This window comes from Nomascus leucogenys, chromosome 21 (genome assembly GCF_006542625.1).
Source record: "Nomascus leucogenys isolate Asia chromosome 21, Asia_NLE_v1, whole genome shotgun sequence".
Taxonomy (NCBI): Eukaryota; Metazoa; Chordata; class Mammalia; order Primates; family Hylobatidae; genus Nomascus; species Nomascus leucogenys.
Window position 1 is genome coordinate 77,327,967 of NC_044401.1, and position 144,179 is coordinate 77,472,145.

The window sequence follows — 144,179 nt, forward strand, 5'->3', positions numbered from 1 at the left end:
CTCAAAATAAATAAATAAATAAATAAATCACTCGAGGAGTATTTGCAAAGGTTTTAGGTGAGGCTGTGGTAGCGGAGAATCTAGGTAATTCAAGAAGTTGATGAAGACTCCTACTAAAGGAGAGAGCAAATATGTTGTTACTAGTTGAACTGTATCCCTCTAAAAAGATAGTTGAAGTCCTAACCCCCAGTATCTCAAAATGTGACCTTATATGGAAGTAGTGTCATTAGATAGAACTGATTAAGATGAGATCATGCTGGAGTAGGGTGGGCCCTTAATCCAATAGGACCAGTGCCTTTATAAGAAAAGGAGGTAGAGACACACAGAGGAAATACAGCCACGTGAAGATGTAGTGAGAGGTCTGAGTTGTGCTTCCACAAGCAAGGAACGCCTGGGGATGCTGGAAGAGGCAAAGGAGGACCCCACCCCTAGGGTCTTCGGAGAGTACACGGCCCTCCCAACATCTTGACTTTGGACTTGTAGTCTTTACAACTGTGAGGAAATACATTTGTGTTGTTTTTTATCCACCTGGTTTGTGGCCATTTGTTATAGTAGCCCCAGGAAACTAACATGGGGGTGAAGTAGGCTGATGTTAAACCAGGTTGGAGAATAGAGCAGGCCAGGCCCTACAAGGCCTTGATGATCTTATTAAAGGTGTTTCTCTTAAGAGCAATAGCCAGCCAGCAAACTTTTTTTTGTTTTTGTTTTTGATATGGTGCTTTGCTCTTGTTGCCCCAGGATGGAATGCCATAGCGCCATCTTGGCTTACTGCAACCTCTGCCTTCCGAGTTCAAGCAATTATCCTGCCTCAGCCTCCGGAGTAGCTGGGATTACAGGCATCCACCACCACGTCCAGCTAATTTTTTGCATTATTCAGTAGAGACAGGGTTTCACCAGGTTGGCCTGGCTGGTCTCAAACTCCTGACCTCAGGTGATCCACCTGCCTTGGCCTCCTAAAGTGCTGGGATTACAGGCATGAGCCACAGCACCCGGCCCAAAGAACATTTTTAAGCAATGAGGCAGTGGTGTCTAGGTAGCATGTGAGAGGATCGGGTTCACCTTTAGAAAAGGTCACCTGGACTTCTTTAGTGAATGAATTGGAAGGAGGCAAGAATGATAGGCCACCAACATTCCAAATCATTGATGTCTCAAAATAGTCACCCAGCTTCCGGTTCCCAGCGTTGACAGCGACCGAGGTTCAGCGCTTGGGTGAGGAACTGGTGGCATCAGCAGATTCAAGGTGATTTGAGCTTTCGCTAGGATGATGGAGGTTGTTTGCGACAACTGTCTCGGCTTCAGGCCCATATTAAATACAACACGGATGACACCACTGGAGACCTTAAGAGACCGTAAGAAGCTGATTGCAGCCCGAACTGTCACCCATTGTAAAAAGATTATCCTGAAGAAATGGTACATGATTTTTAAGGACCACACGATTCTGGGGGACCATGAAATCCATGATGGGATGAACCTGGAGCTTTATTTTCAATAGATTAGAATCCTAATATTTCTGCTGCCCCACTGTCCTCTCTCATCCTCACATCCTCACCCCCAACACTAGTATAGATGCTTGTTTTTAAAAACTCACCCAAGACTTAGATGTGGCCAATATATATATATATATATATATATGTGTGTTTATATTTATATTTAAAAATCAAAAAAACAGAGAACCAAAATAGCTACCCAATTAGATCACCTTTTTCTTTCCAACTACCATAGATTAAAGAAATCAAATTTTCTGTGTTCATTAATTACCAGACAGCTGAAACAAACTTTCCCAAACTGTGTTCCAAGAAACCCATGTCCTGAGAAGTCTGTTTTGGAAAACATTCCATGGTCAAGTAAATTATGGAAGTTCTAAGTCCCTTGGGAGCTTTCTTCTTTCTTGGGGAGACAAAACGTGCATTAACATGTTAAAATCTCTAGGAAGTCCTGCGATAAAGAGTATAGCTCCAATTCTCAAATGTGTTTGGTTATGAAATATCCTTCGGCCAAACCCAAACCAAAGATAGTTGGGATTACCTGTTAACATTCTAAAGAATTCACTTTTGAAAATGCAGGGCAGAGAGGTTTTTAAAAATAATCATTTCATATCCTCACCCCACTTTTGGAGCCAGGAAATTCTACCCAATATTTAGTTTAAATTTTGCTCTGCAGTTTTTCTCTTGCCTGTGTTCATGGCCCACTGAGGGATAACTGCTGACAATCTGTGAAGTGATGGTTATTTTGAAGCTCAAATCTCCCTTCCCCTTCTCTTCTCCCATCTGGGCGTCATTTGAGAGATCTGCCCTGAAGCAGTTCTGCAAGCAGGGTGTGGAGAAAATATTTATGAACCATTTTTAAAACACCACTTTAAAAAACATGGCATATTCAAATGTGATGTGAAACATATATCCCCAAACTTCAAAATGTTGGTCATTATCACCAATACAGAGAATGTTATACCTGGAAAGGAATCTAGGAGTCATTTGGTTTAAAATGCTCATTTTGCTCATAAATAAACTAAGGTCCAGATAGCCAAAGAGAACGGGCCAAAACCGCACAGCTGATCCTATCACACAGCTGGAAGGAGATCAGAGGTGTTCAGTCCCAGGCCCAATTTCTTTTGAATATATATTCTGGGGCTTTTTAAAAACTTACTGAACTCCTGGCAGCATTTGAATCTAGATATTAATAGTTAATATAAAGATTACCAAAAAGGCATTCTAACTAATGCAAGAATCTCAACCAGTACATACCTCTTTTTTCTGAGTGAAAGTAACCAATTCAGTAGAAAAAAAGGGGGGAAGGGTAAATTGTAAATAGTAAAAATAATAGCCTATAATTCAAGTTTTATGTTCTGGCTATCTCTGTTCCACATAAGTAATTTTCTTGAAATTACCAAAAAATAATTCCTCTTGACACTTTCATGTATTTATTGTAAATTCTTTATTCTTGATGTAATTTTTTTTCTTTTAAACAACAGTATATTTTAAAATGTTTTAAACAACAAGATTTTTTTAAATGACTCTGAAAAATATCTCCCTTGGCTTTTGTTTTTTATTCTGTCTCCTTCCCTTCCATCAAGTATCTGTAAATATAAAGCAGGTGGAAAGATATCTCCCAATTGGTACCATACATTTAAGGCAGGAAAATCATGTTTTGCTATCTCCACTCTTTATAGTGTTATCCTACTAGTGATCCTTATTAATGCATTTATGGAAGTAGATTTCAGCTTGCCTTGTCATTGCTGTCTGTCCCACAGAGACACATATTTTGCAGACATGATTCTGTACCTAAGCAGCAGCCTTTCAGACAATGTGATAGGTAAAGGCAGAAAGAAAGATGGCACCAGTACAGAAGACTTTGCCCAGAGTGACTTTGAGCTAGGAGACCTAAATAGGATGCCTTTGCTGGTGAACACATCTTGCAGACACTTCAAGAAAGGTAATGTTCGTGCAACATGGCCCCTTCCCTCAAGACAGATTCTTTATCTTATAATCAACTGAAGAAAAAGTGATCTGTTACAATATTGAAGCATAAACAGGCTAAGGAGAATCTTGAGACAGTTGTTCAGTCCTTATTTCTCCTTTTTAGGGAAGTTTAAAGGATAATTTTGGCTCTATGTTATATTCTACTTAGTAGCTAATTTTAGAACCTAATCCATACAAAATACATTTCCAGGTGTAATTTCCAGATTAAACAGGAATGGCACTGCCTGGGTACATCTAGATTTACCGCTCCCCACCCAGCTCTTCTCTGCCCATTTTGCTTCTTTTGTTGAGACAGCCCATTGATATCGTTACACTTAGGCTAAACTAAAAACACATCCAGCTCCCAGTATTCTCTCATCTCAGAAAACAGATAAATCTTTTAGAATGCTTAGGGAGCTGGCTTCAAAATGCTGCCACTCCTTTGATGATAGTATCACAAAGAAGTTAGAGTCAATATCCTTTCTCTAATTCAGGAAACAGCTTGATGTAGGGAAAGATTGAGAAATTAAAAAGAGAAACACCAGTCTATATCATGATCTCACCATGTATTTGCAGAGAAACTTTGGATGAGTTTCTTTATTTTCATGAGTTTCCATTTCCTCACCTGTAAAGTAGGATTGATAAAATGTACTGAAAATGTTGAGAAGAGCAACTGAAGTTTTACAAAATATCCTTCATGGTTTCTGGCATATCAAAGCCCTCAGCCTATACACTTTACCTTCGCTTTTCTGGCTCCTTTTGAATTCAGCATTCAATCCATGGTAACTTCAGAAATCAAATGCCAGCTGTGTGTCTAAAAGAAAGTTCTTTGTGATGATTTAACCTAAAAGAATATCCAGAATCTATTTAATATCTAGGGTTCAATGAAATGCCTTTAAAGCAAAGCATTTGGGGGAAAATACAGAATAGAAAAGAAATGCACTCCATAGAATGTCATAGTAGGGGCTATGTCCATGCCTAAGGACGTAAGATAAAATCAAAATATTCAGTCCGGCAAGTAGGTCACATAAATTCCGATGTTACCTACAGACTAGAAAGTCATGGGGCACTGGACAGACTTGACAGGCAATAAAATGTGATGGTTAACAGCAAGTCAAATACGATTATTTCCAGTTCTGGCTCTGAAATATACTAGCTGCACCATCTTAAGTAAGCCATTGTATTTCTGTGAGCTTCAATTTTCTCATCTGTGTAAGAAAGATAATAGTATCTAATTTATGGGGTTGGTGTTGTGAGTAATAAATATTGTAATTAATACATAGTGCTCTGCACAATATCAGGCAAGGAGCAGATGTTGAATAGATGGAATCAATTATCATTGTTCTTTTTTTTTTTTTCTAAACACTTAAGGTCAAGTCTGAGTCACTTCTAATCAGAGTTTCTGCCCTCCGACGCTCAAAAATGCATAACAGGAACCCAATGATTAGGTACAGAAACAAACAAAAGAAGAAGAAAATCCTTATTTCTGATGAATCCTCCCCCTCCATTCAGCAGTCAGGAAATAATGCACTGAGTACTGGTAGGGTGGGACAAATCCAAGGAAATATTTCCTGCTGTCAAGACATCCATAGTCTATGTCCTGTGGTCTTCACACATGAGATGTGAATTTTGTAAAGTATGCTTATTTCAGCTCAATTGCCAATTTTTCTTCTAGAGCAAAACTAAAGATACTTAGGCTTGTGACCAGTGGGGAAGCTTTTATCTTCATCCTAACCAACTGGCTGGCCTGACAATAATAGCACTTTTCAATGTCATTCTTTTTGGATATCTAGAAAAGATAGGAATCCTGGATTTGTGTTCAGTGAAAAGTACTTAAAGTGAAATCTACCAAATGTACCAATAGTTTCCTGGGTAAAAAATAAAGTACTTTTTTCAGAGGGTCCTCTAGTTTTTCTTTACTCCACCGGAATGTCAACAGGAAGCTGTAAATCATCAAGATTGAACATTTCAGCCCTCAGTCTAGAGCAGCACAGGGGTTAGCAAATAAGATGAATGTGATACGGAATGAAACCAAAGGGAAGCATTTATAATATTACTGGTTTGTGTGAATATCAGTTGGGAAAGGAATATTTGAGGAAAAAAAAAATCTAGTGAATGCGCTAAAAACCCCAAATGGTCAGCTGTTGCTGATCCTGGACTAGATGTTATAGAATCAATGATGAAAAATATTTTAATCTTTTTACATTTTTTTAGCAGGTGTATATATGGGTATGCATGTTATTTACATATGTGTGTATGTGTATTTATATATATATATACACATACACACATATGTAAATATAAATATATATATAAAAAATTTGACACATTGGGGAGGCCAGTATAACATGTAATTGAAGTATTGTGGAAATATGGAATTGATTAAATTAAAATTAGAATGCTTCTGGGATTTGTACACAAATGTTTACTGCAGCTTTATTTGTGATTGTCAAAAACTGGAAGCAATCCAAACATCTTTCAGCTAGTGATAAAGAAAAGTGGGAAATCCATACAGTGAAATACTAGCCAGCAATAAAAAGAACAAATTAGTAATACCCACAACAACATGAATAAATCTTAAAAGCATTAGGCTGTGTGAAAAATGCCTTGGGTCAAAAGGCTCCACACTCTGCGAATCCATTCATAGAACTTTCTGGAATAGGCAAAGCTGCAGGGATAGAAAATTGATTGGTGATTTCCAAGGATCAGGAGTGGGAGTAGGAGATTGTCCATAAATGGGCCTGAGAATTTGGGATGAGATGTTATATATAGAGCACCACAGAACTGTATACTAAAATGAACTTCACTGTATATAAATTACATCTCAATAAAAATAAAATAATGCCTCTGGGCTCAACGCAATTCCTTGAAGGCATGCAGCTTTAAATAGCTGAGGTCCCTATCTGAGGCAACCTCATTGGCTAAGTGAAGCCTTATTGAGTTGCTGGCCTACCAGGCCTTAATCGCCGCCATGTGGCCTCAACGTACAGCCATGAACATCAGTGAAAGCTGCAGCAATACCCTCCTGAAAGAGCAACTTTCTCTCAGCTTCCACACTGAGTTCCCTCTTCCCCACCCAGGCCCAACTGAGCACTTCTTGTCTCCATGTCACAGCTTCTTCCCAGCCTCAACAGGTGAGTGATGCAGTTCAGATGCTGCCCTGGTTTCTGGGCACTTTCCTCCTTGAGACTTCTCTTAGTCTTTGTATTTCAAAAGCACCGGCAGGAGAAACCAATGCTCCACAACTGCAAACATTTCTAGGACCCTGCCAGGCCTTAGACGCAGCAATTGTTGCAAAAGATCAGCTTCTTTGCCAGAATAAATCACAGGAAGAAAATAAGAGCATGGTTAAGGATCAGGTGTACAAGAAAGATGAATTCCCAAGGCCACTCAATGAAAAATGCACTAATTAAGATTTAATGTTAAGTTACAGACATCAATTTGAGGTGGAGAAGTAATATTATATCTCAGCACCTTAGTCCTTGCTTTTTATATATTCCATTCTCCTTCTAGAATTCCCAGGCAATCATCTTCTTTCTCCTACTCCATACAGAAGCAAAATCAAAGACTGAAAATTGCCCCTGGCCTAGCCATGAGGCAGAACTATTTGAAGGCATGTTTTCATCCTCAACAGTGGCTAGTCCAAATTGAGAGGTGCTGTAAATGGAAAAAATACAAACTGTATTTTGAAGACTTGGCACAAACAATGTAAAACATCTCAATTTTATATTGATTTTCATATTGAAATGCTAATCTTTTGGTTATATTGAACTAAAATATTTTAAAAATTAATTTCACCTTTAAAAATTACTTTTTAATGTGGCTCTAAAAAATTTAAAATTGGCCGGGCGCGGTGGCTCACGCCTGTAATCCCAATACTTTGGGAGGCTGAGGCAGGCGGATCATCTGACGTTGAGAGTTCAAGACCAGCCTGACCAACATGGAGAAACCCCGTCTCTACTAAAAATACAAAATTAGCCAGGCGTGGTGGTGCATGCCTGTAATCCCAGCTACTCAGGAAGGCTGAGGCAGGAGAATTGCTTGAACCCAGGAGGCGGAGGTTGAGGTGAGTTGAGATTGTGCCACTGTGCTCCAGCCTGGGCAACAAGAGAAAAACTTGGTCTCAAAAAAAAAAAAGAAAAAAAAAAAAGTTAAAGCGTCCAGGCACAGTGGTTCATGCCTGTAATCCCAGCACTTTGGGAGGCAGAAATTGGGAAGATTCGTGAGCTCAGGAGTTTGAGACCAGCCTGGGACAACATGGAGAAACTCATCTCTACAAAAAATTAAAAAAATGAGCCGGGCTTGGTGGCACACAGCTGTGATCCCAGCTACTTTGGGGGCTGAAGTGGGAGGATCACTTGAGCCCGGGAAATGGAAGTTGCGGAGAGATGGGATTGTACCAATGCACTCCAGCCTGTGTGACAGAGTGAAACCCTGTCTCAAAAAGATTAAAATAAATTTAAAATTACCTGTGTGACTCACATCGTGTTTATGTTGGGCAGCACAGCTCCATAACCTTGGCAAATTACCAAAGTTCAGTTTTCTTCATTAGTAAATGAAAGTTAAGAGCTTAACATAGTGTCTGGATCATAGGGGAGTTTCAGAAATGGTTGAGATTAATTAACACAAAACTATACATTGAAGTAATCGTTTATATGCTGCTCAGGGCATTCAAAAAATGACAAATTATTAAATGCCCATAATATAGAGAAGTGAGTTTAGTTAGAGCAGAGCTAGATTATGTAGTCCAATTACCTGGTTTTATAATTCATTAAAAAGCTTATTCCTTCAAGAGGTCTTATGGGCAAGCGTGAGTTATAATCCAAAGAGCACAGTGGTCACAGTGGTTTACATGGATATATGGAATGACTTTATTTGAGGAAGAAAGTCAATTCTCCAGAGTTCGGGCAAATTGGGCGTTGAATGGGTATAGGAATGGTAGGGACCTGCAACCCACTCCTCTGAACCATCCACATGTTACGAAATCCTGAAAGAGGAAAGCTACAGAAATCTATGTCCTCAGGAGACTGGTTCTAGATCGTGGAGCTGGAAGTCCTCAAGAACCTCATCCCAAAGCTTGGCATAAAAGGTGGAGCTAAAGATGACACAACAAGGAGAGGTACACTGATGGAACCAGACATGCTTCCCCTTTCTCCTGGACAAAATAAATCCAAACATTTTTGTATGATTTCAGGGTAGAAAAAGAAAGTCTCAGCTGGGTGTAGTGGTTCACACCTGTAATCCCAGCATTTTCGGAGGCCAAGGCAGGAGGGACAGTTGAGGCCAGGAGTTCAAGACCTGCTTGGGCAACAAAGTGAGTCCTCTTCTCTACAAAACGCTAAAAAAAAAAAAAAAAAAAACAAACAAAACGCTACACTTGGTGGCATGCGCCCATAGTCCCAGGTACTCAGGAGGCTGAGGCAGGAGAATCACTTGAGCCCAGGAGAATGGAGGCTGCAGTGAGCTCTAATCACACCGCTGCATTCCAACCTGTGTAACAGAAAGATACCCCGTTTAAAAAGGAGAAAAATAAAACTTCCCCAACTTATCATCTTCCCTCCTACCCCCCACCTCCTCCAAGGAATGACATCAAAATGCCCAAGACCAGATATTGTATCAACCCTGACAAGTGGGCGAATTGGGTTAGAAAAATAAAGGAATGTGATATTTCTTGCACCTTAGGTTTTGTACTATAATTCATGGTAAATTCCAACTTATAATTTGGTATACTCATGGGAAATTATTTTGGAATGATATACTTGTGTGTTGGTTGTTGTCTCTTGCAATGGGATAGAAACTAGGAAGGGCTTCAATTACTATTCTGTTACTTTTCCATAGGATATGAGAAAAGTGCAAATATGAATTGCTTTTGTAATAAAATAATAATATATTATCATTGGGGAAAAATGATAAACCCACAGAAATAGCTCTTTCTATTTAGGTTGTCAGTAATCCTTCAACAACCTCCCAGACTTGAATAAGAGCCTGTTTGTTATTCTCCTGATGGTTCTAGGACTATGTCTCCAGGTATACTGGAGCTACTGATGAGTCGGTAGCTGCTGCCTGTGAAAATTGCCCCTGTCTCTGGCCCCCTCCTAAGTGGCCCCACCCATCAAAGCATTACCTTCTCAAGAGCTAGCCTGAAATGGAGCAGCGGGGCTGTCAGCTTCACAAGCTCTTCCTCAAAGCACAGAAGAAATACGCTTTCCCAGGCAGTTGTTCAGGTAGCTCAGGTGTTAATTTTTGGGTCATCTGTCCAGAAAGTCTTTCCAGGAATTGTCTGAGGAGTAAGCTCCATGTTTCTGCTATATCACCCTGTACCTCTGGCCACATCTGCTCAGGACCTGACACCTAACTCAAAGGAAGGCAAACTGATGTTGTCTACCAGGAATTTGTAATTGAAATGAAAAGAGTGGGCCCCAGTGGTCTCAGACATGCAGACTTAGAATTGGAGGCACCAGAGAAAACTTGAAAGCAGAAAAAGAAGACAGCATACAGGCAGAGGGAAGCTGAGTGAGAAATAGCAGGGATTGGAATATTAGTCTTTATGGCAAATGGTGCCAAATTCCATTGTTTACCCAAGGCCCACGGTCTTTGGGTTCTGTGAGGAACCCCTGTGCTTTGTAATAATTTCCTTTATTTTGCTCAAGTGAAGTCTAGTTGTTTTCAGTTGCTTATAATCAAAAGATCCTTAAAAATGTGGGTAAAATGTTCACCTACCCATGGTTTAAGTAATCAAGGAATTCTCACTTGGAACGGTCTATAAATGGAAAAAAATTAGTCTCAGCTTTCTCACATGTAATAATGGTATCCTAATACTCTTCTTCCCTGCCGATATTATGAATTTATAGAAAAAAACCTGAGGCTATTAAGGTATTTGCCAGAGATAATGAGCAGTATGATTGTTGCGATGGTCTGACAACCCTGTGTAGACCATTTAGGTCACCCCCTGCCCTTAGGGGCCCTGGCCAGCCAGAGTTGATGCTACACTATCCCACCTTAATACATCTCCTACAAAGAAGAACGGCATTAGACTTCCCAGACTAAAATAAAAATAAACTACACTGTTACTGTCAGGAAACAGAAGGGGGCACCCTAAGAATATTTAGTAGTTGCAAACAGCAGCTCTAACGTCTTTAAGTACAATGAATGCTTTCTCTCAAGCATAGAAAGCAAAGCATGGTCAATTTTACAAGTAAAATTTTTCTATGGAGCCACATGACTAGGGGATAAAGATTAAGAGTGCCTACGTCAATCTCTGAGAAAAAGGTAAAAATTAAAATGAAGTTTCCTATCTCACGTGACAGTACGATAATAGAAAAAAGATATTCCTCCAAACATAACCTAATTTGATTGTCACAGTGGTTTAGAGAAAAAGAGTGATGAGAAACTATTGCTTCTATTGACTGAATATGAAGAGAGAGTCAGACAAGGAAATAATAAAACTAACTTTTATGGAGCAATTTCTGTATGCCAAACACATGCTTTATGAACATGATTTTATGTTCTATAACAACCTAAAAAGTAGGTACTCAAAATTTTCCCCAAACCTCCAGTAACTAAGCGATTCTCTCTCCCAGTCATTTTTAACTAGCAGTTAATCCAGATGGTTTTCTTAGTATTAATAGACCTGAAATAAACAGGAAAGTCATTTAAGAAATCATCATTAAATTAAGCAGATAGAATAAAAAAGGAGGCAGGAAAGATGAAGGTAAAATAAGGAATAATATGGGGAAGGATAGAGGAAATGGAGGAAGGAGGGGTGATATGGTTTGGCTGTCTACCCACCCAAATATCACCTTGAATTGTAATAACCACCACGTGTCAAGGGCAGGGCTAGGTGAAGATAACTGAATCATGGGGACGGTTTCCCCATACTGTTCTCATGGTAGTGAATAAGTCTCACAAGATCTGATGGTTTTATAAATAGGAGTTCCCCTGCACAAACCGTTTTGCCTGCCTCCATGTAAGATGTCCCTTTGCTATTCCTTAGTCTTCCGCCATGACTGTGAGGCCTCCCCAACCATGTGGAACTGTGAGTCCGTTAAAGCTCTTCCCTTCATAAACTACCCAGTGTCAGGTATGTGTTTCTTAGTGTGAGAACAGACTAATGCAAGGGGGAAAGGGAGGAATGGAGAAGAACGAGGGAACAGAGCAGAGCAACAAAGAAAAAGAGATCGGAAACAAAGGAGTAGGATTCGAAAAAACAAACAAAACTTCTCCTGAGCTGTCTTTAAAAAACCCTTCATGAATCTGAGTGACCAACCTTTTCTCTATTTTTCCACACTCCAACAGTCCAAATATACATATTTCAGAAGCCGCAAAATGGCATCAGACAATGTCAACATAGGCTACAATATCCACGTCTAGGAGTGAATGTTTAGGAGGGAAGCAAATGCTGCTGTGAGACAGGAGAACAATCAAAGGAGGGATATTGACTTAGCAAGCTCTGAAACCAGCCTTCACTGAAAGGTTTTACCGTCTCCAGCTGTTCATTAGTTAATGAATATGAAATATTGACTCACGGGTGACCCCACAGGTAGTTAGGAAAGCAATCTCATTTGAAACCTGTCAATTGCACAGAGACAGATGGGAAGGTGGGTGGGTGGGGGAGGGAGATGGCCCTTTATCCCTTCCTTTACTTCCAACCACAGCCTTAGACTAAAGTAGATTTTTGGATCTAGATTCTTCCCACTACTAGGTGGGGCAGGTCCTGAAATAAAGACAAAGTGGGTTGGGGGGTGAGGGCATCTGTTTCCCTGCTTTCTAAACACTTCAGAACAGGAATAAATTTAATCCCAAGGTTTGCTAACCATGGTAGATAAAATATTTTTTAAATGAATTTATTTTAAAATTTAAAAAATATTTAAAATGAAATATTTTAAAAATATTGTAAAAAATATTTTTAAATGAATTTATTTTAAAGTATATTTGGAGAATTAACTTGCATATAAACCCTCAATTTTGCAAATATTAGAATGAAGCCAAAAGAGACATTTATATTTTTAAAAGTAAAATAGATATGTGAAAATTAAAAGACAAAAGCATGCAGAAATAACTATAAATAATGAGGCTAAAGTATGAATGGCTGAAGTTTGAGAAACTATGATTTAGGATACAGCACAGTTAAGCCAAGTAATCATGCTTGATAAAAAATAATGGGTGAATGGATGAGTAGATTAATGGTTGGTTGAGTGTGTAGATAAATTAGGAGTGTTGAAGTAATGAGGGAATGGGTAGACGAATATATTGGCAGGTGTGTAGATGAATTGGAAGTGTTGAATAGATGGATGAGTATATGAATGGATGGTTGAATAAATGGATGGTTGGACAATTAAATGGTGAAATGTGTCATAAATCAGGAGTGTCCATGTGAGATATACCCTTAGGTTAATTATTTGCTAGTGCAAACTGGGTGCCATTGGGTTGAAGGAAAATGGCAGTAGAAATGAGCCTGTCTGGTTCTCAACTAGTGCACCTCAATAGCAGGTATAGGGAAATCTCTTCACAGGTGAGCTGGCAACCTATGATTAACTGAAAAGTTTATTTTGCCAATGATCTTAGGATTTCAGCAAAATTGTTAAGAGTGCTGCTTCTGGAGTTGTATTTTCATGTTAAAGTTCCAGTTCTTCTATTTACTTGCTGTTGACCTTGGGCAAGTTGCCTTACCTACTCATCCTCAGTGCCTTCAGTTGTAGAATGAGACCAATCAGAACCTGCTCTGAAAGGTAATAGAAAGATATTTGCATGTTTTAAATTTCACTTGTCAGTTTGAATCTTTCAATTTCGATTAGCATTATTATTCTGTTATTTTTACATTTTAATAATGAAGTTATTTTTAACTCTAATCACTTTTTAATGAACCATTCAATTGAACCATGAACTCCAAAGTATAATATTAAATTTTTTAAATAGTTGTCTGATAAAAAAAACTTATTTTGCCTTACATACTGGTTTAAAAACATTTTTTTTAGGCCGGCTCTAAAAACAAAAAAAACAATTTTTTTAGGCAGGCTCTAAAATTGTTACCAGTCACCCCTCCTTGTACTCATGCCTTTGTATAATCCCTTTTCCTTGGATATAGATTGGACTCAATGACTCAGTTCTAATGAGATGTCACTTCCATGATTAGATTATCAAAAGATTCTTGTTTGCTTCTTGTGCATGTGTTCGTTCTCTCTCTCTCTCTTTCTCTCTCTCTCCCTCTCTCCCTCCCTCCCTCTTTCTTCTTCTCTCTTTTTAGTTCTTAGAGTCCTTGCTCTTAGGAAAGTAAGTTGCCATGTCCTTGAGCAGCCCTGTGGAGAGGTTCACATGGCAAGAAACTGGTATCTCTGGCCAAGATTCCATAGGACTGAAGACTATCAAAGTGAGTGAGATTGTGGAAATGGACCCTTCCCCAGTCAATAAACTGGGAAAAGACAAACAACCAGAAAATAATTAAAACGACAGAAGTAAATCCTTACCTATCAATAATGTCTAATGTAAACCATTTAAATTCTCCAAATAAAAGATATAGACTGGCTGAATGGATTTTTTTTAAGACCCAACTGTATGTTGCCTGCAAAAAACCCACTTCACCTATAAAGACACACCTAGACTAAAAGTGAAAGGATGCAAAATTATATTCCGTGTAAACAGAAACCAAAAGCAAGCAGGAGTAGCTATATTATATCAGACAAAATAGATTTTAAGTAAAAATAAAAAGGTAAGAGGAGACAATAAGATTATTATATAATGATAAAGATATCAATTCAGCAAAAGGGTAGAACAATTGCTAATTCTGTGTACCCAATGGAACACCTCTATATACAAAACAAATATTATTAGAGCTAAAGAGATTGCAATACAGTAATTGTTGGGACTTCAACACCCTACTCACAGCATTGGACATATCATCTAGACAGAAAATAAACAAGAAGCATAAGACAAACCACACTATAGACCAAATGGACCTAACATTTACAGAACATTTCATCCAACAGCTACAGAATACACATTCTTCTCAGTGGAAGATGGAATATTCTCCATGAGAGACCATGTGGTAGGCTACCAAATGAGTCTCCACAAATTTTAAAATATTGAAATCATATCAAGTACCTTCTCAGACCAAAATAGAATAAAAGTAGAAGTCATTAACAAGAGGAGCTTTGAAAACTGAACAAATACACGGAAATTAAACAACATGCTCCTGAACAATCAATGGTCAATGAAGAAATTAAGAAGAAAATGTTTAAAAATTTATAGGAACAAATTAAAAAAACACAATATACCAAAATCTAAAAGCAGTACTAATGGGAAATTTTATAGCAATAAACATATAAGTCAAAAAAGTAGATTTCAAACAAACAACCTAATGGTGCACCTCAAGGAACTAGAAAAGGAAGAACTAGAAAAGGAAGAATAAAACAAACCTGAAATTAGTAGAAGAAAAGCAATAATAAAGATCAGAGCAGAAGTAAATGAAATGGAGACACACACACACACACACACAAAGATCAACAAAATGCAAGTTTTTTTTAAAGAGGAACAAAACCAAGAAACTATTAGGTAGACTAAGAAAAAAAGTGAGAAGAACCAAATAAAATCAGAAACAAAAAAAAAGGAGACATTACGACTGGTGCTACAAAAATACAAAGGATTTTTAGAGATTTCTATGAACAACAATGTGCCAACAAATTGGGAAATATAAAGGAAATGAATAAATTCCTGGACACATATAACCGACACTGAGCCAAGTAAAAATAGAAAACCTGAACAAACTAATAATGAGTAACAAGATTGAATCAATAATAAAAGTTTCCCAAAAAAGAAAATCCCAGGACAGGATGGCTGCTGAATTCATTTAAACTTTTAAAGAAGAACTTAAACCAATTATTCTCAAACTATTCTAAAAATATAAAATATAAGTCTTAGAAGAAAATAGAAGAGGAGGGAATTCTTCCTAACTCATTCTATGAGGCCAGCATTAGCATTAGCCTGATTCCAAAACAAGGTAAAGACACAGAAAAAAAAAATCTACAGGTCAATATCCCTTATGAATATAGATGCAAAAATTATTAATAAAATACTAGCAAACCAAATCTAACACATCAAAAAGATAATACCCCATACTCAAGTGGCATTTATCCCAGGGATGCAAGGATGGTTCATCATATGCTAGTCAAAAAACTTGATACATCATATCAACTGAATAAAAGGACAAAAACCAAATGATCATTTCAACAGATGCAGAGAAAGCATTTGACAAAATTCAACAGCCCTTTGTGACAAAAACTCTTAACAAATTAGGTATACAAAGAACATTTTCAGCACGTTGAAGGTCTAAAATGACAAGTCCACAGCTAACATCATAGTGAACAAGGGAAAGATAAAAGCTTTCCCTCTAAGATCCAGAACAAGACACCCCATTCTTATTACATAGTACTTAGACATAGTATTGGAAGTCCTAGCGAGAGCAATAAGGCAAGAGAACAAAATAAAAGGCATCCAAACTGAGAAAGAGGAAGTCAAATTATCCTTCTTTGCAGACAATATGATCTTATATACAGAAAAACCTAGACTCAACCAAAAAAACTATCAGAACTGATAAATGCATTCAGTAAAGTTGCAAGACACAAAATCAACATATAAAATCAGTAGCATTTCTATATTCCAATAAAGAACTAGATGAAATAGATATTAAGAAAGCAATCCAATTTAGAATAGCTACAGAAAATTAAATACATAGGAATAAATTTAACCAATGAATGGAAAAACTTCCACCATGAAAGCTACAAAAAACTGAGTAAAGAAATTGACTAGGACACAAAAAATGGAAGGACATCTCATTTTTATAGACTGGAAGAATTAATATTTTTAAAATGACTGTACTACCCATAGCAGTCTACAGACTCAGTGCAATCACTATCAAAATACCAATTACATTCTTTACAGAAATAAAAATACAATTCTAAAATCTGTATGGAACCACAAAAGACCCTGAATAGCCAAAGCAATACTGAACATAAAGAACAAAGCTGAAGGCATCACATTACCTGACTTCAAAATATGCTACCAAGAAATAATAATCATAACAATGTGGTATTGGTATAAAAGTAGACACATGTACCACTGAAACAGAATGGAGAACCTATCAATAAATCCACTCATTTTTAGTCAATGATTTTTGGAAAGGTGCCAAGATTATACACTGGGGAAAGGATCACCCCTTCAGTAAATGGTTCTGGTAGAACTGGATATCTATATGAAGAAAAATGGAACTAGACCCTTATTTCTTGCTATAGACAAAAGTCTACTCATAATGGATTAAAGACTTAAACATTTGTAACACACAAAACTATAAAACTACTGGTAGAAAACCTAGAGGAAATGTTTCAGGATATTGGTCTAGGCAGGATTTTATGGAAAAGACTTCAAAAGCACAGGCAACAAAAACAAAACTGGACAAATGGGACTACAACAAAGGAAAAAAGTTCTACTTAGCAAAGGAAACAGTAAACAGCATGAGGAGATAACCTGTGGAAGAATGGGAGAAAATATTTGCAAACTATTCATTTGATGAAAGCACTAATATCTAGGATATATACAAGGAACTCAACAGCAAAACAAATAAAACAAATAATTTGATTTTAAAATGGACAAATAAACTGAATAGATATTTCTCAAAAGAATACATACAAATGACCAACAAGCATATGAAAAAAATGTTCAACATCACTGATCATCATGGAAATGTACATAAAAACTATAATTTGATATCATCTCACCCCCATTAGAATGGTTATTATCAAAAAGAAGGAAAAAACAATGCTGGTGTGAAAATTGAATAAAGGAAACCCTTATACAACATTGGTGGGAATGTGAATTAGTATAACCACTATGGAAAATAGCATGGAGCTTCCTCAAAAAACTAAAAATAGAATTACCGTATGATCCTGCAATCCCATGACTGAGTATTTATACAAAGGAAATAAATCAGCACATTGAAGCAGTGTTTGTCTCATGTTTATTGTAGCACCATTCACAATAGCCAAGATATGAAATCGACTGAAGTGTCTACCAATAGATGAATTAATCAAGAATATATGGTATACATACAGAATGGAATACTATACAGCCATTAAAAAAGAATGAAATCCTGTCATTCACAACAACATAAATGAGCCTGGAGGACATTATGTTAAGTGACATAAGTCAGGCACAGATAAATACCACATTGTCATTTATATGTGGTTGCCAAAAAGTTGAGTGGATAGGAATAGAGAGTAGAATTATGTCTATTAGTGGCTAAGAAACATAGTGGGGAGGGAGGATAGAGACACGTTGGTTAATTGGTTCAAAATTATAGCTAGATACAAGGAATATGTTCTAGATTCTATAGCACTGTAGGGTGACTATAGTTAATTATTTTATATTTTCTGCTAGAAGAAGATTTTGAATGTTTCTAACAGAAAGAAATGTTAAATATTTATGGTGATAATATGCTATTACCCTGATCTTTACACATTATATATATATCAAAATATCACTCTATATCTCATAAGTATGTATTAATTATTATGTGTCAACTAAAAGTAAATAAAAATAAAATGAAGATATCATCTTCATATTCAAGTTAAGATTTTTCTGGTTTTCATAGAGTTCAGATTATTTATGGTTGAAGGGCACTGGATAGGAGGCAATAAAGAATTGTAGAAATCATTGCAAAATCTCTAGCCGCAGAAGCTTTAGAACATGAGAGATGAGGCCAGGTGTGATGGCTCACACCTATAATTCCAGCAATTTGGGAGGCCGAGGCGGGCAGATCACCTGAGATCGGGAGTTTGAGACCAGCCTGACCAACATGGAGAAACCCCGTCTCTACTAAAAGTATAAAACATTAGCCAGGCATGGTGGCGCATATCTGTAATCCCAGCTACTCGGGAGGCTGAGGCAGGAGAACTGCCTGAACCCGGGAGGCGGAGGTTGTGGTGAGCCGAGATCTCGTCACTGCACTCCAGCCTGGGTGACAAGAGCAAAACTCCATCTCAAAAAAAAAAAAAAAAAAAAAAAAAAAAAAGAAAGTGAGAGATGAAGTAAAAGATTTGAGGTTCTTCTACCTGCTAGCAACACCCTTTGAAACATTCACATTTCAAAGGGGCAATTACCTTGTTCTCCCTGTCATTGTTATTATTCGCTTAGGAAATAGACCCATTACTGGCTCATGGGTGACTAAATACAAACTTTCAAAACCTTCTACTAAGAGAACAAGAGCCTAAGTTCTGAAATTATTTGGATAACATTAATTGCCTTCTACTAAATTTCCATTTATTCTCCTCCTACTAGAATACACTGTGTGTGTGTGTGTGTGTGTGTGAGTGAAGGTTCAGAAACTGTAGAAGAATGAAAGGAAATGTGCATGTATTCACACTTTTTAAATTTAAGTACCACACGCCACAGTTAAAACGTATTTTCATGTAACATTCTGGGAAAAGTGCACCACTTATTTCATTTCATTTGCAGCTCTGAAAGGATAACATATAGTCACATTAAATTGCTTTAGAAAGATGGTTTAAAAAATAAACTCAAATCTTTTTTATATATACATATTTCCTTCTTTAATTAAAAAAGTAAAGTATACTACATACATTTTTATTGTACTTTAAGTTATGGGATACATGTGCAGAACATGCAAGTTACACAGGTATACATGTGCCATGGCGGTTTGCTGCACCCATCAACCCATCATCTACATTAGGTATTTCTCCTAACCCTATCCTTCCCCTTGCCCCCCGGCTCCCAGACAGGCCCTGGTGTGTGATGTTCCCCTCCCTGTGCCCATATGTTCTCATTGTTCAACTTCCACTTATGAGTGAGAATATGCAGTGTTTGGTTTTCTGTTCCTGTGTTAGTTTGCTGAGAATGATGGTTTCCAGCTTCATCCATGTCCCTGCACAGGACGTGAACTCATTCTTTCTTATGGCTGCATAGTATTCTGTGGTGTATATTTGCCACATTTTCTTTATCCAGTTGAACATTGATGGGCATTTGGGTTAGTTCCAAATCTTTGCTAATGTGAATAGTGCTGCAGTAAACATACGTGTGCATGGGTCTTTATAGTAGAATGATTTATAATCCTTTGGGTATATACCCAGTATGGGATTGCTGGGTTAAATGATATTTCTGGTTCTAGTTCCTTGAGGAATCACCACACTGTCTTCCACAATAGTTGAACTAATTTACGCTCCCACCAACAGTGTAAAAGCATTCCTATTTCTGCACATTCTCTCCAGCCTCTGTTGTTTCCTGACTTTTTAATGATCGCCATTCTAGCTGGCGTGAGTTGGTATCTCATTGTGGTTTTGATTTGCATTTCTCTAATGACCAGTGATGATGAGCTTTTTTTCATATGTTTGTTGGCCACATAAATGTCTTCTTTTGAGAAGTGTCTCTTCATATCCTTTGCCCACTTTTTGATGGAGTTGTTTTTTTTTTTTCTTGCAAATCTGTTTAATTTCCTTGTAGATTCTGGATATTAGCCCTTTGTTAGAGGAATAGATTGCAAAAATTCTCTCCCATTCTGTAGGTTGCCTGTTCACTCTGATAGTTTCTTTTGCTGTGCAGAAGCTGTTTAGTTTAATTAGATCACATTTGTCAATTTTGGCTTTTGTTGCTATTGCTTTTGGTGTTTTAGTCATGAAGTCTTTGCCCATGCCTATGTCCTGAATGGTATTGCCTAGGTTTTCTTCTAGCGTTTTTATGGTTTTAGGTCTTATGTTTAAATCTTTAATCCATCTTGAGTTAATTTTTGTATAAGGTGTAAGGAAGGGGTCTAGTTTCAGTTTTCTGCATATGGCTAGCTAGTTTTCCTAACACCATTTATTAAATAGGAATCCTTTTCCCATTGCTTGTTTTTGTCAAAGATCAGATTGTTGTAGATGTGTGGTGTTATTTCTGAGGCCTCTGTTCTGTTCCATTGGTCCAATATCTGTTTTGGTACAGGTACCATGCTGTTTTGATTACTGTAGCCTTCTAGTATAGTTTGAAGTCAGGTAGTGTGATGCCTCCAGCTTTGTTCTTTTTGCTTAGAATTGTCTTGGCTATGTGGGCTCTGTGATGGTTCCATATGAAATTTAAAGTAGTTTTTTTCTAATATGAAGAGAGGAAGTCAAATTATCTCTGCAGATGACATGATTGTATATTTAGAAAACCCCGTTGTCTCAGCCTAAAAACTCCTTAAGCTGATAGACAACTTCAGCAAAGTCTCAGGATACAAAATCAATGTGCAAAAATCACAAGCATTCCTATACACCAATAATAGACAGACAAACAGCCAAATCATAAGCAAACTCCCATTCACAATTGCTACAAAGAAAATAAAATGCCTAGGAATACAGTTTACAAGGGATGTGAAGGACCTCTTCAAGGAGAACTACAAACCACTGCTCAAGGAAATAAGAGAGAACACAAATGGAAAAACATTCCATGCCCTTGAACAAGAAGAATCAATATTGTGAAAATGGCCATACTGCCCAAAGTAATTTACAGTTCAATGCTATTCACATCAAGCTACCATTGACTTTCTTCACAGATCTTCTTAATCTCAGAAATTTAACCAAGCCTTTAGTCTTAAAAGTCTAGCCTTTTCATTTGTTTTAACCTCTAAAGTAAACATCACAAGAAAAAATTAATTTCAAGTTTTTATAGAGGTAGGAAAAAGTGGGGAGAATCTGTTTTCCTTCTTAATCCTTCTTGCCTCAGGCATGATGCTGGAGCTAAATAGAGACAATACGTTTCAAATTGCCAATCACATTAGTCTCTGTATGGGCTCCTTAAAACATGCAAATAGTTCTGAAAAAAAAAATGTCTCTCATTCTACAAAGATAAATGAAGGTGCACATCACCATCAATTGCAATGGAAGTCAAAGGAAGACAGAAAGCATTGATAAACGAGGAAACTTTGCCTTTCCTCACAGACAAACATCCTGTAAGGAAACACAAGTATTGATGGATTACATTGGCCTCCGGACTGTATGCACACTGTAGCCTTCACTGCAACCTATCCTCCCTAGCACTGCCAGACAAATATTCTTTCTAAGCCTCGTTCACTTCACTTCTAAGCTCAAACACCTTCAATGACTTTCTACTAAGTAAATGATAAAGCCCTCTCTCTTCACCTCAGAGTTCAAGGCACCAATCAATGTTGCCAACCTTATTTCCCAGAACTTCTCAACCTGTTTCTTATATCCAGGCAAGGTCAACTACAAGAGATTCTTATTACTGAGTATTTATTATCAGAAACTGTCTGATAATAATGAGTCCTTTCTGATAACAATAAAAGTGATGATACTGCAAAAAGAAGTCGAAGCTATAACTGTCGATAAAGATTTACCAATGAAGAAAACATTTATAACTTAGGACCTCCTCTAACATCTCTGCACACTGAGTCAATCTCTTGGTTTCTCCATGATTATCGGTTCCTCCACCTTTTCACAATACAGGGTCCATACAATATGACCTGATTGCAAATGGAATTGTCAACATTGCAAAAGATGTGACATTTTGTGAGGTTGATAAAAGTGGTGTAGAAGAAATTATTGTAGCTTTCAAAATATTTTTGTAAGTGTCATCACTTCATGGTGATCCACTAAAGTCAAGTAAGAAGTGAAAGAGGTCATCTCATGTTACTGCACAATTGTATCAAAAGTATTTTACTCACATGGGCGCATGCACACACACAAACACACACACACACCCCACCCTTGATTCATTGTTTAAGATTAGGTTGATGCAAAAGTAATTGCATTTTTACCATTACTTTTAATGGCAAAACAAAATTACTTTTGCCCCAGCCTAATAACATATAGCGATGATTATAACTGACAAGTAGTAAAATATAATTTAAACTTATTTTTGTTTTTATTTTGAGATAAATTTTCAATTAAATTTCATTGAATTACTTAGTATGAAATTTTAGTCCCCATTTAAGTGAATTCTCTTTAATGAGATAGAACTTTTCTTTGGTCCTTGTTTATGTCTCAAAATATTCTGTACTTTTCTGCTGATTTGCACATCATCCTGTTGTGATTCTCCTTATCCTTCCAGGTGCCGTTCAAATTCTACTTCTTCTAAATATTTTTCATCACCTTCTTTAATAAAAAGGGAATAATGTTTCTTTCCCCTCAAAATTTATATATTAAAACCAAATCCGAAGATAATGGTATTTGGAAGTGGGGCCTTTGGGAGGTGATTGGATCATGAAAGTGGAGCCCTCATGAATGGGATTAGTGCCTTTATAAAAGGGACCTCAGTGAGCTTCCTCACCACTTCTGCCATATGAAGTTGCAGCAAAAAGTTGTTGCTTATGAACCAGGAAGCAAGCTCTCACCAGACACCAAATCTGCCAGTGCCTTAATCTTGGACTTCCCAGCCTCCAGAAGCGTAAGGAATAAATTTCTGTTGTTTATAAGCCACCCGGTCTGTGGTATTCTGGTATAGCAGCCTGAATAGTCCAAGATAAACCTCTTCATGACCAACCTGTGAAAGTCAAGTATAAAGTGAAAGACGTCATCTCATGTTACCATAAAATTGTATCAAAAGCGTTTCTCTCTCTGTCTCTCTCACACACACACACACACACACCCCACCCTTGATTCATGTGTTTTAATATTTAGAATATACCTGTGATTATAATTGAAAAGTTGTAAAACACAAACTTGAAAAAAAGTTTTTGTTTTATTTATGAGATAAATTTCCAACCAGATTTTTCTGCATTACCTACTATGAAATTTTGGTCCTTGCTTTAAGTGGATTCCCTTTAATGAGAGAGCAGTTTCCTTTGGTCCTTGTTTACATCTCAAAATATTCTGTACTACTCTCTTCCTGCTGATTTGCACATCTTCCTTTGTGACTTTCCTTATCCTTCCAGGTGCAGCTCAAATACCACTTCCTGCGAAAATTATTCTCAACCTTCTCTAGTGAAAAGGAATATTTTTCCTCCAAAGATGTGGCAGATTTTGTTTGTAGCAACTATGAAACGTTTCAGATAAGCAGCCTTGAGGAATAGCTGCTTGAGTACATAGGCTAGACAGGGAAGATTCTATATAGTTCCCATTCATTCATTCAGCTAATATTTGTTGAGATTTTTTAGGTATGAATTAATGTTCTGGGATCAGTGGGGAGACAATGTTGCCGCTGTAAACCATGTTTATATTGAATTCTATTTATTGAACAAAGAGCAAACAAGAAAATGAAGATTTACATTTCCTTTCTATGGACTCTCCAAAAGGGAAAGTAAAAATTACAAAGTTTTATGTTACTTAAATAAGGGGAGATGTATTACTTTCCATGTGGACCTCTGTGCAAAAGGAGTAGGTTTCACATGGGAGATGATGACTCCCCCTTGCAGGGGACTAGCACTCTGGATGGCTCTCTCTGCCTGCCTCTTGTCTTACTTCTGCTGTGCAATTGTTGATGATCCGCTGCTCAACCTCTGTGGCTAAAAAAAGAACCAGGCAGCTGGTACTCTGATGAGGTGATGTCAAATGGAGCTACAAGCCCTGTCCCTGGTGAATCTCAAAATTTGTTTGGGTTAGTTTCTATAAAATCGGAAATCTGTTTCTCAGAGTCACATTGGCCAATAATTCACAAGCTGGTCTAAGCCTGTGTCCACACTTCTTCAAGGGTAGAGAAGTTGGCTCTTAGCTGGAATCTCTGCAACACTGATTAGTGTTACATGTCAACCCTTGTAGAGAAGCCAGACTTAAAAATACCATGGCCTGGCGCAGTGGCTCATGCCTATCATCCCGGCACTTAGAGAGGCAGAGGAGGGAGGATAGTTTGAGCCTAGGAGTTCAAGACATGTCTGGGCAACATAGTGAGACCCTGTTCTCCACAAAAAGGGGAAAAGAAGCCAAAAATCACCCCCACAAGTTTGAAAAATACCAAGAAACAGAGAGTTTGGTGGTCATCAACCAGACACTCAATGACTGTTGAGGCTAAGCATGTCACACAAATGCTTCAAGTGGCCTGGGGGTAGTGGTGAGGACTGTGATGGGATGGGCTGGAGACTGCACACCTCCTTTAAAGGGATTTAAATTCAATTTTTTTGTAAATATTGTGTGTGCTTACCATAATACATTTTGGGCTTAATGTGGCATAGTGATGCCAGTTTGTAAGTCCTCATTTAGGGAAGCAATGAATCTCCACTTCACAACAATTTTCAGTTTATTTCATTCATTCATATTGCTGTTGAGCCATCTTTCCAATATTTCTTTGTACTAACATGAGTGCGGTTGTTCCTTATGGCAAAGATCCAATTATTCTACTGAAGCAAAGGGCAATGTGGGTATGTTAACCTGGAGTTTGAAATGTTGCATTCCTAGCTTGTTTGTGCACTTGGGACCAGTTTGGGGACTATGAAATGACTCTTGTAAATCTAACATAATAGGGAATTTGTAAATCAATGTGGCTGTAACCCTAGTGGTAGGCTAAGGCCTGAAACTTAGCTGGACTCCCCAGGACGTGTCTTTAGCTACCTTTGGGGAGGGGACTATTAAGAGGATAAGCCTGGCTCATTTTCTAGCTCTTATCCATGATAAGGGGGGCTTCTAAAGTGGGAGGGCTTTGGTTAAAACTCCACTCCTCTTTCCCAGGATATAAGTCTGATGAAAATTTAAGCAGTTATTCACTGAAGGGCTCCAGATACTGTTTCAAAGCTCTACTGTTAGGGCAGGATGATGGAATGAGAAAAGAAATACTCAATGCTATGACCTAATTACACCCCTTCCTTGTACTGCACAAGGGGTGATTTCTCACTGTTAAATGTCTTTAATCAGGTTCCCAAACTTGGCTGCATATTGGAGTCATCTAGGGAACTTTAAAAAAATGTACCTGACGACTGGGTTTTAACTCCCAGAGATTATGATTTAATGGGCTTGATAGAGACACAGCATCAGAATGTTTAAGATTATTTCTTTTTTAAAAAAAATATATATTTTTTATAATACTTTAAGTTTTAGGGTACATGTGTACAACATGCAGGTTTGTTACATATGTATACATGTGCCGTGTTGGTGTGCTGCACCCGTTAACTCGTCATTTACATTAGGTATATCTTCTAATGCTATCTCTCCCCGCTCCCCCCACCCCACAACAGGCCCTGGTGTGTGATGTTCCCCTTCCTGTGTCCAAGTGTTCTCATTTTCAACCAAACACCGCATGTTCTCACTCATAGGCGGGAACTGAACAGAATGTTTAAGATTATTTCAAGGTGCAGATAAGATTGAGAACAACTAGCCTAGATCTTTAGATGTGTGTGTATGATAGAATGGGGGTGGGGTGGGGGAGGTCTCTGTAAATGCTCCCTCTGTCCCATAATTCATTTTTTCCCCTTATTTCCCAATGTGTTTTCTTTGACTCTTTTGCATTTTCTTTCTGGTTCATGTCCCCTCATCCTACGTAGATAAATAAAATCCGGCTTCCTTCTTAGAGCTTTCTATTATATGTAGCAAATTCAACAGCTTTAGGCATCCCTTGAGTGTTAAAGCTTTCGCCTCAGCATTAGACTGTGCAACATTTTCTCCCTTGCCACTAAATATTCGTCATAAATGTAATTGTAATGACTGTAATATGTGACCATGTGTATACATTATCATTTATTAAAACAGTTCCTTACAGTTACACATTTTGGTTATTTTCCATTTTGTGATATTGTAAACGAAATAACTACATTTAAATGTGAATATATGTCCACTTCTCTGATTATTTCTGTAGAGGATCTACCTAGCAGTGAAAATTATTGGTGCAAAGATAAATATTTTTCAGGCCCTTGGCACATATGGCCAAGCCACTTTTCACAGCAGCTACACTGATTTACGAAACCAACTGGGATAATATAGTTAATTATCTCTAAGTTGCTGTGATGGGTGCATTTCAATTTTCTGGTATAATTTAAACAGACTTTGATTAAGGCCTGTGTTGTAGGCTGTAACTTTCAATAACAAGTATCAAACATGCTGTAATAATAATATTTATTGTATATTCCAACAAGAGCTGTATTTTTATTACATCACTCTACCCTTCAAGTCTGTAAATGCCTTAATTTATTTTCATCTTGTGTAATTTTGTTTACAACTATGACAAGCTAGAATATACTTGTACATTATAAACCAGGTCTGTGGACATACTGCAGAAAAACCAGCTGAGCAAGACAGGTTTCTGGATTCCTTCCATAGGAGACTCACATTTATTAGGTTTGATCTAGAGTCTGAGAATCTGCATTTTAGCAGAGGTTGCCCAGATGAGTCCAGTCTGTGGTCAGGCCTGGGTACCACTGTAATGGGTAATTATGAGACTGTCTTTATGACTCTCATGTACACACCTATCAGCATCTTTCTTAAACTTTACATCTCTTATTTGTAGCCAACAATTCAAGATTTGACCATAGAACTCCTAAAATGAAAATGAATTGCTGTAGCATCAAATGCTTATAAAACATAATTCGTAATAATATTAAAATGTTGTTGCAGATAAAGTAATTGTGGCAAGAAACTATTATCATTTGCTCATTCTGTTAATATATAATAAATGTTAAGTACATCACAAATATGTTAAAATGTAAAGCAACATAACAGAGATCAGTAGGATGGGATACCAGTCTAGAGTGAGCTAGGAAGTATGTCTCAAGCATCAATTTACAGACTAATGTCATGCATTGGTGAATTGGGTGCAGCTGCTCATGTTTTTTTTTGTTTTTTTTTTTTTTTTTTGCTGTTCTTGGAAATAGCCTAACATTTTGCATGTCAGTTTTCTCTATTTATTATGAAATATATATGCTTATATGTGTGCATGCATGCATATTAGAAAAACTTTGAAGAAAATAATTCTATAGGTTTATTTTTTAAATTTTATTTTTAATTGTAAGTTGACAAATTATGGTTGTACATATCTGTAAAATGCAAAGTAATGTTACAATTTATGAATACAACATGAAAAAGTTGAACCAAGATAATTAATATATTCATCATCTCAAATATTTTATGGTGAGAACATCTAAAATTTATTCTCCTACCAATTTTGAAATGAACAATACATTATTCTTGACTATATTCACTACACTGTACAATATTGAAGAAAAAATTATTCTTGCTGTCTGAGATTTTGTACCCTTTGACCATCATCTTTCCACTTCTATTCTGTTCCCTTGGTTGATGAGTCTATTTTTATGCTAGTGCCATGGTCTTTTAATTACTACTGCTTTGTAGTATAGTTTGAAATCAGGCAGTGTGATGCCTCCAGCTTTGTTATTTTTACTCATAATTGCATTGGTTATTTGGGGTCTTTTTGGTTCCATATGAAATTTGGAATTGTTTTTTCTATTTCTGTCAAAAAATTAACTTTGATATTTTGATAGAAATTACATTGAATCTGTAGTTAGTTTTATGTAGTATGGACATTTTAAAATACTACTTTTTCTAACCCAAGAACACAAGATAATCTTTCTACTTAATTGTATTTTCTCCAGTTCTTTCATTAACATTTATAGTTTTCAGGGCATAGGTCTTTCACTTCCTTATTTAAATTTATTCCTAAATAATTTATTTTTCTAGCTATTGTAAATGGGATTGTTCTTTTGGTTTCTTTTTCAGATAGTTCATTGATGGTGTATAGAAACAACTGATTTTTGTGTGTTTTTTTTTTAATCTTACAGCTTTACTGTGTTTGTTTCTTAATTCTAGCAGTTTCTTGGTAGAATATTTAGGGTTTTTAATGTATAAGATTATATTGTCAGCAAACAGTGACCGTTTCACTTCTTTTTCTTTTCCTGTTTGCATGCATTTTACTTTTTTTTTCTTTTGCACAGTTAGTCTGGCAAAGCCTTCCAATACAATGTCGAATAGAAGTGGTGCAAGTGAGTGTCCTTGTCTTGTTATGGATTATAGAAGAAAGGATTTCAATTTTTCACCATTAAGTAAAATGTTAGCGTTGAGCTTATTATATATGACCATTATTGTGTTGATATACACTTCTTCTATACCTGATTTGTTGAGTGCTTTTCTTGTGAAAAGATGTTGAATTTTACCAAATGCTTTCTCTGCATCTAATGAGATGACCATATGTTTTAGTTTTTCATTTTGTTAGTGTGATGTACCACATTTCTTGATTTGTGTATGTTGAACCATCCTTGCCTTTCAGGGATAAATCCCACATAATCATGGTGAATGATCCTTTTAATGTGTTGTTGAATTCTGTTTCCTAGTATTTTGCTTAGGATTTTAGCATCTGTGTTCATAAGGGATACTGAGCGGTAGTTTCCTTTCTTGTTATGTCCTTGTTTGGATTTGATATCAGGATAATGCTGGTCTTAGAGTTTAGAAGTGTTCTCTCCTCCTTGATATTTTGGAAAAGTCTGTGAAGGATTGGTATTAGTTCTTTCAATGTTTGGTAGAATTCAGCCGTGAAGTCATTAAGTCCTGGGCTTTTCTTTGATGAAAGTCTTTTTATTACTGATTCAATCTCCTTACCTGTTGTTGCTCTGTTCAGATTTTCTATTTCTTCATGATTCAGTCTTGGTAGGTTGTGTGTATCTAGGAATTTATATTTTCTAGGTTATCCAATGTGTTGGTATGTAATTGTTTATAATAGTCTCTAATGATTCTTTGTACTTCTGTGGTATCAGTTGTAATGTATTCACTTTCATTTCTGATTTTTTTTTTTTGATATGGGGGCTTATTCTGTCACTCAGCCTGGAGTGCAGTGGTGTGATCTTGGCTTATTGCAACCTCTGCCTTCCAGGCTCAAGTAATCCTCCTACCTCACAAACCTCCTGAATAGCTGGGACCACAGATGTGCACCACCAAGCTCTGGCTAATTTTTTGTATTTTTTGGTAGAGCATTTCTGATTTTATATATTTGAATCATTTCTCTTTTTTTCTCAGTCTAGCTAAAAGTTTGTCAATTTTGTTTATCTTTTCAGAAAAAATTTAAATTTAAATTTATTGATGTTTTGTATTGTTTCTCTCATCTCCATTTCATTTATTTCTGCTCTGAACTGGGTTATCTTTTTTCTGCTTCTGACATTGAGCTTACTGTGTTCCTCTTTTTCTATTTCAGTGAGATACAATATTATTTGAGATTTTCTTTTTGCATATACTTTGTTTCTGTCTTCCTCTCTTGCTGTCTTCCAAAGTGGTTTGAGGGCTTTCTAGTATATGCTTTGAATTGTTTCTATTTTCATTTTGTGCATCTATTATGCATTTTTGCTTTGTGGTTACTGTGAGGCTTACATAAAACATCCTATACTGATACTACTTAATATCAACCAGATAACAACTTAGCTTTGATTGCATATAACTCTATACTTTTATTCCCTTCCTCCATGTTATGTTTTGAATATCAGAATTTACACCATTTTATAATATGTATCCTTTGACAATTTATTTTAGCTATAGCTGTTGTTATTAGTTCTGTCTTTTAACCTTTGTACTAGGGATAATATTGCTTCATACACTGCTATTATGAATTTTCTGCCTTCACCACTTTAATTTTATTAAATAACAGCCTTTTATTTCAGCTTATAGGACTCCTTTTAGCAATTTCTGCAAGGCAGTCCTAGTAGTGACAAACTCCTTTGGCTTTTGTTTATCTGGGAAAGTTTTTATTTTTCCCTCATTTCAGAAAGACTAATTGGCTGGGTAGAGTATTCTTAGTTGGTAGCTGTATTTTTTCTTTCAGCACTCTGAATATTGCATTCCATTCCCTCCTGGCTTTAAGACTTCTACTGAGAAATCCACTGATAATTATATTTGAATCCTTTTGTATGTGATGTGTTTCTTACGTTTTGCTGCTCTAATAATTTTTTGTCTTTGTTGTTAACAGTTTGATCATTATGTGTCTTTGTGAACATTTTGGGTTGAGTGTGATTGGAGACTTTCAAACTTCCTGTGGCTGGATGTTGGCATCTTTCTCCAGATTAGGGAAGTTTTGAGCTATTATTTTTTAAAATATTCTTTCTAGCCCTTTATCTCTTCTCCTTCTTTAATTCTCAGTATGTGTAGATTAAATCTCTTGACAGTGTTCCATAATTCCCATAGGCTTTATTATTTTTCTTTTTTCTGTATTAAGAAAATTGATATAGCTGTACATATTTTGGGGATACATAGATATTTTGAGATATGTGTACAGTGTGTAATGATCAAATAATTTATCTTTTCATTGTGTTGGAAAATTACAGTTGTTCTCTTCAACCTATGTTGAAATACACAATAAATTATTTTTAACTATCATTGCTTTTTCATTCTTTTTTCTTTTTGTTCCTCTGTTAATGTAATTTCAAATGTTCTGTCTTCAAGCTCACACTGATTTTTTTCTCCAGCTTGATCATGCCTGCTTTTGAAGTTTTCTACCGCATTTTTAGTTTAGTCATTGTATTCTTTTTTTTTTTTTTTTTTTTTTTTTGACAGAGTTTTGCTCTTGTTGCCCAGGCTGGAGTGCAATGGTGCAATCTCGGCTCGTTGCAACCTCTGTCTTCCAGGTTCAAGTGATTCTCCTGCCTCAGCCTCCCAAGTAGCCAGGATTACAGGCGTGCATAACCATGCCTGGCTAATTTTTGTATTATTAGTAGAGATGGGGTTTCACCATGTTGGCCAGGCTGGTCTCAAACTCCTGACCTCAGGTGATCCGCCCACCTCAGCCTTCCAAAGTGCTGAGATTACAGGCATGAGCCACCGCGCCCAGCCTAGTCATTGTATTCTTAATCTCTAGGATTTCTTTTCATTTTTTTCTTTTTTAAGACGGAGTCTCACTCTGTTGCCAGGCTTGAGTGCAGTGGCATGATCTTGGCTCACTGCAACCTCTGTCTCCCAGGTTCAAGTGATTCTCTTGCCTCAGCCTCCCAAGGATTTCTTTTTTAAAATTGTATCTACTTCTTTGTCAAGCTCTTGGTTGTGTTCATGTTTTGTTCAAAATTTCATTTTATTTTTTGTCCATATATTCTGTAGTTCAGTGAACTTTTTTCAGAAGATTATTCTGAATTCTTCACCTGTCATTTCCTAGGTCCTATTGTTGGAGCTTTGTTAGTTTCTTTTGAAGGCGTAATGGTTTCCTGAGTCTTTGCGATTCTTGCATCTTTGCATTGGTATCTGTGCATTTAAGGAAACAGCCACCTTTCCCATCTTTTATAGATGTGCTCTGGCAGGGATAGACTTGCATTATTTAGTCTAGTCTGTGATTCGAAGTGGGCCAGTTGGTGACAGTCCTGAGGAGCTAGAACTGGCTTTCAGATTCTCTAGATGGCTGGACTGCTGCCTTTGCTCTAAGTTCATAAGGAGAAGCTACCTAGGCTCTGCCATCTAGTGAGACAACTGACTGAATTCTGCAATCAGCCTGAGCTTCTGGGTAGGCACTGCAATTACCTCAGAATGGGCCAAACCACAGGAAGATCATTCCTTGGCCAGGTAGTATTATTTTGTGAGTTCAGCAGTTGATCTGGGTTGTAGGAGGGTGTCTGAAATTAGGTGGAGCTATTGATTGGGATGAACAGATTGCACCGTGGAAATGAACAGTTGAGGTGTGTCTCCTTGCTTATGACAGGATTTGGGGTGGACTTTGAGTCTAGGCTGAGTGCTGCTTTAACTCCTGGGCGTGGCACAATTAGCCACTGCCCTTTGCTGAATCTTTCTAATACTGTGATCTTTCAACAGAACCTCCAGCAACAGTACAGAGAGCACTAGTTCTGAGAAACACAACTGGGAAATGCTGTCTTAATTAGGATATATACTATTACAAATGGAAATGTATTCAAGCTAACTAATGCAAGAAAGAAGTTTAAGGGAAAAATACACAAATATCCCCCATGAATCAAGCACAGAAATGACAGCCAGACTTTAGCAGGCCTGGCCTCTCCATGTATGATAATCTCTAGTCTGCCTTCTTTGACATCCAGCAATTAACTCATTTTGTATCTCCCTTAACATGTCACCTCCCAGGACAGTACCTGCTGTGCATCATGACTAGCACATAGTAGGCCCTTTCTCATTGTCTATCATTGAGACCATGAATGCATCTGTCTAAAGACCTGAAGTCGAATGTGTCAAGCTGCCTAAGGTTTCAGAACTGCAATCTATTTCATAAGAGAGACAAGCAAGTGAACTCCAAGACTGTAAATGAAATGAAGTCTGATGCATTGGCCTAATAAATGGGAACAGCATTTGGAAGATTATTAAAACCCAGAAGAGTCAGATAATTAAAGTGGCAAACAAAGATTTTATATGATTTTTGAATTCAGACACACACACAATGCCTCATGGCAGTGCGCCCTGTTTTTCTTTTAGACCTAATTGTTTGGATACAATTGGGAAAAAAAGAAAACAACTTCTGTCAATAGAAGTACTTACTGGTAAATAATTCAGCCATGATCAAATAGTTCTTTACAACTTTGAGGTTTTTATTCCTAAAAGGACATGGCATAATTTTTTCTGTGATAATCAATGATTATTATAAAAAGTGTCAATAACCTAGTGAAAATCTCTCACATTCCAAATCGACCTCTCTCAGAAATAACTACTATTAATAGTTTGACATATGTATCAAATACTTTCAATATATTCTGTGTTTTTCACTTGACATATTATTGACACCATTCATATCAATACACAGATATGGCGTGGGCACTTTCCATCATATGGATGAACAATAATTTGTTTGACTACCAGCCTTTTCATGGGCATTGATTTTAACTTTTTGCTGTTATAAATATCTGTGCCATCAATTCCAAAGCATAATACTTATTATTTTCTTGGATAATTCCCAAAAGTGGAATTTCAGGGTTGCTCTCCAATTAGTTTGTTCCAACATCCATGTGCTGTGCAGAATTATGTCCAAAGATGTTCATGTCCTAATTCCTAGAACTTTAGAAAATAATATGTTACATGGCAAAGAGAAATTAAAGTTGCTAAATCGGATAAATTAAGAAGAGTGAGAATATCTTGGATTATATGGGTGGGCCCAGTGCAATCTCATGGGTTTTAAAAGTAGACTAGAGAGGAAAAAGAGAATCAGTGAAAGATGTAACTACAGAAAAAAGGCACAGAGATACGTGAGGTTGTTGGCTTAAAGATGCCAGAAAGGGCCTTGAACCAACAAAGGTGGGCAGCCTATAGAAGCTGGGAAGGGCAAAGAAATGAATTCTCCCTAGAGCTTCCAGAAAGGAGCACAGTCTTGCCAACATCTTGACTTTAGCCTAGTGAGATCTGTGTTAGACTTCCAAACTACAGAGCTGTAAAATGATACATTTGTGTTGTTTTAAGCCACTGAGTTTGTGGTAATTTATTATGGTGACAATGGAAAGCTAATACAGTTTACTCTCAGATTAATATAGTGAGAGTCAGCATCAGTTCTCTATTTGTTTAAGCTACTGTTAGATATTTGTTCTATAATTTGCAGCCAAAGCAGTTCTAACAGAATCTCCCTTTAGTCCTTACTCATACCCTATCCACTTTCTCTCCTCTATTCGAATCCTATCCATCCTAGTTTAAATCCTTCATGAGGCTTCCTTCACTGTTGCTGCTAGCCCCTCCAGCATGCATCCAATCCAATCGGTTGCTACTTTTATGTCGTATATTCCTCTGACTGTTTAATGTTTGTCAGCCCTGGCTGCTCGCTAGAATGACATTGTCCAGTATAACTCTCTGTAGTGAAGAGAATTTATTTTCTTTTTTCTTTTTTGATCTTCTAAAGGCTTTGTTATTTTGCCTCTAATACTCAGACCCATAATCCTAGACTTGTCTTTTTTAATGGTATGAGGTAAATGTCTAATATTACTTTTTATCATAAGGATACCCAGTTGTCCCAGTACCTTTTATTTTTTATTTTATTTTAATTTTATTTTTTATATTATTATACTTTAAGTTCTAGGGTACATGTGTACAACATGCAGTTTTGTTACGTATGCACACATGTGCCATGTTGGTGTGCTGCACCCATTAACTACTGAAGAGAATTTCTGTATCTGTTTCCAACACAGTCATCACTAGCCACATGTCGCCACTGAGCCCTTGAAATGTGGCTTGTGTAACTGAGGAACTGGAATTTTAATTCTATTTAATTTCATTTTAAATAACCACATGTGGCAAGTGGCTAAAATGTTGGTAAACACAGCACTAGAATTTCAGGGTTTTTTTTGTTTTGTTTTTGTTTTTGAGATGGAGTCTCACTCTGTCGCCAGGCTGGAGTGCAATGGCGTGATCTCGGCTCACTGCAACCTCCACCTCCTGGGTTCAAGCGATTCTCCTGCCTCAGCCTCTGGAGTAGCTGGGACTACAGACGCACACTGCCACACCCAGCTAATTTTTGTATTTTTAATAGAGACGAGGATTCACCATGTTGGCCAGGATGGTCTTGATCTCCTGACCTTGGCTTCCCAAAGTGCTGGGATATACAGGTGTGAGCCACCCCCCAAGGCGCGAATTTTAGTTTATTAAAGAAAACAGTGATGAGTAAAGTTCTTTGCTTCTAGTAGAGGGGTAGGCAGTAATTACATAATAATTCATTCTTAGATGGCCTTTAATGACTCCATATTGCCCACAGCAGTCATTAGCAATTCATACGCCTACAGGAAATGGACAGGTAATATAAATGAGGGACTTTCCTGAGCACAACAATAGGGAAGGGTGGGAACTGCAGTAAGCTATCTAAAGGGGCAGTGGTTTTTCAGCCCCAGATGATATTGCCATATTGAAGAGAGGATCAATATGGCCAAATAGTTCCATTTTTTAAAGAAACGCCAGAAATTGGGTATTTAGATAAAAACATCATATTTTAAAATGTTGATAATTCAAAATTTTTTTAAAAGAACTCTGGATAGCACAAACAAAAGATATATGTTGGCCAGATGTGATCAGAGGCTCACCAATTTGAGGCCTGTGACCCACAAGATAAATTTCAGATTTTTCTTCCAACCTAGCCCCAGGAGGTCTGAAGAGAGCCCAGGCTGGCCTCCTGCAGTTCCTTTCTAGTGTACTCTGCTCTAGCAACCTGGGACTGTGTGCAGTTCTCCACACACATCCTGCACTCTTTTGCCTTTATGCCTTTGCTTCTGCCATTCTTGCTGCCTCTACACCTTCACCCTACACAAACCTTGACCCTCTTGTCTTCATAGGAAAATCCTAATTATTTTTCAGTGCTCAGCTCAGATGTCCTTTGTTCTATAATGTCTTCTCTGAATCTCTACAAAATCAAAAGACTAACATTTTGCACAGAAGACTATTTCTCATGTGGTATTAGAATAAGTTGCTTTCCAACTAGCTTCATTAATAATTACTGCTAGTTTCTGAGCACTCAGCTAAATGACTTGTGTAACTAACTGTGCTTAGAGAGTTATTTAACCTACTACCTGTTCACCCCCGGGATAGGCAAATAAACCCGGGCTGCTACTTCCTTCTCTGCATAGGATGAGTAACGACAATAACCACCTTCTGGCATGGTAAAGAGTAAAAAAGATATAACATGTAAAGTGCTTAGTACAGTGTTTGGAGAACAGTAAATGCTCAGTGTGTGTTTGCCCTTATAGTCACTTCTCACCCTTGGAACATGCCATGGAGAGGAGCCCATATGCCAGGCAATAGAATCACAAATCAATGTCTGCTTTTAGGAGAGTTTGCCCTGGAGAATTTTAGGTGGATGGGGTGGGGATGGGGTTCATATTTGACACTACACAGTTGGGTTTTGCCGTTGTTGTTTTCTATTTTTGCATTATGCGAACTCACAAGGTATGTCCCTAAGCTCAGCAGGCACATGCACCTTTTATTCCTCAATATCAGATGGTTGGGCAGATGATGACTTTTCTCTCCCAGTTGCTCCTTAGTACTTCCCAGAATGAATCCTGCATATACCATATAGCTTACATTTTAAATCAGACCATCTAACTAACAGACAATCCAAATTGGGTGGAAAATCCATGCAACTGTTACAACTTGAAATAGCAAGGAGACAAACGATTTTGTTTATATAGGATTTTCCCTTACAACAATGCTGTGACTTAGCATTATGAATTTTATAATACATATTTTAAAAACTGAAACACAAACAGGCTGACGAGTCAGCCCAAAGTCACATGAGTGTTAGAGCAAAGATTGAAACTCTGATCTGTTTAGAGTTGAAGCTCAATGATGCCAAAGCACAGACCAGCCCAGAAGAGGGGCCGACCCCAAGTCTCCAGGTGGGGAAAGTAACTGAAGCCAGGACTGGCTATGTGACATGCGAGGGTTACACTGCCAGTGCAGGGACCCAAGTCCAAGTCTCTTGACTCCAGGGGCTTCTTCTGTTCTAGGTGACTGCCTCTGCCTGCACGAAGAAACAGTTTGCATGCAAGACACACTAAAGGAGGGATGGAGCAAAGCAGTGCTAGTGGCAGCTCTTGAAAGGGCCTTTCAGGCAGCCTGGGCATTTCCTCAAGACACAGTCATTGGGGATCATGGCTGGAGCAGACCCAAGGAGCATCTGCACAGCACTCAGACCATAGGGGAGGATCGCTAGAGGGCACAGCTGCCCCTCATGACAACCAGGCCGGAGAGTAAGGGACACTGGCCTTCTTCAAAGACGACCAGCAAGGCTCTCTGGAGACTCAACCCAACTCTTCTGTGTTTCTTCATAGGCCTTTGAAAACCTAGACTCTCCAGAAAGATACATTTCATCTACCAAATAGCAGGCCCTGTGCCTCCCTGAGGAATACCTGCATTTCTTGGAAGAATCGCATTTGCCATACTGTGAGGCCTATGGCTTTTGAGAATTCCTTAGAGTGGTAGAAAGTCATAATTAATCCTTTTTTTCATTTCTCTGGGGAAAAATGGATTTAAATAAACCCATAATGTGATAACACAAAACACAGGTTGACGTGTACATTCTGAAATGTAATGTTCCTACCCCAATACCTCCATAACTTAGAAAAATAGTTGCAGTTTTCTGACTAAAAATGTCTTACCTACACAGTCGCTGGGAAACACTGAGGTTGGACACGCCAGCACAGAGGAAGATTGAAGTCAGCTACCATCCCAGCACTCAGAGCCAGCCAGGGTTAATTTGTTGGTGCTTACATGTCCCGTTTGTTTTTAAAAATACATATAATACTATTATTTTCTTAGTTGATTTTTTTTCCTTAAAATATTCTGAATACCTTGTGATAGAGCTGTCCTGTATTTTGACTGTGATGGTGGCCACACAAATCTACACATGTGACAAAGTTGCTCAGAACTCAACACACACACACACAGACACACATTGGTGCATGTAACAACGGTGAAACTTGAATAAGGTTGGTAGACTGTATCAATGTCAATTTCTGTAATATTGTACTATAGCTATGCAAGATGTTACCATTAGGGAAAACCAGAAAAAGAGCACACAGGACCCCCCTATATTGTTTCTTACAACTACATGTGAATCTAAATTATCTCAAAATTAGAAGTTTAAAAAAAAAAACTTGAAACATATGATGACATCCTTCCTTATCAACATTGTTATATCATTTTCAATAGCTATCTAATTTTAAACTCCATGGATATATCCTGATTGAATTAACCAATTCTCTAATACATTCTGGTCTTAGGGACCAGAAAAGCTACTCATTGCAGACATTAATCTAAATTATGAATTTATCTAATCAGAAAAGATCTTATTAATCATCTAATTCTAACACATCATTTTATAGAAGGGAAAATTAAGGCCCAGATAGGCAAAGTACTTTGTTCAAGATCAGAGAGGCAGTAAATGAGAAAGTGTAGCCTAGATCCTGGGCCTTCAGACACTCAGGCCTTAGTGTACCACCTGTGAAGAGTGGTACACTAAAAAACTTAATTTAATGGATGAGAGACTAATATGCAGCCACCAGATATAGTTAAGTAGCTTAAATATGTACTGACATAGCAAAATGATCTGAGTAATTCCAGAGTTGCACTCAAAGACAGTTAATGCAAATGGGTGAAGCAGCATGAATGGATTACAATAGAGTCGGGTGAGAAGTATGAAAAACTCAAGTGACAGCAGTTCCTTACTTCCAGTTAATTGTTGCTACCTCAGAATGCAAGCTGTGTTGCCACAAGGAAATTTGGGTCTTTATGTAATAATATTGTAATTTATAAAATATTCGCACCAAATTCTTTAAAATGAACCAAAAAAAATCCCAAAGAACTATGTAAGTCAAGCACATATTTGTGAGGGTGAATCAATTTGTAAGCTCTATGTGTAAACAGTTTGTAACTGCTCAGGTATAATTCAATTTGTATTATTAAAATATATACAGTTGACCCTTGAACAACATACAAGTTAGGGTTGCTGACCCATCACACAGTTGAAAATCCATGTATAATTTTTGACTCCCCCAAATCTTAATTACTATCTTCTGTTGACTGAAAGCCTTACCAATAACATAAATCGCCAGTTAACACATATTTTGTACATTATATGGATTATATACTGTATTCTTAAAGTAAGCTAATAAAAGAAAATATTAAGAAAATCATAAGAAAGAGAAAATATATTTACTATTCATAAAGTGGAAGTGGATAATCATAAAAGCCTTTGTCCTTGTCTTCACATTGAGTAGGCTGAGGAGGAGGAGGAAGAGGAAGGGTTGGTCTTTCTGTCTCAGGGGTAGCAGAGGCAGAAGAGATGGACTAGGTGGCAGAAGAGGCAGGAGAGGCAGGCACACTTAGTCCAATTTTTATTGAAAAAAAATCTGCATGTAAGTGGGCCCACACAGTTCAAACCCATGTTGTACAAATGTTAACTGTACATAAGAAAGTAAATCTGGGTGAATAAACAGATAGCATCCATTGCCACTGAAACATGGGTGTTTTGAACACTTGCCTTTCTCCTTCTTCATCTTCTTCTTTTTAATTTATTTTTTCTTTTTGGCTGCCCAGCACCTATGATCCATTATTGTGATTGGGAAAAATCATCCCCCTTCCCCATGGCAGAGTCTTTCCCAAGGTTATCTGAAAATGCCAGTTACTGGCTTTCCTAGCCTTCCTTGGAGCTGGGACATAGGCACATGACTTAGATCCCAACAATAAGATGTGCTACCCCAGACTCAGAATCTTAGTACTATGTGGAAGAACTGCTCTGACACCTTCCCAGGAAGGTATTGTAGTTGTGGTAGCCTTTACCATTTGCTGGAGGCCTCAGTGACAAAGGTAGAGGCAATGTCCAATGGTACAAGTTCTGGGGTGACCATAAGATGAGGTTGTGTTTGTGTCTAGTATGGGCAACTGCAACACCTTGTGGGATCAATTCCTATTTCAATTCCTGATTAGTTTTCTTCCAACTTTTAGGTTCAGGGTACATGTGCAGGTTTGTTATATGGGTAAAGTGCATATATCTTGGATTTGGTAGAAAAATGATTTCATCACCCAGGTAGTGAGCATGTTACCTGATAGGTAGTTTTCCAATCCTCATCCTCCTTCTACCCTCTACCCTCAAATAGACCGCAGGGTCTATTTTTCCCCTCTTTGTGGTCACATATACTCAATGTTTAGCTCACTTATAAGTGAGAACATGCAGTATTTGGTTTCCTGTTCCTGTGTTAATTCACTGAGGATAATGGCCTCCAGCTGCATCCATGTTGCTGCAAAGCACATGGTTTCATTCCTTTTTATGGCTGCATAGTATTCCATGGTGTATATAAACCACATTTTCTTTACTCAGTCCACCATTGATGGACATCTAGGTTGATTCCATGTCTTTGCTATTGTGAAAAATGCTGCAATGAACATATGCATGCATGTGTCCACGGTAGAATAACTTATATTCCTTTGGGTATATACCCAGTAATGGGATTGATGGGTCAAATGGTATTTCTGTATTTAGATCTTTGAGAAATCTCCAAATGGCTTCCACAATGGCTGAATTAATTTACATTCCCATCAGCTGTGTATAAGCATTCCCTGTTCTCCACAGCCTTGCCAGGATCTGTTATATTTTGACCTTTTAATAACAGTCATTCTGACAGGTATGAGATGATATTTCATCATGGTTTTGATTTGCACTTCCATAATGATTAGTGATGTTGAGCATTTTCTCATATGCTTTTTGGCCACATCTATGTCTTTTGAGAAGTGTCTGTTCATTTCATTTGCCCATTTGTTAATGTGGTTGTTTGTTTTCTGCTTGTTGATTTTGAGCATTATTCCTGAGCATTAGTATCCAAGCCTGGTTCTCTTGGTGATGATCTGAACTTTCCAGTATCATTTAACAAATTCTAATTTTGCTGAAGTTAGCCAGAACTGCTTTACACTGCATAAAATGGGGACCCTGGCTGGTACAATGAGATTGGGTTGGTATATTTTTATGTATATACTGTCGTGTTTACATTTTTACATCAATTTATATTAACTAAACAGACAAGTGCTCAAACATTTAGTGTACAAGTAGACAGTAATCAAGAGAAAGAGATAAGGAGTATAATCTTGCAATGAATTGTTCTCACCCTATCCTTTTGCTCCCTCAAACATATCCTACCCTAAACAACCATTTTATTTTGCTTACAGTGGAAAGACTCTGCTATGTATCAGCTGAGTGGCTGGGGCAGGGGGGATCCATTTCCAAGATGACTTCTTTACTTACATGTCTGGTGTCTTGGGGTTCCTTGCTGTCTCTCTCCACATGGCTTCTCATCCTCCAGGACCCCTCCACATGTCTTGGTGCCCTACATTTTTGCTTATGTCAGTTCCTCTACCTGGAATGGCTTTTCTTCTTTTTATCTATAAAAATCCTATTACCTTCTTAGGATATGAACAGGCACTTCTCAAAAGAAGACATTTATGGTGCCAACAAACATATGAAAAAAAGCTCATCATCACTGGTCATTAGAGAAATGCAAATCAAAACCACAATGAGATACCATCTCACGTCAGTTAGAATGGCAATCATTAAAAAGTCAGGAAACAACAGAGGCTGGAGAGGATGTGGAGAAATAAGAATGCTTTTACGCTATTGGTGGGAGTGTGAATTAATTCAACCACTGTGGAAGACAGTGTAGCGATTCCTCAAGGATCTAGGACTAGAAATACCATTTGACCCAGCAATCCCATTACTGGGTATATACCCAAAGGATTATAAATCATTCTACTATAAAGACACATGTACATGTATATTTATTGCAGCACTACTCACAACAGCAAAGACTTGGAACCAACCCAAATGCCCATCAATGATAGACTGGATAAAGAAAATGTGGCATATATACACTGTGGAATACTATGCAGCCATAAAAAAGAATGAGTTCATGTCCTTTGCAGGGACACAGATGAAGCTGGAAACTATTGTTCTCAGCAAACTAACACAGGAACAGAAAACCAAACACCGCATATTCTCACTCATAAGTGGGAGTTGAACAATGAGAACACATGGACACAGGGAGGGGAACATCACACATTGGGCCTGTCAGGGGGTAGGGGGCAAAGGCCGGGAGAGCATTAGGACAAATATCTAATGCATGCAGGGTTTAAAACCTAGATGATGGGTTGACGGGTGCACCAAGCCACCATGGCACATGTATACCGCACGTTCTGCACGTGTGTCCCAGAACTTAAAGTATATATATAAATCCCATCACCTTCTTAGTCTAGAAGCTTAAATGCTCTCCTGAATCCCAAATCCAAAAATGCCCATCAGCACTCTACCACCTCTACCACCATCAACACCATTATTTTCCCATAAAGGTCCCATCTGGGCTTCAGGAACAGGATTAATGGAAATGAAAAGTGAAGGAAGGAGATCAAGAGAGAAGACAGACATCCCTGTCCCAACCCCAGACTAATGTTCATGTGTTTGCCAGTCTATCTTTTCTTTGTCTACGTTCCTGCTTCTCTAGCATCTAGAAGAGTACCTAGAACATACAAGGTACTCAGTGGATGCTTGTATAATGAATAAAGAAACCATTTCAAGGGAGGTACAGGAATTAAAGATGCCTTCACACTGCCAGCATCTCCATTCTTTTTCCCTCTTTATTTTTATGCCCTCCACCAAATGCCCAGATGAATCTGAGTCTAATCACAAGAACACTTTGATAATTTGGCCTTTTCCGAGTAAAACCATTTACAGTCTCCCCTTCATCACATTAGGTTCTCCTGCTGACAGCCTCTTAAAGGAGAAAGCTGTATACCATTCTGTACTTCGGTGCAGCATCTCTGGTGCAGTTAACAGCCGGAAAAGAAGTGCCAAGAGTCCCTACTCAGAGGGCCAACTGATTTCAAAGATCTGCCCTGAGAGATGAGAAAAGGTAACCCAGTCCTTCAGAGATGAAAATCTTTTGCTAAAAGTCAGAAAAGCCATTCCTTAGAGGAGCAGACATTTGACAGGAGCTGCAAAGTTGGCAAATCTAATTTCAGAACTACCTAGAAAATAAAAATAGGATCCTGAGTTCAGCTGGAACAGTTTTGAGGAGGATTCAGAGGGCCTGGCAAGCACAAGTGTTTATGGGAGCTGTGACCAGTCAGCTCCTTCCTAGTCTAGCCTAGAACTTGAGGGGCCTCTCTTGACTCCACTGGGAATCACAGCACATCAGAACTAATGGGAACTCAGACTGTCACATCTAGCCCCCTCATTTTACAGACAAGCAAGCAAAGGACAGGAGAGAAACTGCTTTACAAAGAAGATGCAGCAAGATCCATTACCAGACAAGAACATCTGCCTGACAGCTAATGGGTACCTTTGTTTTCCCTAAAGCGACATTGGGTTGTACAATTCTGCTTCTCAGGCTTTTGGTGAGGTCACAGCGCTGTTGACATAGGAACGTGAACACTACAAATCTATAAAATGGCCCAACTTTCAAAAAGTCTGATCAACTTTCCCAAGGAAGAATCATTCCACATGAAGTGTTAAATTTCTGTATGGTATTGCTCATCAAGAAATCTTGATCAACCAATATTAGTTTAAGAATATTAATTCATCCATTAATATTCACTCAGACACTGTGATTGGAGGGAGTGGGCATCTTTTATCTTATGTATTAAAGTCGCAGAGATATCCTTTCTCTGAGAAATTGTCCTCCCCACACCCCATAGGGCTGCCATACCCCTCCTCTGCAGGCACATTTGTATCCTGTGAATGTTTTCCTGATCACACTTGTTTTTTCTTTTTGGACAGGGTCTCATTCTGTCGCCCAGGCTGGAGTGCAATGGTGAGATCGTGGCTCACCACAGCCGTGGCCTCCTAGGCTTAGGTGATCCTCCCACCATAGCCTCTGAAGTAGCTAGGACTACAGGCAGATGCCACCATGCCTGGCTAAATTTGTTTGTATTTTTTGTAGAGGCGGGTTTTGCCATGTTGCCCAGCCTGGTCTCAAACTCCTGGGGCAAGGCAATCCACCCACCTCAGCCTCCCAAAGTGCTAGGATTACAGGCGAGAGCCATCACGCTAAGCTCCTGCTCACATGTGACTGGACCAGGGGTGATACCTAGCTCAAACTGGAACAATCAGATCCGCTTCAATGGATTTTGAAATCTGAGAGACTTGGGGACTTAGGGAACTAACCAATTTTCTGAGCTGGTCTCTTAAATGGAGGAAATATAATCTGAAGAATTGTGAGGAAGGCTTTACCGTGAATATGAAAAAGCAAATACAGCCAGTGGAAAGGATAATAATGAAAAAGAAGGAGAGAATGAGAGAGATGAGAGAGAGAGTGGCCAACAGAGGGAAAAACTGGCATATGGGGAGTAAGGAGAGGAATGGAGGAAGAAACAGACAGAACCAGAGGCCAAGATTAAGGGAGAGGTAGGGGCACGGAGGAGCAAGACTGAGAGACTGAAAACTGCCTGAGTTTCAAATTTCTGTTTCAAGTCATTTGAGAGGCCCAGCTGCTTTGGGGTTCCATGCATAACACAGTGTTCTTCCAGTAATTCTCCCTCTTATAATTTGAGTTGCATTGTTTTCTATTAACTACAAGTAAGACTTTTTAACTATAAACAGCTTGATACTCATTCAAAAAGCAATGTTAGTTAAAAAGCCAAAAGAAAAAGACTATAAGCCAAAAAGTGTCACATGATGGATTCTGACATATTTAGAGACTGCCTATACTTCCCCATATCTATTCAAACACTGGCTCATTATCTTAGGTTAATAAAATCTTCACAACTAAAAGCAATTTAACTCAGCTCTGCAACTGGGAGAGTCAACTAAAAATTATTTTGTTACAACCATATGATGGGTAGAGAAAATAATTAATATATCCAGGTTTGAAGGAAATAGAACAAAGATTGCCAAAGAGAACTGCAGGCTTAGTCAACACACTAAAACCCAGCCTATGGTGCTGAGACTTTCTTGATAAAGTGCCTTTGGAAAATGAGGTGGCATTGGGGAAGGTGGGTGGGGTCCTGTCAGGTGGAAGCAGATGAAAGGGAACTGACACATTGTATCATAGCTATAGATTGTATGTGCTGCATCACCTTGCCATACTACATATTGTTCACAGTCACTCTCCTCAACTCACTCCTGGCTTCTTCACTGCCTAAACACATCATGCACTTTCATGCATCCCTCCCTCTGTTTCTACCTTTCCCTTTGCCTGCAATGCTCTCGCCTTACTCGTCCACAAACTGTTGTGCCTCTTCCAAGTCCCTACTTGAAACATTGCTTCCTCTGCTTCTTTCTGTAGCCCACCCTGGACAAATCTGCTCACTTCTTCCCCTGTGGCCTCCATTGCATTTGGCACTAATACTTACTATATTATGTATTCTAGGACCATTCTAGGTACCGGAAACAATAGGCAAAATCTTTGCTTCATTGCCCTTTTCGTTCTACTTCGGGAGACAGATGGTAGGCAAATAAGCAAACATACACACACACACACACAGACACACACACACACAGACACACACACACACATGATTTTCAATACTGATGAGTCCTATGTAAAAAATTATTCTTCATAACATAGCAATTGGTAGGGAAGGGAATGGGATCTTATTCTAGTAGTTTTTATATGCTAGATCTAATAATCTCAATGTTTGTTCACCAAACTATGAGCTCTGAGAAACATCTTTGGCACATAGCAAGTGACCAATAAATTTATAATAAAAGTAGAACATATAAGAACCACAGGTTTCAGTATTTCACAGCCAACAGAATGCTCTTCTAGATTTTATAGAAAGCAGGTGAACTAGAGTTAACTGATTTCCCAGTGAATGACTGAAAATTATTTTGTTCCCTGAAAAATGTAAGTATCATATTTTTCTCTGAATTCACCCAGGAATGTAATTAACCAGAAAGCTCTCAGTTCTGGTACAAAACATCAATATTCCATTTCTCAGTTTCATAAATAGCTGTGTGGACTTGGCCCCACATTCCACTTTCACTGGCTTCAATTATTTAATGCCATGCTTTCCTGTCCAAAATCTGCTGTTTACTATCTGTGTGTCTCACATTATTTTTCCAGCCACACCAGCCCAGTGAGGTTGTAATTTTTAATCCAGTGCACTGGGGTTTGTTGTCTGACTTCCATTCCAAATACTGGTTAATTTGGTTATGAGGAATCTCATAACCAAATTATGAGATTTGTCTATTGATTGCCTATAAGATTCCAGCCTATTGGCTGGAATAGGATGCATTTTGTTGAGCAAGCGTATTCAACTCATTTCTGATTACAGGCATGAGGGTAGAGGTATAGAAAATGCTCAGTAAGTGGGACCATTGCATTGAAGAAAACAGGGTCTTGAATTTGGAAGGCAGTGAAGAACATAGACATTGGAACCAGCTTGAGATTGGTTTGAATTTCTGTTCTGATATTTATTATTAAGGTGTTCTAGAACAAATCAATCCTGAGTTTCTCCTCTGAAAATAAATAAAATAATACCTACTTTGCATTGTTGCTGCAACAATCAAATACATTGTCTGCAAAACACCTAGCAGAGGATCTCACGCCATAGCAGGCATCTACCAGATAAATTCTTAAGACCTTCTTTGACCAAATTTGTCTATATCGTTAGAAGGAAATTTATATTCAATAGATTTTTCCTCCAGATCAATTATTTCAAAACTGTGTCTGGACACAATGTGATACAATTCACTGTTCCCCACACCTTGCATCAAATTAGAGATTTGTGTTCAAGAACAAAATGTGGGACCAGATAGCCTGGGTCTGAAACCTGCTTAACCTCTTCTAGTTATTTAAATGTGCAGTGCCTGTCTGATGTGCAAAATGGAAATAGTGCTTATTTCACAGGATTATTGTCAGGTTAATTGAGTTAATATATCCAATTTACTAAGGTTTGTTTTGGGTATAGTGTTTGTTATTTTTTGCTTAATACTTTCCTTTAAATTAAATTGACCTTTTTTAAAAAAAGCTTAGATACATTCATCTTAAAAGGAGACTTCATACCATGTCTATAAATGAAAAACCGTAACTGTTAAAAATAAACACGACAAAATCAAAGCAATGTTATAAAAATTCAGCTAAATGAGATTACATGCTGAAGACAATGAGCCTGAGACCTGCCTTATATTTTGTTCAAAGGGAATTTTTTTCTTTTTTCTTTTTTTTTAGAAATAAGCTTATTCTTTAATTTTTATATTTGCCAGCCTTTAAAAATCATTATGTAAGCCTAAGTTTGAGCTCTGGCTCTTAAAATTCTTTTTTTTAATTACTGTTTTACTTCAAGTTCTGGGATACAAGAGCAGAACGTGTAGGTTTGTTACATACGTATACATGTGCCATGGTGGTTTGCTGCAGCCATCAACACATCTAGGTTTTAAGCCCCTCATGCATTACCTATTTGTCCTAATGTTTTCCCTCCTCTCTCCCCGCAGCCCCCTGACTGGCCCCCCTGTGTGTGTGTTGTTCCCTTCCCTGTGTCCATGTTTTCTCATTGTTTAACTCCAACTTATGAAAGAACATGTAGAGTTTGATTTTCTGTTCCTGTGTTAGTTTGCTGAGGATGAAGGCTTCCAGCTTCATCCATGTCCCTGCCAAGGACATGATCTTATTTCTTTCTATGGCTGCGTAGTATTCCGTGGTGCATATGTACCACGTTTTCTTTATCCAGTGTATCATTGATGGGCATTTGGGTTGGTTCCATGTCTTTGCTGTTGTGAACAGTGCTGCAGTAAACATATGTGTGCATGTGTCGAAGAGAATTTTTTAAGTACCCAAGAAAGGTTCAAAGAGATCTAGAACTAGACGGAGACTTTCTTCATAGAATCAGAACAATGCTTTCACTTTGTGATTCAGTCTTAGGTCTATGTACTTCCTAAAAGCAGCTTTTTTACATCTAGAGGAGAGCACTGGAGAAACGGAATTAGGAACACCAGGCTCTGGCCACACGGACACTATTAATTAGAGATTGGCCATTCGACAAGGTTACTTAGCTTCCTGGACCTCGGTGTTTCCTGTGTGAAATGAAGAAACTGGGCTTTAAAGATCCCTTTTATCTCTGGAATGCAAGGATTCTGATACTGCTTGAGATACAATATTTTATCGTGTTTCTGTTTAGCACCATCACAGAATGGGTCACAGTGACCCATTCATTCTTTGTGGAATTGAACTGACCACTTTGGACCACTCAAGATTTCCTGGTTGGGTAATGTTTTCATTTCAGCTAGGTGGACAGTTATATAAGGGCAGGGACAGTGCTCATTTTGTATATCCTCCAGTGCCAGGCTATGAAAAGACTTGATGATTTTATCTTCTTGATCTAAATAGGATGCTCAACAGAATTTACTTCCTGTTAGAACAGTGGGGGACAGAATGAATGGGCATCATTGACAGAAGTAAAATCTTTTCATTATAGAAGAATAGATTCTGAGACCCTCACATAACCCCAGGTTCACAACAAGAAATGGGGGGCACAGTCTTCAAATTTTTCAACATGAAAAGCTCAAGTTTCCTAGGATGAAACTAGACCACAAATAAACCTCATGTTAACATTTTTTAAGCTTGTTTAAAGAAAACATTTTAAGTCTCTCTCTTGATCATTTAAAAATCTCTTTATAAAACTAATTAAAACAGTGTTATAAGCTCACCATTTTTTATTTCATTTTAAAGGGCTAATTCAAATCATAGGATTGAGCCACTGCCAAATTCAACTTTCTATTTTATACTTTATCCTAAACATCTGTCTGAGGACCATCTTCTTTTCTGTAGAGTCTTCATGTCATCTTTACTTACATCACTAAGCCTATTTATTTTTCCTAACACACTGTTTTATCAACTGCTTCCCAAATGTTATCCCAAATGCTGGTAGGAAGCAGAAAGATAAAGCTTCACTGGTATGCGGATGTTAGGTACTCAGCTAGATTCACTCAACAGCCAAGAGGCTCACTCTGTATCAGTTAGAGTTCTTTGGTGGCATGCAGCAGAAATTAATTCTGACAATATTGAATAGTAAAAGAATTTTGCTTAAAAAAGTAAATGGGGAGCACACAAAAAGGAAGAGTTGAAAAACTAGACTCAGGAAAGAGCAGGAATTGATACAGCTCTGAGGCTCTAGGTTTCCAAACTATTACCCAAGGGCAAATCTAGCCTGCCATCTGTTTTTGTAAATAAAATTTCCATGGAGTATAGGCTTACCCACTTGTTTGCACATTGTCTATGGCTGCTCTCCCTTTACAATAGCAGAGCCAAACAATTGAGGCAGGGACTTATGGCCACAAAGCCTAAAATATTTACTATGTGGCCTTTTACAGAAAAGGCTTGGGAGTCTGTGTTCTGTGTAATGGGAATGAATAGACAGCACTTTCACGATATCATGGCAGGGCTAGATCTTCCCCAGTCATTTTTCAACCCACGTGTCTCTATTTTCAAGTTTCTAGTTCTTTGGAGAGACAGTCTCACTGACTAAACTTGGGTTACATGGCCAGACTCTTCTCAGGGGAGGGCCAGGTCCCTTAACTGACACTCCCACTGCTTAGGTAGCAACCAATGGGTGAGAAACAGCAAAGCAAACCCAAGGAGCTCTTACTGAAGAATGGAGAATCGGTGCCAGGCAGCGAAAAACAACAGCTGTGCCATACACACTCCCACACAGCAGCCTTGCATCAGTTCAGATGTGTGCTTCAGCAAAATTAAAATAAACACATACACACACACACACACACACACACACAGACACACACACAAGTCATGGAGCTTCAAGTTGTTCATAAGTAGTCAAAAACTCAAATGATAACTTTGAATCCCCAGAGTGTACTATATTCCATTCCTGCTAGTCCCAAAGGCATTAGAAATAGCACTGAGAGTAAAAACAAAATGATGGTACTGAACAGACATGACACTGATAAGCAAGTCATGTCACTTCCCTGAGACTCAGTTTCCCCACCCTGCCCTGCCTACTAACAAAACTGTGGTGAGGTGCAGATTTAGGTATAGAATAGGTGCTCATTAAATGTTTGTGTGATAATTAAGGATTTCATGTGAATAAAAAGGCATTATGAAGGGAAAATCCTTAAACAAAAGGAAGGGCTGATGAAAAATTTAAACAGTGAACAGGGGGTGGGAAGATGTTGTTCCATGGGTACAAAATTTCAGTTAGACAGGAGGAATAAGTTCTGGTGTTCTACTGCACAGCAAGGTGACTGTACTGAATAATAATGTATTATATATTCCAAAATAGCTACGAGAGGATTTTAGATGTTCTTGCCACAAAGAAATGATAAGTATTTGAGGTGATGGATATGCTAATTACCCTGATTTGATAATTCCACAATGTATACATGGGTTGAAATATCACATTGTAGCCCATAAATATACACAATTATTATTTGTCAATTAAAAAATAAGATTTAAAATGTCCAAATTGTTTTGTATAGCAGATTATGACCATTTCTAACTTCAGTATGCTATAGATCATAAGGAACTCCTTGCTTGTCTGTCATTTCTTTTCATAGCTTACTAGTGTTATGGGTCTTCTTTCTTCCTCCCTGTGGTTGCCAGGGTAACACAGCAAACTTGCACACCAATCGGATTTGGAGGATCCTAGGAGACAGTACTAGCTTCAAGATGCCAACTGCCTTCTTGGGAGTAGGCAATGCTTTAGTTCATTGGAGAAGGTTCTCAAAAACTATAGAGATTAGACTTTTCTGATTATCACAACCTCTTTCACTATGCCCTCCCAAGTCAGCCTCGTTCCCATTACCATAGCAACCTACTTCACATTATTCACTGATGGCTGTTAACCTGATGAATTTGTGCTCCTTACCAGAGTTTCTAATATCCTGAAATATGCAGCCCCAAAACTAATCACTGTCTTAGGTTCCATCTAATGATAATAACCATAAACTCCTAACACTGTGCTAAGCATCATGCTAAGACCATGTATATTTCATTTCTTTGGTGCAAGGTACTTAGTGCCATCTCACAAATGGGAAAACTAAGGCCCAGACATACTATACAACAAAGTGCTTGAGCTTTGATCCAGACCAAGAGTGACTCACATAGGAGTTTTCTCAAGGACAAAGCTTTGTCATTTAAGTCCTCAGCAGTATCATATAAAGAAAAGCACCAATGTTAACTGGACCAGGAAAAAAACGAATATGGGAAACAATCAAGTGCTCCCATTCAAATCAATTTTCTTTAACTCAATCATAAAATAAGATTAGCAAAAGAAATGCAGACCATCACCAAGTGGTACCTATGCATAGATAAATACAGAAGGCGATAATTATTTTCTACCCCAACATATAGACTCAGAGAATGGGTAAAACATATTTGAAATTTGTATAGCATGCCTCTGCCTTTACACTCAGTGTCCAATAGAGCTTATTCTTGGCCTTTATAACCAGCCACCATTTTTATTACTTCTTAACCCAGTGCCCTTGGGTTCAGAAAAAAAAAAATAGATGGAGAAATTCCACCATTTGCCTGTTCCACAAACAGAGCAACACTACACTTATCTAAAACCTATGCCCTACCCTGATGTCAATGGTATATGAATAGAGGTGGCAACTTGGAGAGTGACATTTGAAAGGAAATGAAAAAGGCTTGATCCTGGCCTGAAAAGAAAACCACTTACTCAGCCAATCATGCATGGCATGTCTAAGCTTGGCAGCCTGAAGTGACATGGGTTGATGGCTTTTTACCCAATCTAGGCCAGTGGGAAGTTGGAAGAATGAATCTGTACTATCATGACTCTCATATTTCTTTAGCTCATTCTTTGATTGCCTAGCCAACTGCCTTGCTGATAGTTTCATTTGGATGTCAAAATTTAGCATGCCATAAAGGTATATTTTTATTTCCCTTAGAAACATGTTCCAGCTTCCCCATTTCTGTAAATAGCAGAACCACCCTCCTAGAAACCTTAGAATTACCTTTTTCTCCTTCCCAATTATTATTATTCTATCAACAAATCCTCTTAATTCCACCTCCAACATGTGTCTTTAACCTGTCTAATTCCTACTATTTCTACTGCTTATGAGAGAATTATTTCTAGTTCTCTTACACCTCAATGCCTTGACTCTTCTGTACAAGTGGTTAATTGTTATTAACAAAGAAATTAAAATACATTGAAATGCAAGAAAAGGCATATGTTCTATTTAGACTTAGTTTATCAGCATTGCTTGTCTTATCAGGGAACAAGCAAGAAGGCTCATTAATGCATTCTGCTCCAAGTAAAACTAGACAGAAAAGCCTGTCCCTTAATCTAAGCTATCATCATCACTCTCCTGGTCCTCTGCAGTAGCTTCCTCTTTCCATTCTTGACCCTCACAATGAGAGTAAAAATGAATTTTCTAAAGCGTAATTCTAAATCCCATCACTCTCCAGCTTAAAAGCCTTCAGTGGCTTTCCTTGCACTTAGAATCAAAGTCAAACCCGTTTCATAGCTTACATGTCTGCTATCACAGGTGCCTGTTAAGTGCTCTTGCCACACTTGTCATCCTTGAGTTGTTTTTGCTTTGGACGTTCCTGCATACCCCTTTATTTGCTGGTCTAACTCCATCCCACCCTCCAGGCTTAGTTTCCTCAGCCAGAAAAATTTACTGTGTTGGTTCTCCTTGTTTCTTTCTCTCTTAGTGTCCTACTCCTTTTCTCTATAGCACTTTTTATAGGGATATTAACTGTTTGCTTACATGTGTAACTTATGTCTCGCCTGTCTGGCAGCAAGATGTGGTGAGGTGTGGGAGCTCATCTGTCTTGTTCATCACTAATCTTCAGCCCTGAGTATGGTCCCTACCACATACAAGCTACTCAGTAAATATTACAAGAGTAAATTAATGAATGTCCAAACCTACCTTTGGTTCTTTATGGTTTCTATTGTCTCATTTATTGTTTCATCAATTCCTTTCCTCCCATCTGTTTAAAGATTTATAGTTTACAAATCCTTTTCATTTTCCTTCTCTCATCTGTGAAGAAAGCAGAGAATCTGAGCTCATCCCTTTTACACAACTGAAGAAAATAAGGTTCAGGGAGTTTAAGAGACCTGCCTGAGGCTGAGGAACAGCTAGAAAGTAGCAGAAACAAACTAAGAACGCAAGATTTCAGAGGTTTTCTCTAGTTCTCTTAAGCCACAATCAATGCTTTGACTCTTCTGTACAACTGGTTAATTGTTATTAACAAATAATTTAAAATACATTGAAATGCAAAAAAAATGATATCCAAATAAAAATAGGAAATGGTGTAAGTTTTATTACTTATTTTATTTGCATCATTTGTCTTATCAGGTAACAAGCCAGTAAGACTCATTTATGCATTCAGCTCCAAGCAAAGCTAGGCAGAAAAGCCTGTTGCTAGAATTTTAGAATTGGAAATTCTTTTTAGGTTTTATAAAGATTTATTACAAGCAAGGCATTATAGTGGGTAATGAAGCTGCTTCATTGACTGCAGCAATGATGGAAAGTAATTAAAAAGCTGTGTCCATACTATATTTTATTTTATTTTGAGATGGAGTTTCATTCTTGTTGCCCAGGCTGGAGTACAGTGGCGTGATCTCGGCTCACTGCCACCACCTCCTCCAGGGTTCAAGCAATTCTTCTGCCTCAGCCTCCTGAGTAGCTGGGATTACAGGTGTGCGCCACCATGCACAGCTAATTTTTGTATTTTTAATAGAGACAGGTTTCACCATATTGGCCAGGCTGGTCTCAAACTCCTGACCTCAGATGATCCACCTGCCTTGGCTTCCCAGAGTGCTGGGATTACGGGCGTGAGCCACCGCACCTAGCCCATACTAGATTCTAATTAGTGTAATGGACATGTCTAAAATGCAAGTATAGCCATTCATTATTCTGTTAGAGTTCCATATTTTCTAAAACATGAATGTGCAAAAGTATGTCCCAGGACAGACTGGCTGAATATTATGGATTACTTTAAACATACACATTGTTTTAAATTTTGGCTGAAGACAGTTAATATTTTCAGAAATCTCATTTAGGTAATTTTCAGTGAAAAGTTTCTGCTATCCTAGAGCCACATTAGTTGCTTCTTTCTCCATTAGCTTTCTACAGGAGCAAATCATCTTATAATTTGCAGGAAAGTGCATCAGCACCATGGCTGAGCATCACTCATAAAATATCATGATTCACTGACTGATGTTATCTTTGAAGTTAAAATAAAATAACAATTTCCACAAAACAAGGTGCCTCTGCCCCAATCACACTGCTTGACTTACATAGTGATAATCTAATAATGTAATCCACAAAAATAAATATTTTTGTTCAAACATTTAAGATTGAAATTATCTGGTTAAACTACACAATTGAATTATCAAAATTAGATTGTCTGGACGGACGCAAGAAGAGCTGCCATCCTTGAATGCACATGTCTCTCCTCCCACCAGGAGCTGAAAACTATTATTCTCTCCCTTGAATCTGGGCTGGCCCTGTGAGTTGCTTGGATCAACAGAGTGCAACAGAAATGACACTATACATTCTGAAATGAGACCTTAAGAATCTTAGCAGCTTTTTGTTGTTATTCTCTTGGGATCCCATGTGAAGGAACTCAGGCAATATAACTAACTGATGGGGGACCACATGAACCCTTATGGACAAGGAGATACGGCCAACCAGCCTGTGCCATTCCTGCCATCCCAGCTGAGGTGCCAGACACATGTGTGAAACTATTTCAGATGTTCCAGCACTCACTGAATTCTCAGCTCAGTGAATCCGCATGTGTGGCCCCAGCCAACACCACATAAAGCAGTGATAAGCTGTACCCACTTGCCATGCCCAGATTTCAGAATCATGAGAAAATGAGTGGTTACTGTTCCTATTAGTTGAGGTTCTCTGCAGAGACAGAACCAACAGGAGATATGTAGAGGTAGATAGATGAGAGAAGATTAAGGAAATAGGCTTACATAATTATGAAGACTGAAAAGTCCCATAATAGGCCATCTGCAAGCTGGAGAACCATGGATGCTGGTGGTGTGGCTCAGTCCATTTGAGGTCTTCAGAACCTGGGAAGAGAATGCTGTACTTCTCAGTTTTGAAGCCAACGGCTTGAGAAACCAGGTGGCTACTAGTGCAAGTTTTACAGTTGAAATGCCACACAGCCTAGAATTCTAATGTCCACAGGCAGGAGAAACAGGGTGTCCAGCTCCAGGATAAAAAGAAAATTCACCTTTCTTCTGCCTTTTCATTCAATCCAAGCTTTCAGCCGATTAGATGTTGCCCGGCCACACTGAGGGCAGCTCTTCCTTATTCAGTCCAATGATTCGAATATCAAGAGACACCCTCACAGACATACCCAGAAATAATGCTTTATCAGTTATCTGGATATTCCTGAATCCAGTCAAGCAGACACCTAAAATTAACCATCACACTGTTTTAAGCTACTATATTTAGGGGTGGTTTTTCTTCAGCAATAGATAACTAAAATATCAACATAATCACATTCATCTTTGCTGTGTATACACAAGTTGTTCAGTTTAATATACACTTACTGAGCAACAACTACAAGTGCTGAGGGTACAAAGATGATTGTTTCACAGTTCTAGTCTTTAAGAAGTTTTTTTTGTCTAAAGGAAAATACAAAAGTAGAATTGCAAAATTGTAATGCAATGTTTTAAGTGCTAACACTGAGAGTTAAGGCGAATTTACTAAATCAGAGAAGGCTGAGGGAAGGGACGATTCAGGTAAATCTGGAAAAATAAGTAAGAATTATCCATATGTAAAAAAGAACAGTGGTTATAAAAAGCATGGTGATGGTGAGGGTGGGTGAGGATATAATGGGGATAAGAGCAGGAATGGGAGCAGGGTCAGGGAACTGAAAGAAGTTCATTGTGGCTGGAGTGTGACATGAGATTAGGAATAATGGGAGGTAAGCCAGGGGAGGATGCCAGAATATGGCTAACCTCATGCCATAATAAGGATCTTGGTCTACGCGGTATATAGAACAGACTGTGCATTAGGCATGGATCAGGACTAACGTTTTAAATAGAATTGTCAGGATAGATACATCAATGGGCCCCACATCTATCATTGCAATAGCTTGGGCTCTTAATTATAATGGAATTTTAATTCAAAGTGGATTAAGTGAAAAATAATATTTTAGGAATCATCAGTGAAGAAACTGAGGAAGATCACAAAATAAGGAGAAGAGCTTCAGAAACCTGGGACTCAAAGAAGAGAACCAGAAACCCCAAATCACCAAGACATACTCAACACTTTGAAGACACATTAACTTACTATCTCTTGATCTCCTAGGGGCAATGACTTTAAGCCCGTTAGCTGTTTCTTCTGGTCATTACCTTATATTTCTTTTTACAAAAATTCTGACAATATTTTCTTGAATGCTCAAATTTAGACATTGCCTACTGACTTCTTTTTTTAAAATTATACTTTAAGTTTTAGGGTACATGTGCACAATGTGCAGGTTTGTTATATATGTATCCATGTGCCATGTTGGTGTGCTGCACCCATTAACTCGTCATTTAGCATTAGGTATATCTCCTAATGCTGTCCCTCTCTGCTCCCCCCACCCCACAACAGTCCCCAGAGTGTGATATTCCCCTTCCTGTGTCCATGTGTTCTCATTGTTCAATTTCCACCTATGAGTGAGAACATGCGGTGTTTGGTTTTTTGTCCTTGCGATAGTTTACTGAGAATGATGGTTTCCAGTATCATCCATGTCCCTACAAAGGACATGAACTCATCATTTTTTATGGCTGCATAGTATTCCATGATGTATATGTGCCACATTTTCTTAATCCAGTCTACCGTTGTTGGACATTTGGGTTGGTTGCAAGTCTTTGCTATTGTGAATAGTGCCGCAATAAACATACGTGTGCATGTGTCTTTATAGCAGCATGATTTATAGTCCTTTGGGTATATACCCAGTAATGGGGTGGCTGGGCCAAATGGTATTTCTAGTTCTAGATCCCTGAGGAATCGCCACACTGACTTCCACAATGGTTGAACTAGTTTACAGTCCCACCAACAGTGTAAAAGTGTTCCTATTTCTCCACATCCTCTCCAGCACCTGTTGTTTCCTGACTTTTTAATGATGGCCATTCTAATTGATGTGAGGTGGTATCTCATTGTGGTTTTGATTTGCATTTCTCTGATGGCCAGTGATGATGAGCATTTCTTCATGTGTTTTTTGGCTGCATAAATGTCTTCTTTTGAGAAGTGTCTGTTCATGTCCTTTGCCCACTTTTTGATGGGGTTGTTTGTTTTTTTCTTGTAAATTTGTTTGAGTTCATTGTAGATTCTGGATATTAGCCCTTTGTCAGATGAGTAGGTTGCAAAAATTTTCTCCCATTTTGTAGGTTGCCTGTTCACTGTGATGGTAGTTTCTTTTGCTGTGCAGAAGCTCTTTAGTTTAATTAGATCCCATTTGTCAATTTTGGCTTTTGTTGCCATTGCTTTGGTGTTTTAGACATGAAGTCCTTGCCCATGCCTATGTCCTGAATGGTATTGCCTAGGTTTTCTTCTAGGGTTTTTATGGTTTTAGGTCTAACATGTAAGTCTTTAATCCATCTTGAATTAATTTTTGTATAAGGTGTAAGGAAGGGATCCAGTTTCAGCTTTCTACATATGGCTAGCCAGTTTTCCCAGCACCATTTATTAAATAGGGAATCCATTCTCCATTGCTTGTTTTTGTCAGGTTTGTCAAAGATCAGATAGTTGTAGATATGTGGCATTATTTCTGAGGGCTCTGTTCAGTTCCATTGATCTATGTCTCTGTTTTGGTACCAGTACCATGCTGTTTTGGTTACTGTAGCCTTGTAGTATAGTTTGAAGTCAGGTAGCGTGATGCCTCCAGCTTTGTTCTTTTGGCTTAGGATTGACTTGGTGATGCGGGCTCTTTTTTGGTTTCATATGAACTTTAAAGTAGTTTTTTCCAATTCTGTGAAGAAAGTCATTGGTAGTTTGATGGGGATGGCATTGAATCTATAAATTACTTTGGGCAGTATGGCCATTTTCACGATATTGATTCTTCCAACCCATGAGCATGGAATGTTCTTCCATTTGTTTGTATCCTCTTTTATTTCATTGAGCAGTGGTTTGTAGTTCTCCTCGAAGAGGTCCTTCATATCCCTTGTAAGTTGGATTCCTAGGTATTTTATTCTCTTTGAAGCAATTGTGAATGGAGTTCACTCATGATTTGGCTCTCTGTTTGTCTGTTATTGGTATACAAGAATGCTTGTGATTTTTGTACATCAATTTTGTATTCTGAGACTTTGCTGAAGTTGCTTATCAGCTTAAGGAGATTTTGGGCTAAGATGATGGAGTTTTCTAGATATACAATCATGTCATCTGCAAACAGGGACAATTTGACTTCCTCTTTTCCTAATTGAATACCCTTTATTTCCTTCTCCTGACTAATTGCCCTGGACAGAACTTCCAACACTATGTCGAATAGGAGTGGTGAGAGAGGTCATCCCTGTCTTGTGCCAGTTTTCAAAGGGAATGCTTCCAGTTTTTGCCCATTCAGTATGATATTGGCTGTGGGTTTGTCATAGATAGCTCTTATTATTTTGAGATATGTCCCATCAATACCTAATTTATTGAGAGTTTTTAGCATGAAAGGTTGTTGAATTTTGTCAAAGGCCTTTTCTGCATCTATTGAGATAATCATGTGGTTTTTGTCTTTGGTTCTGTTTATATGCTGGATTACATTTATTGATTTGCATATGTTGAACCAGCCTTGCATCCCAGGGATGAAGCCCACTTGATCATGGTGTATAAGCTTTTTGATGTGCTGCTGGATTAGGTTTGCCAGTATTTTATTCAGGATTTTTGCATCAATGTTCATCAAGGATATTGGTCTGAAATTCTCTTTTTTGGTTGTGTCTCTGCCAGACTTTGGTATCAGGATGATGCTGGCCTCATAAAATGTGTTAGGGAAGATTCCCTCTTTTTCTATTGATTGGAATAGTTTCAGAAGGAAAGGTACCAGTTTCTCCTTGTACCTCTGGTAGAATTCAGCTGTGATTCCATCAGGTCCTGGACTCTTTTTGGTTGGTAATCTATTGATTATTGCCACAATTTCAGAGCCTGTTATTGGTCTATTCAGAGATTCAACTTCTTCCTGGTTTAGTCTTGGGAGGGTGTATTTGTCGAGGAATTTATCCATTTCTTCTAGATTTTCTAGTTTATTTGCATAGAGGTGCTTGTAGTATTCTCTGATGGTAGATTGTATTTCTGTGGGATCAGTGGTGATATCCCCTTTATCATTTTTTATTGCATCTATTTGATTCTTCTCTCTTTTTTTCTTTATTAGTCTTGCTAGCGGTCTATCAATTTTGTTGATCTTTTCAAAAAACCAGCTCCTGGATTCATTAATTTTTTGAAGGGTTTTTTGTTTCTCTATTTCCTTCCGTTCTGCTCTGATTTTAGTTATTTCTTGCCTTCTGCTAGCTTTTGAATGTGTTTGCTCTTGCTTTTCTAGTTCTTTTAATTGTGATGTTAGGGTGTCAGTTTTGGATCTTTCCTGCTTTCTCTTGTGGGCATTTAGTGCTATAAATTTCCCTCTAAACACTGCTTTGAATGTGTCCCAGAGATTCTGGTATGTTGTGTCTTTGTTGTCGTTGGTTTCAAAGAACATCTTTATTTCTGCCTTCATTTCGTTATGTACCCAGTAGTCATTCAGGAGCAGGTTGTTCAGTTTCCATGTAGTTGAGCGGTTTTGAGTGAGTTTCTTAATCCTGAGTTCTAGATGGATTGCACTGTGGTCTGAGAGACAGTTTGTTATAATTTCTGTTCTTTTACATTTGCTGAGGAGAGCTTTACTTCTAACTATGTGGTCAATTTTGGAATAGGTGTGGTGTGGTGCTGAAAAAAATGTATATTCTGTTGATTTGGGGTGGAGAGTTCTGTAGATGTCTATTAGGTCCGCTTGGTACAGAGCTGAGTTCAATTCCTGGATATCTTTGTTAACTTTCTGTCTCGATGATCTGTCTAATGTTGACAGTGGGGTGTTAAAATCTCCCATTATTATTGTGTGGGAGTCTAAATCTCTTTGTAGGTCACTCAGGACTTGCTTTATGAATCTGGGTGCTCCTGTATTGGGTGCATATATATTTAGGATAGTTAGCTCTTCTTGTTGAATTGATCCCTTTACCATAATGTAATGGCCTTCTTTGTCTCTTTTGATCTTTGTTGGTTTAAAGTCTATTTTATCAGAGACTAGGATTGCAACCCCTGCCTTTTTTTGTTTTCCATTTGCTTGGTAGATCTTCCTCCATTCCTTTATTTTGAGTCTATGTGTGTCTCTGCACGTGAGATGGGTTTCCTGAATACAGCACACTGATGGGTCTTGACTCCTTATCCAGTTTGCCAGTCTGTGTCTTTTAATTGGAACATTTAGCCAGTTTACATTTAAAGTTAATATTGTTATGTGTGAATTTGATCCTGTCATTATGATGTTAGCTGGTTATTTTGCTCGTTAGTTGATGCAGTTTCTTCCTAGCCTTGACGGTCTTTACAATTTGGCATGTTTTTGCAGTGGCTGGTACCGGTTTTTCCTTTCCATGTTTAGTGCTTCCTTCAGGAGCTCTTTTAGGGCAGGTCTGGTGGTGACAAAATCTCTCAGCATTTGCTTGTCTGTAAAGTATTTTATTTCTCCTTCACTTATGAAGCTTAGTTTGGCTGGATAGGAAATTCTGGGTTGAAAATTCTTTTCTTTAAAAATGTTGAATATAGGCCCCCACTCTCTTCTGGCTTGTAGAGTTTCTGCCGAGAGATCCGCTGTTAGTCTGATGGGCCTCCCTTTGTGGGTAACCCGACCTTTCTCTCTGGCTGCCCTTAACATTTTTTCCTTCATTTCAACTTTGGTGAATCTGACATCTGACATAATCTGACAATTATGTGTCTTGGAGTTGCTCTTCTCGAGGAGTATCTTTGTGGTGTTCTCTGTATTTCCTGAATCTGAATGTTGGCCTGCCTTGCTAGATTGGGGAAATTCTCCTGGATAATATCTTGCAGAGTGTTTTCCAACTTGGTTCCATTCTCCCCGTCACTTTCAGGTATACCAATCAGACGTAGGTTTGGTCTTTTCACATAGTCCCATGTTTCTTGGAGGCTTTGTTCGTTTCTTTTTATTCTTTTCTTTCTAAACTTCCCTTCTCACTTCATTTCATTCATTTCATCTTCCATCACTGGTACCCTTTCTTCCCGTTGATCGCATCGGCTACTGAGGCTTCTGTATTCTTCATGTAGTTCTCGAAACTTGGCTTTCAGCTCCATCAGCTCCTTTAAGCCCTTCTCTGCATTGGTCATTTTAGTTATACATCGTCTAATTTTTTTTCAAAGTTTTTAACTTCTTTGCCATTGGTTTGAATTTCCTCCTGTAGCTCGGAGTAGTTTGATCATCTGAAGCCTTCTTCTCTCAACTCGTGAAAGTCATTCTCCATCCAGCTTTGTTCCATTGCTGGTCAGGAACTGCGTTCCTTTGGAGGAGGAGAGGTGCTCTGCTTTTTAGAGTTTCCAGTTTTTCTGCTCTGTTTTTTCCCCATCTTTGTAGGTTTTTCTACTTTTGGTCTTTGATGATAGTGATGTACAGATGGGCTTTTGGTGTGGATGTCCTTTCTGTTTGTTAGTTTTCCTTCTAACAGACAGGACCCTCAGCTGCAGGTCTGTTGGAGTTTGCTAGAGGTCCACTCCAGACCCTGTTTTGCTGGGTGTCAGCAGTGGTGGCTGCAGAACAGCGGATTTTCGTGAGACCACAAATTCAGCTGTCTGATTGTTCCTCTGGAAGTTTTGTCTCAGAGGAGTACCCAGCTGAGTGAGGTGTCAGTCTGTCCCTACTGGGGGGTGCCTCCCAGTTAGGCTGCTCGGGGGTCAGGGACCCACTTTAGGAGGCAGTCTGTCCGTTCTTAGATCTCCAGCTGTGTGCTGGGAGAACCACTACTCTCTTCAAAGCTGTCAGACAGGGAGATTTAAGTCTGCAGAGGTTACTGCTGACTTTTTGTTTGTCTGTGCCCTGCCCCCAGAGATGGAGCCTACAGAGGCAGGCAGGCCTCCTTGAGCTGTGGTGGGCTCCACCCAGTTCAAGCTTCCTGGCTGCTTTGTTTACCTAAGCAAGTGTGGGCAATGGCGGGTGCCCCTCCCCCAGCCTGGCTGCCACCTTGCAGTTTGATCTCAGACTGCTGTGCTAGCAATCAGCGAGACTCCGTGGGCATAGTACCCTCCAAGCCAGGTGCGGGACACAATCTCCTGGTGTGCAGTTTTCCAAGCCCTTTGGAAAAGTGCAGTATTAGGGTGGGAGTGACCCGATTTTCCAGGTGCCATCCGTCACCCCTTTCTTTGACTAGGAAAGGGAACTCCCTGACCCCTTGTGCTTCCCGAGTGAGACAGTGCCTCGCCCTGCTTTGGCTGGGCTCGGTGTGCTAAACCGACTGTCGTGCACCCACTGTTTGGCACTCCCTAGTGAGATGAACCCAGTACCTTGGATGGAAATGCAGAAATCACCCAACTGCTGCATCGCTCATGCTGGGAGCTGTAGACCAGAGCTGTTCCTATTCGGCCATCTTGGCTCCACCCATCTACTGACTTCTTTTTAGGGAGATGAAGATTTTAGTTCTTTTACATTCCATTTTCCTTGTCTCTACTGTTTCAATCATATTCTGTCACAATTTTTGATTACACATCAGTGTTTTTATTATTATGTCTCTATAAATATTTCACAATGTTCAGTCAAATGGTGTACCATCATTACATTTAATTTCTTATACCACTTTTATTTCACCTGGAGTTAAAACTGACTCCTCAATTTTTATTGGTCAGTTTTATGTAAATCAATAAACTCTTTCCATACCTGTCAACAACTCTTCAAAATACTTTTCAATTCAACTTTTCCAATGTCAAACTTGTAGTGTCTTGGTTTCAATCTTTTCTTGAAGGCATTTCTGCTTGAGCCACCATTCTGCTCTGATCTGGAACACCATCTCTGTAACAAAACTTGAACCCCAGTTTTTCTGTCAGCCAACATTTTGGAAATTCCTGTAATCCGGATTGGAGTTCTCCTTTTCTGGATTTTCTTTCTCTGTTTTAGTCCATTCTTACTTTTTACTAGAACAAAGAAAAAGGCTGCATCAGAGGTAATTATTTTGAAATATGAAAGTCTAAAAAACTCTTTTTTTTTCTTATCCTCATGCTTGATTGTTTGGAAGGCATAAATTTCTAGGTTGAAAATAATTTTCCCCGGAATATCGAAGCTCTTGTTTCATTGTCTCAGCTTTCAATGTCATCATTGAGAATCCTATGTCATTCTGATCCCAAATAAATACATACATATGTATTTTATATATGTCTGTGTGTGTGTGTGTGTGTGTGAAATGTCTCTGCATTCACTCTGGAGAACTCCATTCTCTTCTTTTTACCTCTGGTCTCCTGAAATGTTATGATAGTGACAACCTAAATGATAAACAGAGAGAGGCTCTGTTTGGATTGTAATGGAATTTAAATTCCATTACAATCTGTTTATTTAATAAATTTAATATATTTAATCTACTTAATTTAATACATCTATTTAATAAATTTAATTCTAATCCTAAGGATTAGAATTAAATGAGAGGCTCTCTAAATATATATATATATATTTAATTGTAATGGAATTTTAATTCTAATCCTTAGAAATTAAATAGAATTATATATACATATTTAGAGAGCTTCTCTCTGTTATTTATATGTATTTGTCATATATATGTGTTATATATGTTATATATGTATGTTATATATGTATTATATGTTATATGTATTATATATAATTATAATTTCTGTCATATATATATATATATATATATATATATATAGGATTAGAACATTGCAATGGGAATATACATGCCACGGTAAACTTACTAGACAAGTAAAGGAAAACAAAGGCTTTTAAAGGAAAAACCTAGAAGGACTACACAATTGTCTCGAAATAATTATCCTTAGCTATAAAAATGGTGATGCCAGTCCAAGGTTGAACAGGCGGTTGCTGGGTAGATGTCCTTGCAAAAGTATTTTTGTCCTTATATCAAAAGTATTTTTGATGTAAGGTTGCAATGGCCTTTGTGCAAGGTTGTGATTTTTGCAGTCTTTCATGATAGTTTGTGTTACCAGGCAAATAAGCATGGGAACCCTCTCTTTCTAGCCTTCCCTGGCTCTGTGTGTTAGAGTTTTCTTAACATTAGTGACCCCATTTGGATTCTGACAAGTTTCACCATGGTATATCTCAGCGTAGGTCTATTTACCTCTATTGTGATGTGTACTTAGTGAATTCTTTAAATCATGTTTTCACAAGACCTTGAAAATTTCCTTACATTGTTCTTTGATAATTTTTTGTAGCAGGTAGTATTTCCCTGTTTATACCACCTCAGCATCATCACCTCCATGCAAAAGGCTACTATAGCGAGTTTAATAGTATTTTCTCAAAATACATGTTCACTTGAAACCTAAGAAGGTAACCTTATTTGGAAATACCGTCTTTGCAGATGCAATTAGTGAAGGATCAAGATGAGATCATATTGAATTAGGATGGGCTCTAAATCCAATGACTGCTGCCCTTATAAGAAAAGGAGAGGGCACACAGAGATACAGAGACACACAGAGAAGGCAATGTGACACTGGGGGCAGAGATTAAAGTGATGTATCTACAAAGCCAAGGAATGCCTAAGAGTGCCAAGAACCACTAGAAGCAAGGACAGAGACATGGAATGATTTCTCCCTCAGAGCTTTTAGATGGAACCAACCATGCTGACATACTGATTTTAAACTTCTGGCCTCCTGAACTGTGAGAAAATAAATTTCAGTTGTTTTAAGTCACCTAGCGTGTGGTAATTTGTTACAGAAGACCTAAGAAACTTATCTATTTGCTGATTTTGGACTCCTGTAACTCTGCATGCACAAGGGATGTTTTCCCCTACTGGCCATGGGGAGCATATTCCGCCTGCCTAAGAATGAGCCAAATATCCCTGCGAGCTTCCCTCAAACAGTGGCATAAAAGAAGTGGTGGATTAATGCCACACCTTCCTTATCTTTTGTTTTGATAACTCTCATGTGTATTCCAAACTCTCCTAACTCGATTGAGCTCCAGTTGCCTATCATAATAATTGGCTTTATAGCTTTCTCTCCTTCCCAATTGGCTTTATTAGCTTTCTTTCCTTCCTGTCTCACTGTCCTACAATCCTACTATCGTTCCTGGGATCATGTCCCAAAAATGACTTGAACTCAAACCCATAATTAAGAGTCAGTTTCCAAGGAAACCCAAACCAAGTGTCTTTCTACTGTATCTTCAATTCTCTTCTAGAATTTTAATTAATCAACTAATGGGGCTACTGAATAGGGCTTCCAATTTTCTTATTGTTTACCCCCCGATGTCCACCTTTTATTGTTTGTTGCGATGGTTATTGGTTTTGGAGGGAGAGGTTTCCTGTCTCTGTATTCTAACCCTTAAACTATTTTTTTCACCATCATAGTTTTTATTTCTAAGAAATGTTCTTTTTTTTTATAGGTATTTCTTCTTGTTTCATAGATGCACTGTCTTATTTGAAGATTTTTTAAAACTTTTAAGTCCTCTTTCTTTGCATTGTCTTGGTTTATTCTAATATTTGTTAGTTTATCTTTCCCTCTCTTTCATAAATTAACGGCTTGTCTTGAATATGTGGTGATCCTTGACTTTCTTTTTCCTTTTTTTTTAGTTAAGTGCTAAAAAAGTGAAGAGAAATGTTGTATGCATGGTTGAAACTTATCATCTGGTAGGCTAATTTTAGATTTCATGGCCAGCTGAATATTTCATTTGGGATTCCCCCAAGCAAATCCTTCTAGGGGATCATTCGATTTCTCCAGATAAGGAATCCTCAGTCTTATTTGTGGGGCTAAGGGTATAAGCCTGCTTGTAATAGCTTTGAATTAGACAGAGGTATGGGGCTGTGAAGCTTATTGTAAAAGGCAGGCTTTCACTTAGCTCTCTATTTTCCATTTACACCTCCCCTCTACCCTCTTTTGTCCCTGGGATTCCAAGTCTAAAGCCTCTGTGGTTTAATTCTGTCAGGGGCCATTCTTTCCATCTTGTGAGGGGGTCATGAAGGCAGGAGTCTAGAGAACTACAGGCACAATTGCTCCTCCCACTGACATTCAAAATATCTCCCTATTTTTAGCCACCACTTGACTACCACCATCTGAAAAATCAGGTTCCTTCAATTCCTAAGCCTTTATGAGGCTCTTCAGGGCAATCTGACACCTGAGTAAATGACTACTGTACTCTGCTTAGTCACTTACCATTCCTACATCTGCCTTTGTCTTCATACATTATACTTTGGGAGTTATAGATTTAATTTAATGGAAGATGATTTGATATAAGATGGAATTTGTATTGCTGTATTCCATGATGTTCTGGGAGTGATTTTCAAAAGGAGGAGGTTGATTTTACATAATTACCTTAAGGCTAGAAGTTCAGAAAATAGATTTTAAGTGGCAAAGGCAATCGATTTCCAAGCAGGTAATTCTTAATTTTTACATTTATTATAAATATATCTAAACTAAAAATAGGAAGATTTAAATAATTGCATTCCCCTCATTACTTTTTGCATGTACCCTTACAATCATAAGGTCTTTGAGGGCAGGGAACAAAAACACCCCTTATTATTTTCCACACTATCTTTAGCATAATACTGGCTATAAGAAATGTTTGATAAGTACCATCTAAAGTTAATTGAGCATGGATTTTTAAAAATCATACCTGCCCACAATTTTCCTTAAGGATTAAATATTCCCAGACCATCATTCACATTCACAACCTTTGCAAATTCATTTTTCCTATTCTTTCTTCTGGGTTTGAAAGAGGGAGAGCATAACTGATCTCCTTTTTCAGACCTAAGCTCTATGTCTCCTAAGGAAACAGACAACCGCTGCCTCATATGTTAAGTACAAACTATCAGTGACTCAATTCTCTATAAAAAGCAATTCACACTTCCCTCTACCCCTCTTAGAGTCGACAAACATGAAGTTTGGGGAAAGAGAAAAAACTTCATGGCCTGTTAAAAGATGATCAGGCAGGCAATACATAAGCAGAATACAAGAGCTCTGCTTCATCAGAGAGAACAGACAAGTTAGCAGGCAGAGGAGGGTAGAATTTCCCAAAGACATGGCCAGTAGAGAAAGCATCCCATGTCAGATACATTTGGCAATCACTGAAGAAGTGTCCCCTTTTTGGAGATTCATAGAGTCTGCTATCATATTGAAGGCTCTAAAAAGTACTGCAACCAGCTCAACTTATTTTTTCTCCTAGCTTTACTGAGGTATGCTTAACAAATGAAAATTTTATATATTATAGGTATATGATGTGATTTTTTGTTATACATATACATTGTGAAGAGATTACCATAATGAAGCCATTAAATAATTAACATATTCATCACCTCACATAGTTACCATTTGTGTGTGTGTGTGTGTGTGTGGTAACATTTTTAAGATCTACTCTCTTAGCAAATTTCAAATATATAATATATTATTATCAACGATAGTACCCATGCCAAACATTAGATTTCTAGAATTTATTCATCCTATAATTGAATGTTTATACCCATTGACCAGCATCTCCCCATGTCCCCTTTTCCCCCAGACCTTGGTAACCACTCTTCCACTCTCTGTTCTTTGATACTAGCTTTTAAAAATTCTGCATATAAGTGAGATTATGCAATATTTTTCTTTCTGTGTCTGAATTATTTTATCTATTTTTGTGAAAAAATGCCATTGTAATTCTGATAAGAGATTGCCTTAAGCCTGTAGATTGCTCTCTGTAGTGTGGACGTTTTGATTATATTAATTATTCAGAACCATGAATATGGGATATCACTCCATTTATTTTTGTCTTCTTCAATTTCTTTCATCCGTGTTTTACAGTATTCAGTATATAAATCTTTTACCTCCTTAAATTTATTCCTAAGTATTTTGTTTTTGATAGTATTGTAAGTGGGGTTGTTTTTAATTTTTTTCAATAGTGAATTGTTAGTATAAAGAAACAGGTGCTTTTTTAATATTGATTTTATATCCTGCAACTTTACTGAATTTACTTATTAGTTACAACAGTTTTTTGGTGGAGTCTTATCCGTGCTCTCTTGTACCGCTTTTCATTATCCTATTTGTACAGAAGGAGGAACAACCTCAGAATTGGTTTAGGATTTCCCCCAGGTCATATTAAGTAATACAGCTAGCTGAACACGTTTAAAACAATTATTTTGAATTATTTTCAGTCAGTTTGTAGATCTCCATTTCTTTGGTGTCAGTTACTGAAGCATTATTGGTTTCCTTCAGTGTTGTCATGTTTGCCTGATTCTTCATGATCTGTGTGGCCTTATGTTGATGTCTTTGCATCTCAAGGAGCAAACATCTCTTCTTATCTTTACAGATGGTTTTAACAGGTAAAAATGTTCTTATGCCAGGTCCCCAGAGGAATGGAACTGCTTCTGGGATCACATTTAAGTGGGGCTAGAGCCCAGGCATGGGGCTGTTGCCAGGTCTGAGTTGGTAGGCCTGTTACTGGAGTCATAAATGGGCATGGTTTCTTCTGAATCCCCATGTGGACAGGACTGACCCTGGGACCTGGGTAGAGCAAGGCTGGAACCAAGTCTTTGGGCCACTTCAGAGTTCACAGCTAAGGCTGCATTCAGCATTCACAGTTGGAACTGAAGTCAGTGAGTCTGCTACTAGAGGCAGAGATGCGTTTCTCTGGGTTCCTGGGTGGGCAGGACAAAGAACAGGGCTATAGCTACTCACAGGGCTACTTCAGTATCTGTGGTTAGGTCTGCCATGAGTGGGCCTGTAACAGGGAATGGACAGGCATGGTTTTTCCAGAGCCCTTTGGTAGATGGGACTGGTTTTAGGACTACAATGAAATGGAGGGGATAGGGCTGCTTTCAGTCTGTTGTCAGGACTGTGTTTGGCAAGCCTGATACCAGGGTTACGGGTCCCCATTCTCAAATCAGCTCTTCTCAGTTTGGGGCTTCTTCAGGGTTTCACAACCTCTACCCTAGATCCAAAAGCTCCCACAAAGACCCTGTTGGTTGTGAATGGCTGCCAGATTTTTGTCTGTGTGGGAGATGTGAGCAAGAGACCAACTATTCTACCATCATGCCGACATCCGAGTCTCAACTTGGTTTAATTAAATTGGCCCAAAACATATTTGAGAATGTAACTTACTTTTCTCAGATGAATAACTGATTACTGTAAGACTTGTTTTTTTCTTTTATAAAATGAAGATAAAAGCATCTACTCCAAAAGAGCATTTTAAGTATTTAATGAGATAGTCCATTTAAATCATTTAACCAGTGCCTAGCTTATGATAAACCCTCTGTAAATTTGGACTGTGGAGTTTAATTGTAGTTTAATTGTGGTAGTTGTAGTTTTTGTTGTTATTAATAATAATAATATAGTATTTTATGGGACATACCTTAGAAAATGCCATGTGGAAAATGTCAATGTTTGCACACTACAACCAATGAAACCTGGCAAGTGGGAAATTCTAAGATTATTACAAGGCTTACAGTACATCAAAAGTTTTAATATTTTCCCTAAACTTATCTATTTTAATGGATTAAGCATGCTATTTATAGAATTTAATCCTATTAGTGTCTGAGTGAACCTGGATCTCAGAAGAGTCATGACATAATCAAACTGGAACTTGAGGGATACAATACAGATGAGTGGAAAGAGCATCAACTTTGGAGCCAGAACACATCCTAGGTCTACTCTTTGCTCTCTGTGTGATCGTAGATAGTTTCCTTAACCTCTTAACCTCTCTGGGCCTCAGTTTTCTCTGCTAGAAAATGAGGAAAATGATTTCTAGTTTAAAAGATAGTTGGGAAGATTAAGTGGGGTTATATTTGGGGAAAGTAAACGATGTAGTACCAGATACATATGCAGTTATTCCTGGTAGTTCCTCGTGTATCCAGGCCTTTATGTTACTTGTGCTAATGGCCCCTGCTCTACTGCTAGAATCCAGAAATTTACTCCTGCCTGTTACAGAAGAGGACATCAATTGTTCACTTTACCCTCTCCCTACACCTCTGTCACTTCCTCACCTGTGTCTATGGAGCTCAACCACATGAAGCATTATCCATGAGACTTTAAGTGCTAGAATTTCACCACCTTAACACAAGTCAGCGGTGGATGTGCCAGCCAATGAGACAGGGTACTAGGAGAGAGAAATGGGGACAACAGGGCCTTTTGGCACAAGTAGGAAATTTTATATTACAATTGACTCAAAACATAAGAATTTTATATCCAAGCATTGCCTCATCTGACAGACAACAGCCTCATAAAGTAGCACTTTTCATCATCCTATTTGTACAGAAGGAGGAACAACCTCAGAATTGGTTTAGGATTTCCCATAGATCGTATTAAGTAATACAGCCAGTACTAGAATCAAGCCTTTTCATCCCAAATAATACATACCAATAATATATAACTACCGCTATGCCAAGCACCCCTGGTATTGTGCAAGCCCCTCACCCGTGTATCACATTTAATCCTGAAAAGATCTGTGGAAGGTGGGTAACATTATTTCCCTTTCATAGACAAGAGGAGTGGCAGTTAGAAAGTAGCAGAGTGAGGATCTGAACTGAGGTCTGTGTGACTCCACAGCCCCTGCCCTGCCCACTAAGTTACGTACACCCTGATAGACCCCTTGAATCCTCTTAACAGCATAAAGACATTTAGTAAAAAAACTAGCACCCAGGGCTGCAAATGAATTTTAATCATTACTTACTACACATAAACACATAGTTGGCCTTTTTGTAACACAGGTTTTGATATGCCTGGAAAGAATGGCAGAGGGAGCAACCCTTTCATAAGGATTGAGTCAGCCACATTGCAAAGATTTGCCAGCACCGAAGTCAGTATTGCCTACTCCCCTTCATTTTCTGGGTTTCACTGTTAGCCCCTTACTATCCTGCTGTGCCCGTTCTCTCACAGGACATTTAGCATGCTGTGTTGCTTTCATTCTTTCCTTCTTAATTTCCTTTTCTAATCCTTCAGATTAGAAGTGGGCAATAGCAAAACAGTTAATATTTCTGGAGAATTTACCATGCGGCAGGCATCATGAAAAACCCCTTATTTGCGTTAGTTTGTTTAATTTCCCTCCATCTTCATAGAGGTTTTCTAAGCAACCCAATTTTATCAATGCAAAACATTATTGGGGATGCTATGTAACTTGCACAAGGTCACACAGCTTGTAAGTATTGGGGGCACAATTTCACCCTGGTCAGTTGAATTTCAAATTGCACCCCTTTCGCTATTTTGCTACACTGCCTCTCCTTTAGAGAAAATGGGAAAAATGCCACATTTCACACTACCTCACAAGAAATACCAGCTGCCTTGTCATTTATTCTCAAACATTGATCCCAGTTAACCTAGACAGGGGAGCCAAGAGTGGTATAGATGGCTTTGGCAGTATACATTAGAAGTGAAATGGGTGAAGATTTTACCAACTTTATTTATTTGTTTATTTATTTATTATTATTATTATTATTTTGAGGTACAGTCTCACTCTGTCACCCAGGCTGGAGTGCAGTGGCATAATCTTGGCTCACTGCAACCTCTGCCTTCTGGGTTCAAGCGATTCTCCTGTCTCAGCCTCCCGAGTAACTGGGACTACAGGTGTGTGCCACTACACCCAGCTAATTTTTTCTATTTTTAATAGAGACCGGGTTTCACCGTTTTAGCCAGGATGGTCTCAATCTCTTGACCTCGTGATCGGCCCACCTTGGCCTCCAAAAGTGCTGGGATTACAGTCATGAGCCATCTCACCAGGCCTTATTTATTTATTTTTGAGACAGAGTCTTACTCTGTCACCCAGGCTGGAGTCCAGTGGCGTGATCTAGGCTCACTGCAGCTTCTGCCTCCTGGGTTCAAGTGATTCTTCTGCCTCAGCCTCCTGAGTGGTTGGGACTACAGGCACGTGCCACCACGCCTGGCTAATTTTATATTTTTAGTAGAAACAGGGTTTCACCATGTTGACCAGGCTAGTCTCGAACTCCTGACCTCAGGTGATCTGCTCACCTCGGCCTACCAAAGGGCTGGGATTACAGGGATGAGCCACCACGCCCAGCCAGATTTTATCAACCTTTACCTTCAAAGAGGTCTCCCTGACTTCCTATGAATCACTGTAGCCTGGAAGAGATGCTGGAGATGCATCCATTAAGCGTCGTGCCTTCAGTTCTTAAACAGCTCACTCCCAGGCTGCCCAGAGAAGCATGAGTAAATACTCCATCCCCTGGTGAGTGATTGCTTCACTTCCCATGACAATCCTATATATATTTCTTGTGGATTATTTTGATTAGAGAGTGTATTAGTTTTCTGTTGCTGCTATCACAAATCATTACAAAGTTGGTGACTAAAAATGACTCAAATTTATTATCTTACATTTCTGGAGTTCAGAAGTCTGCAATGGGTTTCAGTGAGCTAAAATTAAGGTGTCGCCAGAGCTATGTTCCTTCTGTAGGCTGTAGAGGAGATTCCACTTCTTTGCCATTTCCAGTTCTAGAGATTGCCTGCGTTCCTCGGCTGTGACCCCTTCCTCCACCACCAAAGCCAGCAATGGTCGGTCACATCTCTCTGATGCCACATCACTCTGACATTGACTCTTCCACCTCCCTCTTCCACGTTTAAGGACCCTTGTTAATGTCAGCTGATTACCAATTTTAATTCCATCTGCAACTTTAATTCTCCTTTTCCAGGTAACATAATCACAGGTTTTAGGGATTAGGACATGGACATTTGTGAGGGAGAATATTTTTCCTGCCATACAGTTATTTGTAAATTTGCAGTCTATGGATGGAATCCTTCAGAAGTGTGCATAATTAAAAAAAATAAATGAAAACCTAAGCCATAGAGGTATTGATTTCAAAGAGGTAGACTTTTTAAAATTGGTCATTAGCAGAATCCATTGTATTCAAAAACCTTTCAGCATTCAAAGCATCATTGCATGTTAACTCATTAATCTACACTACAAAACTCTAAGGTCCTTACTACCCAACCTATTTTAAGGATGAGAGGAACCAAGGCCGAGAGTGACACAAGAGTTAGTGACAGAGCTGGGTGCAAACCTAACACTTCTGGCTCCGTGATCTGCACCCTGTCTATCACCTACAGCTACTCTAAAGAAAGGTTCCCACTTCACAAGGTTCATGTATTGACAAAGGCCACCATCTGCTGGGACTGAAAGTGCTGATTAACTAACGCATGCCTTCTAGGTGCAGGAAATTTGGGAACAGATGTTCAGGGCATCTTCATCACTGGAACACCCCCAGGTTCAACCTTTTAAGCTCATCCTGTAGATGAGCTATTAAGGAGCCAGGCTTCTCCTGGTTTCTTGCCTTTCCCAAATCCCAAAAGGAGGTCTGTTCTCTCTCTTGATTGGGTGCGAAGCAGTCTCTGGGCCCGAATTCTCTTTTTAAAATATCTGCCAACAACAGACAAATGTCCTAGTCCTTCCATTTGTCACTGCCTGTGGGAGGTAGGGTGAGCAGCTTACCTTTCAGTTTTAAAACTGGAAAAGTCCTGGGAAAACCAAGATAAGTTGGTTATCCTAATAGAAAGGAAATATTTTAAAAACCCATTTTGAACTGGATCCCGATGTTCTTTCTAAAATAGCCACAGACTCTATTAGTTGAATCATGACTGGAATTCAAGCAAATATTTGTGGACTCTTGTCAGATATATCTGGGTCAAAACCCAAGTTTGCCACTTACTCACTGTAACCTTGGACCAGCTGCCTAACTATTCTGACCCTTAGCTTCCTCATCTGTGAAATGAGCATGGTAATATTTCCATCCCACAGTCAACGTGAGGATTGAATATGACAATGCATGTAAGTTTAGCAGAAGACCAGGGTCTGAGTAATTGGTAGTAATCACTACTCTTACCTAAATAATTGGATCAGTAGGTTTTTGAAAATTCCCCAATAAATATGGGCAAGGCAGCACAGTGATGAGAGTGGCTTCCTAGTCACACAAGACTTGGTTCTCATTCCAACTTATCTTTTCCTTAGAAGGATGATTGATGACAAGTGTCTCACCCTCAGTGAACCTCATGTTTAAAAAATAATAATAGTGTCTCCCTCAAAATGTTATTATTTTAAGAAATAAATAAGATGGTATTAAGGTCTTAGCACGTGTCCTAATATGTAATAAAAAGAGATAGATATTATTACTTGTAATTGTATATTAGAATTTTTATTGCCACTAAAATAATCAAATTAGGAATTTTATTGGCTTGTGGCTTAAAAACTCCAGCAATAGAGCAGGCCTGAGTCATGTTAGATTTTCTAGATGTGATTAATGATACCACCAATACACACGCACTCTTTTTCTGTCACTCTGTCTCTGTCTTTTTTTGTCTGTCTGTCTATCTCTTTCCCTTTTCCCATTTCTTGGTGCCATCTCTTCTCTGTGCTGACTTCATTCTCAGGCAAACCCTCCTAATACGATAGAAGGAACATAAGAAACCCTACAGAAAGAAAACTGCTCCCAATAGTTCCAACAAAATTTTAAATCTAATTGAACCCATGTAGTTTCTCTGCCTGTCCCAGTATTAACCACTATGGCCAGGGTAATGGAATATGCTCATTTGTCAGGCCTGGCTCACATGTCCTTCTTAGGAACCGAATAAAATGGATTCAAATAATCAGTTCCATATGGATTAAGAGAAGTGAATGGAGGTTCCCCAAGGTAAAATTAGCAGAAAGAGGAATGGATCCCAAGAAGGCAAAAACTGCAGATGTCATCTACCATTGCATTATTTCTATGGTATTGTCTGAATTTTTTAAGAAACCAAGAAATAAAGAGACCTGTAAACTGCTATCTAATGTGACACCTGCATAAAGTTCTTATGCAATGAAGTTTTTCTAGTCTGGTTCACTCTTCTGGCTTGAATTTCCTGGGGAAAAAAAAGCACTTCCCACCCTTAATATGGAAATCTTAAGCCACCCAAAGAGCAGATCTGTGGTCGTTTTAACACAGTTCAGAAATTTTTTGATATTATTCAAGATTTGGAGCCTTATTCTACTCCTCTTGAGTATGTGTTGGACTTAGCAAATCATTACTAATGAATAGAATATGGAGAAAGTGCTGATGTGTGATTCTGAGCCAGGTCATTAAGGGCACTACAGCTTTCTTCTTGCTCTTCCTCTTGAATTGCTCATTTTTGGGGAGATCAATTGCCATGTTGAGAGCACACTTCAGCAGTCCTATGGAGATTCCTCTGGACAGTGAGAAATAAAGGCCTTCAGTCAACAACCAAGAGAGTGTGCCATCTTGAAAAATGATCCTTTAGTTCTAGGCCAACCTTCACAGCTGCAGCCCCAGACAACATCTGCTTATAAGCCCATGAGAGACCTGGAGTCGAAACCACTCAGGTTAACCCCCTCTTTGACACCCTAGAAGCTGTGTGAAATTGTAAGTGTTGGTTATTGTAAGCAACTCGGTTTTAAGGTAATTTATTATGTAGTGATAGATAACAATACAAGAACCTCAGGCCAAAAGGAATCCGCGTAGTAGTATAGGAAAAGCACTAGAAGAGATGGGAGGAAATCTGAGTCTGTGTCCTGGATCTTACATTAAGTGGTAATATTTTCACACTAATAACTTGATTTCTCTGAGCCTTGGCTTATCCAAATGTAAACTGGGGAAACAGTACATCGTTGCATATTTCACAGGGGACTAAAGATACTCCAACTGTGCAATCTAGGTATACCTTAAGGTAATAAAACTAATTTGGAATTACCTTATTAATGTCATATCATGATGTCAAAATTAATGTGGAAAAATACTTTAAAATTATTAATTCTACAAAAAAATTGGAACCTTAAAATTGGAAGGCACTTCGACATTTAGTTCATTTCCTTGCTTGTTTGGCATCTTTTGGTCACAAGGTCCAAAAAGTTAAATAAATATCTCAAGATCACACAGAAGCAAAGTGGATCCTAAAATGCAGCCTCTCTGAGCCTCAGTTTCTTTACCTATGAAATGAGAATAACAACACGTGATGTGAAGGTTGTTATAATTGTAATCCTGTTGAAACCATGGCCCATATAGCCCGGGTTAAGAGTAATGTCATGTTCCAAAAACACAGTCCAGCAATTGAAAAGTAATTTTAAAACAAGTCACCTACTTGTTTTTTAAGTCACCATAGCGATACAATACATGATGGAGAAACAGTCACTTCCTATACCCTCCAGGTAGTCTTCAATCACCTAGCACTAGGCCTGCAGTGCCCCAAATGTTTTCACCCGTCTCTCTTCCCAACTCTTCTTTTTTGTGTCTGTGGTAGTGGTGGGACCATCTCCAAAGAGTGAAGAAAGAGAAGAAACTGAGTGGGCAAGTCCAAGACCCTTTTTAGTGGTAGGTGGAAAGTAAGGCAGGGAAAAGTGATGTCCTTTGTTTTTATCTGTTATCACTGTCACAGGTTGGGTTCTCCTTGAAGCAGACATTGAGACAGAGTTTAACCTGTTACACGTTTATTAAGGCAAGTGCTTGGAACAGACACCGTGGAAGGAAAGGGAAGAAAGAAGAACTGGGTAGAAGGAGAGGTTGGGCTGCATGTAGGTCCAATGGCTCAACAAAGCTGTCCTAAATTGGGCTAAAATTATACGGGCTTTATAGATTCTTCTGGATCAGCCATTGGTTGTGAGTCCCCAGGTAAGGGTGTGATCTTGGGGAAGGCAGCTCTCTGCAACTGAGGCAAGTCCTGAAGGGGCTGATGAGAGAAGGCTGTCTGCCAATAGGACTTCTAGCAGCTGCAGCAACAGCTTGAAGGGGATCCGGGTGGCTCACTGCAATCACATATGGTCTAATATGTGCGCCTGGCACCTCACAGGCAATTAATAAATAATAACCACTAGCTGGCTCTGACTTCAGGCCTCTTTCCATAGCATTCCTATGATCTCTCCGCCTATAACCATAAGAGAACTTCACTGTCTGCATCCTCAAAGTGCGGAGAACTCAGACTGAAACCAGTGGACACAGACTGAATGAGCCTCAGGAAACCAAGACAATCACATGAGACCCTGCTCTTTTAATATTCTAATGTTTTCTGGGCAGTGAGTTTTGCCCTTAATGGGCTATTTCCAGGAGCCCTAGATCATGCAGAGATATTGCTGCAGTGCCTGGGATCTGGCCCAGGGCAGGAAACACCTGAAGAAGGATGTGCTGCCTGGCACTCTGCTTCCTCACTCAGCTATTCTTCCTTAGTGTTCACAGCTAGTGCAGAGCTCTCGTACTGGCTGCATCTGACTTTGCCAGTGACAAGGCAACTCTCTACACTCTGAGCCAATAAACTGGGTTAGTGTTCATGTTGGAAGTAGGGCTTTCTATAAGGAAAGTCTCAGCCATTCCCCCAAATGCAGGCAAGGGCAAGTCTGCTACTGGTCAGTTGCAACACTGTGTGGGAGAAATCAGGTCAGATGAGCATCACAGGCAGCCTAGAAGAAAAAGAGAAATGATCAGAACTGAGCCTCAGGGACACACAAAGGGAGAAAGAGCAGCTTAATTTACTTTCCCTGGGAATGAAGAGTTTATGGGCTGATGATGCTTATAAGCTCATTAATTCTCTATTTTCTCTGCCTTTCTCAGGCATTGCTAGGAATATATGGATAGAATTGGAGCTATAGTCATTTCACATAGCCAACAGGCAGATTTGGGTACACCCATAGCAGTAACATTCATTCATTCATGCATCAAATATTTGTTATAGTGCCAGGTGCTGTTCTTGGCCAGGGGGTACAACAGTAAAGAAACAAGAGCCCCTATTCTCAGTTGCCAGACTACAGTATTATTGGTCATATGTCTGGCAATTGAAATTTGGACCCCAAGTTAAGAGCATTCACCTGAAGTCTGTAACCTTAACCACCATACCACACCATCTATCCCTGACTACCTTCCATCATACATCCCCTGTCCTCTCACCATTGTATTTATTTTTTATTGTTTATAACATTTAAAGCCTGAAGATTTAGTGGATGTAAAATTCAGTGTAGGAAGATAGGGGACTTTAAAATTTCCAAGAAATTAAAATGGCTTCATTGAATATTTGTTGGAATAATGGAATTATAGACCTTTAGCATTGAAAGAGACCTGACATGCCATGTGCTTGTCTTTCTTCCCTCCTTCCACCCTATTTCATGCTTCATTTCTTGAATGAATGCTCTTTTCAAGGGTCTTCCAGCTTCTGCTTACACAACCTTGGTCATCAGAAACCAAATCAATTTTGGGGCAGATCTGTATGATAGAATTGTATTATTCGCGCTCAGCTAAAATTGATTTGCTCTAGCATGTCCTACCTTCATGGTCTGGCTCCTGCTTCATTGTAAACTCTTCTGTAAGTATTCCTAATGCTACTTAAGCTACCTACTGCTTCCTTCCAGGTCCTGGAATGTGCCCAGTTTGTTTCCACCTTTCCTGTTCCCTCTGCTTGGAATGCTTATCTCTTTTCATCTGGCTAACGACAGAAGCCATCCTTCAGGTCTCAGTTTAAATGTGATTTCCAAAGGAAAGCCTTTAATGAACCCCCAAATCATAGTAAACTACTGATTATCCTGATTGCCTACTTTTCTTTTAGAATTTGTTGGGTGTCTGGATGGGTAGATAGGTAGGTGGACGGCATGGGTAAAACAATTTCTACTCATTGCTTTTGATTCCACTCTTCAGGATTTACCAAACAGGCTTAGTTCCACTTTTCATGAGATCCCATTCATTACCTACATAATGAATTTAGAACTCTCTTGTAATCCACACAACTTCAGTTCCTTTTGTGTTCCTTGAGCATGGCCTCTGTATTGTCCAAAAGGCACCTCCTGTAGTTGTATTTGATTCAAGTTGATTCTGAATGGAATAGAAATTAATGCATAGAAGGAAGAGAACCCCTGATAGAGGCCAGCTGTGAATGAAAGCAGCAGTGAATGAAAACAAAGACAGGAAATCAATACAGTAATACTGCCAGAAGCAGCTAAATATAGAAGAGACCCACATTTATGTTATTTGTACCATTCTTGCAAATACCTATGGACATGTTACCAGCCAGCCCATTCCCCAGGAGGGCCAAAGTTCATCCTGATATGGGGGTGAATCTATATGTAAGGCCAACTTACTCAAAAAAAGTGGCTTAGAGCCATTTTCATCTTCTTTACTATTAGTATGTGTAAAACTGTTGAAATCCTAATGCTGTGCCCTACCTTTCTTAGGTCTCAAACCTTGCTTGGATGAGTCATTTTATCTCTCTGAGACTCAGCTTCTTGTCTGTTAAAAAGAGCATGATAGCACCTGCCTTACTTGACCCTCAGAATCAAATTATATGTAGCAAAAGTGCTTTGTAAGCTGTGAAGCACTATACAAATATAAGGTGTGTTTAGAGAGATGACTTTACTTAGGGAATAAGATGGAGTGTATTTTAAATGAACCATGAAATATATCTCTGGGATGAGTGTATTGTAAACTGCAAGCAGGTCACATTTTACCAGTGGGATATTAAGAGATATCTCAAGGGATATTGAGATTCACTTTCTTGTCATGAAAAAGAAGTCTATGGTTCATTTTCAGGAGGCAGCCCATCTGTGGTAAGATCAGCACCAAACACCTGTGGATGGTGAATTCTGTTTTATCGAGGCAGGCATTTATACTGGAAGTATGGCTTTTCCCAATGCATACAGAATCAGATTTGGGCAGAGGAATGCTTTTAAAGGTTATACTTTGTACACGTTGACATGAAAACTCTCTTTTCTATAGTTCAAGAGGAAACAAAGGTGAAAAATGATCTTTGGGCAACACATCTCAGTGTTTCAAAACAAACAAGCTTTGAAATCAAGTAAACATGGGTTTGAATCCTAGATTTGTGGCATATAAGTGGAAAGATCTTGAGCATGTTCTCAATTGTTTAAGGCTAATTTTTCTTACCCAAAAAGGATCTCTCTCTCTCTCTCTATCACTCTATTAGTATTTGTAAAAGTGTAGTATTTGTAAGTACAATCATTACAACTTGTTACAAATATTTAAGAAGGACACAAAGTACTATGATGGAGAGTAATGGGATTGGGAACTATTTTAAGTAGGGTTGTCAGGGAAAGCCTCATTAAAGTGGGGGGTATGTAAATAGCTGAATGCCTATCAAACATATAACATAGTATCTGGCATATAGTATAAGCTCAATAAATCATAGTGGTTTTAGTGTGTTTGAGGCATAGAGTTAAGAAAATTTAACCAGCAGTCACAAATATTGAAATATTAAGTGATATTCAAATAATTGAAATTTTAAAAATTAACAAAAATACCACAATGGGAAGCATTTTAAATCTGTAATATGAACTCATAAGTATTGTTTATTAAAGCTGCCCTCAAATGCACTCTGAAAAGGATGCCTTATTAGATTTTAACCCTAGAGCAACCCTAGCTGTTGCTCTTGAAGCCACTGAACTCTACTGAAGAATGTTATTAGAAATATTTCATGTCCTCTCCTTCTCTCTGGGCCATCTACCCAACACCAGATCTCAGGATTGAGCCTGCTAACTGGTCTCTCCACTTCTCCTCTTCTTTTCCTCCCATTCCATTCCGTACACAGTAGGCAAAGTGATACGATTAAAGCATAGGTTAGCTTATGTCACCTCCACCCTCACCAGTGTCACCATATTGCTTATGATCCTGCCATGCCTTTTCCTTTCATTTAAAATAGAATTCAGGCTCCTTGCCATGGCCCACAGGATCTCCATGACCTTTCCACCTCTCCAAAACTATTCTATGCTTGGGTTCCTCTCACTCCGTGTGCTCCAGCACACCAGGTACTTAGAAAAAACTGAAGATGCCTAGAAAAATTTTAGAAAAAAACTGAGGACTTCCCTCCAGCTGGGATACTCCTTTTTCTCCTTCCTATCCTACCTCAATCCCCAAAATTCAGCTATTTAAATACCCCCCACTTTAATGAGGCTTTTCCTGACAATCCTACCTAAAATAGTTCCCAATCCCATTACTCTCTATCATAGTACTTTGTGTCCTTCTTAAATATTTGTAACAAGTTGTAATGATCGTATTTATTTATACATTCACTGGCTTTTGATCTATCACACCTCAGTAAGATTCAAGCTCCATGAGAACAAGAACCAGGTCTTGTATCCTGAAAACTGGGCATTGCATAGTGCTTGGCACATAGAAAAGCACTTAAGGAAAATCGTTGTGTAACTAACAAATTGAATAAACGCAAATTTCACCTGTTTTCCTAAATGGTAGGTCCCTAAAGACAACAGGCTGACAGACTGATGACAGCCTTGGTGGTGTTTATTCACTCAGTGTTTATTCACTTTAGAGAAAACACTTTTGCATCACAGCCAAGCTTTCCCAGTGAATTTTAAAAGGAAAGAGAACACTGTGCACGTGGCCCGCGAATTGTTACTGAAAATTCTCAAAGTTAACCCTGGTGGCTGTCAGATTAATTCCCTCTCTCCCCAGCTCAGTCATGAATTCAGAGGAAGGGATGGATCCAGGTTTGAGGTATAAACCTAATATATGATTGGGGGTGTGGTGACCATGGAGGTGTGCCACTCAGATCTCTTCTTGAGAGAAACTGGCATGGGATCCAGGGTGTATTAATAGCCTCCAGCTGCAGCACCTTTGCACCCTACCCACCCGCATCCCCAGTGACATCCACTGAGCAGTGATGCTTCCTCTGGTTATTTCAGCCACTGACTGAGCAGAAGAAAGGTTTCAAAGTTCAATCATTTGGTTTTCTTTCTTTTCTTCTTTTTTTCTTTTTTTTTTGAGAAAGGGTATCACTCTGTCAACCAGACTGGAGTTTAGTAGCATGATCTTAGCTCACTGTGGCCTCGACCTCCCTGGGCTCAAGCTATCCTCCCACCTCAGCCTCCAGAGTAGCTGGGACCACAGGTGCATGCCATCATGCCTGGCTAATTTTTTAGAATTTTTTGTAGAAACAAAGTTTTACCATATTGTCCAGGCTGGTCTTGAACTCCTGGGCTCAAGCAATCCTCCTGCCTTGGCCTCCCAAAATGCTGGGATTACAGGTGTGAGCCATAACATATTGCTTATCACTTGTCCTTGATACAGCACTCCTACAGGGACTACCCTTGTTCATGGACTCCCCTTTGGCCAGGCCAAGACCTTCTAAAAACTTCTCTGGAGTCTGAGGCTCTTCCTACCCAAAACTGACTCCCATTCCTTCTTTCTCTCCTTTCACAGAAGCCAGACTGGCACCACAATCTAAATGCTCTCCCCACCTACTCCTGCTGTCTCTCTCCTTCATCCTCCCTTCAATGAATGTTATATATCTAATTTCATCTTGGTGTCTACTTCTCAGAAAACCCAAACTGACACAAGGGGCCTGGTTTGAGAAAAATAAATCACAATTCTGGCTACAAATTTAAATATTGGTCCTTGTACATAACCCATGCAATACGAAGATCCCTGAGGCTGAAGCTTCATTAGCATCACAGTAAATCCACATGTAGCAGAAGCTCTACATCCATGGATTCCCACACTTGGATGCACATGGGGAGATTTACAAAGTACTGATGATTGCTTCCACCTGAGTATGGAGTGTGACTTGAGCATCAGGATTTTCAAAAGCTCCCCGGATGATTCTGATATTAGCTAGGATTCAGAACCATAGCTCTTCATGGATGGCTGGAGAGGCAGCTGACCTTCAGAGAATTTCTGATTCCTGGCCTTCACTTGTTTTGAAGATATTACAAGTTCTGCTTCAGTGTTTCTGCCAGCAACCAGCTACGTGATGCCCATCAAGTACTATCTCCAAGGTTTTCTATTCAGGTCTGGAAAATAGTGTTTTCATGAGCTGTTTGAAACTCTTTGAGATTGCTTTCGGGTTATTTTTTTATTATTATTATACTTTAGGTTTTAGGGTACATGTGCACAATGTGCAGGTTTGTTACATATGTATCCATGTGCCATGTTGGTGTGCTGCACCCATTAACTCGTCATTTAGCATTAGGTATATCTCCTAATGCTGTCCCTACCCCCTCCCTCCACCCCACAACAGTCACCAGAGTGTGATATTCCCCTTCCTGTGTCCATGAGTTCTCATTGTTCAATTCCACCTATGAGTGAGAACATGCGGTGTTTGGTTTTTTGTCCTTGTGATAGTTTACTGAGAATGATGGTTTCCAGTTTCATCCATGTCCCTACAAAGGACATGAACTCATCATTTTTTATGGCTGCATAGTATTCCATGGTGTATATGTGCCACATTTGCTTAATCCAGTCTATCGTTGGACGTTTGGGTTGGTTCCAAGTCTTTGCTATTGTGAATACTGCCGCAATAAACATACGTGTGCATGTGTCTTTATAGCAGCATGATTTATAGTCCTTTGGGTATATACCCAGTAATGGGATGGCTGGGTCAAATGGTATTTCCAGTTCTAGATCCCTGAGGAATCGCCACACTGACTTCCACAATGGTTGAACTAGTTTACAGTCCCACCACAGTGTAAAAGTGTTCCTATTTCTCCACATCCTCTCCAGCACCTGTTGTTTCCTGACTATTTAATGATGGCCATTCTAACTGGTGTGAGATGGTATCTCACTGTGGTTTTGATTTGCACTTCTCTTATGGCCAGTGATGATGAGCCTTTTTTCATGTGTTTTTTGGCTGCATAAATGTCTTCTTTTGAGAAGTGTCTGTTCATGTCCTTTGCTCACTTTTTAAAGGGGTTGTTTGTTGTTTTCTTGTAAATTTGTTTGAGTTCATTGTAGATTCTGGATATTAGCCCTTTGTCAGATGAGTAGTGCAAAAATTTTCTCCCATTTTTAGGTTGCCTGTTCACTCTGATGGTAGTTTCTTTTGCTGTGCAGAAGCTCTTTAGTTTAATTAGATCCCATTTGTCAATTTTGGCTTTTGTTGCCATTGCTTTTGGTGTTTTAGACATGAAGTCCTTGCCCATGCCTATGCCTGAATGGTATTGCCTAGGTTTTCTTGTAGGGTTTTATGGTTTAGGTCTAACATGTAAGTCTTTAATCCATCTTGAATTAATTTTTGTATAAGGTGTAAGGAAGGGATCCAGTTCAGCTTTCTACATATGGCTAGCCAGTTTCCCAGCACCATTTATTAAATAGGGAATCCTTTCCCCATTTCTTGTTTTTGTCAGGTTTGTCAAAGATCAGATAGTTGTAGATATGTGGCATTATTTCTGAGGGCTCTGTTCTGTTCCATTGATCTATGTCTCTGTTGTGGTACCAGTACCATGCTGTTTTGGTTATGTAGCCTTGTAGTATAGTTTGAAGTCAGGTAGCTTGATGCCTCCAGCTTTGTTCTTTTGGCTTAGGATTGACTTGGTGATGGGGCTCTTTTTTGGTTCCATATGAACTTTAAAGTAGTTTTTCCAATTCTGTGAAGAAAGTCATTGGTAGCTTGATGGGGATGGCATTGAATCTATAAATTACCTTGGGCAGTATGGCCATTTTCACGATATTGATTCTTCCAACCCATGAGCATGGAATGTTCTTCCATTTGTTTGTATCCTCTTTTATTTCATTGAGCAGTGGTTTGTAGTTCTCTTGAAGAGGTCCTTCAATCCCTTGTAAGTTGGATTCCTAGGTATTTTATTCTCTTTGAAGCAATTGTGAATGGGAGTTCACTCATGATTTGGCTCTCTGTCTGTGATTGGTGTACAAGAATGCTTGTGATTTTTGTACATTGATTTTGTATCCTGAGACTTTGCTGAAGTTGCTAATCAGCTTAAGGAGATTTGGGGCTGAGACAATGGGGTTTTCTAGATATACAATCATGTCATCTGCAAACAGGGACAATTTGACTTCCTCTTTTCCTAATTGAATACCCTTCATTTCCTTCTCCTGCCTGATTGCCCTGGCCAGAACTTCCAGCACTATGTTGAACAGGAGTGGTGAGAGAGGGCATCCCTGTCTTTTGCCAGTTTTCAAAGGGAATGCTTCCAGTTTTTGCCCATTCAGTATGATATTGGCTGTGGGTTTGTCATAGATAGCTCTTATTATTTTGAGATACGTCCCATCAATACCTAATTTATTGAGAGTTTTTAGCATGAAGTGTTGTTGAATTTTGTCAAAGGCCTTTTCTGCATCTATTGAGATAATCATGTGGTTTTTGTCTTTGGTTCTGTGTATATGCTGGATTACATTTATTGATTTGCATATGTTGAACCAGCCTTGCATCACAGGGATGAAGCCCACTTGATCATGGTGGATAAGCTTTTTGATGTGCTGCTGGATTCGGTTTGCCAGTATTTTATTGAGGATTTTTGCATCAATGTTCACCAAGGATATTAACAATGGTTACCCGATGTGGACCTTGCCAGACACAGAAGTCTTTACAAGTATGGTGTGGAAGTAAGGATCTTTAGTGGAGATTTATAAAACACCCTGATCACTTAAATCATTGAGACTATAACCTCTTAGAAGGCAGGGACCATCTTACCTTGTCTGTGTGTTTGGTGCTATGATTAGTAATAGGCAATGACTTACATTATAAGAAGGCAATTCATTTTTGCCAAAATGAGCTAGACTGGTATTTCTCAATTCTGATGGATATTTCAACTGCATCACAATCTCTTGGAGGTGCTGGTGAAAAATGCAGTTGTCTTAGCCCCAAGTAAGCCCAGTAAGGATGAGGTAAGGTGAAGGATAGGTAAAGTGTCTGTATTTTTAATAATTATTCCAGACAATTCTTATGCAAACCAAGGTGCCTCCTCATCTCTGGTGTGCTACACAGAGCACAGTTTGTCTCTGAGCACAGTTTGGAGCTACAATTTGTCCCCGGTTAAAATGACAATGCTCCATATCCCTGTGAATACTTTCTTTCATTATAAACCTGTCTTAGCCCTGAATTCAGCCCACTTGAAACTACCACTTGATTGCAAATTATTTGATCAAGAGTAGATTTTGCAGATCAAAATGAAAATAATTTTAAATGGGCTTTAAGAATGCAGTAGATGTAAAAGTAGACACTCAGCAAACATATTGTGCTATTAAAGAAGAGAATTTTAAAGTTCTCCATTATTCTGCAGCACAAATCCAGATAGAAGCAGGAAAGGAGGAATACTCCTTACTGTTTGCTAGCACTACACACTCAAGTTGACATAGTGAGTTAATTCCTGCCTTCCTCAGTTCTCATGTGGATCTTGAAATAGCTTTCTAACTGGTCTTCTGCCTTAATGCTTCCTCACATCCTATGCCTAATATGACCATCCCACTATATTGGGGGATCATTCTGCAATACCATATCATTCCCTGCTTAATAGCCTACAATGCCCCATTGCTTAAAGGCTTGTTACTCAAAGTGTGGTCATCTATGGACCAGTAGCATTGGCACTATTACAGATCTTGTTAGAAATGCAAAATGCTAGTTCTATCCTGGACATACTGAATCAGAATCAGTATGTTAGCAAGTTCCCAAAATGCTTCATATATTATGTTGACTGAAGAATTGCCAGATTCATAAATTAGGAAAGGAGAGCTTTATTTATCCTAAAGGGTTGCAGCGTGCAGGCTGGTCATCCCACAGGCTGGGAAGTGTACTCTTGAACTCTTGAGCAAAAGCCAAGAGCAAGCATTTCTAGGAAGGGAAAAATAAAATAGGAATTTATGCCAAATGGGGTGGCCAGGTATACATATTTAATAAGCTATAGGAGTCATATTTATGAAAGGAGAAGCATGCATATGTGCAATTGAGTTTCATGCCTCTTCGTGGGTGGTGTGTTCAAAAATGACAACATTAGCATGATCCGAGGGTGGAGTTCTTGACCCTCTGACATCAAAAGGTAAAGCAGAGGACATGAAAACCGTCACTGCACATCCTTCAAGAGTTGGCCAAAACTGGCCCAGAGATGGAGGTCAGTCTTTAGGAAGGGATGCATTGTGAAGTGGTGAGCTGTCATCTGGAAACCATAAAGAGGGAGGGAGAAACTGGTCACAGCCTCAGATGATTGGCTAAAGGTGACAAAGGAAGAAGTCATCCGTTTCTTGTTTTCTAGAGCTGGTTTCTGTGTACTCCTTAGGAAAGAATTCTGGTTAAAGCTTAATAAGGAGGAGTGATATGGTTTGTTTCTGTATCCCCACCCAAATTTTACCTTGTAGCTCCCATAATTCCCATGTATTGTGGGAGGGATTGAATCATGGGGGCAGGTCTTTCCCATGCTGTTCTCACAGTAGTGAATAAGCCTCAAGCAATCTGATGGTTTTAAAAATGGGAGTTTCCCTGCACCAGTTCTCTTCTCTCTTTACCTGCCACCTTTCTTGTAACACATGACTTGCTCCTCCTTGCCTTTCACCATGATTGTGAGGCCTTCCCAGCCATGTGGAAGTGTAAGTCCATTAAACCTCTTTTTCTTCCCAGTTTTGGGTATGTCTTTATCAGCAGTGTGAAAACAGACTAATATAATGGGCATATTAAGGTGTGCCCTACCTCCTATCCAGTCATTACCGGGAACTCAATTTTTAAGGTCCCCTTGACCAAAAGGGGGTTTGTTCAGTCAGATGTGGAGCTTAGGATTTTATTTATATTACTCAGTTATCACAATGTGAAAAGCTTTAGTTTACTGCATAATGTACAAACTCTTTAGCCTGGTATGCAAAGCTTCTTGTGATTTTGCCCCTGCTCTTTTATTTATTATTCTCTTTCCACCTTCTGCAACTGCAAACCATCCACATTTCTGCAAACATACTATGCAATTCCACTTATACTATTTTTTTTTTTTTTTTTTGAGATGGAGTCTCACTCTGTCACTGAGGTTGGAGTGCAATGGCATGATCTCGGCTCACTGCAACCTCTGCCTCCCAGGTTCAAGTGATTATCCTGCCTCAGCCTCCCAAGTAGCTGGGACTACAGGCATGCACCACTACACCTGGCTAATTTCTTTGTATTTTTAGTAGAGATGGGGTTTCATTCACTGTGTTGGCCAGACTCATCTTGAACTTCTGACCTCAGGTGCTCCACCTGGCTCAGCCTCCCACATTTACTCACACATTTATACATGCTGTTCCTACTACCTGGAATTTGCTTAGGCATTGCTTCTCTGTGAAGCCTCCCCTGATACTTCCTGAGGAAGTTATTGTATTTCTGTTCCCCTCTGAAATGTTTCTTTGTCATCTATATCATATTATGTCGTGATTGTTTTTTGTTGGTCTGCTTTCCTAGACTGTGACCATGTGGAGAGTAGGGCCTGTTTTTATTTTTAATCTTTGCATCCTATAACTAGTACAATCTCTAGAATAGAATTTATTAAGTAGAATAGGTACTCAATATTTGATGAATTGAGTTAAGCACTCAGGAAATATATTGCTCAAAAACTCAATGACCATAAAAGTCAGGATTGCATATGGTTATATAATGCAATCAATGATGTGACTGGCACTCCCCAGTGTTACGCAGTGTACAACTGTACATGACAACTCTGGTAAAGATTGTTCAGTTTATGTAACACTTAAGTGTCAGTGATGACAAGTAACAAAAATCAACTCAGGCTAGCTTATGGCAAGAAGGGGAATTTATTATAAGAATAAAGGAATGACTTGTAACTGGAATTTATGAAAACAGACTAGAACCAGAAATCCAAACATTTTCATGACTTTCTCTTCATTTCTTATGGCTGTTTCCCTTTGGACATCAGTATTTGTCTTTCTAGATACAGACAGGCTTTCTTTGCTCCTTGACACATACACATTAATGGCTATCCCACTGCCCTCAAGTTTAGGTATTACTGGTTTAACCACTTGCAAGAACAAAAGTAAAACATCTGAGAATCCAAGGGAAAACGAGGTTGGTTTGGCTTGGGTAGTCTTAACCTATTGACTAACCAGCCATGGCCCATAGGGCTATGCAGTTCAAACATGACTTCTAGGGGCCTATTTCTGTGGATATGAAGACAACAGTATCCCCCAAAAGACAGGGTTTATCAGCTGGTGACTGGAGCCATAACTCAGATAAATGGAGATCATTATACTTTAATTAGGAACCAGGCTGGCTTTGCCTACTTAATACTAACAGTACTAATGAGATAGAGGCCATAGGTTCTATCCCTATGCTGGTCAGGAAAACTTGCTTAGTATTTTGCCAAATAGCAAAGAAACTGAGTTCTAAATAGTTATGTCAATAATTCTTTTTGGGTAAGACTTGCTTTCCATTACTTTCCTGGTCCAACTTCCATAAACTATAGTGAGGAAATGAAGAACAGACTCATACACGCAAAGAAAATAAGGACTAGCATCGCCCAATAGAGACTGTGACTTCATGGAGGGCAAAAAGTGCTTCTTTTTGTTTGTGTCTTCTTTTCCCTCTCCAGAAACTAAAACATTTCATGGGCCATGTGAATGTTCTAGTGGATTGAATTAAAATGGACTGGACCATTTTTAATTCCAGGAACAGAAGCTGATTAGAACAGTGTCAGTGTCAGAAGTAATGTACAAACAAGACGTTGTGAGTTGCTGAAGATGCAACAATCATATTATAAACTTTTAGTGGCTTCCAAATGAATGGAATCTTAATTTATGACGAAGGTAACGGTGTTACAGAGCGCTATGTCTCTAAGGTAAATTATTTAACCCATCCAAACCTCATTTTCCATGTTGGTAAAAGGGAAATGATGATAACGTCTACCTTATAGAATACTTGCATGGCTTAAGTTGGAAAATGTATATCAAACATTTGGCACACTGCTTAGCACATAGTGAGCAGTCAGTAATTGTTAACTATTATTACTATTTATTTCAAACACTGGCTAGCTAACTACGGGGGACTTTGCCAAGACTCTAGGCACCCACATGAGGGAGTTAATATTTCTGAGTTACATCATAATCCCAAAACATACAACATGGCTTAGATGCCATAATAACTTCTTAGACCTAGCTAATTTGCCACTAGGGAGCTTAGAAAGATAATGGTTAATGAGAAAATATACAACCAATCTATATATGTGATTTCTAGAGCCTGTCCAATTCCCAGGGGACAAAAAGCTCAACTCAAAGTGTTTTGGGGAGATAAAAAAATTGCCGAGTAAAAGCTAATGGTAGAATAACCCATTTTCTGCCTTCAGTATGGCCCAAGCATCCACCTCTCTTTCTAACCTCCTCTAAATAACCTTGACTAAAACGTTGCCACTGTTTGGGTCAATAGGAAATAATAAATGCCATTTTTGTTGTTGTGATTATAGGAAATAATAAATGCCATTTTTGTTGTTGTGATTAGAAACTCAGGTATTGCAGAAATCTTGACCAAACTATCTTGGCTTCTTTGTCAGCTTCTATCAGCCAGAAGGTCCTCAGTGCATTCTTCAGTCTTTTCAATTACATCTCCAAAAGAGATGTCCCAATTGCCAGTGGGGATGTCTAAAACCAGGAAGCTATAGTCTGAATGATTTTCTTCATAAAGAATGAGGAGGCAAAAGAGAAAATTCACTGAACTGAAAGAAATCCCAGTGACAACTGGCTGTCCAATATTCTATAAGCAAATTCTGTCAAAAGATCCAGAGTAAAATTGCTTGGGTCAATTTACCAACTAGTCCACAACATAAACTAGACGGCTTCCGGTTGATTCACCCATCCATCTTCATTTGTTTGGGTGTGATTTGTCAGTTTCCTCCAAAAGACCATAAGCTCCACAGGACCAAAACCACAGGTGTGTCACTTTACTGTTGTAACCCCACTACCTAGTACAGTGTCTGGCATAGAGTAGGCACTCAAAAATGTAATGAATAAGCATGGATTCTTTTATGTTATGGGAACATAAGTCTCTGTTACAGATTATGTGCCCCAACAGCGGATGCTGAGTAAGATTTGAGGTGCAGACCCTACACAGCCTTGGCCAACCTGATGGGAAATCTTTAGAGCAAGCTTAGACTTTCAAAATGTTTTATTAAAGCAAACTAGTTGTCCTTTTATGTCTCCACTTTGCTCAATGCAATCCAATGGATACAGGCTTCTTCAGGAAAGGCATGACTTTAGGCAGGGAGGCTCTGCAGCTGATGGCAACCTTGAAGGAATTGACACCTAGAGGCTGTCTGCTGACCTTGTTCTCACAGGGCTGAGCAGCATATCCTTCCTTGAAGGGGTTACAGGATGGTGCATTTTGTGGAATTATATTACTTTGCTCCCTGGCAGAGATGAGACAAAGGGTAAGACCTGGAGAAAAAGGTTCTCTGTTGGCTGAGCACAGTGATGAATATCTGAATGTGCAAAGAGACCTCAAACTGAGTTTAGAGGTGATCAAGAGAGAGATGAAGTGCCTTCGTAATACAATAGGAGAGGTTCTTTTTTTTTTTTGTAATTTGCTGGAGGACAGTGGTGAGAGCCAAGAAATTGAGCTAAAGACTTATGCCTGAGGCCTAAATTACCGCACATTATAAGATTTTTTAAGCCCTGAGAGACAAATATTTAATTTATCTGCTTGTAAACCTACAGCATCACTTCCCACCTCTAGTGCCTATTACTCTGTACCTTTAGTAAATATATGCCTCATATCTACATGTATCTATGTTGTCCATTGGAGTACATTTTTAAAGTCAAGCTCTACACATATTAGCTTAAGCAAACACACAATGCACTTAGTGTTAAGAATGTGGAACAGAGACCTAACCAGAAATATGAAAAAAGGACTCAACAAACCTAGAGGAGCTTACAAGTCTATGGATGTAAGCAAATGAAATGGTCCAGGAACAGGGGCTTACCCCTGTAATCCTAACACTTTGGGAGGCCAAGGTGGGTGGATTGCCTGAGTTCAGGAGTTTGAGACCAGACTGGGCAACATGGCAAAAACTTGTCTCTGCCAAAAAAAAAGAAAAAAAATTAGCCAAGCATGGTGGCGAAGTGCCTGTAGTCCCAGCTACTTCTGGAGCTGAGATGGGAGGATTGCTTGGGCCCAAGAGGTCGAGGCTGTAGTGAGTTGTGTTCATGCCGCTGCACTCCAGTCTGGGTAGCAGAGTGAGACCCTGTCTCTGAAAAAAAAAAAACAAAAAGAAAGAAAGGAAAGAAAAGAAAGAGAGAATCGTATTAAGTTAGCAAAACTAGGGCATACCCAGCTAAACCTGGTAATTATCCAATCTGACCAGTCTATATTTTACTCTCCCTTCCAGTTTGTGAAGCCCAGGGGATATTAATCAATGTGATAGTCTCACTTGAACCAAATCAGCTAACCAAGATTCATACCCAACAGTGATAGTAAGCACACATACCTTGTTTCTATCCTTTATTAATCAATTCTCAGCCTTTTGGCTAAGATCAAATGTCTATCCTTTATTGACTGCCCTTGTAAGGTTGCCTTCCATGCCCATTGCGCCCCTAAAAGTGATTTCATGGAAATCAGAAAATGAGAACAGATTGTCATGTGGGTTACACAGAACAGAGAGAAAGACACACATCAAAGTTAAACATGCATTGAGAATAGGAACTCTGAACACAAGCCCATTAGAAACAATGCCCAGAAGTTCTGGGGATAATATGGAATGCGGGTTTTGAGATGACATTTATGTTACGATATTCTTCAAAGCAGGAAGCCAGAGTCTAATCACTTAAGGAGCAATATTTCAAGGATAATCTCCCTGATTATGGACATTTGCTGCTAAGATAAACTTTTTCAATCTTTTAATCTTAGTAATATATACCAATGCTTGAACATTTATAGGACCCATTGAATATTTATAATGCCAGGTCCAAAATCACAGGTCAAACCAGTTGAAATTCTAGAGTGGTGTTTGTTGACTATGAGTGATTTTTGCTCCCAGGGGACAACTGGCAATATCGAAGACACTTTTGGTTGCCACAACTAAGGGGCTGGGCTGATTGATATCTAGAAAGTAGAGGCCCAGGATGTGGTTGAAGCCTACCAGACACAGAACGACCCCAAATATCAACAGTGCTTAAGTGGAAAAACACCTCTCTAGAGTGAATTTATAGGGACATGTGTATCTGACAAGTCCTGAGTCAGGTGAGCTTGATCCAGCAGCTCCAAGGAAGCCACGAGGCCCTGAGTTCTGCCTGCCTTCTTGTCTTACTTATTGTGGTATTGGCTTAGTCCTCAGGATCTTGCCTGTCACCTGCCAGCTCCAGACACTCCCCTTGTGGTACCAAAACAGCTGTGGAACTTCCATCTTCACACCACACTACTCAAGAGAAGAGAATTATTTTCTGCCAGCTCCCACACAAATCCTCAATTACTTTTGATCATTTGTATAATAGGTTAAGGACCAACACTGTGGTCAGTGAATCAGCTACTCTCTCAATCCAGTGGTTCTCAACTTTAGCTTTCATCAGAATCACCGGGAGGGTTTGTTAAAATTTAGACTGCTAGGGTATACTTCAGTAGGTCTTGGATGTTTTTTTCTATGAAGGACCAGATGGTATTATTTTAGGCATTGCAGGCCAAATAAGGTCTGTTTTCCTTCTAGTCTTCCTCCTTCTTTTCTTCTCATTTGTGGCCCCCTCCTCCTCCTTCTCTTCCTCCTCCTCCTCATTCTTTAAGCAATCGTTTACACATGTAAAAATACATTCTTAGAACATAGGCTGCACAAAAGCCACTGGCTGCATTTGTCCCTAGACTGTATTTTCATAAACTCTGAGCTTCCCCCCGTTTAACTCACTACATTGTTTACAAGAAAAGTTTGCAGAATCCAAGTAAAAAAGGATAATTATGAGAGAACTCTAAATGGTAGCAGAGCTGAGGGAGAGTACCCAAAACAGGACAAACTTGGAAGGGGGGGCCACCTTCCCAAGGCTGGGCTTCAGACCTGATTGGAGAAGGTTGCAACTCACTAGGTGGTAGAGAAATTTGCTGTTTTGCTTGGTCAGAGCTGGTCCACAGTTGCTGGACAAGCAGGAAGTAAATCTTGGGGCATAGGTGTGATATGGCTGGTAACTGGGCATGCAGGCTTGCAGAGGGTGTTGGATAGGTGTGGGAAGAAAGCTTGAATGTGCAGTGCCCCATTGAAAAGACCATGGACAGGTGAGACTAACTGGGGCTGCTGAGTCATGGAGGGACTCATGCTCTGGCATCATGATAAGGGCAGAGCCCCACCACATGCCTTCCCCTCCACACCTATGACTGTCAGTGCAGCTCCTGGAACACACAAGAAAGCCCCTTTTTCTCCTCTGATGTGCCTCCAGTGCCTGCTACTAAGAAAGCTTAACATTATGCTTATAGTAAAGGAGAAATGCTTAAAGGAAGTCCACCATTATTACAGAGCAGGTATTGAAAGGTAAATTTGGAGATGAAAAGCAAAACAATGATAACTGGTACACATGTAATTTTGTACAATCCTTGAAATAACCCTATGAGGAAGGAATAAAAGTTACTCACATTTTACAGCCCAGGAAGCTGAGATTCACATAGGCTATATTATCTTCCCTAAGTTCCATATATAGTGACTGGGAGAGCCAGAATTCAAACCCAAGGAGACCGATTCCAAAATATAGCAAGTACAATCTACACCCAGGCAACCAGATTAGCACTGGGCTCTATTATCCATGGCTCCTCTCCTTTCCTTATGTGTTTGATATAGGTTAAGGATAGTGAAATTTCAGGAAATAGTTAGAGACCAGAATTGAAGATCACATCATCATTCTTTTTTCCTCAAGAAAGTTAAATTGTTTCTTTCATCAAAAACGTTGAGATGCTTAACATAAAATGTGTAACCTCTTTGAAAAGCTTTATCCTACTAGAGTTTCAAGGGGAAATAATGAAAGAATGCATTATAAATTCTGGCCACAAACACATCTATATTTTTATTCAATTTTGTCACTGTCAAAAATATTAAAAGTATTGGAGAACATTTGATGGATTTTCTGGAGATTTTAGCATCTCTGAGCTTTGGACAAAAAACTAATTTATCATTATTACTTGGCCCTTGGACATGTGTATTCTGTTTTGCAAACCTCTCAAAATGATCATTTCCTTGCTTCCTAAGTACCCTTTCCTCATGAATCCTGTTTTATAAATACCAATAGAACCTGAAAGAGGCCCTTGGGAAATACCATTTACATGAGATAAAGTGATTGTCAAGGCCCCACAATTCCCATGGCCACTTTTCTGTTCTGACATTTGTATTACATAGACATTTGCAGAAAGTTCCTGTTTCTGAATTTGGTGGGATTGGGTTCTCTTATTTACTTCTACTTTAACAAAATCCATGTTTTAAATAAAAACTAAATATCTTAACATATATTAATAAATGTAATGTATGCACATTGCAGAAAATTTAGACAATACAGAAAAGCCCAAAAAGTAAATCCAGCCACATTTCCACCACCCAGAGGCAGTCATGGTTTGGAATGTTTCCTTTCAGGCTGGTTCTTTCTACATGTCAAAGTATAGCACATTTGCAATAGGTTTGTCAATACAATTCATATACTGCTTTTCTACAAATGACTCATTTTTTAAATGCCTCTGAATCTTTTATACTGGCTATAACAACAGACACAGAAAAGTGCTCAGCTCATAAGCATACAAGCTCATGAATTTCCACCAACTAAACACGCTCATGCAACCAGCCTCCAGATCAGAAACAGAACATCACCAACTCCTGGGAGTACACCTCCACAACCCCCACCCCTGTGCCCCGCAGTCACTATCCTGCCCCAACAGTAACCACGGTCTGGTCTTAACGTCCATCCCCATAGATCTTGATTGTTTAAAACTTTGTATAAATGGAGGCATGAAGCATGCTTTGTTTTTCTCATGCAACACTTGGCATGTGAGATTCATCACTACGTGTAGTAGCAGTTTCTTCATTTTCCTTGCTGACTACAAAATTTTTTGAAACTATATGGGATTAGAAGAGTGAAGTTCATATATACCCTAGTTCAGGAAACTGATCTCTGCCATCTCCTAGTGAGGAAATGTTATTCAGAATTACTTCTCTGATGAGAATTGCAGTGATTTTTTTTGGGGGGGGAGGACGGAGTCTAGCTCTACCGCCCAGGCTGGAGTGCAGTGGCGCGATCTCGGCTCACTGCAAGCTCCGCCTCCCGGGTTCACGCCATTCTCCTGCCTCAGCCTCCTGAGTAGCTGAGACCACAGGCCCCCGCCACTGTGCCCGGCTAATTTTTTGTATATTTAGTAGAGACGGGGTTTCACGTGTTAACCAGGATTGTCTCGATCTCCTGACCTTGTGATCCGCCTGTCTCAGCCTCCCAAAGAGCTGGGATTACAGGCGTGAGCCACCGCGCCCGGCCAAATTGCAGTGATTTTTAAAAATCTCAGTGGAGGGTTAAGGGGAAAGTTATGTAAGTGGCTTCTATAATAGCCTCCAAAATTATGTATGTATCCAGGACTACTGCGAGTCCCTCTAACTGCAAGTGTCCCAAGTCAGAAAGCGTTTTCTTTCTTAGGAAGATGCGTTAAAAACAGAATGAGCAAAATACTGGGATTAGACAAAGCAAATAAATGAGCTCACAGGAACTTTTTAAATTCTGATTATTTATGGAGTATAGCTACAATTCAAAGGGATTTCTTCATTCATGAGAACGTTAACTTCTTGATTGTTTAGGGCAGTACTACTCAAAGTAGCAAGGACCAAGTAGCTTTGGACCTTGGACTAACAGCATCAGCTTCACAAAAGAGCTTGTTAGAAATGCACATTCTCAGCCTCATTCCTGGGCCTACAGAATCAATATTTCTGAATATAGGGCCCAGATATCTTGGTTTCAATGAGTCCTGCAAGTGATTCTGATGCTGACGGAAATTTGAGAGACCTTGTTTAGGAGCAAGAGACAGTAGTGGTAAAAAGCTTGCAGGGGAAGGTGAGGGAGCTGAGAGCAGTGGCTCACACCTGTAATCCCAAGTGCTTTGGGAGGCCTAGGCAGGAGGATCACTTGAGGCCAAGAGTTCAAGACCAGCTTGGGCAAAAGAGCAAGACCCCATCTCTACAAAAAATAAAATATTGAAACAAAAATTTAGCTTGTGGTGACAAACGCTTGTAGCCCTAGCTACTCAGGAGGTTGAGGTTGGAGGATCATTTGCGCATAGGAGTTTGAGATTGCAGTGAGCTATGATTGTACCACTGCACTCCAGCCTGAGCAACAGAGTGAGACCCTGTCTCTAAAAGAAATAAAAATCAGAGTATGATCCTGGGAAAATTACTTAACTGTTTGAGACTCTGCTTTGTAACATAGAAAATTAGATTGTAATAGCAACCTCATAGGATTTCTATAAACTTTAGACAAAGACAATGCCCATGAAGTGCTCACCACAATGCTAACTAAGGAATTCTTTTTTCTTGGGGGTCTGTATTTGGCCTTTAGGATTTCCATGAAATTCCTGATTAAACCATAGGTAGATAAAATGGGCCCAACTGGGCTTATCAGAGACTCTTTCCTAGGAGCTTGAAGAAAAAGATGTGAGAGTTTTAGTCTTCACTCCCCGCTTGACATGTGAATGTCAAGGGCATGTGAATAAGGAAGCCAGGGGCAGCTGTCTTCTACCATATGGGCAGAGATGGAGATTCAGCAGGAGTGTCAAAAAAAGAGAAGAATGAAGCAGAGGTGCAAAAATAAATGAAAATGAGAGACCATATGGACTCAGAGAGAGGAGAGAGAGGAGAGACAGAGAATAGATACTCAATTTTTCAACCCAGACCCTTCAGAAGTCAGACTATAATTAACACCCCATAAAATGCTCCTGTATCCTTATAGTATAGCCCCTTAATATTTCAGCTCATTTGAGGAGACACATGATAATTGTAACAAAAAACCAACCTTGACTAAGACAAAGTACAGCTTCAACATTGTCCCAGCAAACGTCCCATTGCTATCACTATCAAAACCAAGACCCTGGCAGCCAGGAAGTTCTTACCCCATGCAGTGTTTCTGATGCTTTTATCTTCCTGCATCCACATCTTTAAAATAAAGCATCTTTGGCCAGCTGCAGCAATACTCACAGCAGGGAGAATATTTACATGTTCAACATAACCACCTGGAAGAATGAAAATGAAGATAAAATTGTCTTATAGCTCATGGAGAAAAAGCTCATAATTTCCCTCTTTATGATAATGAGAGACATTTACTCCCTGGAGTCTAATAACACAAAGTGGCAGAAAAGTCCCATCATTACGCTATCTTTTGATGAATTCATTTTGGTAGTATCAGGAAAAAAAATTCTTAAAGTTGCAGATCACATATAAAAGTAACAAGTATTCTTCATGAATCTATCTCCTATGTCTCCTTCATGCCCTCCCTACTCTGATTGGCAGCTGGGGGAACAGAACACTTGAGCTCCTGGTTGGGCTTTGCAGAAGCTGGTTTTTAGCCAAACTTACAGGTAGATATTGATTACAACTATTTATCATGCATTGAAAGGATAATGGAGAGCACTCCCTCTCCACACCCCACCACGTGTGGGTTCCTTGAGAACAAGGCTTAAGGCTCTATCCTTAGAATTCAGAAGAGTGTCTGGGTTATTCAAGAAGACCTGCTGACATCCAATGTTACTTCCTATCTCCTTGCAGTGGTGGAAATAAAATATGAGTATTAAACTCTATAGGCACCACCAAAGAAGTTAAATTATACACATAAAAAGAATCTATATGATATTTGCAGAATCTCTCTAATAATGTTCTCTTTGTTTATGCTTATTTGCTGTTTAACGTTTATATTCAGAGAGGAAATTGCCCAAGTGCCTCAAATGAGATCTAAGAGTTATGATTGAATACCAACACTGCCTCACATTTCTGTTTCTGAGAAAGTCATTAAAAAGAGGGTGGGTGGGCCGTTAACCCTCTGTGCCCACCAGTTTATCCAAGTTAGTCATAACTTGGGGAAGTAGTAGTGAGGAGAGAGGGCTTCTAAGAGTGCTCAGGCATTCAAAACAACCAGTTCATCAGAGGGCAGAGGTAGTGGCCATAGTATATCAATAATGATTTGCATTGTCTAGAAGCCAGGATAGATAAGTAATTTAAATAATTTTTTTTGAAGTTTGGTGTCTATCTTGTCTGTTTCTATGTGTCTCAAAATTGTGTTTAAAAGGATGAAAGTAAGGCTCATCTGTAAAGTGAAATTTAGTTTTATTAAGTTTTAAGGCATTTATCTTCACATTCACTTGTCATACTATTTCAATAAAAAGTGTGTAGTTGAACATCTTCATTAATAATATGAATTAACAAATTGAGGTCAAGGAAGGTAAAGCAGCCTTGTCCAAACTAGCAAATGGCAGACCCAAACCCAGTCCTCCTCATCCTCAAGCTAATATGCTTTCTCCCTGGGTCAAAGTTTTGCTTCAGAATAACCCTGGGTTTGTCCAAGATATGAGTAATACAGTTTTAAAAATCCTGCAAATAGGATTTTTTAAGGGATTGAAATGCTCAGCAAGGGCTATTATACACCAGGTACTTTCTTCATTATATCTGAATCATTCTCTAGATATAGGTTAAGCCCTGGAACAGCAAGTTTCCTTACTTCCAACACAGAAACAGGGCCATGCATCAGGAAGAAAAGCTAGAGGTAGCCCCAAGGGCCTTGATCATTACTTATCAGCCTGAAGCTACATTCATTAAAGGAATCATTTTATATCAAGTGGGTACCTAAACTTTTTAGAAAGTTAAATTTTTGCCCTTGGGAAAGGGTTTGTTCTGTTTTAAACAGGCAGTGTATACTCTTTTTATACGTGTTTTTGTTTGTCTTTCTGGTTTCTCGGCATCCTTTGAGAATTTGACCCTGACTCTGACCCTGTGTGTTCTGGAGGGATGTCAATCATGGAGTCCACAGTCCCTGACCACAGCTTAGGTGGGGGACTGAAGATTTGACTTGATGACAATCAGAATCTCCCTCCAGAATTTTGAATCTTGGGGAGTCACATATATGAGGTGGTTGAGGATGGAAGACCTGATGGCAGAATCATGGAGAGACTACTTGTGAGTTCCTGCCATCAAGACCCCTCAGGATGCTTACCCATGTCTTTTCCAAAACTTAAACCTTCAGCTCTCCCTTCAATTCCACAAATTGTTTAATATCTTCTTACTTGTCTGTCGATTTATCTGCCTATTGCTTAAGTTACTGCAGTGGATAGTTGTTCTTGCAATCAAAGAACTCGAGCGTTGCTCAGTTACGGAGTAGGGATGTGATCCTGAGCATGTTCCTTCCCCTCTTTGAACATCAATATTCTTTTTATTTTATTATTATTATGCTTTAAGTTTTAGGGTACATGTGCACAATGTGCAGGTTTGTTACCTATGTATCCATGTGCCATGTTGGTGTGCTGCACCCATTAACTTGTCATTTAGCATTAGGTATATCTCCTAATGCTATACCTCCCCCCACCCCACAACACAACACAAAACATCACACTCCCCGGAGTGTGATGTTCCCCTTCCTGTGTCCATGTGTTCTCATTTGAACATCAATATTCTTATCTGCATAATGGGCATGATAAATTAGGTTGGATGTCTGTGTACATGAATAGATGCGAGAGTATAAAGGAGATGATCAATAAATTTTCTTAAAAGAATCAGTATGTTAAGCTTTGTGCTAAGCCCAGGGAACCACAAAGATAAGTGAGAGAGTGTGTTAAGATTCCACTCTGTTGTTCTGGGCATCTAACTTTTTATATAATTAGGATAGCAGCCAGTAATTGAAAACTTTCTCTATTGAAATAAGAAATTTTACTCTACAGTTGGACAGAAATGGTGGGAGACCACAAAAGGGCTCATAAAGGGAGATGACTTGAGTGTGAGTATTTGCTGCAAGCAAGCCCCTTGGTACCTATGCGCACCCTCTGACATCCCTGATGAAAGGATGAGCACATTGCTTGCTGGCTTGCTGACTCTATAGCCAGTGATTCTTTTTCCCCAGAACCCCTCCTAGCACACATCTCAAAGCCTTGAGCCTTGACTAATCAATGCTTGGATAAGCCAGGGCAGTCATTGGTGGTTTGGCACAGTTTTATTCTTGGCACTGACACCAATGATACCTTGCAGATTTCAAAGCTCTTACACACAGCTAGATACTTAGCCTGAATTCAGAAAATAAAGTAAGAAATGCTACCTCATCACCTCTTCTATTCTTCTATGCAGACTCCAAGTAATAACCACTGTGAGTGTATAGTTGAAAATGTGGTTTATGGCCAAGAATCACCTCACCTGACATCCAGTTCTTTATGCACTGTCAGCCTTAAGAGGGGGGGTATGTAAGACTGAGCTTTTCTTCTGGATTAAAAAGAAAAATTAAGCTATATTGAGCATCATATTTTACACACCTTATCTTCTTTAACTCACAAGAACCCAGTAATGTCAGCATTGTTACTACAGTGTTTCAGTTGGGGAAACTGAGGCCTAGGATCTACAAAGAGGCAATACAAAGATTCAAATCCAGATTCCCTGATTCCAGCCTCTTGGCTTATCTTAACCACTATACACTCTGCCTCTTGCCTCTCTTCTTGGTAATGGGAAAGGGATAAGGAAATAGCTAAATAATCAGATACAATATTAATAACTGTTCTTTTGTGCTCTGTTTGGCATCATTATGCAGGATCTGTAACTCATGACCCTGAAAACATTCTTACCTGAGTATAGGTATAGCAATAATGTCCACCTTAGCCTTCTATTTTCTATACCTTCCAATATTCAACTGACAGTTACCTACAGTAACATTTTGAATTCCAGACAGTCTCACTCTAATATTCGGGGAATTTTGGAGCTGAATTTCTCTTGGAGCCTATTTTCTCTCTTCCTCCTTTCACGCTAGGGTAGAAACTCCATTTAATATTGAACTGTGCAGGACCTAAACAGAATATCAAACCAGATACTCAGGCTAAATCTTATCGTGCATTATAAAGTTGAACATATTTTGAGCAACTAATTCTCTGCTAGGCAATTGTACTGGCAGAAAATATCCAATCACACCTCCAGGCTAAAATAAAATTAGTGTACAACTGAAGAAAGTCCATGAGAGTTATTACTATATGAGCTATTGGGTTTTCTTGAAGCATTCTAATTTCCTCCTATTATAATAGTTACCACTTAGTAAGAACCAACTATGTGCCAGGCACTGTGCAAAATTCTATACAAATACTATTGCATATATTCAAAAGAACAAGAGATAAATAAGAGATACCTCTATTACCCTGAGAAAATTAGGACATAGAAATTTGCCCAAACAAATGGTGCAATCAGGACTTAAACCCAGGTAAGTGACTCCAAAGCCTATATTTCTAAGCACTGATCTAGATGACTTCTACTCTCCCAAGAAAGGAAGCATTACTAGTTTCATAAATCATTCCACCTATGTGCTCAGTGTCATGCACTTTACAAATATTCAGATAAATTCCACCTCCCTCACTCCCACTTATCAGGCAATAGAGGAAATGTATAAAAATATCCAGCCACATTTGTCAAACATGATCTGTTTTTCACCAACACAGTAGAGACTCAGTAGATTTCCACTGATATCAGCTGAGAAAATAATCAATTCTGCTGCAAACTCACCTTGCACATAATGTCATTCATTTGCCCTTGTAAATGATTTAATAGGCTTTCTGGGGACTGAACTATTCATCCTATAAAAGGCCAACATTAAGAAATGTGAGAAAGTGCTAGAAAAGTTAGACTTTTCAAAAGTAAGTAGAATCTCCTTATGCCTGCGTGAAGTGGATGATTTAATTAATAGAGCAGGAATATTGGGAGCTTAAGTTAGACCTAGAATCCTCAGGGGCATGAATTCTTGAGTCAGCAAGAGAGAGTCAATGCCTCAAGGCTGAGATATCGGTCAAAGCTCTGTCCTCCACTTTTCTGGGGTATAAAGTGTTTTTTTTTTTTTTCTCTTTTTTTCCCTATGCAACAACGCAGCAGCAGATCCAAAATAACTCTATCCCTAGTGTAGAGACCCATCAGTGATGCTAGCTCCACTCATGACCTAACTGCTTGATATTTGGTCAAAATTACCCTTTTTCCTAGAATGTAGCTTAGATTTTCCTCCTATGCATTCGCTAAAAGCAAAAGTAACCACCTTAAGACCTGTCATGTAAAGAAGACATTTTATTTTCTTCAAACAAAATAATACTTATAATAGAAAACAACAATCATAACAAAAATAAAGCAGCCAAAACCCAACAAGAACAAAACCACTGTGTGCTTTAGCCATGCTGGGTCCTGACTAGGATTACCTTAAGCAAGTGTTGGTATCTCACCTTACATGATCCCCTTTTTCCTATTAGTTGCTGTGTTGCTGAGTCTATTATTCAACTATCAAAAAGCCAAAAAGAGAAGTTATGAGACAGTTTCTGATTACACAAATATCTAATGTCCACATTGTCTCTAACAGTTTATTCATATTGTCAATGACTTTAGAATTTAGAAGTTATCATTCAAAATGACCTAGGATTAGGGCCTAGAAGACCATCATTTCCAATGTATCCCTAAGAAGGGTACACTGGATAAGCTACAGAAGGCTGAGGGTGCAAAGAAACCTAAAAAGCTAAATTCCAGAAAGTGGTAAGACCTTCCTAACAGAGGAAAACAATTACTTTAACCCTAGTAGTATTGGGAGAGGAAGGAAAATCTAGTAGAATGCTAACGGAGATAAACTAGCATAACTTTCCATAAATTTTTAATGACTGGATGCAAGCATCACGAGAGATTATAATCCCAAGAATCCTCAAACACAGAGAAACTTTGCACCCATTCTCCAGTTCTTTCCCAGAGGCTTTTTCTGGGTGCTTGAGTGTGTTATTCTGATGAATAGCAGCAGTGCAGGAGAGCTAAGAGAAAGTCGTCCAGGTGATCTCAGATTTTCAACAAGTTGGTCCTCCAACTTTCAGTGGTGCTCCAAAGGCTGAATGTGTGGCCATTTTCACGATATTGATTCTTCCAAGCCATGAGCATGGAATGTTCTTCCATTTGTTTGTATCCTCTTTTATTTCATTGAGCAGTGGTTTGTAGTTCTCCTTGAAGAGGTCCTTCATATCCCTTGTAAGTTGGATTCCTAAGCCTTTTATTCTCTTTGAAGCAATTGTGAATGGGAGTTCACTCATGATTTGGCTCTCTGTTTGTCTGTGATTGGTGTACAAGAATGCTTGTGATTTTTGTACATTGATTTTGTATCCTGAGACTTTGCTGAAGTTGCTAATCAGCTTAAGGAGATTTTGGGCTGAGACAATGGGGTTTTCTAGATATACAATCATGTCATCTGCAAACAGGGACAATTTGACTTCCTCTTTTCCTAATTGAATACCCTTTATTTCCTTCTCCTGCCTGATTGCCCTGGCCAGAACTTCCAGCACTATGTTGAATAGGAGTGGTGAGAGAGGGCATCCCTGTCTTGTGCCAGTTTTCAAAGGGAATGCTTCCAGTTTTTGCCCATTCAGTATGATATTGGCTGTGGGTTTGTCATAGATAGCTCTTATTATTTTGAGATACGTCCCATCAATACCTAATTTATTGAGAGTTTTTAGCATGAAGCATTGTTGAATTTTGTCAAAGGCCTTTTCTGCATCTATTGAGATAATCATGTGGTTTTTGTCTTTGGTTCTGTTTATATGCTGGATTACATTTATTGATTTGCATATGTTGAACCAGCCTTGCATCCCAGGGATACAGAATGGGAGAAAATTTGTGCAACCTACTCATCTGACAAAGGGCTAATATCCAGAATCTACAATGAACTCAAACAAATTTACAAGAAAAAAACAAACAACCCCATCAAAAAGTGGGCAAAGGACATGAACAGACACTTCTCAAAAGAAGACATTTATGCAGCCAAAAAACACATGAAAAAATGCTCATCATCACTGGCCATCAGAGAAATGCAAATCAAAACCACAATGAGATACCATCTCACACCAGTTAGAATGGCCATCATTAAAAAGTCAGGAAACAACAGGTGCTGGAGAGGATGTGGAGAAATAGGAACACTTTTACACTGTTGGTGGGACTGTAAACTAGTTCAACCATTGTGGAAGTCAGTGTGGCGATTCCTCAGGGATCTAGAACTAGAAATACCATTTGGCCCAGCCACCCCATTACTGGGTATATACCCAAAGGACTATAAATCATGCTGCTATAAAGACACATGCGCACATATGTTTGTTGTGGCACTATTCACAATAGCAAAGACTTGGAACCAACCCACATGTCCAACAACGATAGACTGGATTAAGCAAATGTGGCACATATACACCATGGAATACTATGCAGCCATAAAAAATGATGAGTTCATGTCCTTTGTAGGGACATGGATGAAACTGGAAACCATCATTCTCAGTAAACTATCTCAAGGACAAAAAACCAAACACCACATGTTCTCACTCATAGGTGGGAATTGAACAATGAGAACTCATGGACACAGGAAGGGGAACATCACATTCCGGGGACTGTTGTGGGTGGGGGGAGGGATAGCATTAGGAGATATACGTAATGCTAAATGACGAGTTAATGGGTGCAGCAAACCAACACGGCACATGGATACATATGTAACAAACCTGCACATTGTGCACATGTACCCTAAAACCTAAAGTATAATAATAAAAAAAAAAAGGCTGAATGTGGGGCAGGAGGACTAAGAGAAATTCCATAAAATTTATGCTTTACTCGAGCATAAACATTTCCTTTTATTTTTCAACTCTCTATTATGTATATATATAAAACACTGAACTATATATTACATATTATATTTTACAAAACATATATATTATCATATACAACTTAAAAAGTCCTGGCTGATAAGGGAGATGTTTTTAAGACATGTAAATTTTGTAGGAAATAAATAAATTTCTAAACAGCACCCAAATTCAAAATGCCAGGAGAGGCTCTGAGACAAAGAGAGATCCCAGAAATCTTACCAGTACTCACATCTCAAGTCCTTGTGAAGTTAACATTTTTCAGGTGAACTGAATTGAATTAATGCTTCATCAAAGCTAAAATTAGATTAGATTGACTCAGCTCCCAACACCATTAGCCTCACAGAATAAGGAACATGTCATTTTCTGGAGGCAAATATTGCTTACTTATGTCTCTCCTGATCTTCGATCTTTTGCACGTAGTATGTAAGACATAGTTTAAAAAAAAAAAAAAAGACACTGAAGAAGGAAGAACATGTGACCCATGGTCAATATAAGAAATAATCAATAGAGACATACTCAGAGATAAGCCAAATGTTAGCAGTATAACATAGAGAATTTAAAGAATGATAAAATGTAGGTTAAAAACTAGAATAAATGGTAGACAAGATGTGTGAACAGATGGGGAATTTCAGCAAAGTAATAGAAACAATAAAAAAAAACAAATTCAATTTCATCATCTTTCAAATGAAGATGCCCAAAGTTATTAAGTAATTTGCCTGAGGTCACATAACTAATCAGAAATATGACCAAAACTTTTTAAAAAATCTATTTTTCCCAGATGATCTGCCTCCTCTCACACCTCAGCCTCCTGTTTTTCCATCTGTATTTTCTTTAAAGACCTTGTTTCTTCCTATAATAGGGAGCAGAACCCATCCAATCATCTTTTGGAGAGATGAGGAAACTGGGCTTTCCTGAAGCCATCTGACCTAGCGTACTTGTTCATTTCAGCTGAGGAGCTGTCACACTACTAAGTTCTGAAATGGAAATCTTGCTGTAGGTCTTAAACCAAGGTTTACATAGGAAAAGTTTAATTTCCTTTATCTCTACTAATTTTATTAATGATAAGGCTACTGGTGACCTAGAATAGAAAGCATGAGCCTTTACTCCCTTTCCAGGCTCAAAACGCAGCATAGCAGGTCCATGCTGTGGTGGAAAAATCTGTAGGCCTATGACTCATTTGCTTTTCAGAGGGGAGCCCCCAGTTTTCCTCTGAAAAATCTCCCTTATCCTACTTAGAGTCCAAAATATTTATGTAGTATTGGTTTCATGTCAACTCCAGCGTCTATGGGGGACAAGCTATTAATATGGCTTATGTGAGCATTTCATTGCCTCCTTACCCAACTACTATGGTTGGATCAAGAATGTGTCCATACTCAATATAAGCCTTTGAGACACAATCTGGGTTTTATTACTAGGACTTGTGTATTTTGTTGAAAAATAGAGGCATCGTTCCTCTTTTTGCTAAACCTGGACATGTAGAAATATAAGGTCTCAGTTTCCATGAGCTCTATGTAGAAGAATTTTACTTGAGAGTGATACTAACAGAAAGGGAAGATAAAGCTAGAGGAAAAGAAAGAAAGTCCCTGTTACTTGGTAGCACTGCTGAATCAAGCATAAACATTTCCTTTTATTTTTAAACTCTCTCTCTCTATATATATATATATATATATAACATTAAACTATATGTTACATATTATTCTTTACATAAAGCGTATATTACATACAGTTTAAAAAGTCCCAGCGAAGCAAGCCACATGTAGAAGAATGAAACTGGGTCCTCATCCTTCCTCACCTTATAGAAAAATCAACTCAAGATGGATAAAAGTCTTAAATTTAAGACCTGAAACCATAAAAATTCTAGCAGATAACATTGGAAAAACTCTTCAAGGCATTGACTTAAGCAAAGAATTCATGATTAAGAATGCAAAAGCAAATGCAACAAAAACAAAAATAAATAGATGGGACGTAATTAAACTAAAAAGCTTCTGCACAGCAAAAGAAACAATCAGCAGAGTTAACAGAGAACCCCAGAGTGGGAGAAAATATTCACAAACTATGCATCTGAAAAAGAACTAATATCCATAATCTACAGGTAACTCAAACAATTCAGAAGGCAAAGACAAATAATTCTATCAAAAAGTGGGCAAAGGAATGAATAGACAATTTTCAAAATAAGATATATAAACAACCAAAAAACACATGAAAAAAATGCTCAGTATCACTAATGATCAGGAAAATGCAAATTAAAACCACAATGAGATACAACCTTACTCCTGCAAGAGTGACCATAATTAAAAAGCGAAAAAACAATAGATGCTGGCATGGATTTGTTGAAAAGGGAACACTTTTACACTGCTGGTGGGAATGTAAATTAGTACAACCACTATGGAAAACAGTATGGAGATTCCTTAAAGAACTAAAAGTAGAACTACCATTCAATCCAGCAATCCCACTGCTGGATATCTACCCAAAGGAAAATAAGTCATTATATGAAAAAGACACATGCACACACATGTTTATAGCGGCACAATTTGCAATTGCAAAAATGTGGAACCAATCTACATTCCCATCGGCCAAGTGGATAAAGAAAATGTTGTGTATATACACCATGGAATACTACTCAGCCATAAAAAGAAATGGAATAATGTCTTTTGCAGCAACTTGGATGGAGCTGGAGGCCATTATTCTAAGTGAAGTAACTCAGGAATGAAAAACTAAATACCGTATCTTCTAAGTGGGAGGTAAGCTATAAGGATGCCAAGGCATAACAATGTTATAATGGACTTTGAGGACTTAAAGGGGAAGGGTAGGAGGTAGGTGAGGGATAAAAGGCTACATATTGGAGCAAGAAGCAGCTTCTCCAATCCTTCTGGAATCTCTGCCTGGTTCAGCCGGCTCAACTCCTCGAGCTTCTCCTAAGTGGGCAGCAGCAGCTTCCGAGGTGGCCTGGGTGGAGGCTATGGTGGAAGCAGCCGTATGGGAGGCATCACCACCGTCCAGGTCAACCAAAGCTTGCTGAGCCCCCTTAACCTGGAGGTGGACCCCAACATCCAGGCCGTGCGCACCCAGGAGGAGCAGATCAAGACCCTCAACAACAAGTTTGCCTCCTTCATCGACAAGGTAAGGTTCCTAGAGCAGCAGAACAAGATGCTGGAGACCAGGTGGAGCCTCCTGCAGCAGCAGCAGCAGATGGCTGGGAGCAACATGGACAACATGTTTGAGAGCTACATCAACGACCTTAGGTGGCAGCTGGAGACTGGGCCAGGAGAAGCTGAAGCTGGAGGCGGAGCTTGGCAACATGCAGCCGCTGGTGGAGGACTTCAAGAACAAGTATGAGGATGAGATCAATAAGCACACAGAGATGGAGAATGAATTTGTCCTCATCAAGAAGGATGCAGATGAAGCTTCCATGAACAAGGTAGAGCTGGGGTCTCGCCTTGAAGGGCTGACTGACGAGATCAACTTCCTCATGCAGCTATATGAAGAGGAGACCCGGGAGCTGCAGTCCCAGATCTCAGACACGTCTGTGGTGCTGTCCATGGACAACAGCCGCTCCCTGGACATGGACAGCATCATTGCTGAGGTCAAGGCACAGTAGGAGGAGATCACCAACTGCAGCCGGGCTGAGGCCGAGAGCATGTACCAGATCAAGTATGAGGAGCTGCAGACTCTGGCTGGGAAGCACAGGGATGACCTGCGGCGCACAGAGTGAGAGCTCCTAGATGTACCGGAACATCAGCCAGCTCCAGGCTGATGATGACCAGAGGGCTTCCCTGGAGGCCGCCATCGCAGATGCCGAGCTGCACGGGGATTTGGCGGTTAAGGATGCGAACGCCAAGCAGGACATGGCGCGGCAGCTGCGTGAATACCAGGAGCCGATGAACGTCAAGCTGGCCCTGGACATAGAGATCGCCACCTCCAGGAAGCTGCTGGAGGGCAAGGAGAGCCGGCTGGAGTCTGGGATGCAAAACAGGAGTATCCATAGGAAGACTGAGTGGCTATGGAGGTGTGCTGAGCTCAGCCTGTGGGGGCCTCACAAGCCCGCCCTCAGCTATGGCCTGGGCTCCAGCTTTGGCTCTGGCGCGGTGTCCGGCTCCTTCAGCCGCACCAGTTCCACCAGGGCCGTGGTTGTTAAGATGACCGAGACCCGCGATGGGAAGCTGGTGTCCGAGTCCTCTGACGTCCAGCCCAAGTGAAAAGCTGTGGCAGCCCCTCTCAGCCTGCCCCTCCTGCGGCTGCCCCATAGCCCATAAGGGAGGCTGCTGTGCAGGGGAGCACAGGGAACAGAAGACCCACCTCAGGCTCAGCCCACCCGCGGGGTAGTTTTCTGCCTGGGGCACCCCCCTTGCCCATGCCTCCAGGTACAAAACAATTCAATTGTTCTTTTTTTCCCCCAAAATAAAAGCTCAGCTAGCTCTGCCAAAAAAACAAAACAAAAACACTACATATTGGAGACGGTGTACACTGCTAGGGTGGGTGATGGGTGCACTAAAATCTCAGAAACAACCACTAAAGAATTTATCCATGTAACTAACCAAAGACCACCTGTTCCTAGAAACTATTGAAACAAAAATAAAAATTTAAAAAGTCCCAGTGGATACGGATGTTACAGTCATGTAAATGTTATGAGAAATTAATTTGTAAAATTCTAAACAAAACCCGAACTCCAGAGAGGTGTTGAACCAGCTCTAATCCTACCCAAACTCCACTGGAGTGGATCAGGGTTAGGCACTGGATGTAGAGGCAGTCAGTGCATATACAGGCTTCCCAGTAACACAGGCTGGCGCCCGAAAAGGAGCTGGACTAACTGGATCCTTGCTCTTGGTAATTTAAATTTTAAAACTCATAAGAAATGAGGTGATTGGCAACAGGAACTGAAGCTTAAAGTATTAAATAGATTTTTTTAAAATATGAGAGTATGAGATAGATTTAATCCTCTGAGATAGAGTTAAGATGCAAGAGGTCATGGCAATCCCAAGTTATGAAGAGGCAGAGTCCATAAGGAAGAAGAAGTCATAGTCTGAATAGAAAACATTCAGGGAAGAAGGAGGGAATAGCAAGTCAAGAGTAAGAGAAGAGAAGAAAATTAGTAAAAGCAATAGAAGACCATGTGTGTGGTCCATGAGACAGAAAGAAAGACTGAAAAAGAAATAAGGTCTGAGATAATACTAAGCGTCTCACTAGATCTAGCTTCTCTCCAGCAACTCATGTTTTTGGATTCTGGTAGTGGCTAAGGGCACTGGCTTTTATATCTGTAGTTCTATAATCCCATCTCAGTTCCTTTACCTACTAGCTGTATAATCTTGAGCTGGACATTTAATTTACTAAAATTGCCATTTTTCTCACCTGTAAAAATGGGATACTACTACTAGCTTCATTGGACTATTAAGAGGATAAACTGATCTATGTAAGGGTCTTGGCATCATGATTGGCACATGGTGTGCACTCAATAAACGGTAGCTATTTTTATTCATACTATTGTTTTTATTCATTTAAATATATGTTAACATTTTCATTCACGATGATGAATGAAAACAAAACCTTTGCATCATGGAAGCAAAACAAAGCATCTTATCCATGGGGGTTACATGTAATCTTTCCTATCACATTTATTACCTTCACAAAAATCCTTATGACAGCTTGCTATTCACTTTATTTGAATTGTCTTAATTAAGACTCTATTTCTCATATCCAAGAATGCATAGCCAAAGCCAGCAGCCTGGTAGAGTGGAGAAGATAAGGAATTCAGAGTCATGCCTTTGAATCTAAAGTGTCTTCTTTTGACATACATGCAGCCAATAAGCATATGAATAAAAAAAGCTCACATCACTGATCATTAGGGAAATGCAAATAAAAACCACAATGAGATACTATCTCACACAAGTCAAAATGGCTATTATTAAAAAGTCAAAAAATAAGAGATGCGGGCGAGATTGCAGGCAAAAAGGAACACTTATACACTGTTAGTGGGAGTGTAAATTAGTTCAACCCTTGTGGAAAACAGTGTGGTGATTTCTCAAAGACCTAAAAACAGAAATACCATTTGACTCAGCAATCCCATTACTGGGTGTACACCAAAAGGACTATAAATCATTCTATCAAAAATACACATGCATACATGTGTTCATGACATTATTCACAATAGCAAAGACATGAAATCAATCTAAATGCCCATCAATGGTGGACTGAATAAAGAAAATGTGGTAAAGATAGCCATGGAATACTAAGCAGCCATAGCAAAGAATAAGATCATGTCTTTTGTGGGAATATGGATGAAGCTGGAGGCTTTTGTCCTTAGCAAACTAACGCAGAAACAGAAAAGCAAATACAGCATGGTCTCACTTATAAGTGGGAGCTAAATGATGACATCACATGGACACATTGGGGGTGGTAACAACACACAGTGGGGCCTACTGGAGGGTGGAAGGAGGGAGAGGATTAGGAAAAATAATTAACGGGTACTAGGCTTAATACCTGGATGACAAAATAATCTGTACAGCAAACTCCAATGACATGAGGTTACCTATATAATAAACATGCACATGTACCCCCTGAACTTAAAAGTTAAATAAATTATCTTCTTTTGAAACATTTCTCAAACTTTCCATGCCACAATTTGCACACCTGGGAAATAAGTACACAAAAAATAACATAGATTATGGAAATCTTTTTTGAGATCATTAGAAGAAAAATACTAAATGGAGTCATCAGGGCATTATATTTATTTGTTCATAACACTATGAGTATTATTTCAATCATCCATGATTAAAAATTCTAAAGCATTCGTATTTAAGAAAATATGTAGCCTTCCTTCCTTCCTTTTCTTTCTTTTCTTCCCTCTGTTGCCCAGGCTGGAGTACAGTCGGCTTGCTGCAGACTCCCTGCCTCCAGCTCCCGTAATTCTCCTGCCTCGGCCTGCGGGCTGCCTGGGATTGCGGCCGTGCGCCACCACCCCTCCCTGGTTTTTTTCCTTTGGCTGGAGTCGCGGTTTCGCCATGTTGCCCAGGCTGGTTTCCAGCTCCTGACCTCGAGTGGTCTGCCCGCCTCGGCCTCCCGAGGTGCTGGGACTGCAGACGGAGTCTCGCTCACTCGGTGCTCGGTGTTGCCCGGGCTGGAGTGCTGTGGCGTGGTCTTGGCTTGCTGCAGCCTCCGCCTCCCAGCCGCCTGCCTTGGCCTCCCAGGGTGCTGGGATTGCAGCCTCTGCCCCGCCGCCGCCGCCCCGTCAGGGAGGTGGGGAGCGCCTCTGCCCGGCCGCCCCGTCTGGGAAGTGAGGAACGTCTCCGCCCCGCCACCTATCGTCTGGGAAGTGAGGAGCGCCTCTGAGTGGCCGCCCCTTCTGGGATGTGAGGAGCGCCTCTGCCCGGCCGCCCAGTCTGGGAAGTGAGGAGCGCCTCTGCCGGGCCGCCCCGTCTGGGAAGTGAGGAGTGCCTCTGCCCTGCCACCTATCGTCTGGGAAGTGAGGAGAGCCTCTGCCCCGCCACCCATCGTCTGGGAAGTGAGGAGCGCCTCTGCCCGGCCGCCCCGTTTAGGAGGTCTACCATGGAGGCCAGACGCAATGTGGGGGCTGGACATGGTGGCTCACGCCTGTAGTCCCAGCACTCTGGGAGGCCGAGGCAGGTTGATCACTTGAGGCTAGGAGCTCGAGACCAGCCTGGCCAACATGGAGAAACATGTGAAAAATACAACAGACAAACCAAGCAACCAACCCAGCGACAACAAAACAGGTCTACCCGGGAGTCATACTCTAATTTTTTCTATTTTCCTCCCTTTCTGATCCTTTATCCGACTTTCTTTTTCTTCCTCTTCCTTCTCCTTCTTTGTCAAATAGAGGATTGAGTTATTATCATTGATCCATACAAAGTCCCTCTCTCATTTATTTTCTTTAATTCCCACCCCCCATTTCTATTCCCCGTCTTCCCATGTGCAACCTTCATAATATGTTTGATATGCATCTTTTTGTTTGTATGTATTTTTAGAAAATGTTTATTTTGTGTGCAAAAAAATTAATAAAAGAAATATATATAAAAAAAGAAAATATGTATACCATAGTGGTGGAGCTGAGAAATCAAAAATATTACTTTTACTAATAACCTCAGTTAAGAAGTCAGACAGCCAGGCATTGAGCCATCAGCAGAAAATATTCCAAGTTAGGTATTTAGACAAAGAAATCGAATGCTCCATATACTCAAAATTTATTTTCCTCTTATTCTTATTTTTGATGAGCTGATGAAAATAAAAGGTTGTGTCCCTGCCATTTTTCAGTCATTGAAAAATTGTGACTCAGAGATCTTAAGATCCAAAGAGAATTGTGCATATGGTGATCTTTCAGCCTTCTATTCCATTTCATTAATTTATATCTGGAAAAAAACGAATGCGAAATCAACAGCAAAGTCTAGACTGAATTCCAACAGCAGTCATAATTGTGAAAAATAATGGGCCGGACTGTTACTGTTTTATAACCATACATCAACAAAGCTCAGTAAATAAGCATGTCAGTCATGAAGTTCACTACACAGAAGAGCCTCTGAGACTTAAAGGGAGCCCCCAGTGCCCACATACTCAATAGACTACAAGGCATCATTTCCCAGTGGAGATAAGCATCAGACTTGGGATCAGAAGAACTCAGTTTGATTCTTGGTGTTACTCTTTCTCTTCCTGATTATATACAATTCACATCACCCACGGAACCTCCACCTTTTCATGTAGGGTGAAGAAAGGGATAATACCTTCCTTGCTGTGAGGTTCAAAATCAAAATGAGAATGTAAACATGTCTGAAAAACAGTAATTATGTAATGAGTATATGTTGAATGAACTAGGCTGTAAATGCATTGGAAAATACTATTAAAAATATTTGAGAGAGCTGAAATTTCAGTAAGAGATTTCAAAAATAGAGCTAAAACATCTATATTTCAGCCATGGTATTAATTACCTATTGGGATTGATACAAATTCCCTGACTACTGTGCCTCGATTTCCCATATGAACAACAGGTAGAAATGACAGGCCCTGGTTATATTATTACACACAGATACACACACACACACACGATAACCAAATTAGTGCTAAATTTCATTTAAAATTCCCATATTCAGTCATTCAATCAGCCATTCAACAAATATTTCTCTATCTTCTACTACACAGTTATCTTCTACTATGTGCCCTGCACTGTGCTAGTCACAAAGGGCAAAGCAAAGCACAAGACTCAATGTCTGCTTCTCTTAGAGTTTACATTGCAGCGTATTTAAACAGATAATTTGAAGACCACATGATAAGTGGTGACTGGGAAAGTACATGAGTTGTGTGCTATTGCACAAAGAACGCTCACCCTCCTATTTATATTATCATCAGAATCCCACAAACCTAAACATTTCAGTGCTTTGGCTTTTCTAGGTAAGAGTTAAACCTATTGTCAGAGCCTAGCGGTCTCCTTGAGCTCAGCTGTCTGCGGGGAATGAGAGTCAGAAGTGACATCTGTCACCGCAGATGACACTGGCTGTCAGAAACAATTGCATCTTTAAGAAAGGATGAAGAAAGTTCTCCCGCATGCTCCCAAGTTGGTGTGCCAGGTGTAATTGTTATGCAAGAGGGGACTTTTCAAATCAGCAGCTAAACCAGAGCTCAGAACCGCCTGGAAAGCAGCAACCCATCGTCAGGTGGCTGGCAAGCTTCCCTTTTGGAAGAATGCATATTCCTCCCCAGAGAGGAAATGCACCTTATTTGTATCCAGTAGTGCATAGATCTTTTTAAAAAGATGTATGTATAGAATTCTGTTGTTTTTGCCTGCCTACAATTTATCAACCCCATCTTTAGTAAAAGTACTCCAACTGCCTCTAGGAAATCACTTTCCTCATACTAGCATGACGTGATTTTGCAAGAAATGGGGCACAGTCCTGGCTTCTGGAACACCCCACCCTCTTGACTCCATGAATGCTTACAGGGATATAACAGAGACCAAGACAATTGATTCAATCAAACTTAACCCTAGTACTGTACCTTGAAAAACTAAGAAATAAGGTATTCCAATTCTGAACTTAAAACTGAATCTAAGACTGAACTCATTTGCAACCATCCTGACATCCCATTAGGACAATCATCTAATAATGGAGGTAACAAAGAACAAAAGGCAATCAAGAGATAAAGGCAGGTTGCTGGATCCTGATGAAATAAATTTTAGCTTGGAGCTAGCTCATGATGCTTAAAGCTGAACCAATTTTTTTTTTTTCAAATGAGTTTGAATTGGATTTTCTGTTACATACATTTGTGAAAATTTTGATAGCTACGTATGGCACATATCTAATCATGACTAAGGCAAATGCTTTGGATTACTGGATAGCTTGAATTGTTTTATTCATCTTCTTTCTATATCATCACCATTTATGAAATAGCAGAATTCATACCTAGAGTGGTATAATTCTACAGCCCAGATATGTAACCATTCTGTTAAACTTGCCTTCCCATAAACTAACTTCATTAGTCATTCCACCCAAGGACATTTGAATTTTAAAAGATGACATTTAGTTAGGAATTAAATATCCCAATGCATTCTCTTAACATTATTCATCAGATGATTGAAATGTCTTCCTTTTCTCTCTTGTTTGTTGCTAAATTGAAATATATTTGAACAATCTTAAGAGAAACATTATAAAATGGTTTTCTAAATTGTACTAAAATTGTACTACAGCCAGAACTTCTCTTCTCCTCTTGTACTTCAGGCCAAATATTTACAAAAAGGCTATATTTTTGACAGACAGTTTAATAATCACATTATTAATTGACCATTCACTTCTTCTTTAATGTGAATGGATTTTCATAAAAGCAGGTAGTGCTAAAATACCTAGGGGGTTGTAGAAGTCTCTGACTCTACTTGGGACTGGCTGGAGCCCTCTATCTCTATGCCAGTCAAAAAACTGATCAGTGAGAGATTTCGGACTGCCCATAATAGCTATAGCATGACATATGGTTTAAACACTTAGACTTTGAAGTTAGACCATCCTTAGCTCAAATACCTGCTCAGAAAACTAATAATAGTGGAACCTGGACAAGTTACTTAACCCTCCTAAGCTTCAATGTCCTCATCAGTAAAATAGTTATAATCATAGGGGCTATCACATGGGATGTTGGGAAGATTAAATGAGAAAATATAGGTAAAGAGTTTAGGAACAAAGGAAGGGCTCAATGAAATTTTAACCAACATTAAAATACACAAGAGGCTGCCCTCTTAGGGTAGCCAGCAGTGCATCAGTCTCATAAGACATGTAATCTATGCTTAAGGCCTTTAAAGAGTCTCACTTCACCACAGTCACACATTTCATCACATTTGATTATTTCGAAAAGAAGGCTCTAAGGCCTGACTTCGATGGCCCATTTGCTGTGAATCTGAGACTGAAACCTTCCTCTCTGAACTCAAGAGTTTCTCATCTGTCTCTTGTGCTGTAGCAGCTCCTCAACAGGACTCCTTTACGGTCAGAGAAAGTCCAGACTCCTCCAATATTTTCATAAGTAAAAAATAAGAAATGCCAATTTATAATTTTAAGTAGTGATGTGCATATGAATATGTATAATTTTTACATTAACAATTCACAGTGTACTTCGGGCTATGTGGTTCAGTGCTGGGACAACTAGCACAAAATTGATAAATGAGCCTCCCTTTTGATCTTGAAACTACATCTGTGACTATAAGATAACCTTAGTTCCACATAATCTCAAATGACCAAGTTTCAGATCCTTCATGAATGTGAACCCCAGGTACCGTGGCTTTTCCCCCATCTTTACTTCCCTTACCCACCCCATGCTAGTTCCATATCACCAGAAACAGAAATTTGGGTAAAGGAAAGATATTGTGGCATCACAAATTAACTGTTTATTAACCAAATATACAAAGCCCTATATTTTTCTCTTTTCTTTAAAAACTGTTGTGTTATGTAACATTCAAAATAGAGCAAAAGGCATGAAATAAAATACAAAGAAAACTGTATACTTATCCTTTGGCATAAGAAATAAAACATCACTAATATACTCGAAGCTTCCTTTCATTACATTTTCTTAAAGTAGGTCTACCTGAGTTGTGGAGAAACAGAAGGCATAGTAGGGGGGCATTTCATTCATTCCCTCAAAATTATTTAATCCACAGAGAAAACATCTCCATATGAAGAGAGGTAAAGTTTTTTCTAATACTGCTGGGGCTGCAAGGCTTCCTAGCTCTACAAATCACACTGTCTTCTCCATATCTCCCTCTTTTCCCTGTGGCTGAGTAAACACCCAGAGCTGCCTTCCACCTCCACTCAGAGAATGCAGCCTGAACACTGCAGTGTGAAGTATTGATCCTATGGCAATCATCTCTCAAGCTGAGACAGATCCTAGTGGGACTGCCTGAAAATGGCAAATCATCAAATAATAGGACTGGAACTAGAGTTTAGGTGCCATCTAGATCCAAGCTTCTATCCATAAATCCCTTATGTTCTTTTCAGGTTTTTCAAAACTCCCAGTGTGTCAGCTACTATTACAAAAACAACTTTAGCCTGGGAGATTAATCTGAAAAAGCATATCTTCGGGCTGGATTCATCATGATTCCCATCTCTGGCCAACAGAAATGACTGTAAGGCATTAGATACTGAAGTTGCCTGACAAGTCCTTAGTCACACTCTTAAGTTTTTGTCTCAGCTGGAGGATGAGAAATGAGTACAAACCTAGGGTTCAGGGTGAGTGCTTAAATCAGTGTAACCATAGCATTTTTTTGTTCTTTTTTTTTTTTTTTTTTTTTTTTGAGATGCCACTCTGTGGTTTCTAGGTCCTGGTGGGTGGACAACCTTATTTACTGAGAACCCACTAAGAACACTTTACTCAGTGCTATCTGACATACCAAAATAAATGGAGAACTTTGTTAATCTTTTTTTAAATTTCTAGCCACAGAGTTTTAAGCCTCTTCAATTGGCCTTGGAAATTGTGCAATAACAACTGTGAAATCACTTTATGGACTCAATGTGTCTGTGCTAATGCAAGGGATTTTCCCTGTTATCAAAGGCCATTTTTGTTGACTTCTGTGTAACAAATCCTCTCTGATCATTCTGTGCAAACATCCTAAAAAAGTAGGAGAGTGGTCAGATGTGTGAGCCCTGGGGAAGCCAATGAAGCGAAAATGTGTCTCCTGGGATATAAGTTTCCAAAAAGGCCACCTAAAGTACAATTATCAAGTGTGCCTGTGCCTTGCTGAAAGTATCTAAGGGCAGTATATATCGCAAAAAGAAATAGTAAACTCCTTTTGTGATGATTTGCCTATGAATTTGTTTCTTGTTAGTAAACAACTGGTTGTTTGTAAAGATGCTTAAGACGATCACACTTCATTAACATCTGGCCCCTTCAGTTTGACATTTGTTTAACACCTACTATGTCCCTATCATGACGCTAGGCACTGCAGGCGATGCAGCTATGAAGCACACATTTCTCAAAGTCAAAGAAACAAGTTACACTCTAATAGTTACATCCTAAACCAAGAATATGAATGCCTATAATTCAAAAAGGGATGTCCCAAATGCAATTAGGGGTTCAAAAGATGGAGAGATAGATCATGCAGTTGATGGCTTCAGGGGAAAATTTAAAAAGCTTAATGAAGGACATTTATGTAACATAGACTTTGAAGGATGGATAGAATATTGACAGACGAGGAAGAGAGAGACATTCTAATCAGAGCAAACACCATGAGCAAGATGCAGAGATTTGACATGTGGGATACTTCCAAGAAAAAGCAAATAATCCATTTTAATTAAATCACAGGATATTGACTGGGAAGAAATGGAAAATAATGACAACATCAAGAAAACAACAGTAATAGAATAATAATGACAGTAACCACAGTAGCTAACATTTATTGTGTGAGGCATGGTTTTAAGTTCTTTTTATTTAGTAATACACAATCATAGAATACATGAGAAAATAAGCATACTTGTAAACTGTGGAGATGTAGATGTGTCCTTTCTTGGTGTCATTTTGTCAGTATGAATTAATAGACAAAAAACTCCCACATACATATATATATTTAGACCCACCAGTCCCACATAAAGAAATTTGCTCTAAGGTAATAGTCATCCAAGTGCAGAGAGATATATGTACAAGAATGTTCACTGTGATATTGTGTATAAAATCAAAAAATTGTAATCCTAGTTGCCCAACAATAGACAATGGTGACATCGAACTTCAAAAACTTTCCAAATATATGGTTGAGTCAAACAGAAGATTTATTCATCTGTTTAACATAATCTCAAGTTATAAAACATACTTTCTATTTGTATATCACATGGGAAAAAATTCTGGAAAATAAGCAATAGTTCTAAAACAAATATATATGAGTATTTTATATAAGTTGGATATTTTGTTCATGTTTATTTTCTCATTTTTCTTCAGTAATTGTGTATTGCTTTTCTAACAAAAGTATGTAAATAAAATAACTAGATAAAATATGAACTAGATAAAATAACTAGATAAAATAACTTGATAAAATATGAACTTAGCAGCTAGATCTCACTCTATATGTTTCCCTGAAATCACTGGTAACTTATCCAAATGATCTTAGGGCTTCATTGGATTTGTGGACCTGGATGGCAAGGGACAAGCAGCACTTACACTTTTAACTTAGTAGCAGGGAACCTGAACGAATACATCAGGTGAACTACATCCTGTGGCATTCTTGAAACTCTGTGAGTTCCATGTGTAGGTGATGCAAAGATTAGATGGGAGGTGGAGGGGGATGGTCACCAAATAATTTTGATAAAATCTGAAAACTGAGAAGAATTTTGGAAGGATGGTAGATTAACAAAAAGACTTTCAGATTGGTGAGAAAATGGTAATCTATAGAAGAAAAAACATGTAAGGACCTGGGGGTGCTCATTGTTTGACATGGACTGTTTTCATTTATTTCTTACCCAAACTGAATGAACTAGATACTATTATCCTAATCTTAGAGGTGAGAAAACTGACTTTGATTATATCACATTCCCAAGGTCACCCAACAGTAAGCATTGGCGTTTGCATAGGATCCTGGAAAGTAGAAATGACAGAGAAACAGATTGCAGTTCTGTATAGGGAAGAACAAGTACGAAATGGGTCTCTGCTGTGCATAGTGAGCTCCACACCACTGGAGGCAAGCAAGCACAGCTTAGGTGCCTAGCAGGCGGTGATTCAGAGGAGACCATGTCGCTGCTGGTGGTTGCATCATTTGAACATACAGTGCCGTACAACCCTAAGAATCCTATACAGCCTCTAGCCAGGAAATAAAACTAGGTCTTCTCATCTTAACATTCAGGCAAAAAGAATTCAGAACCTCCCTCAGGGGCCTGAAAGTCTTAGAACTGACAAAGGAATATTTTCCACAAATTTCTCCTTTATCCCCACTACCGTAGTGTTCTTTCTTTTTCTTTTCCCTTATTTTCCCTTGTCCAATTGCTTTATTTCATATCTGATTATCTTACTCTCCTCCCACTGCTCTGTCTCTTGTTCTGTAAGAGACATACTCTAGGATAATTTCATTTTTCTCTTCTCACTACTCTTTTGAGACACTTTTAACCAATACATATTAGCAAGGATACAGAAAACAATACACAATAGAAGAAATAATGCCATAAAACACTGTTAGAATCTGTTCAGAGCTTTTTTTTTTCACAGGACTCAAAGCCGAGTTCTGTTATTTTCTCCCAGCCAACGTCCTGGAAGCCATTTTGCAACATTATAGCAGGAATGGTAATCAGAGGCCTAATGTGATCTTACGGATTAAAAAAAAAGACTAATGGATAACTGGGACCCATGAAGAAGTACAACAATTCACAATCTTCTCTCAGATCTTCTCCACAGACACAAGAGTAGGGTGCTCCTACTCCATTTGTTCATTTATTCATTAAGCATCACATGGCCATCTGTCATGTATGTAGCAGATTCTCTGCCAAAGAAACAGAGATAAGTAAGACTTGGAAGAACAAAACTGAACAGAGAGTTTGGAGAAGAATGGCCTCCAGTAATAAATTTATAAATGAATAAATCTCACAAGTAGAAAAGTTGGTGTTTGTGGCAAATCTTGAACAGTCATAACATGAATGTGTTCTATCCTTCCAGTGATCCAAGGAAAATATTAATCCCCATTTACAGATGAATTAAGTGAGATTCCAAGAGGTAAAAAAAAAAACAAAAAAAACACTCACAAGGCCACACATCCCAGAAGTAGAAGGGCTTAGGTTAGAATCTATCCCCAAATTCTAGGCTTGTTTGCACTACAGGTGAGATGAAATGAAAGAGAATTACCTTCACACTTAAGGGAAATTTGTTTTCTTTTCATCACTTCAAAAAGGTATATTTTATTAGTAATGCCCCATTTGATGCCTTGAGTAAGCAGAAAAGCAAGATGAGAAATAAAGGGCCATACACAGTGGCTCACACCTTTAATCCCAGCAGTTTGGGAGGTTGAGGCGGAGGACTGCTTGAGGCTAGGAGTTTGAGACCAGCCTGGGCAATATTATGAGGCTCCATCTCTACAACAACAACAACAACAACAAAATGCATTAAATATTAGCAATGAGCAGTGGCTGGGAGTAGCCTATAGTTCCAGCTACTTGGGAGGCTGAGGCAGGAGGATCACTTGAGTCCAGGAGTTTGAGGCTGCAGTAAGCCATGATCATGCCACTGCACTCCAGCCTAGGTGACAGAGTGAGACCCTGCCTCTGAAAAAAAAAAAAAAAAAAGAAAGTAAGAAAGAAAAAAAACTTAAAGAAAAAAAGAAAACTAAAGACAGGATGGGGAGTCAAACAAAAAGTGAAGAGAGCATGAATCGCTCCTGTTTCCCTTTTCCTACACCCTTCCACCGTGTGCAGTGCTGCACGGTGGCACTCCATGCTCATGGTCTCTCTGCTCATGTTGTCTTTTTTCTCTTCCTAGAATATTCTTCCTATGCATTTTCATCCTGTTAATGGAGGAAAATACTGATTAAAACTCTGATTTTAGTCAAATCATCACTTAGACTATACCCGATTGTTTTAGTTCATAGCGACACTATTTTCCAAACCAAAGTTCTAGTAGGCGCTGTTCAATCCTGCCATTCAAACCACCTTAAACTTATACACAAACACAGCATGTCTCAGCTCAATCTGAATAACTCAGAAAATAGACACCTTGGTTTTTCATGTTGTTAATTATTTCCCATTTTGTAGCACAGTCCTGGGCAAAGCCATTTGAAGTATCTGTATCTATATCTATATCTATATCTATATCTATCTACAATCTATCTATCTAGTTGCAGGCTTGTTCAACCAACGTTTGTCTCCAAAGGCAATTGCTATGATTGGTTTCAGCAAACAAACTATTCCCTTTGCACTAGTTACTTTTTTCTCATTATGTTGAGATAATTTTCATTATAGTACTTATGAAAGTCTAACATTATAGCATTTATTTTGTACTTTATTGTCTGTTCCCCACAAGCCAATAGAATAGACATTCGAGACAGTGGGAAACTTGCCATTTTTTACTGTTGTATTTCCAGTGCCTGGAACTGCCTCTGGCACCATAGTACATGCTCAATAAATATTTACCAGATGCTGAATACAAAATATATAACATCTGCCAATTTCAAATAAGCTAATAGAACCTGGTGTAAGGAAGTAACTGGCATTTCACAGGTGAAAAAATTTTGAGGCCAATAAAAAGATAATCAATCTCAACTGGAATGAAGAAAATGTCTGTATTACTAGTACTATACACCCTGTCCCTACTCTGCTCATAGATGGGGACTATTTCTCACCACATCTCCCCATCTGAAGATGGAGCTTGTTTTAAAAGAGTGATCCTCCCATGTGAGAGTTCTTAAGAGAATCTGACTCAGGAGGCCCAGGAAAGTATGTTTTAACAAGCACCTTAGATGACTCTGGCTCTGGCCATTCAAGGATCTCTCTTTGGGAAGCACAATTAACTAACATATTGCTCTTAACTATAACTAAGCATATTAATTGGGCAGGGTCAGAGGAAAGGTACTTGCTAAAAACAGAGATTCCTGACTACTGTTGCTTCTTGTCATAGGTGCTCATTAAAGATCTTTTTTCCCATGAACTTTTTAAGGATCAATTTTATAATGATTGTTTGTCTGCCTAGGGAAGCCAAAAGTCTAGTGAGATTATAAGAAAACAGCTCTAGTTAGCAAACCTTCCTGCCTCATCCTCACAAATATAAATACCACTTAAATACTGCAAATAAAATTAAATACCTAGGAATTAACCAAAGAAGTGAAAGATTTGTATAATGAAAACTGTAGAACATTGATGAAAGAAATTGAAGAGGACACTAAGAAATGGAAAAATATTCTATGTTCATGGATTGGAAAAATTAATATTGTTAAAATGTCCATACTACCAAAGCAACCTACAGATTCAGTGAAATGCCTATCAAAATACCAATGACATTCTTCATAGAATTAGAAAACAACAGTCCTAAAATTTATCTGGAATCATAAAAGACCCAGAATAGCAAAAGCTATTCTGAGCAAAAAGAACAAAACTGGAGGAATCACATTACCTGACTTCAAATTATACTAGAGAGCTATAATAACCAAAACAGCATGGTACTGGCATAAAAACAGATACATAGACCAATGGAACATAATAGAGAACCTAGAAACAAATTCACACACCTACAGCGAACTCATTTTTTTACAAAGATGCCAAGAACATAAACCGGGGAAAAGACAGTCTCTTCAATAAATGATTCTGGGAAAGCTGAATATCCATAGGCAGAAGAATGAGACTAGACCCGTACCTATCACAATATACAAAAATAAAATCAAAATGTACTAAAGACTTATATCTAGTATCTCAAACTATGAAACTACTACAAGAAAATATTGGGGAAAATCTCCAGGACATTGGTCTGGGCAAAGACTCTTGAGCAAAACCCCACAAGCACAGGCAACCAAAGCAAAAATAGACAAATGGGATCATATTAAGTTAAAAAGCTTCTGCACAACAAAGGATACAATCAACAAAGTGAAGAGACAACCCACAGAATGGGAGAAAATGTTTCCAAATTACCCATCTGGCAAGGGATTAATAACCAGAATATACAAGGAGCTCAGACAACTCTACAGGGGAAAAAAACTAATAATCCAATCAAAAAACGGGCAAAAGATTTGAGTAGACATTTCTCAAAAGAAGACATACAAATGGCAAACAGACATAAGAAAAATTGCTGAATATCATTGATCGTCAGAGAAATGCAAATCAAAACTACAATGTTATACCATCTCACCCTGGTTAAAATGGCTTATATCCAAAAGACAGGCAATAAGAAATGCTGTTGAGGATGTGGAGAAAAGGGAACCCTTGTACACTGTTTTCGGGAATGTAAATTAGTACAAACTACTATGAAAAAGAGTTTGGAGTTTCCTCAAAAAAAACTAGAAATAGAGCTACTGTATGATCCAGCAATTCCAATGCTGGGTATATACCCAAAAGAAAGGAACTCCGTATATCAAAGAGATACCTGTACTCCCATATTTATTGCAGCTCTGTTCACAATAGCCAAAAATTGGAAGCAATCTAAGTGTTCATCAACAGAGGAATGGATAAAGAAAATTTGGTACTTATGCACAGTAGAGCATTATTCAGCCATAAAAAATGAGATTCAGTCATTTGCAACAACATAGATAGAACTGGAGGTCATTATGCTAAGCGAAATAAGCCAGGCACAGAAAGACAAACATTGCATGTTCTCACTTATTTGTGGGATTTAAAAATCAAACAATTGAACTCATGGAGATAAAGAGTAGAAAGATGATTACTAGAGGCTGGAGAGGGTAGTAGGGGGATGGGAGGGGGTGGGGATAATTAATGGGTACAAAAAAATAGGAAGAATGAGTCAGGCCTACTATTTGATTGCACAACAGGATGACTACAGTCAATAACTATTTGTACATTTTAAAGTAACTAAAATTGGATTGTTCATAACACAAAAGGTAAATACTTGAGGGGACAGATACCCCAACTTCCATGATGTGATTATCACATATTGCATGCCTGTATCTAAACATCTCATGTACCCCATAAATATATACACCTACTATGTACCCACAAAAATTAAAAACAATTTTAAAAGGCAGTGAGCTTAGTGAACTGAAGAATTATAAAGTCATGTGTGTTAAATATATGTTTCAGGTTGTTCACCATTTAGAGTGACCTTTTCCATTATCTCTTTTAAAATGTCTACACATTAAACACACAAATATGTCTTTACCATTGTATACATAGTTGACTATAACTGTTGTGAGCACAGAATGCCTGGGGTTAAATCCTAGCTCTGCCCCTAGCTGGTTGTGTTGATCTTGAGCATGGGCCTCACATTCCCCACAGGGTTGTTGTGAGGATTAAGTAAGTCAATATATGTAAAGTCTTTAGAATAGTAATCTGTCCCCTACTAGTGTTTCTGTTATATCATTAGCCCTCAAGGTAGTCATAGCCCCAGAAATACACATCCTCAGAGGAAAGAAAAAGGCTGATATTGAAAAAGACAAACCAACTGATGATTTTTTAAAATTGTACCAATGCATGTCAGCATCTGTACTAGCTAGATCTTGCTCACATAATAGTGACTGATATTTAGCATTTATGTAGTCCACATGATGTGTTACCTAGGTTCTCAGTTCCTCTCCAAAGTAAAAAGATATTCTTCAAGCTATCCAGTGAGATGAACTTTGGGTGATTTTTTTTATCACTCTGGAACCAGTAAAGAAAATTTCAAGTGGCAACCAGCACTATCTTTCAAATGACTTCTCAGAAATGGAAGAAATTACACCATTTCCACAAATCATTCTCTAGTGAAGTGAAGCCAATTCTAAAAATAAAACCAGGGTCACTAAGAGAAAAATTTTAAAAGCCATATATATGACACTTCCATGATCATCCTAAATATAATTGATCCAATTCTCCCACATTCCTCCAAAGCTGCAGTTTTGATAATTCAGTTTCTAAAGTAAAACTGCAATATGGCTTATCCTAAACAATATTTTTGGCTGCACACAGGTTTTATACTTTATATAAATGGAATCATACAGATATATTTCTGCTACTAGTTTTCTTACTCAAAATTATATTTTTGAGATTCACCCTTGTTGATTCATATAATTGTAGTTTATTTCACTCGTGCCTAGTTTTCCTTTGTACGAATTATTTTCTTTTTGGCGGACATTTATATTATGTCCAGCTTTTTATTATTTCAAGCTATACTGGTAAAATCTTTCCTGTACATACATGTGTTAAAATTATTTTTATTTTTAAACAAGAGAATTAAAACCACAAAATTCAGAGTAGTGTTTTCTCTTGGAGGTAAGGAAGGGAAACTGGCATCAGGGAGAAGGATGCAGACCCATTAGAGGTGTAATGACATTCTGCTTTCTTAAGGTGACTGCGTAAATGGGGTTTACTTTATATGCGTGTAGTGTGTATACATACAGATATACATAGACATGTATATAACACATACTTTTATTTTGAGATAATTCAAAATAATTCATATGCAGTTGTAAAAAGTAATCCAGAGAGATCCTATATATCCTTCCCCAATTTTCCTCCAATGGTAACATCTTATGTTTCTATGTAGTATAATAACACAACCAGGAAATTGATATTGATATAATCAATACATCTGATTCTGATTTCACCAGTTTTACATATACTCATTTATATATGTGGATGTATATTTTCTTCTATGCAATTTTATCATCTGTGTTGATTCATATAACTACTGCCACAGTCAAGATACAGAAGAGTTTTATTGTAAAGATCCTTCACACTACCTCTTGTATAGTCATAGCCACTTCCCTCCCTTCCCATCTTCCTAACACCTGGCAACCACTAATATGTTCTCCATCTCTGTACTTTTGCCATTTGAAGAATGCTAAATATATGAAATCATACAATATGTAACTTTTTCAGACTGAGTTTTAAAACTCAGCATTATTTCCTTGAGATCCATCCAAGCTGTGCACATTAGCAGTCAGTTCCTTTTTTATTGCCAAGTAGTATTCCATACATATACTTTTAAATGTACTGTTATAAAAAAGGAAAATGTGATGGTTGCATCAGACGGTAGAGTTAAAAGAGTGAGATATACCAATGAAAGAGAAGCTTCTCCACCATACCTGCTTTTTAAATCACCTATTTTAAAGCAAGAAAAAAATGTGTAACTGGGTTGCCTGGGGACGTGTGAACTGAAAAGAACTTTACATAGCTCAGGAGTCTAATAATTTCATGTCTATTAATATATGATCAGGTCACTATTACTAAGAATTGTTCACCGCTGTGATCTGGAAAATAAAAACAGGTTTTTCAAAGAAAGCAAAGGATAGTGTTCGTTATCTGGATTCTCTAGGAAGGTGAGCTGGTAAAGTACGTGGGCTAGTAACTTTAATACAATTTGGAAATCTTGATGACATGCTTTAGCCAAGGGGGAAAAAAAGTGCTCTAAGACTTCTACCATCCCATCATTTTTATTCATTCATTCATACCAGAATTTGTCCATTCATTCATTTGGCAAACATGTCTAAAGTGCCAGCTATTTACCAGCCTACGATCTAGTTCTTGCCACCAGGCAGCTAAGGAGCTGATAAAGGAGAAAGACTAAAACAGTTTCAATTCTCTTACCAAGCCATATGCTCTTTGCCAACACCAATATTTCTCTCTAGTTTACAGATGAGAAAACCAAGTCACAAAGAAGGGAAATCTATTCATCCAGGGTCACATAGATGGAAATTATAGGTCACTTAAATTACCAATGCAATATAATATTTGCAGTAACATTTTCAAAGAAAAGTGGTTTTAGAGAAGTGTTCCTCAGACCAAAGCCTCAGAAACCTTTAGACACTCGTTAAAATGGAATTTCTGGGGAAAGCTGAGACTTTTATTTTGTCAAGCTTTTTAGGAGATTCTCATGCACATAAGTTTGGGCACTGCCTCTGGAGAGTTTCTACTGCTATTCCGTTGTTGGAAATGAATTTCCTTTAGCAGTATATGAGAACATTAGCTCTGGTTATGTTTTTATTTAAAGGAAGAAATGAAAAAGCCAATGTGAACCTACATGGGCCTTCCCTTACTCCATTTTCTCCCTTTTTATTTCCTCTCTTTCTCAAGAATACAATGAAAACGGCTTCCATTCATTTCTTTCTTTTGGCATTGCATCCATACAGCCCCATTTCTCACTACATGAACACCTTGAGAAGGAAAAATAGAGGGCATCAGACAAATGTAAAAGGAAGAAATCTTAACCAGGTTGCCTAGGACAACACCTCAGTATTTTAGAGATTGGGGTGTGGATCTCTGTCATCTGCTGCTATCTAAGATTCCTATAGGAATATTTATCCAGGATAATAGCTATTGCCCCACCCAGAACAGCATAGTCTACCCAGACTGCCTACAGAAAAGGTTTTGTGTTTGTTTTTATAAAATCTCCTCTGAATCTCTTGGGTGGCATAGTACCAACTGTCATTGTGCCCACATCAAGCCCATGCAGGCAGAGCTGAAAGAACCAGAGCACCTGCTCTGTAATTCAGTGCGTTGCAGAGTACCAAACCACAGAACAAGAAGGCTCATCTCTTTTGTGCCTTCTTGGTCAGAATTCCGTCTGTCTTAGTTATATACTTTTTTTTTTTTAAACCAACACCAGTATTTCTTCAGTTACAGATGAAAATATCAAAGCACAAAAAGAATAAGCAATTTATCCAGGGTCACTGTCAGATGGAGATGATTAATCATTTAAAATACAAGGAGTTTAGCACCTGGGAATGTAAGCCAGAAAATGAAAGAAGCATCTAATCCAGCACCTTTATATTAAGGAGGAGGAAACTGCAGCCCAGAAAGAGTAAGAATATTGTCCAAGATTGATTTGGATGGAGACTGGAAGCCCTGATCCTGAACAGACAGTACTTTTCCCACAAGACCAATGACTCAACTATGGCTACACATTACAATTACCAGGGGGAGCTTAAAAATTTTAAAAAAAAAACAAACAAAACCTGAAGACATTGATTATCTTGGTCCAACACCAGGGATTCTGATCAGCTGATCTGGAATAAGGTCTGAAGATCAGTGTTTTTCAAAGCTACCTCAGGTGATTCCAATGTAAAGCCAACGTTGAGAAACATTGAACTACACCAGTGGTTCTCAAACTTTAGCATATTTCAGAATCGCTCGGAGCTGGATCTTGCCCTCAGAATTTCTAATTCAATATGCTTGAGGCAAGACTCAAGAATTCACAGTTCCAATACCATGAGATGCTGATGCTTCTGGTCTCAGGACAACAATTTGAGACCCCACTGCACTGGATGAGAATGTAATAGTACATATGGTTAAAACTGCCTGAATTAAAACCTAATTCTCTTGTTTTCTAGCTGAGAGAAGATGGAGAAGCTACTTATCCTTTATAACAGTGGTTCTCTAAGAGAGTGAGGAATGGGGTTTACTACCACCCTTTCCCCTACTGTCAGGAAACATTTGGTAATATCTGGAGACATTTTTTGTTTTCACAACTGACAGTCTGTCACAATCTAGCATCTTGTGGGTAGAGGCCAGAGATGCTGCTAAACATCCTACAATCCACAAGACAGCCTCCATAGCAAATAATCATCCAGTTTAAAATGTCAATATTGCCAAGGTGGGAAAAATCCTGCTTTATAGCTTCAGTTTCCTCATCCGTAAAATGGGGATTATGACTAATCTGCCTCATAAAATTTATGTGAGGATTAAATGAAATATAGCATTTAAAGAAATTGACACCATGCCTGGCACACAGAAAATATTTAGTGAGTGTAGTTATTGAAGCGATTTTTTATGCATAGTCACCAACCTATAATTTTAAGGCCAAAGATTTTTATGATAAATATGGAGAAAACAACTTCTTTAAATGGAGAAATGGTCCTGATGGACCTAGTGTTGGGGGGCTGGAGGGAGCAGGTGCAGACCGCCCAGGTGCTGGCACTAAGAGGGTGTGTTGCCTGTGAGCAATTTAAAAACAATAATGAACTGGACTAAAATCAGCCTGCTATTTGTTATCATCGAGTATCAGAAATTCTAAACAGTGTTATCAATCAAATACTTCTCCCCACCCCTGGGCCATATCACATCCACAGCCTCTCCTCCCACCCCTATGCCACTGCATGTGATAGCTTGTTAAGAACCAGGCACTTGCATAAATGCTTTACATATATTAACTCATTTACTCATTTTAGCAACAAACTATGAGGAAGGTATTAATGTTACTCCCATTTGACAGATGAGAGAACCAAAGAAGTTTATAAACAGACAGACAATCATACAGCTAGTAGGTGGTAGTGCTAGTGCTGAGACCAGAACCCAGGAGTCATGCTCCAGAGTCTGTGATCATAGCCACAGAACCAGATGGCTTTCAGTAATATGCCACTTGCCATCCCAAATTACAGCTAAGAAAACCTTTTGAGGAACCATTATCTCAATTCTTCTAAGGCACTAGGCTTCTTTCAATCAGCAAATAGAGCAACTCCAATGTTGAGTAGATTTCTTTGTAATGCTAACACTGGGAAACTTTTACAATGCGGTAATTGGCAACCCAGTCTCATAGGCCTATAGGTCAAAGCCATGATTCGGTTGACCAGATGTCTATCTCCAGCCTCAGACATAGAGCAGATAGCTGAATAAATATTTGTTGACTGAATTAGTGTTTGCTGATTTCAAGCTGAGAAATGCTCAAAGGTCTGGCTCTTGCAGATGTGTTTGTTATTTGTAGGCACAAAGCAACATCTGTCAGCCAGATCCCTGGGATTTTCCCAGATATGGTGGGGGACTTTTATCTGGGGTTAGTTTATCTCAATGTGAGCAAATATGTGCTCTGGCTTCTTATGTGGTAAATGATGGCTTCATGGAGTCTAATTTTACAGATAAAAAGCTGTATCGATCATTCTATTTTAGAATTTGGTATAGAGGTATTGGAGCAGAAATTGGTGAAATGCAGCTCCAGGGAAAAATAATTCAGTTTCCCATGGAAATATTCTGCTTCTAAATTTGCTTCTGAAGACAACATAGGGAAATCAAATGAATGAGTCAGGCAAGATCATAACCATTAAGTTGAAACCATCTAAATGACAAATAAGGCTATAAAGAAAAGGGTTAAATCTGGGACACTCACTCTTCTAGAGATGACTTCAGATGTCCTCCCTCCACCTCCTCCACACACACACACAATAGAGCTGTGCAGGTGGTATTTAATAGCATTTTCTCATAAAGTGTAATAGAATGAGACAGGTTTGAAAGGGCTTACCTCTTTACCCAATGAGAGGTGGTAAATGAAAATACCATTTGTCTAATATTTCCAGGAGATGAGCAATACCATTTTAGCGTATTTTTCAGATAGCAGAAAAGCCAAAATTCTACCTTATTCTTTTTGAAAATTCTTTGAAATATGTTACTCATTTTTCTGCCATCTTTGAAAAAAGCACACAGCATATTTTTTTTGGTGCTAATTTGAGGCTTAAATACTGATAACTGGATATAAAACTGTGTGTAATAAAATAATCCTCTCCAATGTATGCCCCTGATGCATTTTGCTCCTACACGTACACTAAACGGCCCCAGCCTTCTATTTCTTAAGCTCTTTTGTCTTTGCTGTTTCTGTCGCAGTTGCTTTTCTGATGTTTATGGGTTTGTCTCTGGTGGTCTTGCTTTTATACTATTCTTCTTGCCCTTTCTATTATGTTGAAGTCTGGAAATTCTGATAACCAAGCTAGTTAGAATTGTTTAGAACATAAGCATAAACAGCGCCTATGAAACATATAGGAGGGGCTGCTTATGAGTAAGAGAAAAAGTCACATAGTCTTGATGACTGCTATTTCCACTCTTCAGAGTTTTGAGGCCTCAGGCTAATGTGATCAAATCAACTTCAAATTAGTTCAATTTTACCATATTTTATAAATAAAGTTAATTTTGTCATCTACCATTAAAAATAAAGCATCTAGGTCAAATTATTATGCTTCTGAGTTTTACATTCAGCATCAAATTAAAAGCAGAATATTCTTGAACTGGTGAGGCAGATAATCTTATTCCATGTTTTTAAATAATAAAATGATAGCTCCAAGGGTCAACTGATTTGCCTAAGCAGGCAAAAAGATACATCTATAACAGAAGTACTCAAAACTTGGCTGCATATTACAATACTAAAGCTAATTATATAAGAATCTCTAGACCACATGGCATAAGCATTGGCATTTTTAAAAAGCAACCCAGGTACCATTTAGTAGCATCAAATGTATCAAATACCAAAGAATAAATCTAACAAAAGCTGCACAAGACTGTTTACCACTAAAAACTATAAAACATTATACAAGAAAACCTAAGTAAATATGCCATATATAGGAATACAAAGAAGACAATATTCCAAGTTGTCACTTCTCCCAAACTGATCTATATATTCAATGTAATCCCAATTAAAAATCTCAGTATGTTGTTTTTGGCATAAACTGACAAGATGATGATAAAATCAGAATGAAATGCAAAGATCTAAGCATAACCAAGACAGTCTTGAAGAAGAACAAATCTGTGGGAGTTACACTTACTTATATAACAAAACCTATTATCAACCTATAATAGTTAAGCCAGTGTGGTAGATACTGGTGCAAGGATATATGAAATGAAAGATGGAACAGAATACAGAGTCCAGAAACAAACCTACACATAATTAGTCACCGAATTTTTGATGAAAAAATACTACAGTACAGTTGGGAAAGGTAAATGAAGCTAGGTCAAGTGGAAAATATAAATGTATCTTGACCCCAACTTGATACTGTAAACAAATGCTAGTCCCAAATGGATTGTATATCTAAATTAAGAAGGTAGAATAATAAAGCTTTGGGAAAAAAGGTAAGATCATATATCTATGACCTTAGAATAGGTAAAAATTTCATGAATATACACTAAAAGCTCTACCAGAAAGGAAAAATCTGATGAAGAAGATTATATTAAAATTAAGAAGGTCCTTTCATCATAATATAGCATTAAATGAAAAAACAAGTCTTAGAGTGAGAGAGGAGATTTACAATACATATATCCAACAAAGACTTATATTCACAATGTATTAAGAACTCCTACAAATCAAGAAGAAAAAGACAGAAATCTCAAAGGAATATTGGACAAAAGACTAGAGTAATGATTTTAAAACAGTGGTTAAACAAATGATCAATAGGCACAGGAAAAGGTACTCAACTTCATTAATCATCAGGCAAATACACCTTCGAACTACCAAGCAATACTAGTAACACACCTACCAAAATGATGACAGTGACAGACATGCAAAACCAAGTATGAATGAGATATGGAGCAAGTGAAACTCTTACACACCAGAAGTACACATGTACTGTGGTACAACCACTTTGGAAAAGTGACTACCAATATCTATTAAAGCCGAACACATGCATGCCCTGTGACCTAGAAATTCCACTCCCAACAGAAATACATCCTCAATACAAATGTCCCTATGTACACCAAAAGACATGCCCAAAAATATTCACCACAGTACTATTCAAAACAGTCAAAAATGGAAAAGGAACCAACTGCCTGCCTATCAAGAGTAGAACGGATACGTTTTATACTCACACATAGGAACACTATAAACAATGAGAATAAACATGCTAATATTACACACAACAAAATGAACAAATCTCAAACATAATGTCGAGTGAAAGAAGCCAGACACCGAAGAATATATTCTGATTACGGCAGTGACATAAATTTCAAAAACAGCCAAAACTCATACGTAGTGTTGGAACTGTTGGAATTCCAGAGAGCAGTTATCCTTTACTTGGGATAGTGACTGGAAAGGGACACATGAGGAGGTTCTGAGATGCCAGTGGTGTTCTGTTTCTTGTGGTGTGTCAATCAAGCTGCACACTGACAATATGGGTACTTCTGTTTGTGTGTGTTATACTCTAAAAACTAAAACAGAAAACTTCCTAGGTGATTCGAATATGTAGCCAGAGTTGAGAACCACTGGTCTAGAGCTCAGATCAGCTTTCTTTCCTCCCTTTCTTCCTTCTTTCCTTTTCTTCCTCCTTCTTCACCCTGCCCACCATGCTTTCCTCTTCCAAATTCTCTGCCTCCAAAGTGCCAACTAGTGTTCTGGGTGCAAAAGACACAGAAAAGAAAAAGCTATCATCCTCGCCTTCAAGAAGATAAACATTTTCTTGTCAATTAACTTCAGCCTGTCTCCTGGCCATAACACTCACCTGTCTACACTGCAGTGGTTACAAGATTATCCCTAATTATGAAGTTATCACTAATTGTAAGTGCAAACAAATACTCACATAACCTTCTTGAATAAGTGTAGTACTGGTGCACAGGGCATGGCCATATTATGGTCAAACTCTATTGTAACAAGTATTAATTGCCCAGAATTATATTGGGTTCCATTTGACCCCAGGAATAACAGAGTGTGTACAATAATGAGCTGAGTTACTGGCACCAGGATTCTAGAACCTGCACAATGCTTCAATTGAATCTGACATAAGTACCATTCCACTTCCAGTACTATTCTCTGTCAACACCACATGCTTTCCTGAACATAATTATTATTATCTTTTTTCTAGTCTGTCTTTTGCCAGAAGTATGAGAAAATCAGGCTTTCTTCCCTCCCCTTTATTATTTCCTCTGCCTCTCTTAACACTCTTGCTCTGAAGTAGATAAATAAAGCAGGATCTCTGCAGAATCTAGACTTCATGGATTTCCAGAACAGGTCTGCATGCTCATATCTTTGTCCCCAGGCACCTTCAATAACCACGGCGCCAGCTGACATACAAAGTCAAAGCAAATCATCTTTATCTTTCACAGCACACTCTGTCTCTTAAAAATGTGGCTATTGATTATTTGACCATGGTCATTATGTCAACGTTTGCCTTTATAAACAAACAAAAGATGCACTAACCTTGGCCCACATCCTGCCCTTAGTTCTCACTCTGACTGCTGTAACCAGAAAAATCTAAAAGCTCAGATGGCAAACTTTGCCTTTGCCTCAAATTCCTTTCTGCCTATACCTTCCTTCCAACCCAGATAAGCCATCCTGATGAGAACACTTATAATGTTTCAAATAAATGGACATTGATTAGTTCACTGACTCCAACCTCTCATCCTTCAGGTCCCACACTAAATATTCCCCAGGATAGCCTCTCTAACCCTTCCAGAATAGCTTAGTTCCCCATATTACAAAACTTCCCAGAACCACATAATATTCCTTTATAGGATTTTGTCTAATTGCAACTAATCATTTTTTGTGGTTGTCTTTTTCACCAATGTGTCTCCATCACCTGGCACAATGCCTGGAACATAGTGGATGCTCACTAAATATTGTTAAGTTAATGTGTAAATAAAAGAATAAGTGAATGAATGAATAGGTGAGCCTCATAAACAGCCTGTTACTGTTTTTGTTGTTGGAAGATATTTTTTTTTTCTTCTCTAAGAAGTTTTCTCTTATGGTACATAAAACATATCACCACTTACTTTGTCCTCAGTAGAAATGTATGACAAACAGATGGCTAGCAGCTTCAATGTCAGAGCCCTTTATATAATCATAAATCATGACCAAAATGCTTATTTTGAAAATCTTGCTGAATTTCTCTAAAAAGGCTTAGGGCACAGTGTCAAACTCCAAAAGCAAGGACGGGTAAGAAATAAAGTCATCTACATCCTCTGTTCATTGGCATTAGACTAGTACTGGAGACCCTGATGTGTTTGATGATTTTGTTGATATCTTAACCAAGTCCTTCCAGCTCTCTGCTCTTGTGTCTCCTCTCTACAGATCATGAAACCGGATCGATCAAACAGAGAGTACTCAACATATCTGTAACTCCATGCCTTTATTTATTCATTCATTCAGCATAAATAGTTTTGAGAGAATAGATTGAGCCCAGTCTTGTGCTAGACACTGGAGACCCAGCAATGATCTGGAGAAAAAGGTCTTGCCTTCAAGAGATTCAATTAGAATTGGAGAGAAGAGGATGGTTAGGGGATTCTTTATGGCTTAAGAGTTGCCTAGATCGGTGATTTAATATGCATCATAATCAATTGCAGGGCTTGTTAAAACACAGATTGCTAAACCCCACCTCTAGATTCTGATAGTCTTGGGTGAATCTGAGTTTCTGCATTTTTAACAAGTACTCAGGTAATGTTGATTCTACTGGTCTGAGGCCCATACTTGGAAAACCACTGACTTGGATAAAGTAGAATATTAAACAAGAACATAGTTCATAGAGCTTAATAAATATTGGTTGGATGGATAAAAGAATGGATCAATCAATCAGCCAATTCGTATAAATTTATCATTACATCAATCACATAAAACCCTTATAAAAGGAGGCCATAAAGGTGGATTTTACAAAGGTTTATTTATTGCTTAGCTATAAAAGAGGCTACCTCTTCTTTGTGGTCAGTAACATGACTCATCATTAACAAAAATGGTATGGCTAAAATTAATCAAGCTACTTTTCCCTATTTATGTCTTGCTTTATCTGGAGTTGCAATGGGCATTGCCTCCTCTGGAGTGTAATTCAGGCTGACTCATTTTCCAATTCACTGACAAAGGTCAGCTGTGTTCCAATTCACCAATGAAGGTGTAGCACGAGCTATTGATCAGGAGTTGCACATCAGAGAGATTAACCCACTTTATCTGGGTTTTCTTGACCCTCTTGCCAATGATTTGGCAGGTCAGTTGGAGTAAATGTTGAAAACTCACATGGGCATACATCTACGGATTAAATAGGCAGTCAGCAGCATAGAGAATTACAACACTGGCCCAATAGAGAGTGCATAAGTGCATTAGCTTTGTTTGCATTCAGCAGAGGTGGGAGTAAGCCCTGATTCTGTCACCTGATTCTGAGTTACATGATCAGTGCCTCTAATCCTCAGTTCTTTCATCTTGAAAACAGGCATGACAGTAATAAATAATTCCTAGAATTGTTGCACAAAATGCATATAGTGCATTTAGAACAATGCTGACATCATATTAACCAGTCAACACATTTTAGCTAGCTTTGTTATTCATTAGCTTCTCAAACTTTTTTCATCACATTTATTAATGTTTTGTACATTATTTTTTGTAAATAATATACCTAGAGTTGGCACGTACCCACCAGTTACCTTTAGCTAGGTCAGTAGGAGGAATTTTACTGCTTGGATTTTTAATTCCGAGCCAGAGAATGTAGTGATTCATACACAGCTAACTTCCCTTTGCCACACAGTATAAAGATTTGCACATCATGCCAAAATTCATTCCCTGTTAAAGGTACCAAGAGGAGAGCTGTAGAGGAAAACAGTTGTCTTCTTAAAAATCAGCTTTAAAAATTAAGTATAATACTTCCAGTTCCTCCCCTCCCCAGGCTCCAAATCTTTTTTTTTTTTTTTAATCTGGAAGTCTTGGCTAGGATATGAAAGCTGAATGAGGAATGTTTTATATCAGCTAAGGGGTCAAACACACCTGGTTTCCAGTCCTGAAGTTACCATTATAAGCTGTGCGATCTTGGAAAAGGCACTTAAATTTTTTATGTTTCTGTTTAATCATTCTTCTAATAATAATACTTACTAATGGAACTATTGTGAAGATGTAATCAGTCAATTCATTTTCCAGTATCTGAAAAATGCTAAGTGCTGCATGTCAGCCATATGGACTCTTAGCATCTTATCCTATTGTAGTGACCCTCATTATAATATTCCTAGATTTGTTAAAGGAACCCATGCCCTTTAGGATTAGAAAGGTTTCAATTATATTCCCTTTCAACCTCTATTTTATTAAAAAAAATATATAAAACCCATAATCCTTTTAGAAAGTCTACATTTCTTTCATCCCTCAAAATGTAGTCACCTGGCAACTTCTCCTACAGCTACTTCTTCAATCTTTCTGGCAACACTTAATAAGATCTTTTTAAGATAGCCCTTTCATCTACTTTGCCAAGTACAGGGCCTTGTCCATAATAGGCACTCAATAAATATTTGTTGAATAGATGAATGAATAAATGCAGCCAAGACATGCAAAAGTAATCATAGCATTAAGCTAAAAACAAGGCAGCTTTGTTTCTCTGTAGACATGAGTTGGGGCTCAATTACCACATCCCTTTCAAAGAATTGTTCCAAATCAGTCACTCATAAGGAATTGTAAAAAGCCCTATTTATCATAATGCTATTAGAAAACACAAGGGTGGGAAAGGGGACTGTCACCTCTGCATTGAGTGTCTTTTTGTTCTTACTCTGGCCAAAAATCCATGTCATCTAGACAGTGCCAAGATCAAAGGGGAAACACCTAGGCACTCATCTCCAGGTGCCTTTGTTGGCTGAAAATTGGCAGCAACTCAAGTAGTTTAGAACTGCTTAGTGAGCCCTTAAAAGTAAATTAGATCATTTTACTCCCTGTTTAAAACTACCCAATGATATTCTGTGACACTTAAAATAAAACCCAAACTCCTCACCATAACTTAAAAGGTCTTATTTGATCTGAGTCCTGACTACCTTTCTACTCAGCTATTGTTTTCTCAAAGAGCCATCCCCTTTTACTTCCCCATCCCCAGTGGCTGCTCTTTATCCCTTAAGACAGAGGTCCGCAAACTTTTTCTGTGAAGAGCCAGATAGTCAATATGTTAGGCTTTGAGGGCCATGCTATCTCTGCCACAACTACTCAGCTCTGCCATTGTTGTATGAAAGCAGTTATAGACAATGTGTAAATACATTATTTCCAATTGGCTATGTTCTAATAAAATTTTATTTACAAAAACAGGAGACCAACTGGAAATGGCCTGTGGACCATAATTTGCCAACTCCTTTCCTAAGATAAGACTCCTCCCATTACTCTCTATCCTCATATCCTGCTTTAGTTGCCATAGAATATTTTCACATTTGTTACTTACCTGGTTCAGCTACTAGGATGTAGCCTTCATGAGGACAGGATCTTCATTTTGTTGACTGCAATGTATTCAGCACCTAGGACAGTTCCTAGTGCATAATGTCTGTTTGCTAAGTGTTGAAGTGAATGACCTCAATTTCTATTACTTCTGCTCTCATTCATCACCCAGACCTCCTTTCAGTTCTCAAGACACTTCAGGCTCATTCTTGCCTCTCAGGCTTTGCATCCTCTTCCCTTATATTTAGGGAATGAAATTTAGATCTCAGATCAAATGATACCTCTTAGCCCTTCCTGATAATTCTAAACAAAACTTTCCAGAAGCCTCAGCCTGTTTTATTTTCTCCATAACATTTATTAAGAACTGGAATTTTTTTTTTACCTGATTCTTGTACATCCTCCCCTATGATTCCAGAAAGTTTCTTGGCCTCCTCAAAAATCTAGAAAACTATATGACACATAGAAGCTTTTCAATAAATATTTGTCTAGAACAGCGCTTTTCAAACCTTAGTGTATATCAAATTCACCTAAAGATACTGTTTAAATGCAAATTCTGAGTCAGTAGGTCTGGAACAGGACCTTGAAACCCTGCCTGTCTTACAAGCTCTCCAGAAATGCTGATGTTGCTGGCCCATGGACTACACTTTGAGCAGTGAGGGTCTAATGAATATTTTTGACTGCCAGAAAAATGTACTCACCTCCAGCACAGAAAGTGGAATGTACAGTGAGGATCCTTCAAAAGCCATATGAGGCAGCCTGAGCCAAAGATCAAAGTGAGAGACCAATTCCATCCTTAAAACGCACATCTAATGCAAAATGATAAGGACAAATTTTCCTGACTCACTTAAGTGATTTTGGCCTCAGGCACCTGGTCTTCAATGAAAGGGAACTGGCAACATTCTCCATATTAAATTCACCTTGAAAATGCTGAATCACTCATGGGGAACCAAAATAAATCTGTCTTCATTCCATGTTCAGTCATGTCTTTCTTTCAACCATTCTATTACATATATTAGGAGAGTTACCTGCTCTACACCTCAATGTGATAACTCTGAAAGACCTCATGTTTCTGCAGGGCCACCAACCATACTGCTAGTGTTATATGGTGCTGACTTGACCTGAAAGAGGAATCCGTACCTCACAAATGAAAGGGAATGTATCCAACAGGGAAACACAATATGGCAGAGTAATTAAGAGCTATTGCTCTGGAGTCTGATTACCACTTAATCTTTGTGTGACCTTCACCATAGTACCTACAATTTTAATGCTTCAGTTTCTTCCTTTTAAACAGGATAATAATGAAACCTGACACTTAAGGTTGTTGTGATGATTAAGGGAGGTAATCCCTCTAAAGAACATAGCCCAGTGCATGGCAAATGTGCATATTAATGAATATTAGCTGGAGTTCTTACTCTGCTCCATCATAGAATACTGTTGTCTTGTTTATTGAAAGTTATCTCACATTCTAGAGTTTGCAGTGTGGCTCTGAATATAATGATTAACACAATTATTTTAACATAATAATTATAGAATGCTTACTGTGTATCAGGCAATATATTAAGTGCTACTTTGTCTCATCTAATCCTGAAATTAAATCTATAAAGTGAATATTGGTGTCTAAATTTTGCAGATGGGGAAACTGAGGTTTAGGATAGTGAAGAGAGTTTTTAAAGATCATTCAGCTAATACGGTTAAAGACCTGAGCCCAGGTCTGGCTGATCTTCAGGCTCCAGGTCTTAACCACTATGCTATTACTACCTTGCTTGTTATTTTATACATATCAATATAGATTTAGATGTCCTGGCTCCAAAATAGGTTCTATTTCCCTCACAACACCAACTCTTTGGGTGGTTTTCTCTCCTGTTAGAGAGAGAGAGTTCTGACCAGTGGCCATTAAACATACTTCCAGGTCTGGCAACCAGATTCCCAGTTCTATTCTGATTATTCTGGTGGTTTTTGTTAGTTTTCTATTTGTTTGTTTAACTCTTGCCTTTATAAAAAAAATAAAAGTCCTGTTTGATAGCACTTTGGTCCCATGAACATCATAACTTCCATTCCTAAGGATGCTTCTTGATGGCCACGTTGTCTCTTGTGTTACAGTTTTCTGTTGACAATTATCAACCATTCCAAAATTTAGTGGTGTAAAACGACAGTAGTTTCTGTGTCAGTAATTCTGAAAAGGCAAAGTAGGCACAGCTCTTCTCTGCCTACAACATCTAGGACCCCAGTTAAAAATACTTGGGACTAAGGGACAACTCTAACATCTAGGAGCTGGAGTGGTTTAGCAGCATCTCCAATCGTGCCTGGCACATGAACTAAGATGAATCAAAAGCTGAACTGAGCTATGGGCGTGGACCAGAGCCCATACATGCAGGTTCTCCATGTGGCTTTGTCTCCTCAGAGCATGGCAGCTGGGTTCTGAAAGGTGATATCCCAAGGTAGAGGACCTGAAGAACAAGCACTCTCAGACTCGGCAATCATATGGTGTCACTTTTGTTTTGTATACTATAGTACAAGTAAATCACTAAGAAATGGCTTGATTCAAGAAAAGAGAATTAGATGCTATCTCTTGATGGGGGAAGTAAGATCACAGTGTTGAAGAGCATGTGTGATCGGAGGTATTTTCATGGAAATCTTTGAAATATATAATTTGCTGCATCCTTCAACTCTTTCCCCATTTCATCATATTTCATCATCTTGAACATCAAATGCCTTGCAATAGACTTTCCTGTCAGCCTCAAATTTCTAGAAATGAGGAGAAAAAGAACTTACCTAATGTCTTGAACACCCCTTGGAAAAAAAATACACTTCCATAAGTAGCATGCCTTCAAGACATGACCCATAGTATTTAACAGAGATTTTTGGAATTTCTAAAAGGTCTTTCTTAGATAAAACCAAGGAAGTCCTGACATCTAAAAGAGCCTTACTGAGTAACTCTACCACATATGAGTACCCATAAGGCTACTCTTGACATGTATAGAATTCTCACAAGCCAATGGAGTCAATTATATTCCAAGTTCTTTATAATAATGAGAAAATTGAGGATTAGAGACCCTAGGTAGCAGGTCAAGTTTCACTCAGATAAAAACTGGTAGAGCAAGGATTCTGGTTCAACTCTTTCAGACAACCATAGCCGTTCAGTGATAATCTTCCTTGGAGATCAGTTCATTTCAAACTCATTTTATCAGTCAGGACTCTTAGCTTCAGGTGACAAAATAAACAACCAAAGTTGGTTCATGTAAGTGGCAAGTCATGCCAGTTATAGGAGCTTCAGGCATGGATAGATCCAGAAGCTCCAACGATATCATTATAAATTTTTCTCCATCTCTTATTCTTCTTTTTCTTTTGGTTTTATTCTTAAGCAGGCACTCCTCGTGTGATAGAGATGGCCACAACCAGCTACAGGCTTATATTCTACCACTTAAGCAAAATCAACATACATTCATCTTCCTTTCCCTATAAATTTGAGGAAGTGTCTCTTTTATGTCTTATCTGGATTAAACTCTAATTGTTCTCAGTTGGCTTACAGCCCATTTCATTCACGCCAATCTCATGTGAGGAGGGAGATGAAATAAAGTGGTTGGCCAGACCTGAGTCAGGCCTTCACAAGCAATGCAGACTGTGCATAGAGGAGGAGCTTCCCAAAAGAACACCAGAGTGAAGTATCCAATGGCAAAGTAATGGACACTAGGCAGGCAAAAACATCAGGTGCTGACTACATCCTCATTTTGCAAACGGATAAGCTTGTAGCTGGCAAGACTGATTCTTATTCCATTTTTATCTGTTCCTTCCCTCTGGCTCCCAGTGTTCTATTATTGCATCTGTTCCTCTTTCCTTAGAGGAAAAGAGTTGACAAATTTATTCACACTAAAGTGTGAGTCACTCAATCACCAAGAATCCTTGCATTCTAGTTTCTATAATGAGAATTCACTCATTTGACTCATATCTATTAAGCATGCACTATTTGGCAGGCTCGTGCTAGGAAACCACAGAAGATACAGAGGTGAAATAAGACAGGCATTTAAGGGGTACCGACATACAGTTAGCTAGAAGAAATAAGTTCTAGTATTTGATAGTACAGTAGAGAAATTATAGTAGAAACAGTTTATTATATATTTCAAAATTCCTAGAATAAAAGAATTGTAATGTTCCCAACGCAAAGAAAAGACAAATATTTGGAAGTGCTGGATATCTCAGTTACTCTGATTTGATTGTCACATGTTGTATACAGGTATCAAAATATCACCCCCAAAATACGTACAACTATTATACATCAATAAAAATATAAATAAAAAATAAAGCAATGCCTTAAAAAGGCATATTTTACAAATGCATTAATATTGTAATAGAAAAACAAACTGTACTTTCATTTAAAAAATGTTAAGGTCATCAGGGAGAGGGAAAATATGCCAGTATTTTCACACTTAAGGAGTTCATTATAATTGCTTGGAGCTGATTTCTGTCGCCTAACTCCAAATCCAGAGTTCTAATTCAACAGATCTGAAGAAAAATCCAGGAACCTGAATTTTATAAAGCATTCCCAGGTGATTTTGAAGGAAGATGGTCAGAGGATCTTACTTGGGTTCCTCTGGCTTAACCCAAAAGGGTTATTCTCTAGAGGCTACATTTCTGGAACCATTGAGTCTTTCCTAAAAAAGACAAATCTTGGAGCAATAACTCACCCTTCAAAACATACTGCATAAGCAGCATCGAATCCTGCCTTTTCATAAAGCACCCACTTCCTCCAAGTTGGGATTTGCAAGGTGGATGAATGATTCCTTATGGGCATGTGACATATCACAGCAGATGCTCTTGGTGCCCTGCCCACATCCCTGTAGTATCAATCTCTTCACAATGGAGAGTGTTACTGTGAACACATGTGCTTCTCTGCCTGAGGGTTTTTTCCTGGCCGTGGGAGCACATTTGGCC

The 144,179-nt window shown here is 38.7% G+C and overlaps 1 pseudogene; it reads left to right on the plus strand.

Annotated features, from left to right (window-relative positions):
- The first annotated feature begins 1,261 nt into the window (after positions 1-1,261).
- On the plus strand, positions 1,262-109,537 carry LOC100579649 (annotated as a pseudogene).
- The last annotated feature ends 34,642 nt before the right edge of the window (positions 109,538-144,179 follow it).